The sequence below is a fragment of the Podarcis gaigeae genome (genome assembly GCF_964106915.1).
Source record: "Podarcis gaigeae genome assembly, chromosome: 4".
Taxonomy (NCBI): domain Eukaryota; kingdom Metazoa; phylum Chordata; class Lepidosauria; order Squamata; family Lacertidae; genus Podarcis; species Podarcis gaigeae.
In genome coordinates, this window is record NC_139677.1 from 58,596,115 (window position 1) to 58,740,293 (window position 144,179).

The following is a 144,179-nucleotide window of genomic DNA, read 5'->3' on the forward strand; positions in this document are numbered from 1 at the left end:
AACAGCACTAACAGTTTTTTCATGGTGATCTGGGAGAAGAAAGACATATACAGAGCCATAAAGATTAGGAAGAGACTCAGAGACACTGAGCATTCCCTTTACTTGTTTTTATATATAAAAACAACAATGTAGGAAGCACAGTTATTATGTATTCTTATGACGGCAGGAATACTATATGCTTAATAGACCAGGTACAGCAGAATTGATTGGTGAATTATGAGAACAATTTGGGAACAGAAAATGAACAGCTCCAAATATTTGGGCAAAGTATTTATTAGGCCAACCAAAATGTTCCTTTTCTCTCATTTTAAGCTATTTAATTGGGCAAAGTATTTATTAGGCCAACCAAAATGTTCCTTTTCTCTCATTTTAAGCTATTTAATTGGGTTATAATGCACACTGCTAATGTGAAAGTCTTCTGGGATATTTTTTTTTAAAGGAATGAAGTCAATCAGCATACTTTCCTAGTACCCCTCTTCAAACTGAAAGCTTTAGAATTATAACCATTAACTGCTAGAGATGCACCAAAACGCTTTAATACCCTGGGTTGGATCCAGTGTTACTCATGCACAGATCTGTTGAAATCAATAAACACATCTGTCTTTGAGCCATTAATTTTAATGGGTATACTTTGAGTATGAGTGACATTAGATACAATATTTTGTTTATTACTGGCCATGATCAGGAACATGTTTCAGGTGCAATACAAATGAAGCTGCTATTTCCCTATTAATTTCATTCTTCTCAGGGTTAAACTGCTGCGGTTAAGTTGAGGGAAGTGGAAAAATATTGGTTACTCCCGGCAGCCCAGATGTCTCTGCCTGTGGCCTCATCTCCTGCATCTCACATCTCTTTCCGTATCTTTATTCATTTTACCTCGGCTACAGTAGAGCTCTCAGTCTCTCGCTACCCAATCCACAACCAAATAATTTGGATGCAAGAGTTCTTTGAAGAATCAGGTTACTGATGATCAGCCAACCAGAAAAAAGAAAATTGTGTTTATTCATGCTATCTTATGAATACTCACAAATCTAATAGTTATACACATTTGCAGGGGTCAGGAGTAGCTCATAAAATAATAACTGACATAGAAGATAGTGGCGAGAAATGACTTTCCATATACAATATAACCAGGTTCAACAATGACAACCTTATTGGTTTGCAAATCACTAGATGCCTGCTGAGTAGTGATGAGTAAATCCACTTGCTTCCAGTGAGGTGACATAGGAAGAGCCCTGAATGAATATTTCCTCCCCCCATCACTACCAATCCCAACTTACTTGTAGAATAGCTCCCTGTACTTAAGTGCTTGAAATAGGTTTCTGCCCTGTGTGGATCTTGGTTCTAACAATTTTATGCTAACTTCTAAAATGTTTTTGCAGTAACTAGGAATTTCATATCATCACCATCATCATCATCTTATTTCACAACTCTACCAATGTTTTCAATATTTCTATTTTTTATTTAAAAAGCGTAAGGCCAGAACCGCTCCTAACATTTCTGGACTAGGATAGTCAGACCAATGTCATCCATGAGCTGGTAAACTCCAGGTTGAATTACTGCAGTGCACTCCATATGGGGCTCCCATTTAGATTGGCCCCAAACCTGAAGCTAGGCTGTTCATTGGGGCACCTAAATGTTACGCTGCTGAAAAATAAATTGTGCTGGCTGCCAGTTAACAGCTGTGTTAAGTTCAAGGTGCTGGTTCTGGTGTACAAAACCCTATTCAGCTTAGGGACAGGATTTCCAAAAGATTGTTTCAGCGTTTATAAACCTAACTGATCATTGTGTTCTGCAGTGAGATCTGTTCTGCACCATATAGGAATCAGGTATTAAGTGAGACGACAGCTGCCCTTTCAAACTCCCATTACATGGCAGTCAGGCCTCATCATCTCTGCTGTCTTTTTAGCACCTACCGAAGACCTTCCTTTTTCTGCAAGACTTTTAAGTGGAAATATGTGTCCCAGTCTGTATCTATCCTGGATGTCAAATTGTTTTTTTATATGGAGTTGCTTATAATTGTTCATGTTGTTTACTGAAAAACCAGTTAGGTATATTTTAAAGGAAGTGGAATCAAGAAAGGAAATAAAACAAACATATAAATAATGGAGGAGGGGCAGATTGTGTAAATAAATTACAAACCCCCAACACTTCAGCCCTGTTTGGTATCCAGGGCTAGCGTTGAGGGACTAAGAGTGAGGCAGAGCCAAGTATTCCTGCCCCTGGAATGTTGTGCACCTTCTAGACATATGTGCACATAAAATAAATCCCAGTATGGGGGGAGTATGCACCCCTATCATTCATGATTACAGCGTGTACACAGGAAGATCCCCATACTAACTATGCTTGCACTCCATGTGCAGACATTGAGGGAAGGGTGTGAGACTACTGAGAATGGCCCCATTCCTTCTTCAACACTGGAGTGAAGAACACCCTAAAAGGGTTCATACCTATCCAGAAAGGGTTGCCCAGAAGGGACCCTGTGACATCAAATAAAAATAATCTTAAATTTCCCACAATTGGAGAGAGAAATCAAAGGCATGGGATGTTTGGCCCATTTGTGCCCTCAAAAAGAAGATTGATAAACTTTCTAGTCTATCTACCTTATAAGCTATGGCCCTGGGTCTCATAGTGTTGATGATGTGTCAAGGGAAGGCATTGGAAAGGAAGTATCCCTGTTTTACAGTCTGTTTAATGCAGCCTTTCTCAACCTGTGGGTCCCCAGATGTTGTTGAACTACAACTCCCATCACCCCTAGCTAGCAAGGCCAGAACTCAGGGATCATGGGAGTTGTAGTCCAACAATATCTGGGGACCCACAGGTTGAGAACCACTGGTTTAATGGCTTCTGCACTCAGTGACTGTCCCCAACTAATGTCCACCCAGCCCAATTTTATTTAACATCCCCTGGCATAATAAAACCTATCTGGGAGAAAATGGCAGGGGAATAACAGAAGACACAAGGCAGGGGAGTAACAGAAGACACAAGATGGGTGGGGGAATCCTTTAATGAACCACAGTACAATTTTAAGCATCTTTCGTCAGAAGTAACTCCAACAGAGTTCACTTTTTGGCTGGCATGTGTGATAATGACATATGTCCAAAAATGGTGTGCAAATCTGTTGCTGAAATAGAAACTGGAATTTCTAGGTGGATTCCCAAATGAAATCTTGGCACACATTTCTATTCTGTTCATAGAGATGTGCCTTCATATTTGCTCAGGAAGCTTCTTGAAATATACTTGTAAAACAGCAGTACAGTGTGCTACATTTTGCCTCTTGTTTACCTTGTGAATTATGCAAATTAAATTTCTTTACTCTGGTGTTCACTTGACTATGTACCTAAACAATTTAACATATGAAGCCTGTGCTTGTTTGCACAATCAAGACTGATTTGTAGTTTAAGTATAAAATGGTTGCTTTGGCAGATAAGGCAAGTTATAGTGTGAAATCACTCCACAATGCCTAGAGTTGTTAGGATTACAATTAGTTGTTTTTACCATCTGGATTTTATTTTCTAAACTCTTCCTTGAATACAGAAACTTTGTGGAGTGCAGAAATAAATAGTCTGGTACGACTACTGCTTGATAAATAAAACTTAAGCTCTACTACTTGTGACAAAAAAACCCCTTGAAATATAGGTTTTACATGTGGCCACTATGGAGCCAAGAAGTTAACATTAGCACATATTAACTCAGGCAGCTTATGTTGGGCACCATGAAAAGGCACAGAATTGTTAGTTATTTCATATCTTATTAGTCCATGTTTACTCACAGAGATAAATGCTTGTGGGGTGTTCTGACACATGTGCCAAACCAAACCAAAATAGCTTGTCCAGTCTTCCTTGCTTTGTGGCATAATGTGAGAAGATCATAATTTGCTTTCTGTCTAAGGTAGCAAAACGTCTTATTCCAACCCTGGTATCTTCACTGAATGATCCAGTGCTATTGCTGGCAGCAATAAGTCTCTTAAAATAATGTCATTTGCCTGGTGTAGACCCGCACCCCTGCCAGCAGTGTTCATAGAAACAGCAAAGACGAGTCATTTTTTTCTGTACACGCTAACTGCTGATGCTGTCTTGGATGGAGGCTTCAGTTCTGCTGGTGTAGTATGACTTATGGCAACATGGAAGTGCTAAATCAAGGGATTTTGCACATGTTGCGTCCCACATGTTGTGGACTGAAGTTTTGCTGCCACTGCTGTTGTTTCTAGATAATGACAATAGCAGCAGTGGCTTGTTCAGTGAGACAAAATCACAACACTAGTTTCCTAGTAGGTGTGCTGCTGCCATTGACTGGGAGAGGGAGAGGAGAGACAAGGTGGTGGGGAGGCTGATGAAGTGTGAATGCACTGTTGTACCCACACCATCTTGGCCGCTCCATTGCCTTGCAACTCTCCATGACACTCCTTCTCTGGTCTATCTCAGTATAGGGTTTGTTGTTGTTTTAGAACAGGCTTAGATCAGGCTGTCCCTTTTCAAGACCCTGCTAGCTCCCTTCTCCTTTCTAGAAATGTCCACCTGGAATTAGCTTTTGGTCTGAATTTCATCCCTGTTGGCTCAGAAATCTTAACAATAATATTATTAATAACGCCTGCTTTTTAAGGGAATGGGTTGCCAAATAAATCAGGACATTCAGTAACAAACAATTTAGCAACTAGTAAACAGGACTGCTTATATAATACCTGGATTTTCTTCAGCTATGGTTCATCTTATCAGCTTCCATGCTTCCCATTAAAAATGTGCTACAGTCTAAAAGGATTTGACATACATTGAACACTGTAACCAACAAGATTGCAATTCCTTCACTAAAGAGAGAGAGGGACAAGGCTGCAATTACAATATAGTTACATATGTAAATCACTACTGTAAAAAACAGATAATTCCAGAATGTTTCATCAAAGAAATGTTTCATTTCAAATGTTTTGTCAACTTCTGTTGATCTTTAGCCACACACATGCATAGAGAAGCCCCTAGCCTCAATGCCATTTAAATGCTCACAGCAAATGTATGCTGTATCTCCTTTTCTAGTCTTATGCTATTTAAATACAGCTCGTTACTATAGCAACACAAATTATTTTATTTTTCTATTTGTCTCTTAGAATATATATTCAAGTTTACTGAACCAGGCTAGCAACTGTTAATTTGGTTTACTCAAAAATATTTAAATTGTAGGTATTCCTCATTATTTCTAGTGGTGTGTCTAATCTGTTTCTATACACTCCAACAGCACAATCCTATGCATATCTACTCAGAAGTAGAAGTAGAAACCCCACTGTGTTCAATGGGACTCACTCTCAAGTAAGAAACTCCATTTTGAGAATGTGAAGTCTGAAATGAGAAATCTTGGTGAGAATCTCAGCAGGATTAAACACAAGAGTATTTATTTAGCATTAAGATTTATGGCCTCACGTTTGAGGCAAAATGACCACTTTAAGTTTATAATACCTTAACCTTCAAGCTAGACACTGAAGAAGTAATAATTGTCCATGTTATGGTATAATTATATATCCCTTTAAAAATATTCTTACCTTTGACAGAGAAGCCAACACTTCCTGCCCCCATCCTACACATACAATCACCCTTTGCAGATAACTGAACACATCTGAATGAAGTTTTAATGAATAGTAGTGAGTAGTTCTGTGGTCTAAACCACTGAGCCTCTTGGGCTTGCCGATCAGAAGGTCGGTGGTTCGAATCCCCATGACGGGATGAGCTCCCGTTGCTCTGTTCCAGCTCCTGCCTGCCTAGCAGTTTAAAAGCAAGCCAGTGCAAGTAGATAAATAGGTACCGCTGTGGCAGAAAGGTAAACCACATTTCCATGTGCTCTGGCTTCCATCACGGTGTTCTGTTGTGCCAGTAGCGGTTTAGTCATGCTGGCCACATGACCTGGAAAGCTGTCTGCAGACAAACACTAGCTCCCTCGGCCTGAAAGCGAGATGAGCGCCACAACCCCACAGTCGCCTTTGACTGGGCTTAACTGTCCAGGGGTCCTTTACCTTTACCTTTTAGTGAGTAGTTCATTCACTAGGAAGATAGATGGCTGGGTCTGTGATGAGAACACAGAATACTAGATGAATTATCTGCCTGTTACATGGGCTGAGGATATGCCCATCTCCTAGATCGTGCTGGGTAGGGGTCAGTGGTCACAGTGCATGCTGACACCAATGGCATGTAGAAATGTAGTTGTGAGCTAAGTGACATTTATGTTCTTTTGCTCTGACCCTAAAGTTGCATCAGCTTATCCTTTCCAAACATGCCCAGACAAGTGCTGTAAACAGTAATTATATTGTGACATTTTATCCCAGTCATTAACATGTCCTGTGTGTGTTGACATACCCCATATGAAAAGAGGCATTCATTCCTGGGGCAATATGTGGACAATTTTCTTTCAGATTTTTAGATAAAAGATGTCTGAAACTACTCATGAATAATGTTTCATGTATGAAAGAGGGAGGGTATTACAGAGTGCAGGGGCCTGGCACAAAGTGTCCATGTTGGAAGGCACATCCCTATGAAGAGAATGGTAATAAAAGATGTTAAGGGTAATAAAAGATAATAGTTTAAAAGTATTTAAACTACAATAGAATCAAAACAATATAAAAAACAAATCTATTAAAATACAGATGGTAAAAACAACACAGCACTATTGAAAGCCCTTCCCTTAAAAATAGTCAGTTCCCAAAAACCTATTGCAATAAAATGATATTCATTTGAAGGCAAAGGACAAGGAGAGAGGCAAAATAGCCTCTCTAGGAAGGGAGGTCCAACGTCTGGGAGCACCCACCAAGAAGGCCCTCTCATGCATCCTCATCAAACATTAGTCAAGAAGGACATCTATGCAAATATTAATAACAAGACAAATGTATCTAGTCTTGTCCATGATACTGCTTTGACCCCAAGTAGCCCTACAGAACTTATTTCAGTATATAGCAACTGTAAGTACAAACTATCTAATCTCCTAAAACATTACAGTATGTAGATACCAATGATAGTGGAGGCAGGTGGAGGAGATATCTGCAAAATATGTACAACATGACATTTTCCCATCTTCGTCACCCTTCTGCTAAAGTGCCTTGGGTGTAATTGCCTGCAGCACTTGAAACAATCTTAAAAAGTGTAATAACAGGGAAAGAAAAGAACAAAACACTTCACGTGGGATTAAAGGACCCTACAAAGGCACACACAGGTAGGGAAAGCATTTTCTAAGCATTATGTAGCAGTGATTGAAAAAAAAGGGAAAAAAAGCCGTTCATTAAAAAAGAAAAAGAAAATCAACAGAAACCTTATCAAACACACACATACTGTGTGTTATAATTCTCACATGGTGCCAACTATAGTTCTGTTGACTTAAATGATGTGCTTTAATTTTCAAAACGACCACCACCGCCTCATATGGCCTGTAGCCTAGTTCAGAAACAGGAAAATAATTTGTCAGCAGATAATTAATAATGCAGTCAAGCCATTTTTCTCTGTAACTTGCTCATTATAACGAGGCAGCCTAATTATTGCACTAAGCAAACAGACATATAGCACGGCATACAACTGATTCTGATCATTTAGTTTTCTAATAGATTACATCTCAACTTTGTTTGGAGAAAACAGGAGTACTTCACAAGATTCCAGAAAGGTTTCAATCAATTTGGACCTTCTTAATTTTGCTTCTAGAATTCAAAATACTTGCACAGATATATCCAATTCTGGGGGGGAAAACCCAATCTGATGAAACCGTTTTAATTAAACAGGCAAATTAAAAAAGGTTAAGAATAAGAGAAAATGGATGCACTCCAAAGCTTCCTAGGATCTGATGTGTACAGAGCCGTTTCACTGCATTGAGCTTATAACTTTATTTTCTCCCAGAATGTTTAGTTCACCACACTGTTAGCTTGCACATCTACCTAGATCACCACAATAATTTATGTATCTGTTGTGTTGTGTTCTGTCTTTCTGTACTTAAAAGCCCAGAATGACTAAGAGCATAGATGATAGATAGATAATAGATGATAGATAGATGATAGATAGATGATAGATAGATAGATAGATAGATAGATAGATAGATAGATAGATGATAGATAGATAGATAGATATAGATGATAGATAGATATAGATATATTGATATATATATATATTGCATATAATTACAAGATGAAAATAGATGAACATATACATAGTGTTGCACACAACCCCAATCTCCAAATGGTGTAAGATTCCTGGGATCTTGATGCTCACTGAGGGTTCATGTTTACTTTGGCAATTAGGCACAGTTGAGACTGTAGTGTCTTTCTGATATAGGGTTTGTTTACACATACAGTATAAACAACCTGAATGTACATTGGAGAGAAGGCTCAGAGCATTCACATCTCAAGATGATTCTTTGCTCCTCTCTTAGGAGCAGCAGGCTTAGGTCTACAAACAGAGGACCTAGCCATGCTGCTTTCCCCTTTGTTCCAGCCTGCTCCAGCCCACCCACCAAGTGTTTTGCCAGCCCCCTTTCCCCATGCTTTTCACACCCCTCAATTTTCCTTCAGCCTACATTTTTACACAACATCTGTCAGCTCATCTTAATTCTCAAAGCACTGATCAAACCCTAGCACCCAGAAAGCTAGAAGTGGAATCTTTGATGTGACATGAGGAAATAACAATGAAAAAGAAGGTTGTGAGGGTCTAGCAACAAGTGGACCCAAGTGCCATTCTACTCCACTCTGCCTCAGTCAGAAGCAAACACAACTGGGTCAGAGGTGGAAATGCATGGTGATGGGTGGCAGCAACACACTTACCAGAAGTGAACGTACTGAGTGGCTTAACAATCAGTTCTTCCCAGTGAATCCTGGGAATTGTAGCTCTGTGAGGAAAATAGGGATCTCCTAAGAACTCTCAGCACCCTTAACAAACTAAACTTCCTGGGATTCTTTGGGGAAAGCCATGACTGTTGCAGCCAGTGTACTGCTATCACAAGGGTAGCATGAACAGAAAGCAATAAAGGTTCTTTACAAATTCTGAAATATCTCCCACTGATGAAACATTAGATATGAAGACCTCTCAATCTCCATTAAAACCTTTCTTCTACTGAGAATTATGTTTGGAAAAACAAGTATTTAAAATCTTTTTTACACCGAAAGTTAGGTTTAAATTGCTCTTAGATTGCAAGGCTTTAATTTTGCGAGTGCTCATATTTTAATCTTCAGTGGTTGCAACTGAGTACTCTCCTGTTAATATTTTAAAGAGCGAGATTTGCAAACCAGTTCTCAAAAAGAAAGTTAACGTTTACTTGTAATTCAGATACATTATAGTCTGAACCCTGGAGCCTTTAATTATCCATTTCATTTTGCTAGCTATCTATGCTCTCTTTTCATTTATATCTGTATTGTGTTTGGGGGGAAAAGGGCACCATCATATACTAGTACCTCATGAATATGCAGTGTGCTAATTTTATTAGAAAATTTCCCCCTGGCTAAAGGATACTGTTGCATGTCACCACAATGTCTAAGTGGTGTGAGTTTCCAGGAGTCCCAGGTGTTTACCCAGGTCTGTGTTTCCTTTTCGGAATGAGGCACAGCAGAGACTGTGGTATCTTTATGATATAAGAAGTATTTACGCATATATAAAACCTGCGTCTATGATGGAGGGAGCAATAACACCCAAAGATGGTCTTGTTTCTCCCATAGCTGCAGAACTGGATTCAAACAGTCATCAAATATCATGGTTGCCTCTCTGGCTTTCCAGTTTTCTGCTTTACTCCTTCCTCATACTCTAAACTCTGGCTTTATCTGTGAAGGGAGTGGTCCCCACCCATTTGTCATCTCGCACCAAGGGGGGGCTCCCTTGATCCCATCACCTTAACCTTAACCCAGGATGCTAGTCTGATATAATTAGCTTCTAACACTTGCCAGATCCAGGGTTTATAGAGGTCTGGCATCCATTTTAACACCCCATGACTTTATTAAATTCTGACACTTGTTGGATCCAGGGATTAAAGATGACAGTGTGCTGCGCTGGTGCTGGCTCGCCAGAGCAGCTTCGTCATGCTGGCCATGTGACCCGGAAGTGTCTCCGGACAGCGCTGGCCCCCGGCCTCTTAAGTGAGATGGGCGCACAACCCTAGAGACTAACATGTATCTATTCACACTTGTCTAAAGTAGAGGGAACAGAAAACCACTGAGGTGGTTGAGACAGTCTGATTAATAGTTTGATTATTTGCGTGTTGAGTTCCACAGTGCCGCCCCCCAAATAATTACACACTTCACACATCAATTTTTGTTTAAGGTTTTTGGCATAATTTTGGCCACAACTTTATTCAAAATACAAAAAATTGTGAGTGGTTGCTTAGGCATTGGTTATGACTATCTGTCCTGGCCCTCAAGGACAGAGCTGGTCCTTCCGGACTCCACCGGAAGCCAGCGTGGGAAACAAGTATTGGTTGAGAAGTGAGGCTGGGAAACAGACCCTCGCTTCTCACCCTCATGTTCCGGTGGGGCTTGCACGGCCCAAGTCCGGCTCCACGGACAAGGACGAAAAGAATGGCAAGCCCCTGGATTCCTTTAACGGAATTCCCTTTCCGCATCATTTGGAGGGATAGGCACTTACCCCTCCAAGCACCAATTAACCAATGCCTAACCGCCAACCTTACAAGTTGTGACGATTTGCTACGCAGTAGGCAAAAACCAAATGGCACCGGCCAATCAGCCAGATGGCAAAATTCCTACCAGGCCCCCGCTCCAAGGCGAACGACCCCATGACAGGCATAGCAAGGTCAAGCGATCAAACTTAGATAAAACCCCCCTATTAAAGGGAGGGAGGGCGGGTGATCCGATGCAAAACGGCCAAGAAGGACGTCCCCACGTCTGGCCCATCTATTTATAGCTTCTGACTCCTCCTCCAAATTGGTAACAATCAAAATTCCCCAGCAACCCAATTAACCCTTAAGGCTAGGGTTGCTGATCAATTTGCCTAGTCATGGGAGGGCGGCCTGTTCCCCAACCGCAACACGTGCTCTCTGCTAGGGAGAACACGCTTTACAGAATAAGGAGATTGTGATAAGAGTGCAATAATGTATCACAACGTAAGTGATTTCTCAATCTCCGATTACTCTGTTGTCAGATTGGGTATTCTGTCACCAAATCTGTATTGTAGCAGCTTAAATATGATCTTTAAAAAACCCAAAAACCCTCACCAAGTGAGGTTGCCAAAAAGCTTTTATCATAATGCATTAAAGTCAAACACCCATTAGTTCAGACAACCTAGGCTGATTGAAAGGGAGTACTTTATCTATAACAATAAAGCCTTGTTCAAATAACAGTGTCTGTTCTGATATGAGATATTCCAGTAGCACAAAAATAGTTTTCTTTGATTGAGGATTTAGCTGTATTTCATCTTTTTCAGAGATATGGATTTTTTTTTTAAGAAAATCAATTGTTCTTAGCATAAGGAAGATTTCTGAATGCCCGGATTTACTGTTTTATTAAGTTTCTGGAATGGTGGCTTTTCCTTGGTAACAAAATTCAAGAGTGGCAAATTTATTTTATCGATAATGAGGGACTCAGCTCTACAGTTGTAAATAAACATTTTTAATGTGTTGTAAAACGCAATATAAAATTGCGACACTAGATGGTGAAAGTGAGCTATGCCAAATTCAATGTATTTTTTAAAAAAGCATTTTCACAGTGTGTTTTTTTTATATGTGTGTATATTCCACCTAGCTTTCTTTGGCTACTGAGTCTACCTTGTGCACGTGATTCTGGTAAAAGCCAGCTGAAAGCATTGATTCTCCAGAGAACAATTTCCACAGATATGCACCACTGCATCAGTTCACTTAAAATTGCATGCAAGATTTTATCTTACTTTGGGTGACATTTATTTTTCAAAACAAGTGCAACATGGCTTGCGATACTCACCAAAGTTCACAGATTGCAATCCCACTTTCCTTTCTGTTGCTAACAGAGTATTCAGGAATCAACTGTAATTTTATGAGGCAGGCATTGATTTCTTTGTGTAATGGCTCTGCTTGTTGACAGGAAGTGACTCTTTGAATTGGCATGAAATCCCGATGAGTTCATTTCAACAACAACAAAAAGTGATCAGAGCCTACTGTTCCTTTTTAACTCTTTCCATGTGTTACAAACATAACTTCAGCCACAGGGACCCCTTCAATGATTTTGACTAAATGATAATTTTATGATGGTTGAATTTTATAAACCTCAGACACAATAGCAATGGAATGGACTACTACAGTTGCAGAACTGTAGAAAGAACTGTGGCAAGCTATCTTTGTCTCTTATCTTGAAGCGTTTTTATACACAAGACCTGTTTTGAGGCTCCTAGATAAGACTATTTATGTGTTGCCTTTTCTATCCAATAGGTCTGCCTATATGCATGAATTTGTGGAAAAGGATAGTATGAGTGCAGAAAAGTTTGTGTTCTAATCTTTCCTTTAAATTCACCATTTAAATTTTTGTCTTCTCTTTGCTATAATCCCTGAAATGTTGAACAAGTTATAACTGGTTACCATTCCACACTTTTTAACTATTTCCTCACCTGATATCAGCTTACATTGTGTCACATTTTTGGATTTGTCCTGACGAGTGAAAGAAAGGTAGTCACATTAATCTCATTCTAATTCCACTTTTATTGGATTTCAACTGTTTCTTTTTTTCTTGCAGACTTGGGCCTTTGACAGTACTGTGTGGTGAAGGGGAGTGAAGAATGCACCATTGTTCCCCATCCATTTCTTATAACATTTTATTTCTGATCATGAGAACTGGAAACATTATGGTATGAAATGTAAAAATTGCATTTGAATAGTTTTCCAGGCTAAAGAGCAGGAGCTTTAGATGTCCTGCAGATACATTCATTTCTGTTTAATGAAGATATTTTCCCCATGTTATATGCCCAGCTTTAGCAACTTCCCCAAAAATAGTGCCCTCCAGATGTTTAGGAATTGAACTTCCATAAGCAGCATCTGGGTCAAAGTTCAGGGAGGATAAGAAATATAATCCAAAACAACAGGAGGGCACCAGGTTGGTGAGGCCAAAAAATGACACAGCATCATGCCATGTATTCAGAATGTAGGGTTTTATTTATTTCTTTAGAAAGAGAATAAGCATATGCCACCTTCCATAATTTTGTTTCAAATACTGTCTACAAGTGTAAATTTCCCCTTATTCTCCTAGAGTCAGATATTGCTGATTTTTTTTTAATGAGTTGACCATTTCTGTGCCAGTTTTGTCACAATATTCATTCTCCTACTTGTACATCAAACCTTAAGAGCGCTTAAGACATCGTGAATTATGATCATGATCATTAAGTTCATTTGAGCTTACTCCCAGGTAAGTGTGTAGGATTACATCCTCAATAAATATTTCAATTTAAATATTTAAGCTTGACTTAAATATCAGCTTTGCTTCCACACCCATTTTTCAGGGGGATTTGATGAGTTGTAAAACACAATTCAGTGTGGTATATCCTGTAAAGAAGACTGAGAGATCAGAATGAAAGTAGTTGTGTTTCTTGGAGCTCTTGCAAATCCATATCTAAACGCCTGTTTAACAATTGATTTTTTGCCCCCCCAACACACTTAGAGAATAGATTTTCCTTCCTCCCTTGCCCTGACCTCTGCATCTCAGCCACACCTGTGATCAGCATTTGAGGCATTGTTAAGACTGCAGTTATTTTTATTGATAATAGTTTAGTGATTACAAAAAAAATTCCTTCCAGTAGCACCTTAAAGACCAACTAAGTCAGTTCTTGGTATGAGCTTTCATGTGCATGCACACTTCTTCAGATACCTTTAGTGATTATTTATTGTAATTGTTAAGAATGAATTTCTGTTTAATTATTATTTGCTATGTTTTGAGAGTTAATTTTATTGTATACTATTATACAGTGGTACCTCGGGTTACAGACGCTTCAGGTTACATACGCTTCAGGTTACACACTCCACTAACCCAGAAATAGTGCTTCAGGTTAAGAACTTTGCTTCAAGGATAAGAATAGAAATCGGGCTCCGGTGGTGTGGCGGCAGCAGGAGGCCCCATTAGTTAAAGTGGTGTTTCAGGTTAAGAACAGTTTCAGGTTAAGAGCGGACCTCCGGAATGAATTAAGTACTTAACCTGAGGTACCACTGTATTCTAATAGATTATTGAATAGTACCGTATTTTTCGGCCCATAGGATGCACCGGCCCATAGGGCGCACCTAGTTTTTTGGGGGGAGGAATAAATAAATAAAATTTCGGGATGCAGGCAGCTCTTCATAAGCCGTGGGAGCCCAGCGCGAAGTCGCGCCGGGCTCCCACAGCTTGCAGAGAGCTGCACGAAGCCCGGGGCGCGCTCTGCTGCGTGCCTCGGGTTTCGGGATGCAGGCTGCTATCCGCAAGCCTAGGGAGCCCAGCGGGAACTCCCGCGGGCTGCCAAGGCTTGCGTATGGCTTCCTGAAGCCTGGAGAACGAGAGGGGTCAGTACGCACCGACCCCTCTCACTCTCCAGGCTTCAGCGAAAGCCTGCATTCGCCCCATAGGACGCACACACATTTCCCCTTCATTTTTGGAGGGGGAAAATTGTGTCCTATAGGGCGAAAAATACGGTACAGTATTTGATATAAATTGTTCCAATTAAAAGTTTGGTTTTATTATGACTATATGTATTGAATCAGATTATTATAAGGTGTGTGTTATTTGTTGTACATTTTGTTGCTGTAAGATGCCCTGTGTATAGTAATATAGAAATGTGGTCTGCAAATTAAAAGTGAAATGAATGTTTTAATCTTGTAACCCGCTATGGGAATAGGATGAAGGACAGAAGTGTCATCATCACATCACATCTCTTATCCTATCCTGTTCTATTGCAACCATTTGTGTGTGTGTGTGTGTGTGTGTGTGTGTGTTTTCAAATTAATGTTATGAGACATTCAACAGATACCATGCTAAGCCTTCCTAACAATTTGCCCATATCAGCCTCCATTCTTGCATAGGAGGTTGACACAGTCCTAATTCCATACTACAAAAAGAAACAGTAAGGATTCATCAGAGTGAAGTTTAACCCAAGTAGCTTTATCACAAGCAGCTCCATGAACAGACATAACATAGAGATCCCACAGACCATCTCCCATGAACTGAGAAACACAAGAAACTGCCCTTTAGTGAGTCACACCATTGACTCATTTGGTTCAGTTTTGTCTACATTAGCTAGGAGGGGCTTTTCTGGGTTTTCGGCAAGAGTCTTTTCCAAGTCCTAGAGATGCCAGGACTTGAATCTGAGACCCTCTGCATACAAAACATATATTCTACCAGTGAACCACTGCTTGTCACCAATAGCACAATGATTTGCACAGTGTCTGTCATGTCCCTCAATCACCAGTCACATTGTCCATGCAGAAACTCACACAGTATTACACACCATTCCTTTTTCTGCACCCCCTTCTATACAAAAGTCAAGTGTAGTAATATGATAAAGAAGGCTATACAACACCAACAAATTTTGCATGTATTCTTAGTCATCTGTGGCCATACTGTTCACTTCATGTGGCAGCTCAGCCTGAGCACAGCTCCTAATTTCCAAGATCTGCAGAAGCTACACATACCAGTGGTGCTGAAAGGGAAGCTGTCAAGTTGGATTTAGAAGTCAGAAATTATGTGTATTTTCAAATCCCTATTCCATACAGCAGCCAGTACAGATTTTAATTTTCTTTTGAAAAGCATGAGGCATCATGGCAGATAAACATTCCAATATGTGTGTAAATATCAGTCTGCTCATAATCATAACTATGGCATATGGGACACGCTTTCTGATCAAATATTTAGTGATTTGCCAAAACAGAAGTTAAGGAAATAAAGCTTTCTGAGCTAAAGCAAACTCCCAGTGTCCATGCGCAATGTGCCTGAAGTATGACCTACAGAGTCAGGCCAGCGGTTGCCAAAGGTGAGCACAAGAATGTCATTCTGGAATTTCTGAAACTTCCAGGTTTGATGAAAAGAGAAACCTAGGCTGCAATACTAACTCCACTCAACCAAGAATAAGACTCAATGAATTAAATGGGATTTACTTCTGAGTAGACATGCTTAGGCTGAAGTCTAAGTCTCTGAGCCACAATATATGTTAATTGTCCCAGTCCTTTAAGCCTTTTCAGTGGCATTTGTGCTTAAGCATTGTTCTGAATATTTTAGCCCAAATCTCCACTATCTTTCTGTGACTATGGCCTTTCAGTACTTTATGACAGTTTCACTTTTTAATGTATTAATTGTAGAATTCATACATAGACCCTTGAAGTGGGACAGGTGTAATTTTTGTAAATTATATATTGTAATTTTTGCTTTATTTGTAATATGATTTTCCATATTTGTTTGTTGTGTTGCAACCTGCAGGGGAAACATTTTTATGATGAAGGGTGGGGTATACATTCACTAAATAAATACGTAGGGTTTAATCAAGCCAAATACCATTTCTGTAGAGTCTGGTGATTTGGGAGGGCTTAATCAGAACTGCAACGGAAATATTAGATATTAATATAGTTTCCCTACAACTCAGAAAGCACAATTTCATATTTGGAGGCAGTAAATCAGCACATTTTAAATCTGCCACAAAATGTCATTCATAAATAACCAACAATATTAGACAAATCACATAGATAGATGGAACAGAAGTTTCAGTCTTAGGTACAAATTCTGTACCTATTGGTAAACCAAACATATAATAATAGGTAGCTTATGTATTAAATATTTACCGTATTTTTCACCCTATAGGATGCACCGTCCCATAAGGTGCACCTAGTTTTTTGGGGGGGAAATAAAGGCGGAAAAATTATTTTTCCCCCCAGGCGGGGGGGAAGCCCGAGCTTCCCCCGACCCCAGCCCCCAAACAGGGAGCTCTCTGCAAGCCGTCTCTCTCAGCTCTCTGCTGAGAGGTCCGCGAAGCCTGGACATGCTGAGCTCAGCGTGCGCAGGCTTCAGCATGCAGGCCACTCTCCGCAAGCAGCGGCCACATGACCCAGAAGCTGTACGCTGGCTCGCTCGGCCAATAAAGCGAGATGAGCGCCGCAACCCCAGAGTCAGTCACGACTGGACCTAATGGTCAGGGGTCCCTTTACCTTTAGAGTCACTTTGGGTTGCCTTGGGCAAGATAAAGCAACTAACACATTTAATAAATAGTTCCAGTTACATGTACAAGTCCAGTGTGGTATTGCGTCCATCAGGAGGGGTCCATGTGGAGTCCCTTTTTGTGTAACTTTTTCGGTGGTAGTTGGTGGTCAGTGTTCTGTTGGGAGGGTGGTTGTTGTTCTCCAGTGGGTTGAAAGGTGTTGTGTTGTGAAGTTGTTGTAATCATATTAATAATAATAACAACAGTTGAAGTGTGTAGATATTAGAGTCTTTGAATGCCATTGATTCTTGTCCACTGCCCTGCATTCTGAAGAAACTCGCCCAACCCTGAACATATTTTTGGTATGACTCTTCTCCTGCAACAAGTCCCTAAAAGAGATGTAATAAAGTGTTGATAAATAATTGCACAGCAAAGTAGAATATAAGCTATTCAATTTCCAACCGCAAACATTGCTAACCAAAGTAAGGGGAAATTTTGAGCATGGCAAAACAATGTAGCTATTATACCACGTACAGACCACAGTGATTGAGATGGTGAATGAATAGACTTTGTGCATGTCGCAAAACACCAGCATTGACCTCTGTATACATCCTGGAACTCTGTGGCTTTTGAAAGCCACCATTAAAGTTTGCCACCCAGACCTTCTTTAACAGGTGTGAAAGACTAATGATATAATAAGCAATTCATTCACATTTTAGAGAGGTGGCAGAGCAATTAAGCCTCTATGCTGTAGCCCAAATTTGCATAAATAAATGCATGGCTACATAAAAAGGGGGGAAATCTCACATTGTGAACTCCTGTATCGTGAAGTCATTATGTCCAAATTTTCCTTCAGAGAAAAGGAAATTGGGAATCTGGAAAGGGGACTAGCAACATTTCACTCAAAATCTCTTAATTAATTTATGAGAAAAAGCAGAAGACAGACAAATTTGATTCAAACAGCTATGCTGTGCTGTGGTTTTTACAGAACTGTTAGCAATGTAAGTAAACATTCCAATGGTTTTAGTTTGATGCAATAAGCTAAGATACGGCCATATAATTAGTGAATCAGTTGAAATAGATTGCTGTGAGAACTATGGTAGACCCATATTTAGGGGCTATTTTTTTCCCATTTCTGTAACACACCAAGCCTGTGTTATCTGGACATACAGTTGCATGTGTATGCATTCGCTGTAAAGGCGTAACTCCATTGGGTAGATCAGAATCCTCCCACAGCATAGCCATGCTAGCAATTTAACTGTGTCCTGTGCTGTTCTACCAGTCATCTGAATGGTAGATTCCTCCTCCTTACACAGCCAGTCAGACTGATTACAGCTGAATCGGGAACATGGTAAGCATTAACAGAAGTTTCCCCTAAATGATCTCCTCTTCATTTGTCTCACTCTCCTAAGGCACACGGAGCTAATCATGTAGAAAGAGTACTTTCTTGTTTCTTATGTGATCTTTGGCCATGGCTTGGCGTAATTCTCTTCTCTAATAGGCAATGAAAAGGAGTTATAGTGCTGTTGGCAAAGAAACTAATGTTAGAATGTCACAAGCTAAATGGATCTGTCGTGGAACTTAAAAGGGATGGTGAGCATCATTTTAACTAGAGAGGAGTTATTGCTAATCAGAATAGCTAGAAATAGCCCTGTATTGCAAATTACCAGTTCTGAATAGAATCCATTGAGAGAATCCAAGCTCACATCAGGCTCTTTGAGAAGACAAACTGTTATTATGGAAACAACTCTAAATTTTAGAGCCTACAATGCTATCGGTGAAATCCAACACAGAGTTAGGCACTGGAAATTTTAGATCCCAGATTACTATCAGCAAAGTTACATACACTTAAGACAATTGATTTCAGTGGCCTTAAGCACACCTAACAGTGTTGGGCCTATATAATGTATTTTGCCAGGTCTCGTCCCCTTCAAGTCTAGTCATTGAAAGCCCACAAATGAAACATACATTATGTATACATTGATTACCTCACTTCCTCTTTAGCCGTGCACAGCCTCTCCGGCCAGGAGAGCAGACGGTGCTGGCACTAATTGCACCCCCGCAAGAGATAGGAGTTGCCCCCTCAATCCCATATCGTCCCGTCCCAGCTAGAGGACCTCTGTCTTTGAAGGATTTAACTTCAACTGGCTCCCCTGTAACCAACCAGCTACAGCTTCCAGACATCTGGTCAGTGTGTCTGGGGCCGAGTCAGGATGGCCGTCCATCAACAGATAGAGTTGGGTGTCATCGGCATACTGAGGGCAACCCAGCCCAAAACTCCGGACAACTGGGCGAGGGGGCGCATAAAGATGTTAAAAAGCATCGGGGAGAGTATCACACCCTGAGGCACTCCACACACCAAGGAGTGGCGTGATGACAATTCCCCCCCAAGCGCCACCCTTTGTCCCCGACCAGAGAGAAACAAGCGCAGCCATTGAAGGACTGTGCCCTGGATCACCACGTTGGCATGGCAGTGGTCCAGGAGTTCATGATCGACCATGTCGAAGGCTGCTGACAGGTCTAAAAGAATCAGCAGCCCTGACCCGCCTCGATCCAGCTGCCTGCGGAGATCATCTGTTAGGGCGACCAGAGCCGTCTCGGTCCCATGACCAGCGTGGAAGCCGGACTGGAATGGATCCAGAGCCGATGTTTCATCCAGAAACCTGCCAAGCTGTTCAGCAACTGCTCTCTCAATAACCTGACCCAGGAATGGAAGATTCGAAACCGGGCAGTAATTGGATAGATCTAAGGGATCTAATGATGTTTTCTTTAAGAGCGGGCGCACCACTGCCTCCTTCAGTTCCCCTGGGAATATCCCGGTGCCAAGGGACAAATTGATGATATCCCCCAGGGGGCCCCGCACCTCGTCTGGACACGCTCTAATCAGCCAAGACGGGCATGGGTCGAGAGGACAGGTGGTGGGCTTTCCAGCTCGGAGGAGTCTGTCCACATTGGCTGGGGATATCCGGTCAAAGTGGTCCAATACTGGACCCGAGGACAGTCGAGGGGCCTGCAGTTACTTTATTGTATCCAAATTGGCAGGGAGGTCATGGCGGAGCAACAGGAGCAAATATTCAGTTTATGAAAAAGAAAAATATTACAGAAGCAATTATGAAGGAAGGTACAGAAGGAAAGAACACGAAAGTAGCTGCTAAATGTATCAAGATGGAACAATGTTCAGTCTAGTGCTATGTATGCTGATTGACAACAGTGGTATTAGTTATCATGCCCAGCTCATTTCCAGCCAAGCTGCTTAAGATCCCTTTACTTGAAAAAACACGTAACTTAGAACCATTCTCGGTAAGAAGTATCACTGGTGGATATGTCTTTGACCGGGGTGTAGGTTAAACACAGATTGACCAATATAACCTGCAAAAGCACGGTTCAGCAAAACTGTGCTTTGAGTTCCATTGGGATATGAATCCAGTTTTTTCTCAAAGTCTGCTGCCAAATGGCCACACATGCACAAGAGCTTTAGGTAGGGCCTTTGTATCAGAGTCCACTCTGCCACCCAGAAGCTGATGCTAAACATTTGGTGACCCTCTGGAATGGCATCTTATGTGGCACAATCTGTCAGGAAAGCAGAAAAATTACACCTTGAACTTTCCTGGAAACACTTTGGATCCTGGGCATAATGAGATGTGACCAGAGTTTGTGTTGGTAATTCCCCAGATATTTTGGCCATGTGTCACTCAATTAGTCTACTCCTTAGCACAATTTCAGGATGGTAAACAACCTAGCAAATGTTATTCCAATTTTTTAAATTACCAGGCAGAACTAGAAATATTTCTTTTAAAGTGTCACCACAGTGACAACTGTACTAAACAAAACCCTTTTTGTGCTAGAAGGTAGTTATTAGACAAAAACAGATATAAGAATAAGCTTTCTTTATTTAATAAAAATTAACACATCTAGACAGCATGAAATATTTGGTGATTTGGGGCAGGTGGCAAAAATTATAGATTATGTGGAGAAAGTCACACATGCACAGAAAAACAACTGTTTTGATTGAAAAGAATCTGAGTTCCATGTTTATGTTAGATAATTCCTTGTCATTAAATTATAGGTTGCATTATATTCATTACGGGCAGTGAGAGGGCATTGAAGCATAGCTAATCAATGTGTTTCCAGAAATCAATGTGAACTAGACACCCTATAATTTAATTATAATTATTCTCTGAATCAAAGCATTGTTATTAACTATAGAAAATTGTCGTATGCTTATAAATATTGATATTTACATTATTATTACTGTTGTACAAGTATGATTATTGTAAGGCAAAATCAGAGTAGAACTGTGTAAAATGGAAAAACGGACCCTTTTAGTCCACATTAAATATAAAAAAGCAATAGAAATAAAACAATGGAATCAGAAATAAAAAGATCTGGATGTGAAGAAGGAAATTAACTGAACATATGAATGAAGGGGACAGATAGGGATGGCAATAGAGATAGGTGGTCTTCAGCATCAGTTGCGATTGGGAGTGGCATTGACAACCATATGTGGAACAAGTTCAGAAAAGTTATTTCCCAGGAATTCCCAATGTGCTTGTAATTGCAACTTTTTTACTCCCGCTAAGATTAACATCAGAGCTATAGAAGAAATGTAGAAGACCACAAAGCATGTATCGTTTTGAAAATGAGCAAATCTTTTCCTATACCTGACTCATTAAAAGTAAGTATAGAGGACACATTAATTGAGCAATAATTCTGAAGCAGACACATATGATCTGACCTTCAGGGATTAGTCCACAGATGCACTCCAGAATCAGCATACTGCTCGATCTCCACATCCTTATGGATTTTGTCTGTGTCATTTTACATCATCAAGACTTCTCACTCCCAGGATGCCTTTCTGCATTGATTTCATTACATGTGATGCAAAGGTTCACACTAGTTAGCCACTGTTATGATGCTGAAATTATTTTTTTTAAAGAAAAACAAGAAAAGAAGGTAGGCAGGCCTGAGACCACCTCATAAGCACTCACAACCCAGACCATCTAGTATTTTTAAATGCACATTTAAAATGGGATGCACAGAAATGGAATGGTATGGACTTCAGTTCCATTCCCATGACAAACAAGCCTGACACATATATTTTCATCGGGATCATTCCTATGTACTTTTCTATGCAACTGAGACGGTGCTGGCCATCTATCTGGTGTCCCCAATATGTAAACATCATGTTTAGATAGGGGTCTCTGCATGTAGAGCTGGATGTGCATGGACACATTGTCCACACTACTGCTGTTTGCAGCACCCAACTCAACCTGATCTGCAACCCTAGCACAGCCTTACATTTTATTATTATTTTAAACCCTAATGGAGCATGTGGTCAGTATAAGGAAGGCATGTTTTCCTTTTATGCCTCTTTCCAACCACATGTTTAACCAGGGTTTAAAACCTTAGTTCAATGTGAGGTTAGCAGCATGGTGTGTTTGTGTGTGTGTGTGTGTGTGTGAGAGAGAGAGAGAGAGAGAGAGAGAGAGAGAGAGAGAGAGAGAAAATAAAATAACAGCTCACACAGGAGATCCAGCTCACACTGGATCTGGACTACTTGTTATTTCACCCCTGAAAATAAATTCCTGTGGGGCCTTTTTGTATCATCTGGAAATACCATGGAAACATCCCTTTACCTATTCAGAGGATTCATGCCTCAGTGCTAAGGTACCGTGGGGAAAAAATAATAATTGGAAACTGTTCCATCCGTTAGGAAGCAATAATGGACCAAATGTGTAATTTTGATGGAGCATCCTGCTGTGTGTTACATCTGCTTAAAGTTGCAGGCTTAACAGCCCTGATTTTGTGAAATTTGACAATATTGAGGTCAGATCAATGATATCGTAACATATGGCCTTGAGGAATCTGTCTGAAAGAAAGGAGAAATTGCTGCACTTGTTTATACAAAAGCAGCTTCAGACATTGTCAGCTCTTTAGCAGTTAATGATGCCAGAGATGCTTACACAGCATCATAGGCCAAAGAAACAGGGATGGAGGCTTTAAAAATGTAACTAGAACTACGCTAAAAATAACAGTATGACAACAATAACACTGTGTAAAATACAGCTGCGCTGGTCAAATACTAGCCATTTACTCACCCAAGGGAAGAAGGGGCGGGGGATGGGGAAGGAAGCATTTTCTTCTCTGCCTTGGCAACATGTTGGTCTGTAAGGAAAATTCAATACAGTGAGGGCTTGTTCCAAGCCAGTAAAGAAGAACAGGAATCAGAGCAGGAGGGTAGGGAAGGAAAATAATCAAATGACAGCTCACACTGAAACTGCTTGCCTCTGCCAATTGCTGAAGGAAGGAAAGTCCAGCTGATAGGAAAATAGGCTGCTCCTCCTGAGATTTTAGCAGACATGGTGGGGCGGGAAAGGGGGGGGAGAAAAATAACTCAGGGTTGTGTCATATACCTACAAAATATTGGCTAAAGAGGATAATAGTTACACACATAGAAATGGCAAGGAAATGGTTAAAAACAAGAGACAAGTCTTCTTCACCTTGTGAATTTATTTCCCTATTATGCCCTGATATTTCTCTGAAGAGCTTGCAACGGAAAATATGACTTCAGAAGATGCTTTCTGGGTGGGGCAGAGGTGGGATACTAGCTGCCTGGCAGTGAGTTGCCTACTAGGAAGAGAGAGGATGTTCCAGGGAGACTGGCATAGTCCCTCGGGGGCGTGGTATACATCCTGGGGGTGTGGCGCCTGGCACGGTGGGGGGGGGCACTGCACGTGTCTGGGGGGCGGCCGCAAAGGTACCCCCCTCCCCGATGGTGCTGGGTGTGGTCACTCCCCCCCTCCCGTTTCTCCACCAGTGTACCCACCTCCTGCATTCCCCAAAAAACTATGTGGGTCAGGAGAGCAGTGTGTGTGGGCAGGAGAGGGGAGATAATTCCTTCCAGCAAGTGGAAATGATTGCACTGGTGGAAACATTGCCTTAGTGTGATGCTACATTCCACCCACAGTATTCTCCAGAACTGTTATGCAAAGAAGGGGATTAGGGGGAGCTAAAAAGTGTTTGCTTTTTCTTCTTCCACCAAAGACTGGAAGAAATCTACAAAATCTTGAAGGCTGAAGCAATGTTGAGTTTCCTACTGTTTTCCAGTGATGCAAACATTCCAAAGGGATGATCCCATTTCCATTTCCATTACAAACCTTTGACTTGTATTAAATAAAAATATATCAAAATTTAGTATTAGGTGCTTTATGGCTTCAACCTTTTCAGTATTCCATATTTTGATTGCCCTGCCCTTCCACTCTACTTACAGTTTACAACCTTACAGAAGAGCAGATACAGCACAATTGTCCAGCCAAACCCCCCAAAATATAAAAGATCAAGCAGAAAAGGTCAAAAGTTTGCATGTCTATTTTCTTGCTAGGTATAATTAAACAGGCATCAAAATTTATAGACCTCATTTACTTTGATAAAGCATGTAAGGTGAGAAAGGGATAACCTAATTCCAATGGTCTTTATGAGTATGAGGAATTATACTAGGAGCCTACAAAAATGGCCAATGGCCAGGGATGATGTGACATGTAGCCCCACCCCTGTGAAGGAATGAGTTAATTCTCCATAAGTCAGTTGGAATGATTTATTTCTAAGGTACAGCTGCAGAGTGCACATGATGTCCTGATCTCTGTTCCAGTCCAGCCTTGGTAAGAAGCTCATTTCACAGCTTTCTGTGTAGGGCAGATTGTGGAGACAGAACTGGAAACAAATTGAAAAAAACTGAAGACCATAGACTCAGAGAAATGTGGACTTTGTAGGACTCTGGCAACTTTGTACTACACATTTGCTGAGAACTTTGTTGAATGAAGGACTCTGAAAGCTCTCTCTAGGCTCAGAAAGACTTTCTGAAGCAACTGTGTATAGTTTGTATATAGTTTGTGTTTACTGAGTAAAACAATCTCTGCTGCACTCACATTTGCTTTGGTAAGCTTATTCGCCTTGACTGAACTTCTGACTGCACACAAACACACCATCCCCGCCATGAAAACTTACAAAGTCAACTGTATCTTAACATTTTTATTCAAAACATAAGAATACCTAGAATGTAAATCATGTGAGGACCATCATTTGGTCTTTCCTCATTCTTCCTTGAAGACATAATGCTGCCTGATCTCAAAATATAGACTAGAAAATCAGGAATACACTGTGAGCTCTCATTCTTTCCTCTCATGTGCTCCTTTCCGCCTTTTTTCATTTGTTTGATGCTAATTATGGCAAATGTTATTTCTGCACTATATGTCAATGTCTGTTGTTTTCATTTTCTCCTTTTTCTCATCTTAAATTCATATCACTAAATTTCCATTTATTTATTTTTAAAAAAAACCTCTTGATGAATATAAACTGATCTGTAACAATGTTCTCAGTAGAATAAGAATTTTGGCATTCTCATTTTTGACCATTTTGGGGGGGGGGGATAAAAGTTCAGAAAATTGGGGTTTTAAAACACACTGGGTTCCTCCATGGCTTCCAGAGGGTCAAAACATCAGCTCCTTGACCTCCAACAAATGGAGCATCGTGAAAATGATGTTAACAGGAAGGTCAGAGCCTACACACTTGTCTCCACAGCCTACTCTTGAGTGTTTAGTTAGCACATCTACAGACTGTCTGAAGAAGACTAGAAATATTTTTATCATTTTGCTGGTTTGGGACATTTACCAACTTCAATATGGCATGTGTCCTTTATTGTTAAATTATGGAACTTATTATTGGTTATGTAACAAATGGTCATGAAATTTATGAGTAGATCGATCTTTCTGATATATTGACCTATGGACTTTTATAACATGGATGACAAATCTGTGGCCCTCCAGGTGTTTTAGGACTTTCATTGTCCCTGACCATTACCAAATCAGGCTGGAGTTGATGGGAGATGGAGCTCAATGACATCTAGAGGACCACTGGTTCCTCATCCCTGTCTTATAATTGCTGATAAGAGTCTACACTTAGGCCAGAACTACAAGTGATGTGTACTAGGGGAGTGGTGCTAAAAGCAACGTTCTTAGTGTTACTTTCCCTGCCCCACTTCACCTCACTGGTTGCTTCTGGCAAGGAAGAGATAGGTCAGCATGGGGAGTGCCATTTAGGAAGCAGTTTACAGCAGTCCAGTCTTATTGAATGTCTGCCATTAACATAGAACAACTGGCAAATAATATTAATTGGATTCACTATAATATCTCCTTTATGCTGAAATCTGGCAATTTTCTTTGAGGTGTTTTGCAGTCTGAATGGAGTCACGAATGCAGATATGATGGTCTGGCGGAATAGCAAACGCATAACAGCAGGATGTTCTGGAGCAGCTGCAGGTCTGCTGCAAATATTCATCTGCCCCCCACCCCCGCTGGCCGCCCTGCAAAATACTTGACCATAAGAAAATGAGAGAAATGATTAGTTCATCCTCGGTTAGAAGCAGTGCTTGACAAAACAAGGAGTATCTTAATGAAGCAATGCTTAATTTGAAGTGACATTTATGCACTTCGGTGTTTACCAAGTTCTCAGCTACTTTCTCATGTAATTACCTGTCTTAGCAGTGCAGCTTGACAAACTCTGTTATAAAGGAAGAAGCAAATGAGACTATAAAAACTGATTTACCTTTTTTTTTGGGGGGGGGGGCAAATGGTTCCATCTTTAAAATCAGGCTAGAATCACATCCAGAAGAAGTGTTGTGCCAAACTCTGATCCTTGCCCCCCCCATCTATTCATTCTCTGGGAAAGACATTCACTTTGGATAATGTGTGTGAATTTTAAAGGGGTTGGGGTATGCTTACCTTATGAATGCAATGAGGTGGCCAAGGAATTCCTTTCCATCACCACACCCACCCACAAAATAGGCTTTTAACACCCCATTAGCACTTGTGCTTCGAGCCCCAAAACCCATCCCAGATGGAAATAAAGACACAGTGGAGACAGAATTTAGTTTAAATGTTAATGGGCAAATTTTGGCCACAACTTTATTAAAATACACAAATGTGACTGGTATTGGTATCAAACTATATCTGGCTCCTGTCCCACCCTGCAGGAAGCTGAATGGTAAACAACCAGCAGGGGGATCTCTGTCAGTGTATATTGACTGGTGCTCACCCCTGGGGTTCCCAGGGGTCCTGGCATGGCCCTAGCCCCTCTCTGGGCTTTGGATGAGATCCAGACCCCTGGATTCCTTTAACAGAATACCCTATTCATTGGAGGGGCAGGTGATGGCCGCACCTCCCCTCCCCACATTCCCCTAAACCAATGCCTAACCGCCAAACCTAACAAAGTTGTGATGATTGCTAAGAGGTAGGCAAAAACCAAGTGGCCACAGCCAATCGGCCACATTGGGAAAAATTCCTACCTGGCTCCCATTCCAAAAGAGGTGACCAACCGAAGTCCAAAGCAAGGCCAAACACGACCTAATTAATAGGTGGGCGGGCAGGTGTCCCTACGTCGTGCTGCCAAATAGATACCCCCAACCCCCAACCTTGCCACGCTGCTGATTAGCTAAAGGCCATTGGCATAACTGTGACACCACCAGCTTGGAGCAGGGCAAGCCCCAACCACAAGCTGGTTAGGGAAGAGTTTCAGGGCTGAGCACAACATGGATCCAACTTGTAGCAGCAGAAGGCTCTTTAAAGAAAGTATTTAGCTTGGCAGGCATTCCATGGCATCATATCCAGAAGTGTTGCAAAGCTGGAAGCTTGTCTTCAAAGATCCGTATGCTGTTGTGAGCATGTGAATGGGAGTTTTGAAACCTGTTTTAAAGTGTCTGGGTGTAAAAATGTATACTTTTTTTAAAATGAGACTTTATATGCCCCACAATCCTTTTGAAGCTTCTTCATTTCATCACCCCTCAAATGCTTAAAATAAAGACCATTCAAAAGCTTGGCACAACCCTACCCCAATGTAACTTCCTAGTGAAACACTTAAGTTGTAATTCTAGCTTTTAAGACCATCCTATTCCCCCCTTTAAAATGATAGCTTTTCATTTCAGTTTTTAGCCTCTATGGCTGCCTTTTGTAATGGATAATTTGTGGCGAGGGTGGTGGCGGTTATATGTGACTGTGTGGAATGTGTAGTTTGGTTCTTCTAACTGTGGGACTTTGATATTTGTTTTCCTGACATAAAACTGTGGCTTCATCAGGTAGACCTGTTGACTTAAGAAGTTGAGTTTCGCAGAATACTGTACAAAATGAAATTCTAAATATGGCTCTAGCTGACTTCTCTTGTGCTCCATACCTTCTGGAAATATTTTGTTATACTTACATGGCTAGAAACACAAATGTGTAACATTCTATCTTGCAACACATTTTTCAAAAATTACCCAAATAGTAAAAGAAACGAAAGGCTTCATAAATATTGTTCAGCTGTGGAAGCAATTGTAGAACAAATTATACAAGAATGATATCAGTGTGGAAAATTGCACCTTAGAACAAAGGAGAATGCTCAGATTTGTCCTGATAATTCTTACAAACTATTGTAAACATCCCATTTGTTATATAATGAAAGCAAGCACACACACTCATATTGACTTAATCTAAGAACAAGTAGGCATTAATTATTGGTCATTCAAGCATTGCAAAGCATGTATAGTGTTAAGTTGTGGGTGAACATATCAGACGACACAGAGATTCTTCAAACAGTTCTTGTTTATTCACAGGCCAGAACAGAACTGAACTGAAGGGTTCAGCCAGCCTGCTTATATAGAGCTCCAGTACAACGCAACTGTAACAACGTTCTGTAACTATCCAATCACTGAACGTCACTTTCAATCCCTTACTTGCATATCTGGACCTGAGTGAAAACTATCTACAGTATCCCCCTGCTGGCCCAGGGTGAGAACTTCAGTGCATAACATATAGGTTCCTTGGTCAATTTTCTCTCGTATAGTTAAGGTACATGATTTTTTGACATCAGAGAAGTTTAGTTGCTTGTGTGTAAAACTCTAAAACCCACCATAAAAGTGTGAATCACTAATACTGATAACTATGCATGCCACTTTACCATTTTGTAAGAACACATTTATGACTATATATAAAAATAGAAAGTGCTCCACTACATATCCATGTTTAATATGCTTTAGGGTGTTAAAAACTCATCCAGATGTCATTTTTAAGAGTACTGAAAATGGCCTGAAAATAGCACAGAATCTAAATACACTTTAACTCTATATTGATTTTGTCACTCTCCTCTAGGATTTTCCCCATTGAGTTGCACTATATAATATACTACCAAAAATCAGGAAGGAGAAAGGCCAAAAACAACCTCCCTGGTTTGCATTCTTTTCGTAAAATAGGGTGCTTTTTAAAAAGTGTTTTCGTATGACATGTGAGAGACAGATATTGGGATAATCAACTCATAGAGAGGGAACAGGGTTGTACTCAGTGGCCCATATCCAACCTTCATATGCTGAGTGAGTCTTCTGTACAGAGCTGGTGTCAGCCTTCTCAAACCTGGTGGCATCTAGATGTTCTGGACTACCGTTCTAGACCATCATTCCTTACCTTACCATTACCCATCTATCTGGAGATTATTAGAGTTGTAGTCCAAAACATCTGCAGAGCTACCCTATGGACTAACAAAATTTTATTGTATATGTCCCTTTGCAAGTAATCTGTACTTTGCCAAAAAGTTAAGTGCGGAAGCCCTGATCAACTCACAGAGACTGGTAAAACCCTCTTCATTTCCGTCATCTGCACAACACTGCTATAGTGCCAGGTTTTAGATATAATTTCATAAAACTCATCCAAAGACAGATTTGACAAATATTTATTAGCAAATTAATACATTAAGGAAGCTTTTTAATGACAGTTAACTACCCATTTCTATCAACCACTCCTCACAATTATACTTTTGCTACACATTGTAATTATAGTGCAAGAAAAAGGTCCCATACGCACAACTAACCACTTAGTAAATGATAGGCTACGTTGATAATTGCAAACAAGGTCGAGCTAACAGAATGAAAATACCTTTCTAGGTTCTATAATAATCTTCCCTGTGGGCTGCTCTCCTATTGTATATGCCTCAATTGCTTTAGAATTCAAAAGACAGATTAAAGTAATATTTGCTTGAATTGTTCCTGCTGCCAGCCACAAACCCTATTTTGCACATTTTGAACTAATTATAACCTGTTTATCCCACTTTCAAAGAGAATGTGCTTATTTATTCTATACTATACTATATACGCTGAGCATTTCCATTATCTGCAGTTATAAACACTTACTTGAGAGTATGCCCAATTGAAGAACACAAGTATAGGATTGTATTGTTGGTTGTTGTTTAATCAGTTTGTTAGCTATTTGCTGCATAAGGGGTCTTGAAGGGACTTGCAAAATTTTAAGAGCATAAAGATTGACATAAAATCAAAAGGAAGAAAATATGTTATATTAAAAGTGCTACAGTAACTCTTGGTACACTCTATGTTAACCTAAATAATATGTTCAGGTCATATGGAAATGGCTGAGATGATATTCGGGGCAAAATGCTTCAGATTTCAGCAAATGTCTGTCACAACCACTTGCACCATATTTTGTCTTTTAAAAAATAACTACCGTGTAAGTGAGCATAGAATTCCCACCCTTGAGGTGATAATAATGATAGATTTGGGGGAACTTTTTGAGGGTCTGGAGAACGAAATTTCATCTATAAAAGGAAATAAGTAAACAGTCCACCCATCTTATTTAGTCTGTTTTACCTGATTCACCATTCCATGGAGAATCTTAGGCACAATTCCCCCCCCCCCCAATTCTTTATTTCCCTGTTCCTTTGAAACCATTTTACATGAGTTAATTAAAAGAAAATGGTTGCTACAAAATGGGCCCCACTTCTTTCCAGGAATCCATTTTGGGTGCCAAGCAATGCCAGCTGTTCCGTCTTTCATTTTGGAGTGAGTGAGTCATACTTTTGCCAAATAAGCAAATACATAACCAGTCATTAGCATTTGGTGAAATGAAATTCAAATCCTCTTTAAAAATGATTCTTTTACACTTAGTATATTTCATTTCTTTTACAATACTTCTTCCGGTTTGCCTTACACTTTGTTCCCAGCCAAGCTTTGCATGTTTAGACCTTTAACCCTCCCCCTTTAAAAAAAATTCAGACAAGTCTCAAATTTTGGTTTGGTTTTTGGAAGAATTTAGGCCTCAACTTTATTGATTACAGCAAGTGAATGGTTGCATAGGCTCTGGTTCGACTAGCTCCCTGCCATGCAGGTAGCGCTGACCCAGGGCACCAGCACAGGTCAGCCTAGGGAGAACACCTGGATAAGCGGAAAGCCAGGAACAGGCTATTTCCGCCACCCAAATGTCCCCCTGGACTCAGGCACGGGCACAACTCCCTCTCAGGGGTTGACCAAACCATTGAGTCCCTGGATTCCTTTAACGGAATACCCTTCACATAGGGATGGCAGGAGCGTTCTCCCATCCCTATCACCTGAACCAGAGCCTTTCTGCAACCTTTCAAGTTGTGACGATTTGCTACACAGCAGGTGAAACCCAAATGGCACCAGCCAATCAGCCAAGTGGGCAAAATTCCTGCCGTGCCCCTGTCCCAATGACAGATGACACACAATGGCATAGCAAGGTCAAGTGTACAGCCCTAAACATAGGGAGAGGTGGGCGGGTGTTCCAATGCATGCACCGAAAGAGGAAGCTCTGGGTCACGTGCATAGATACATATACCGTATTTTTCCTTCTATAACACGCAGATTTTTTCTTCTAAAAAGGAAGGGGAAATGTCTGTGCGTGTTATAGAGCGAATGTGTAGTCCCTGGAGCCGAAAAATCATGCAAAAATCAAATCGCGGCGCTGCACGCTGCACGAAGAAACGAAACCTGAAAAGAGGAAGCGGCTGCTTTCCTGCATTCTGCCTCAGGGTCTTACTGCCCACCCTCCTCTGTTTCGTTGCTGTGTTTGCTGAAACGGAACAAAGAGCAGGGAAAGCCCCTCCCCTCCAGGCAAGCTCCGGTGCTGCTGGGGGAGAGGGAGAGAGAGGGGGAAGGGAGAGAGAGAGGGGGAGGGGAGGGAGAGAGAGAGGGGGGAGGGAGAGAGAGAGAGGGAGGGAGGGAGGGAGGGAGGGAGGGAGGGAGGGAGGGAGGGAGAGAGAGAGAGAGAGAGAGAGAGAGAGAGAGATGGCTGGCTTGGGTAGGGGGAAACTTTTGCCTTTCTTTCCTCCCTCCCGTTAAATCCCTCTCCTGCATTCTTAGCCAGCTGCTTCTCTGCACACCCCTCTAATGTCCCTTCTTTGTTTTTCCTTCGCTCCCCACTTAAAATGTGGTTACAAAGCATGGATCCTCAGGATTTTGGCATTGGGTCACCCCAAATTCACCATCAGATCACATAGCATGTCCATGGCTACAGCCTGCACCAAAAAAATCACGCACCCACTGTTGCCTGGGGCTGCAATGGTGCAAAAATGTGGTTAAAAAGCATGGATCCACAGGGATTCTCAGGATCCTTGCATTGGGTCACCCCAAATTCACCATCAGATCACATAGCATGTCCATGGCTACAGCCTGCACCAAAAAAATCACACACCCACTGTTGCCTGGGGCTGCAATGGTGCAAAAATGTGGTTACAAAGCATGGATCCACAGGGATTCTCAGGATCTTTGCATTGGGTCACCCCAAATTCACCATCAGATCACATAGCATGTCCATGGCTACAGCCTGCCCCCCCAAAATCACGCACCCACTGTTGCCTGGGGCTGCAATGGTGCAAAAACGTGGTTACAAACCATGGATCCACATGGATTCTCAGGATTTTTGCATTGGGTCAGCCCAAATTCACCATCAGAGCACATAGCATGTCCATGGCTACAGCCTGCCCCCCCAAAATCACGCACCCACTGTTGCCTGGGGCTGCAATGGTGCAAAAACGTGGTTACAAACCATGGGTGCACAGGGATTCTCAGGATTTTTGCATTGGGTCAGCCCAAATTCACCATCAGATCACATGTCTGTGGCCACAGCATGAAGCACAAAAATGATACATCCACTGTTTCATTCAGAATGTTTTTTCCCTTGTTTTCCTCCTCTAAAAACGATGTGCGTGTTATGGTCAGGTGCGTGTTATAGAGCGAAAAATACGGTAGGTCCCTTGATCCGTTTAGCCTGCGTCCCATTGGCCTGATTAAATCCAGCATCAAGGGACCTACCAATTGGGTGTTGTGGCTAATCAATCAACCCACCCACAACACAGGGTTTGGTTGCCAGGTCTCACCGCAACACATGCCCTCTTTAAGGGAGGACCCGATTTCTCAGAAGGAAGCTCCTCTGAGTTCTGTAGTATTCAACCTGAGGGTGTGGTCTAAACCACCAAGCCTCTTCGGTTTGCTGGTCGTAAGGTTGGCAGTTTTGAATCCATGTGATGGGGTGAGCTCCTCTTGCTTTGTTCCAGCTTCTGCCAACCTCACAGTTCATACCAGCACGAGTAGATGAATAGGTACCGCTGCGGCAGGGAGGTAATGGTGTTTCCATGCACCAGAAGTGGTTTAGCCATGCTGGCCACATGACCCGGAAAGCTGTCCATGACAAACGCCAGCTGCCTTGGCCTGAAAGCAGAGATGAACACCACCAAAGTCAAATTTGACTGTCCTTTACCTTTAGCTTACATTGCTGCAGAGTTGCAGCAATCCTCCCTTAGAATATGAAAGGAATCCAAGCAAAAAGGGGGGGACAGATAGTCTTAACCAATGCCTAAACAACCACTCATGGTTTGTAATAAAATAAAGTTGTGGCCAAAATCATACCAAAAATCTTAAACAAAAATTATGTGTCTGTTGTGAGTTATTTGGGGGGTGGATTGGGGACCTCGACACGCAATCATTAATTCAACTGCTGTACTACATCCTCTGTTTAAAGTGCCCCTTTCTGTTTTCAAAAGGGCACTTTTGCTTGGGAGCATGCATCAAAGAACTCAGTGACGCTGACTTCCAAATACAGTGGTGCCTCGCTAGACGAAAAGAATCCGTTCCGCGATTCTCTTCGTCTAGCGGTTTTTTCGTCTTGCGAAGCAAGCCCATTGACAGCTTAGCGGATTAGTGCTACAGCTGTCAAGCGGCTTCCAGCGATCAGCTGTTAAGCGGCTTATCAGCGGAACAGCTGATAAGCGGCTTAGCGGCTTAAGAAAAGGGCGAAAAAACCGAAAAAAACCCACGGGGGATGCAAGATTTTTTTCGTCTTGCGAAGCAACCCCATAGGGTAATTCGTTTTGCGAAGCGCCTCCAAAACGGAAAACCCTTTCGTCTAGCGGGTTTTTCGTCTTGCGAGGCGTTCATCTTGCGGGGCACCACTGTACATATGATTGAACTATAAATAAATGTATTGACTGTCTTTTGAACTCAATTGACCCAAATCAACTATTAATATTAGTGTCCTTTTCAATGAATGATTTGTGACGACTTTCTTTTAAACAGAAAGGTACATGATACAGACAAGTGGAATATGAATACGCAATTTCTAATGAAGAAATTGATATCTATAATACAATGCATGTCTATAATGCATTATTCATACTGGAATAATGGACACTGTCATCAATGGCTATTCAACCAATACGTTACAGCAAAATACTATTATTATCATTCTTTATAGGGAAATAAGGTTTGACCTCAAAAATGGAAAGCTTTGTGAAATCACACACATCAAATAACTTCTAATTTTGCTGCACCATATACAAAAATATCCTCATTAAAATGTAGTAAACATATTTACCATGTAATCCTAAATCCTGTAATCTTCCTAGAACAAAGCCCAATTGAGATCAAATAGATTGACTCCCAGGAAGCATGTCTGGGGGGATCCCTAACATGCCACTCATGGTCACCATTGTTTTCTTTGGTGCCTGCCAAGGCCTGCTCCTGCTCCCCCACTTTTCTTTGTAAAAAATAAATCAAATGTTGGGAGGGTTGTTCAGCTGGGTGTGTTTTGTGGTTCCCTTCCCCATACAGGGGAAGAGGAGACCCAGAAGGAGTGATTCTGGAGCATGTCCAGTTTTCTTTCTCTTTTGGGGGTACTTTATGTGCTAATTACAATTTGTAATGTCTCCCAAGGCCCAGAATATTTTAGAGCACTGATTATTAAAGTATGCATGATGAGTATGCATCAGCCATGGAAAGTGAAAAAAATATACAGTGGTGCCTCGCTAGACGAAAAGAATCCGTTCCGCGATTCTCTTCGTCTAGCGTTTTTTTCGTCTTGCGAAGCAAGCCCATTGACACCTTAGCAGATTAGCGCTACAGCTGTCAAGCGGCTTCCAGCGATCAGCTGTTAAGCAGCTTATCAGCGGAACAGCTGATAAGCAGCTTAGCGGCTTAAGAAAAGGGCGAAAAAAGCGAAAAAAACCCCGCGGGGGGATGCAAGATTTTTTTCGTCTTGCGAAGCAACCCCATAGGGTAATTCGTTTTGCGAAGCGCCTCCAAAACGGAAAACCCTTTCGTCTAGCGGGTTTTTCGTCTTGCGAGGCGTTCGTCTTGCGGGGCACCACTGTAGAATTGAAAGTTTGATAGTAATTACCATTTTCTCCCCATACTCCATATGTTATGAATGGTAACATGGCTCAGGTTTAGCCTTCTAGCCTAGTACTTCTGAAGTAGCTACTATAGCAGAAAATGCAGGATACCATTTCATATGCTTCTGAGGCATTATTTACCCTTTTGTTGGACAAATGAAACGTGTTCTGCGTCTATCATACTTTGTCTGCTGCAGCACAATCACAACTTATATTTTGGGCAGCACAGGAAATTCTGCTGGTCCCTTTCTTCTTAGCTTCCCCTGTTTTGTATTTACTTGTACTTTTTCAGTCAATGAAATGGAAGCATTAGTGCACATAAAATGTTTTTCTTTCCTTTTTAAGAAATGTTGATTCCCTTAATTTCAACAGAAATAAAATGTTGTTTTAAAAGTCCTTCTAATTTCATTAAATGGCACCACACAGTTCCTACAACATGAATTACTTGTGCGGAATAGCAATTTAAAAAGAGCATTTCAAAGAAATATCTTTCCAAAAAGCTCCTAATAGAATATTTGTTCAGCTACTGCTGCATGTCAAAAGTGCGCACTCTTTAAAAATCGGAACACATTTGTAACGACTCCAGAACACTGAAGACATGTAGCACAGAACAAAACTCCAGAGAATTCATAATAGCTTTTCTGAGTGCAAAATGGGTCTATAGATAACAATTTAATGTCTTCCTTTCCATCCTATCTTGGATAAATTATTCATTTACCTCTTGTTAGTTAAATATGCATATTTGATGGTGCTTTAAAGAATTAGTAGTAATTTTTTGCAATCAGAAGTGTTTCATTCAGGATCTGAGGATTTCATGGAATTATTATCTCACTCAACCCCAGAGTTCTGCAAAGTATATGCAGGCACATCCACTGTACGTGAAGCTTTTGCTGTAGCTCAGATGTCTGATTTGGTGGCATAGCTCAGAAGTAGCATTCAACTTATGGTTTAGTGTCATGTGAGCAGTCACAAGGTGAAGACTGGAAGCTTTTGCTTCCACTTTTAGCTAGCTACAGTTGCTACATTGGTTTGCATGTGGATAAACAGTGGTTAATTTTAACTATAGTTGGAGGAACAAGTCAATGCTGTGAAAAATTGGCAAGGCACTTTGAGGGCAAAAATGCTTATCTCCATAATGAGCACTCACACTTTACACTGTGGGTGCCCTTTGCCAGATCGTGCAGGGAACTTACTGGTTGTATGGGCTGGCCTGCCTCTCAGTGTTATTCTTTAGAGGTTCACTCCCAGCCTCAGTTAGTCAATTTACACTGCTGGGAGGTGGGGCCATTGCATAAATAGGGGGTGGAGCCGGCAGCAGCCAGGCTGTTGGCTCAGGAGCTTCAGCCACCCACCCACCCAACCCTCCCTTTGTTTAATGTTTCTTGTTTGCAGGTTAACCCTTTTCTTCCTGTTTAGTGGGCGCTGTTACATTCTTTTGACTGGTTGCTGTTGAAGAACCAGGAAGATTGGCAGGTTTTGTCCTCCCTGTAGCAATTTGTCATAACTTTGGCAGTTTAAGGTCTTCAGTAGAATCCTTTAGTCTTTTCTTCCCTATAATGTGTGTGTTTGTGAAGTGCTGACTCACCCCCCCCCCCCCGCGCGGCAGCGGTTCCCGGTTCCCTCTTAAAGGGGTTGTAACATGGGTGTCACTGGCCATACACTGAAAGATTGTCAGTGAACTACCCTGCGTGCGGGAATATGGGGTGGGCTGCCTGCATACACGTGTGTCTTGCAGTGCACCCCCATATCCCATTAACCCTGAGGAGCCCCCCAGCTGGGGGGCTGGGAGGTATACACGCCCAATGCCTAAGCCAAGGTCTTCCTACATTTGAAAGTTTAATAAAGTTGTGGCCAAATGTTAATTCCATAGCACATTATCACGAGTCATTATTCCTTTCTGGTGGCCCCTGGGGGCTGGGGCAGTTGCTCCCTGGTCACACAATGTATTGAGAAGCATTGCTATGACAGCTGCTAGGAAAGTGTCTGTCCTGATTCTCTGAAGGCTCTGTGAGTAAGGTGTCTCTGCAGGGGTTCAGGGGAGGAGATGTGGGCCCTCCTGCCTGAAGTTCCACATGTGATGGACCAAGGAGTGGATTCATCCCCTCAAGACAGTCATCAGCAGAAGACAATCTCTCCAAGGGTTCCTGGTTTGGACCCAGGACACCCAAAGATCTAGAATGATTTTCCTTTTGCTGCAAAGGAAATGTTTATGGATACAAATCCAACTCCCAGATTGCACATGTAAAGATGAATGACCTTTTCTTCTAAAATGCAAAGCAAAAACACCAAAATATATTTAAGAAGTAGGGCACTAGAAGCTCCCACACTCCACCAAACAACATAAGAAATGCAGGAAAAATGGGTGGTTATAAACAATACCCCAAAGCTAAAAATTCCTCATTTTACACATGCACTTATAAATAGAAGAAGAAGAAGAAGAGTTTGGATTTGATTTCCCGCCTTTCACTCCCCTTCAGGAGTCTCAAAGCGGCTAACATTCTCCTTTCCCTTCCTCCCCCACAACAAACACTCTGTGGGGTGAGTGGGGCTGAGAGACTTCAAAGAAGTGTGACTAGCCCAAGGTCACCCAGCAGCTGCATGTGGAGGAGCGGAGATGCGAACCCGGTTACCCAGATTACGAGACTACCACTCTTAACCACTACACCACACTGGCTCTCAATACCAGATCGAAGCCAGCTGCATGATGGTGAAAATATCTTCCCTCCTGCTTAATGATCCTAAAAGTAATTTACAAAATATTTATTTTAGAAAATCATGCCCCCCTTTTCTTGCTGCAGAAATTTGGTACACTTGCAAAGGTTTATGTGCTGAGACACATATAAATCTTTTGCAAAGAAAAAAAAAGCGGTGGTTGAGGAATAGTATTGTAACATGCGCTAACAACCATCCCAACTGTGGTGTTGTAAATGGCTATCTTTTAAGGTTCTATTTTGCTCTTCATTTATTTAGAAAAATAGACTTGCTGCACTGGGTTTGGGGACCATTGAAGTGTCTGGTCGCAACTGGTCAGTGCACCCTCTCATGTCCATGTCATCACCTCCCAGTGCTCCAAGTCCTCTGCCATTTCTGACACACTCACACAGACTTTGCACTCTGTTGCTTCCATCACTGTCGGGAAAGCTCAGTTGCTAGAGCATGAGACTCGGAATCTTAGGGCTGTGGATTTGACCCAAAGATTCCTGCAATACAGGTAGTTGGACTAGATGACCCTTGTGGTCCTTCTATGATTTTATTCTCATAGTAAGGAGGCTACTGCTGGATAGTGCAAGCTCTACACACCCAGCCACAAGGAGAGTAAGGAATTCTGTTAGGATGCATTGCACAGCAGTATCCATACATTGAGCCAGATTGTCTGGGGGCATCTCCCAGAAACTTCCTATTAACAAACAGCAGCAATGTCATGATGGGCTCAAGGAAAGCATTTGTCCATAGCCAAACTGATTATTCCTACCTGCTGGCCTGCTTGGGGAGTCTATACACTGACATTTCCCTCTCATATACTCTGTAACCAACATATAGAAGATTAGGGAAAGGTCTGGGAGAAGACAGGAGTGTGCAGGAAGTTTGAGCAAGCACAACCTCTGACTTGTACTTGGTTGGTAGAGAGGTTGGCAGAGAGCATAAGCACAGTCTCACTTTTTCCTAAGCAAAAGTGTCTTCTTGGATGAGATTTTTAAAGCAAGGCTCACTCCTTAAGAATCCTTAGAAAGCTTTTTAAATGTGCATTTTGCTTATTACAATTCCCACCGTGATGCTTTTTGCTGGTTTTTTCTTCTTCTATATATTCCACGCTTTCATACTGTATCTTGTCAAGCCGTAAATGCTGTTTGATTTCTTTTTTAAAGGAGCCCAAGTTTTTATAAAGACCTTCTGCTCAAGCAGTTTGATTCAGATTTAATGTCCATGCAAGACCTGTCAGGACTCACAAAAAATTGCAGGCATATGTTCTTTATGGATAATCTCTCACAGTGTGGTTAGCACAAGCAACTCACAGTTTGTGTGAGAATTTATCTCTAAGAAGCATGCCTCAAACTTTTGTTTGTCAAGCAATAAATTGGAAAGTAGTTTTAAAAGTGTAAAGGATGGTCAGAATGTGGAGACTGTCTATATTTTATGGCTCCAGAGAGGCAAACAAAGATGACACACTGCCAGAATTGTTAAAGGCACTGCGTTGTATGCCCTCAAACAACCCGTTGGAACATCAAGAACATTTACTAGATGACCTAAGAGGCCTTCTGCAGACTTATTACCTGCAGGGTTTCTCTCCCCCCACCCACCCAGCTTGACATGATTGCTGTTATTCGGACAGGAAAGTTACCTTTTTGTCCTGTAAACCTCATTTGTAATAGAACACTCTTAGAGACACTTCAGTTCTAAAATGACATGGCAAGTGTGATAAGGAAAACAATGAGCAAATAAAATGTTGGCGACTGAGAGCAAATATCTTTCAAACGAGAGGACAAATTGCTGCAGTAACCTGGCCTGACATTGAACAATACACTTTCTTTGTATTAGCGTGGGATATAATAGTCTATAATGGGTTGGGGGTGGGATTTTTTCCACACAGGATTTGCTCCTTGTCCAGTTGAAATTTCTGGCCATTATTCTATTGGCGCATATAGCTGGGAGCAAATAGATATAAAGTATTCTCGAATAACTTAGATTACCATTCCATATCCCTGTCACTTTAGTCTTTAAAAGATTAGCGTTTGATCTCCCTACATTTAGTATTTGATGTAAAGAAGCAGCTAAGTGTTCTTACTGTCAACATGCGTGTTGTAGAGTTTAATCATATAACACCTAGATTTTCACACTTTCTAAAGTGAAAAATATGTAAGCAGGAGACATTTCTACAGACTTTGCTGCTGATGCTTGATTGCAAGATTATTTGGCATCTTATGGTCTTAATATTAGCCCCAAACACTGTTAAAGGATGCCATTGACTGATATAAACTCCACTCTTATACCTGAGGAATGTGTGCATACATTCATAGGAGCACTTATAGAATACTATCAGATCATGAAAACTACAATCCTGAATCTGCTTATTAGGTGCTGGGAGGGAGATATGAATCTGTCAATTTCAGTTTCTCATTTTTACAACCATCAGTTCTATTTCCCCTCATTTTTACATCAGATTGCATTAAAAAAAAAATCCTCATGAAAATTCACCATAAAAATCAACATATTTTAAATACAAATATAATGCCTTTCTGTGTGTTTTCTATAACATATGCGCACTTATATACACTCCCCTCTAACATTCATTCTTTTATTGGGGAACTGCACCACAAAATTCAGAGATGTGCAAATTTTGAAGGTAATTGCATTTCACTGAACCTATTGTTTCAGGAGGTGCAAATTAGGTAGATTCACAACAAAATGCAGCAACTTGTTAGTAGGGATTCAGTCAGTAGACCCCACTGAACTCGGTGAAACTTACTTTTGAAAAGATGTGTATATGATTGTGCTGTTAAGATATCTTCCTCATCTAGTGACCTGATTAATTTAGGCAGATTTTCACATGGGTAGCTACCTGAGAACTTATTCTAATAAGAAGGGTAGTAGAATGGTAAGCACAAAACATGCTTTACCATATGAAATTTACTGACCAAGTTAAAGATGCTTCTGAATCATTCTCCTTCAAAAAAACAAAAAAACCCCGCTGCAAATCTAAAGCACATGGTCCCAATACTGAATCTGCACTGATGTTTGACTTTTGCACTATTCTTTTAGTTTGCATTGCCAGAATATTTTAGATCTCTGTCCACTCTTTCCCTTAGTATATAGCCATGTTGTTGCTGCATGTCCCTGTTCTCTGATCAGTAGCTGATCAGGAATGACACTTAGAAGTATTCTCAGATATGGTGCTATTCCTGTCCTTGATGTTTCATCCTTCTATATTTGAATATCTTGATGCTTTGATTTATTTTATCATCATTTTATGGTTTGCTTTCAGCTACCTTGTAAAGATTTGTATTATTAAAGGTGGAAAAAACAATCCATCAATAAATACCATATAAGTTTTCAGTTCAACACTTCCATGATTTCTCAGTTCTGTGTAATACTGTCTACAGAAGTTCAGCTTCTCATATGGCCTTGATTTTTTTAAAGATCAGACTGATTTAAACAGGTGTGAATTCTAACTTGAACCTCCATAGTCCTTTATTATTTGTGCCTGTTTTAGATCTTCCTTCATCGTAGAAAGTCTGAATGTCTAAAAAACCACAGCAGACTTATCATTCCTCAGTAGCTTCACAAAAGGGCTTGGAAATGTTCCACATTTCCTTTATTCTCTCCAAGCCAAAATCTTTTGTAGAAAATCATAAGAAAAAGAAATTATTCATCTGTCGAGAGGCTTGATTAATAAAATGACTCTGTGGGATTAAGCAAGGAGACTGCAGCTTGTAAGAGAGTGTTTATCTAATGGAAAACATCCCTTTAGAAGGAATGGAGCAAAATTTGAAAGCAGTTCATGCAGGTATGCCTGGAGGGAAAAAATACTTTACAACCACTTATTTGATCAGTTAAATAACATGTTGGCTGATATTATTCCATTTTCTGTAACAGGATTAGTCAGGTGTTTGCATTCTCTAAGTAATGATAGAGAATGTGGTTACCACCCTATGTTCAGTTCATACAGTTGAATATATATAATGTGTCCTGCTGCTCAAATTTCCTTATTCCTGTTGACATCTCCCCCTTTTATCCTATTTCTCAAGTTTAGTAAAAAAACAACAACCCCACAATGGATGTGAGTTACTATTATTCAATTGATTTCTATCTGCCCACATCTATTGGAAATCTCCAGGAGTTCACAGTCACTGCGTTTCCAATAGCAATGCTCCCAAATGCACTGCTGCTTTTGAAATGGCATTGAAATTGTTTCTAATATTTTTTAACCAGATTGTTTGCAGAGATCTCTAATTATATATCTGTTTCATGCTTCTTTACCCTCTCAGAACCATTTGCACGGTAAATTTCATTTCTTCTATCTCTATGTTGTTCTCCTATTCTGCATTCATACTGGATAGAGAATGTTCACAGCAGAAATTTTTGTCCTCTGAATACAGGCAACAGAGGTTTCCATATCATGTTCATGCCAAATCTTTGAATCAGGACTATTGAGCAAATTCACAGCTGTCAGATTATTAAACTCTGATCATTTGAGCACTGGACTGGAAAAGCTCTAAAGTGAGAAAGAACTGAACATCGTCATCATTATTATTATTAACATCACTATCATTATCAGATAATATACGGTATGCACCTATTTGCATAATAGTGTTTGTCTTTCAGGAGGGCATTATCCCACAGAACTTGTGGCAGTTCTCACAAGTTCAGTATTTCTTGGTGCTTTCCAAAGTGTTCTTCTATTTGACGACTTTGGCTGTGGTTTTCTGTATGGTTGTATTCAAAATTGTAGTGGTGAATTAAAGCCTATTGAAATGTGGCCTGTGACTGAACTGCTAAAAAGTAGGGATGGGGGAGAACTTGAGTTTGGTTCACATTTTAATGTGAACATAGCAAATTTTCACTTTTTGTTAAGTAACCCCCTGCAATCCAGTGGTCATAGATTCAGGCAGAGGTTTTCAACCAGTGTGCTGCGGCACCCTGGGGTGCTTTGAATGATGGTGAGAGGTGCCACAGGCAATACTGGCCTCTGTCCCTCTTTCCTTCCTCTGATGCCCACTTGCATCTCTGCCTCCCAAACACTTGCACAGCTGTTTATTGCAGCAGCCCTAGCTATAAGCTCCCCAGGCGAATGGTGCCTCTGGTGCTGACCAGGGGGTGCTTCCCAGGCCCCTGTGGGGCAGTGTGAAGAGGCACCTCTCTTTGGAGTAGGGGGCAGCTCAGAAACCAGGGGTGGCAGTGCAGCTGCCCAGAGGACTCCCAAGGAGAAGGGGAAAGAGAGGAGGCTGAGGGAACACTCCATAAGAGAAGGTGATAGAAAAGGGGTGAGGGGCTGCCAGCTCTGCAGGCAAGGGGTGACATAACTGGGCTCCTGAACCCCACAGGGGTGCCACAGAAAGAATGTAGTTGGTCAAGGGAGCCAGGGACCCCAAAGGATTGAAAACATAGGGAATATGTGCTACTTAGTTCAGTGGGATTTACTTGGAAATAATGAAGGTGTTAGTGAAGAAATGAAATTGTCTTAATTAAAATATTAAGAACAAAGGAACACAAGTGGGTAAAGGTTTAACAAAAGTTTATCATCTAAGAGCCTAGCAACCCTGTCTACCGTATCTATGTATGTTGTATTCTATGTCTTAGGCTACAATCCCATACACGTAGCTGGACATAAGCTCCAGTGGAATGTACAAAAATATGTATCAATCTTCACACATACATAGAAACGTCCTTAGATGTTAGGAACATTTCAGAAGCTTAATCATGGTGCCACAGTCCACTTTCCCAAATTTTTATATTCATATTGATTGTATAATCATCACATGTGTATGGGGAGACACATCAATGAGTTCTCCTAGCTTCCATACCAGATCGGCTTATATCTGAGTGATAGTCACACAAATAGCACTTCTGCTTTTCCAGATTTCTAATTTTTCCAAATGTTCAGGCTGTCACTTAAAGCCTGCCTTTGGGTGTTACATCAACATGCAGTGAAATGACTTGTGCTTTTGCATTTCATCTGCCTTTCCTTGTTCATTTGCTTATGATTATTAAAATGCTGAAGGGGAAGCTTCTCCACAGAAAGATTCATGGGTTTCAGATGCATGTAGATGAGCTCCTGAATGTCCAAGTTTCTTTTTAAGGTAGGGATTGGGAAACTGTGGCTTTCCACCTGTCTCCCATCAGCCCCACCCAGCAAGGCCAACAGCCAGGGATGATGGGCATTGTAGTACAGCTTCTCTGTTCCTGGTTAAAGGTGTTAAAGCGAGTTAAAGCAAGAACTCATTTTCAGCAATATGCCACTTACTCCCCTCGCCTGAAGAAAAGTGACATCAACAATAGGTCTGCTAGAGTGTGCTGTAGTTGAGTTTCAGTGACAAAATAGATTAAGGGAATTACTTCTTCAGGAATGGGATATGGGCCTATTGTCAAGACAGTCCTGGAGGAAAACATATTTAGAAAATGGATTTACAGTATCTCTTTCAGCTGCATGTGCAGTAAATGAGCTTGCTGCAGGTTATTTTTCTTGAGGCCAATAATAAACTCATTTCCTATCAGTCAAACAATAATTTATCAGTTCTGGGAACAAGCTAAGAATCATATGCTGGGCTTCCCCCTCAATAGTGCTATTCATTACTGTCATCAGACAGACACTCCAGGGCAGTCTGCAGTGGAAAGCTAGACTCTTGCAGATGGTGAATTGTCCTTGAATTGGGACTTGAGGGAGGTTCACAAGGACCAGCTTCTTGCTGTTTAAAACCAGCACAGATAGAGCAATTGGCTTGACCCCGGAAATTTTGTCGCCATCTTTTCAAACATGAACTTAGCAACTTTGTTTTGGGAGACACTTCACAACAATTTTTAGCCTACTTTTCTGGTGATCTATCATATTCTAAAGTGAAATGAATGAGTGAAGAGTGAAGGGTATGCAGATAGGGGCTGACTTGATTTTCAGTGCCCTTCGCGGAATCCTGTAGGGCAGGGCTCTGCCTAATGAACAAGACTGGTAAGAGTGAGATGAGGGAAAGTAGCTCTCCAATCTTCTTCCGCTCTAAACATTTCTGCAAGAATGAGGCACCTGGTGCCTTCGCCTAATTCCGTCTGTTTCCTTTATTCCTCCTACAGGACAGTGTCCTCTTTCCCCACCCCCATGGTCCCAGCCACCCTCCTCTGGGAATGGAGGAGGAGGAGGAGGGATTGGCAGGCATCAAGAAGGGGGTGGGATGTGTCTTCTTGAAGTGAAAGGAGGTGTTTTGTGTCATTCACACTTTCCCTCTCATTCATTCCCATAGGTGAATGGATGGCAGATGACTATGGGATGAGGGAGGAGATGGCTGCCCTGAGGGAGAAAATGCTTTTGTTAATACATACTAAATAATTATGAACTCACTGAAGTGGGGCATCACTGCAGCAACTGTAAATAACAGTGCAGCTCTCGTCGTGTCTACTCTGAGGTAATCCCACCGAGTTGAATGGGGCTCACTTCCAGATAAGTATGTCTCCCAACCACAGTTTTGGCAGTAAGCCCTATTGAATATAGTGGGACTTACTTTTAAATAAGCCTAAGTAGGATCAGGCTCTTACAATCAAACTCAGACATATTATATTTTTGTGATCCAAAAAGAGCAGGTGGGCACTTATCCATCAAGAAAAAAATCCATAGTTATTTACATATTTCATACATCTGCATTTTATTTGAGCTAAATGCAAGACATATTCCAAATTATTTGCATATAAATGAAAAGCAGCAAGATGTATTTTTGACAGCTCTGCTTATAAATAGAGTTTTCAAACTCCTTATTTTGGGGGATCCTGCTGCTGTTCTGTGACTGGTGCTTAATCACACACACAAAAACCACTTCCAACTCAATTGCACCGAGGACTGAAATTCACTTCAGCTATGACTACTATGGTAAAAGGAGATGTATTAACTAAACTCCCATTTTTGTATGGCTTATGGCTTTGAAAAGTTGCACAGATTTCAGTTTAAAGCATTGTAAATTTAAACAGGGAAAACAGGTAGAGAAAAATGGGACTCCATGTCGCCATCTGGTGGCACATACAACACATATAATTCTCTTTTTCTTTACCAGTCTAGCTGAGACCTAAGACTACAGAATGGATATCCAGAACACAGTCTTGAGGGCCTAGTTAAGTCCAGCAAGACTCTCTCCAGTGAAGTATTAGTTGTGAAGATGTGATCATATCTAGCTCTGATAGGATTCTTGCTCCATCACCTAATATCCTTTGAAATGAGGAGGCAAAAACACCACCCATAGTATCACCTGCATTGTATTTAGTGACAGGTGGGTTGGATACTGTATAAATGCAATGAAGTGATAGAGATACAATGAGAAATACAGCAGTGTTCCTATTATCACCTTTCAGTTTATCGCAAAGAGATGCTTAATTGACTTCCCACACTACCCAGCCTAGAGAATAGTATGGACCAGTAAATAAGTTCCAGAGGTTCTGAAACCACCATGCAACTATATGTAACTATCCAATATAAGTACAGTGGTACCTCGGGTTAAGAACTTAATTCGTTCTGGAGGTCCATTCTTAACCTGAAACTGTTCTTAACCTGAGGTACCACTTTAGCTCATCCTGAAGCAAAGTTCTTAACCCAAGGTACTACTTCCGGGTTAGTAACCTGAAGCATCTGTAACCTGAAGTATCTGTAACCTGAGGTACCACTGTACCATTAAGGAAAAGCATTAGAACAAAACACTTTGTAGATATTAGAAAGTAATTATTCAACATTGTGTGTTGAAATAATATCTTTGTTCAACACAGTCGACACTAAGATTTGAAAAAAATATCATTAAGTCTTTCTCAAGATACAAATTTATCTTCCATTACCAGATTTCAGGCTAGCTATTTGACATTTTAAGAGAAAAAGGTGAATAATATTACTGTAATAGTCTGTAATTTTCTGGATTAAAAAGCAGAACCTATATGCTCAGCAGGCTATGAATTTAAATCATCTTAAAGGGAAAAGGGCGTCATTAATTTTAAACGGGAGAGGGAAAGGACACGAAATTTTAAAATCAAACCTTGATCTATAAATATAGGCATGTTCTGCTGCATCAAAACTATCAGGTCCAAAGGAACCATGCTCAGGAAGGAAATTGCAAAGAAAGTCCAGAAGCTCTCTTGTGCCTCCATTCATTTTCATGCTGAGTCTTAGATTGTGCACTGGATCCGGCCCACTCTTGAGCTCAAACAGATATATTCAGAGGGACTCGGGTGTCAGGTGAGTTGGCTACAAAGAGCCACGTATCGCTACAGGTCAAGATGGCCCAGAGCTATCTGTTGTTGTCAGAGTATGGCGCATAAGGAAGAAAGGCATCAGGTGGGCAGCTTTAATTTCAAAGAATTAGGTCTCTGGATAGGTCTACCTGGAACAGCATGTTTGTTCTGAGCATGAGGTATGAACTAGAAGCCACTGCTTTAAATCTCAGCTCATGTCATAAACTTATTAGATGGAGTTGTGCAGCATAAACTCCTTTAGCCTTAGCCCACCATGTATAAAATAGATAATAAGACTGATCTACTTATAGGGTGCTTGTGAGGATTACTAAGTAAGGGCCAATCTAAACGCTAGAATAAACCCCATGTGTGATTTAGCTTTCTTTGGGTTTACTACTTTAAATGCAAGTGGGCATTGCATGACTCTGCTTTGCAAGTCAACAGATAAATTGTTTTAAATATGGAAAATGCAGGCATTTGTATAGAATCAGTCATGTTGTTTGCTTTTTCTTGTTTACTCCATAAATTGTCCTTTTCTATTTTATGGCCTGGGGAGAAGATCTACTACACTCATCTCCTCAGTGTTATCTATACTATGCATATGATGGATTAGGCCCATTCCTTGGTTGTGCTTATCAAAGTTGTTGTTCTTCTAATATGTTTTGACTTGGCATCCTTCAATGACATAGCATTTATCATAACAAACAGCCTTTCTATTGAGCATGATCTCTTTGATCCTAGGTTTTCATTCCTCTGTGAAGTCCTCATATAAAGCTCCTTTGAAATTTCTAAATTCAGCTACCCACGCTTGCACCAAACTTCAGTCTTGAGCAAGCATAGGGCAAGGCCAGCATAAAGCAAAGCTAGCATTGACTGTGTGCATAATGGAGCCTCTGCTTGGTGGCCAGGACTCCATTTTCCATGGTTTACCCAGAATACAACAGTGGGGTTAGAATGTCCATGTGCGCGCACACACACATGCTTCTGTGTTGTGGAAGAAGAAGAAGAAGAGTTTGGATTTGATATCCCACTTTATCACTACCTGAAGGAGTGTCAAAGCAGCTAACATTCTCCTTTCCCTTCCTCCCCCACAACAAACACTCTGTGAGGTGAGTGAGGCTGAGAGACTTCAAAGAAGTGTGACTGGCCCAAGGTCACCCAGCAGCTGCATGTGGAGGAGCGGAGACGCGAACCCGGTTCACCAGATTACAAGTCTACCACTCTTAACCACTACACCACACTGGCTCTCCACACTGTGGAAGCACACCACAGGGAAGCATCTGCCTCATCACCATGCATGTGTGTATATTAATGGGGTCTCGGCTGCTGGGATGTCCAATGGTAATCTTGCATGATATCCCACACAGCTAACCTTAAGCTTTTAAAAAAAAACATTTATTTTTATTCAAAGGAACTTCAGTGTTAAAACAAAGAAGGTACCATAGTGGATTGGAGATACCATCCCACTGGGAAATATGCAGGCCATATTAAAGTTGCAAAACATATATATTTAATAAGGCTTAAGGCTATAGCCTGCCAGATTTCATGGCATAATTGTCCTTTTTTTCCTGAAAATGCCCACAGCAACTTTGTTTCAGCAGAGTTTCAAAAGGTCACCTTCTGTCAATTAATACACAGGAATAAAATGTTAATAATGTGGGAGAGAAAGACCTTTTTTTGTCCTTTTAGTATTTTTTCTCTAGCTATGCCCACTTTCCCATAAGTATTCCTTTGACCAGGTTCCAAGTCTCTGAGACCCCCCAAAATTGAATGCTCATATGAGGAGCCCTTACACTGGGACTTCATGTCAGCATCTGGCATGGCTAGGCTAATGACAAAACCCGCACACCTTTGACAGAGCTACCGAGACACTTAACCTGCTGAGCCCTGAAACCACTTGGTGCCACCACCATCTGCTCCCTTCTTCATTGTCTAGAAGAGGCCCAAGCAGCAACCTTCTCCAGCTAGAGATAGGCAGTTGCCATTTTTATGCCTCACAATACAATGTTACTTCATTGGCATATGCGCTCCTTTAGATACACTGCTTTTTGCTGGAGAAGTAAAAGGCAGTCACTTTCCTTCCTCATCTCTTATGGGGGAAGAAATGGGGTGGTTTGTCTCTTGTTCTTTGTTACCTTACAGTGATTAAGCGGTGGTCAAGTGGTGTGTATTCTGACATATAGAATTTTTAAAATGTTGCCGCTTCATATTGGGTTTTCTATTACTTGCTTGTGTCCTCCAATAGCCCTTACAGTCCTTTGATATGACTTAAAACATGATACTCTCCAGAACACTGCCTTATGGGTTCTGATGAGCTCTGGGTTGGTTGGTTGGATGGTTGGTTAAATTAGACCAATGTAAGGTTGTTGTTTTTAAATGGTGTTACAGTGGTACCTCGAGTTATAACTTAATTCATTCTGGAGGTCCGTTCTTAACCTGAAACTGTTCTTAACCAGAGGTACCACTTTACCTAATCGGGCCTCCTGCTGCCACCGTGCCGCTACCACACAATTTCTGTTTTCATCCTGAAGCAAAGTTCTTAACCTGATGTACTATTTCTGAGTCTGTAAGCTGAAGCGTCTGTAACCTGAAGCATCTGCAACCCGAGGTACCACTGTACATTTAAAACACACACAAAATCCAATCCTGAGCTCCTCAGTGCTACACACACAACATCTTGCAAAGCCCATGGAGCTAGAAAAAAACAAAGCTATAAAAAAATAGAACTATAAAGGCAGAAAAATGAGAAGCAAGAGAGTTACTGTGCAACATGAAGCTTTGTGGGGGCTCTAACGCAATCCGAGGGGGGTTTATTGACATTGCACTTTGACTTGGAAGGGAAAGACCCTGAAAAGAACTGTAGTTGTCTCATTATTTTGCTCCCGCACAGAACCAATGCATACCTCTAATCTGGGGGGGGGGGGGGAGAGAATACTAGGAAATGAAAAGGAAATGGGGATCATTAGAACAGAAATCAGGGAGAAAGACCTTTTCTTTTATTTTTAGTACTTTTTCTCTAGCTATGCCCACTTTTCTATTAGTATTTGGAGAGATCTATGATGCAGAAAGAGAGAAAAAATAAATTGTGCTATAGGGCACAGACAAAAAGTGGGAATTAACAGTAGACTGTTGAAAAACAAAAGGTTTGATTAAAATGATAATTAAGATGCTTCTTATGGTGAATGTAGTGATGCACTGCATGTTCATAAAAATGAGGATGTGTTCCTCAGAGGGATTTACATTGTACATTCTAGTGCATTCAGACTCTTAATAGTTGTACATCAGATCTTGCCAGTTTCTGTCTTTAGGAGACATTTCTTGTAATCGATGCATTCAGCAAAACAGAACAATAAATAATAGTCTACAGAAAGACTCTCCATGGCTAAAAACATAAAATCAAACTTGAGGCAGCTTTATGCTGTGCTAGCAGCTGTTAGTTAGCCTTGGAAAACGCAAAGTGGCCTAGGTCAAACGTCTTAAGTTATTGTTTTTTATGTTTAAGGTATTCTGCTCTTTGGTATTCCTCTCACTTTTCAGCTTGCAAATTTCATCTGGCAGCCACAACAGTGTCATTATTTCCAAGGAACGCTTTCTGTATTCCTTAGCAAAGAAACCTCAGGTTTCCAGTTGGAATGCGGCAAGACCTTGCATTTGCAGTCGTTGAGCAGTGATCAGACTAATCAAAATTCTTTGATTAAAAAATGTTTCCCAAGTGTCTGTCCCTGATAATTACTATGAAGCCACAGTATTCTAGGATAACATAATTGAAGGTACTGATGCAAATCTCAGACTTTACACAGCAGTTTCCCAAACTATTTTCTAGCCATTAGTACAGACCCATATGTTTTATAGGAAGTGGTGCATGACTTACAAATGAACTACACATCCAGCAAATTCAAATGTCAAGTCATAGCTAAATTATAGCTAAATTATAAATCAGGCGAGGCATCATACTGTCAGATGTTCCCTCAAATAAGCAAAGTGTGCTCCAAACCATATGTACAAAACTATCATATACATAGTGGTAGCCAGTGAGGTGGATTGCTGGCATGTCCTGCCATTCAGGGTGATTGTGAAAGGAGAAGGAAAGTCTTCAATGGCTACTGCAACTTCCAAATTGGGAAGAGAGTTTTCCTTTGAGGTGGGTGAGTTTTCTTTCCTTCCACATTCTCTATGTACAGTTATATGCAAATATCGAAGATTTCCAGCAGAAGGAAAAGGTAATTAACACCCCAATCGTTAAAGCATGTGTGTGGAGACAGGTTTTTAGATTAAGTGGAATCTACCTCAAAGTTCTGGTATTTACAGTAAGAGCTTTTTGCTATCATCTTCTTTTGACTACTTTTCTGTAAATGTGGCCAAGCTCAGTCTTATTCAGCTGTTTGCTTGAGGAGCAGGTGGAGACTCACCCACAAGTTCCACTCTCAATGTCCCTTCACAGGTGGGCTCCTCCTCACAACTTCACTGTGGAATGCACTAAGAAGCCTCACCCTTAGCAACATTCCCATTCACGTGGAGACGTATACAAGTGTTCATCTGAATGCGACAAGCTGCATACATGGCAATGGGGTAACACTTGTGGGCACTTTAAACAATGTTCAGGTAACTACCTGAATAGGGCTACATATTTCTATGCCTTTGGTGGTGCTTACTTTAGGTATCTGATCTATTTAATTCAGTTGTAGGGAACCTTTGCCCCTCCAGATGTTGCTGATCTAGAATCCACAACATCCCTGGCTATGCTTGCTTCATTATTTTTCCAGTCTTTCATTCAGTTCTCCGCATTTCTCTATCAGTTTCTTTTTATTTTTTTAAAAAATAGTTCTCATGAAGATTCCATAGGATTTTAGTTTGGCTTTATTCAAATACACACATTTTTGTATCCATTTTTCTGGAACATACACGTTATTGCAAACAATTGTCCATAATACAGTATTGCATATTACGGTATGTTTACTGATTTATCCATTTTTTGTACACTTACCATAGTATATGCACCTTTGCCTGCATTACTGGGCTAGAGGACTGCATTGCAAAATCTAGAGAGGTGTGAATTTAAAAGGATCGCTGTGTTTCATTTCACATATTGTTTTGGGAAGTGTGAAAGCTGGCTTGTTTTTCAGTTTGAACTGAATTGATTTTCTCCCCCATCCCTGTGGAATACACAGACAGCCTGCTATTACTACTCTTTCTAAATCAGTCCTTTGGTGTAGGAGTAGTGGTGCTGGTTCCAGTGAGTCTATATTTGGAGTGCATTTCTGCACCACAGAAGCAAAAACAGGGAATATGGCCCTGAGATAAGATTTCAAATTAGAGTAACAATATTCTGTCAGTCATAAAAACAAAAGCAACACAAACTTGTGGAAGAACAGCTTTCAAGTTCATGTCTCTGAAACAATGTTTGTCCGATAACAGGAATGTTGTTATGAAAGCCTTGGGCAATGCTTTAGTACAGTCTTTTGACAGCTGTATTATTTGTACATTTCTCCTTCAGACCCACCCGTGCAGTTAAAGTGTATACACGATGCTATAAAATATGTCAGTAGGTACTAATTGCTTCCTGAAAAGGTTTTGGTGTAAGCTCAATGAAAGGTACAATTTAGCAAACAGATTTAGCAAGCAGCAGATAAAACAATTAGAGTAAAGATCTTTTGGCGGGGGAGTGGCTGGCTGTGCACCCATTGTGACTTTGTAATTTAGCAAACAAATTTAGCAAGTGGCAGATACAACAATTAGCTGAAAACTCTTGTGAGAGTAATAGTGTGCTAGCTATGCGAAAGGCAGACCTATTTGAATAAAAACAATTAGCTTATATTTCAGATAAAGCCATTCTTTCCGCATGCACAATCTATTTTGCTTTATATAAGTCTGGTGGGAACAAGTCCATGGCATATATTGCATTTACTGTAGGAAGGAAATTTGTGAAAAATGAATAGTAATGCATGAGCTATTCCTGGCACATGATAGGCTGGCATGAAAATTGTTCAAACCAACTCAAACTAACCCCTTTGAACTCCCAAGATCCCCTCTCTCATGCCCACCCTGTCCCTAAATGATCCTCCTAAGACTGTTTCTGCCTTCTTTCCCAAACTACATAGTCAGTTGTAGACACATTTTATCTCTGGCTCTTGTGCCAAGCTATATCTCTCTCTCATATGTATATATATATCTATATATATATCTATATATATAGATAGATATATATATAGATATATATATATGAATGAAAGAGAACACAAACACGGAGGGAATCCCACCCCCTCTCAGGCTTGAATTACCCACTAGGGGATACAATTTTCTACCCTAACTGCTAGTAAGTGAGGTTGAAGCAAAAAGATAGATTTGGGGAATTAATAAGTGGGTGAATGAGAGATCGTTGGTGAGAATTCATCTCTGAGTCAGATTAAATATGAGCTAGAGAAGAATACGAGGATCATATTTTTTGCCACATCCTTGAGATGAATATTATGCTATGTGTACATCTGAGTCTGCAAGTAAACATTCAGTGATATAACCTACTGGTGCTGACCCAACCATATGATTTCTGTGACAACATGAGCTTCTGTTGTCATACAAGCTTCTAGAGTAAAGGAAAGTACAATGATGGAAAAGGAAGACAAGATCCATGCCTATCAAAACTCAGATTCTACTACTTATTCCATTGATCTTCCCTGAAGGTAAGGGCTCATTTAGCAGCTGAGACACTGCTCTATATATGTCAGTGATATTATATTTCTAAGTATTCCAAACTTGGTCATGTGTGGAAAATTCTCCATCTATCATCTATTGGAACATCTGATGCAGACAAATCAAATAAGTGGCATTAAAAGGCTGTCCTAAAAATAAAAATAAAAAAAACAGCCAAAAAGATTGGGTGTAGTTAAAATATTTAATGTTGGCAGAGCCCTGGTAGAGAAATAGCCTTATCTACCATGACCAGGATTTGAACTCCTGCCTTTTAGCTCCTCCTAAATAGCTCCTACATAGTGAGCTTCAGCAGCAAAGCTGAAAAATAGAAAATACACAGAAGACAGCAATGTAGCTGTAATGTAAAGAATAATGTGAGTTCACAGGAGCTGCTGAGTGAGACTGATAGTTCATCCTTTGAATGAGAAGCCTAGCTGGCAGACTAAGAAACTAGTTCTAGAAAAGAGGCCTCAAATCATAACATATCTCTGGGTGTGAGGCTATAAAACACACTGCAAAGCTTGCTATTACCGTGCTTCCGCCAGAAAGGGAACAAGTTGTATTGAAGTTCAAATCTAATGGTTTAAACACTTGTTTTTGTTACTTCCTTGTGCTGTGCTTTGAAGTCCCAAGGCAGGACACCAATATTGATTTGAGTGATGCCTCCAAGTTAGAAAGAGTCACTTCTCTTTTATTTGTTCATTTGTTCATTTTAAGATCATTTAAGTTCACCAGATAAAGATATTTTTAATAGTTTTATTCAAACAAAAGCATTAAATCTTTGATGCTGTCCACTTTTTTATAAAAGCAACTGCTGGACTAGATCAACATTTGGATTGATCCAGCAGGCTCTTGTCTTCTTAATCACTTGCACAGTTAAGCTGATTTTGATAATGCTACACAAGCTCTTGTATCCCATTTTCCTTTATTTAATTGGTCAGCATGAATGCAAGAAATATGTACATCTTGAATTATCTCCAGCCATATGTGGATCTGTTTAAGCAATGTAACAATGTTGACTATGATTAAACTTTTGTGCCATTTGGCTCAGCTTGTAATAACATTCTGTGAGTGACTGGTTTGAATGTGCAATCCTAGTTGTGTCTACTCAACCGTGAGTCCTACTGAATTCAATGAAAGTAAGTGGGGTCAGGATTGCTACTGGGCAGAATAATCTGAGGGGCTGGATGAGTCCCACTGCCCAGTTCTCCTGACTAAGACATCTTGCCACTGACTGCTGCTGATGGAGCAGTTCATCAGTGTGGCATTTCCCAATCCACACACCATTGGATGATCCAAAGCTGATCTCTGTTCCTGTTTTGTGTGTGTCTCCAGGCTCAGCCTTGAGCTACTCATTAAGCTGAACCTATGAAAGCAAAGTCTCAGGGGGAGGCCAATGACTCATGGTTGTAGCATCCAAAGCACAATTCCCCTTTGCTCTTTTAGAAAGTAACTTTGTGTTGACAAATGGAAGATACCATCCCTAATGCTGCTGCTTAACTGCTATGACTTGCAAAAGGCGGGAGTCAGGAATGTGTTAAGTAGCAGTAACTCTTCATGGCCTTATGGAATCTGCTGAGTTTAGCAGCAGAGGCAATTTGAAGGTTGAGGGGATATTGTAAATATGGCTATTAGCCCCACACAGCAGCTGTGTGTCTGGGGGAGAATTAGATATCAAACACTGTGCATGCCTCATCACCAAGCAGATAAGTTTCTAGGTCATCTCTAATTGATGAGCCTGTGAGGTGTGAAACAGCAAAAAAGAAAAGAAAAAAAGACTGCTTACTCTTCTGTGTTTATCCTTATTTAGAAGGACAAATATTTCCCCCCCATGGGATTAGTTTTCATACACATTATAAATAATTAAAATATGGAAATTATCAACATAAGATTGCAGAAATATAGCCACCAGCTCAGATGGCTTAAATAAATAAATAAATAAATAAATAAATAAATGCTATTTTTCTAGAAAAAGAGGTGCCATAACTCACAATAACATTTCCCTTAATATCTTAGAATGGCAATGGTAGTCACCTGAGAGGTTCTGGAACTGAGTTCTGTCAAGTTCCAGCTGAAAAAAGCCCTGTTTTCATTTTAAGCACTGTAATACCCCAAACACCCTATTAAGATTTGCCCTAGATACAGCTCCATCATGAACAACATTTCAGATACAATCAAACATCTGCTCCTTGAAAGATTAAAGATCATTTAAAAGTGCTTTTAGATGCATTATGTTGTGCTTTTTCATGTTTTAAAAAATCTCATAGTACTATAGTAGCACAAACCACCCTACGGCTGTTGGGTTTGTTCTATCACTTTGAAGCAAAAGGGCTTCTGTTTTCGCCACACAGAGTTAACATACTTCCTATTCTAAGAATCACTCCCTGCATGGAGCTTGTGAGCTGATCCAAGATATAGGTGCTCTTGAATAATTCCCATGTGGCCTGAACCACATGGAGGTAACTGCCCGCCCTTCCTAAATGGCACCCATGAGTTTCATTCAACCACCAGCAGAGAAAATTGAAATAAACACAAAATATATCACTATAAGGTGAATTCAGGCAATTTCTTTCTGTGTTATACATGTTCTGGGAATAAAGAAATCATTCTGCCCCCGCCCGCCCCCTGAATAACTACATATTTACCTCTATCTAATAAGCTGCAATAAATATGTAGGTGTAAGTAGTATACGTTCTCTACTCTTCAAAGCTTGGGAGGGGAGAGGAATCAGTATTTTGGCGTAGAGCCATCTACCATTTAAATGGATACGCAACACACTTTAGCTTTCTTTTAAGTTAGTCTAAAATACATTACAAATTCCCATGTGGATGCTGTGCCTCGGAAAATATGAAAAATCTTCTGAATGTCTTTGCAAGCTGCAAAAAGGTTCACATTGTACTTTTGATAAAAAGTCATAAGATGGAAATGCCATGCTGAAAAGGAATATGTGTTCCTGCAAGTATTGAAGGAGTTCCATCCCACCTTTACACTAATTAGAATGTCCAAGTAGGGATGTTCAAGGAATTCATTTCATTCTTATGCCAGCATGAATTCACTTGATTGACACCTCCTGGACTCATGTGCTGATCAGACATAGTTTTTTCTCTGGATACTGAACTTCTTTGCAACAAAAGTTCCCCTTGAAAACTTCTAGTTACAAGATGGTCAAAGGCCTTAAGTGTGTACACCCTTTATTTGTGTCCAGAGGGTGGCAAGAAATGCAGAAGGGTTTCACCAAATGATTTCAATGAAAATTTATTTCCATGTGGACGGAGATTTCTCAATTATCCTGGTATTAAGCTGCTTACAGAGCAATCCAAAAGATGGGAATAGGACCAAAGGAAGATAACCACCTTTTATCAATGATCAACTGGACTCATATTGGCAGCACAAACGGTGTGATGAGTTTTCCCCAAATTAAACTGGAGGGAAATAAACTATGGCAACTCCAAAGCTGGTGCAGTTTGTGCTCCATTAAGGATCCAGTGTGTGTGCCAAAGATATCTTTTGTAGGAAAAATACATACAAAATGTACATTCTATGGGGATAACATGTACAAAATGAATACAATATGTATATATTTTAGGGGAAGTGCATACAATTGAAATACAAGTTTTTATACCTTAGACTTTTTATATCTTGAACTTACGTTCGACCATAAGAGAAACATATATAGAACTGAGAGAGTGAGGTTGCTTGCAATTCTGTAACTCCCCTCACCAAAGTACAGCCCCCTTATGGTGAGATAATGACTATCAATCCATTTTAAGCTCATAATGTGGACTGTGTTCCAAGATTTGCTGGCATTACTCAAGCAGTGCAGATATTAGTTTTCTTTTCAAAACTGACAAACTTGTTTGGCATTCATTTAGCTTGATTTAAGTGATAATGGTGTGGAGCTAGGGTGTGTGTGTGTGTCTGTGTGTGGGGGGGGTGGATAGACACACACAAACACCCTTATAAAAACACACTGATAAGAATTTCAAAAGGCTTTATTTAACAGTGAACATAGCTGACAGCTGGAAAAGTGATTATTTTAAATGAGGATTGTAATAATGTGACATGTATGCACTTGAAGGTGTCTGTATAAAGATAATTGTACAGCCCAATCTTATTGTCTCTAATTCTCATCACATTACTGCACAAATGAGGGTTCAGCCTCCAAACTCAAACCAAAGCTTTCAAAACTAGCACAGATAGAACTTTTTGACCATACCCTGAAATTAAAAGTCACTCTCCATAGTTGACAAGTGTTTCTTTCCTTCTGTAAATTAACTTTTTTATAAGAAATGTCCTGGAGCTTAACAGCTGTACCAGGATGCTCTTTATCATTTCCGGGGGGGCTTTGGGCGCCCGCCGAGTCCCACGGCCGCAGGCTCACTCTGCCTGCGGTTTTTCTTGATGGGTCTCCGCTTTGCCGTAGCGGACGACCCTTTTTCGCGGAGCCCCTCTTCACTGAGTAAAGAGGACCGCCATTGCTGTTTTGCGCCGCCTCCGGAAGAAGAAGGAGCTCCGTAAGGGGCTCCGGAACGCGAAAGGGGGAGCGGCGCTGTGAGTTCATCGCTCTTTTCGTGGACGCAAAGCCGCGCTGCTGCTGCTGATGAGCGCCGACCTTTCTTCTTGAAAACATCAAAATTGGCTGCTACATACCCGTGAGTAAGGGGAGTTAAACATCGGAAAAACTTGGGAATTTGGTTGAAATTCGGCTGAAAACGGGAGGCGAGTAACAGGAAGTCCGTCTCCCGATCCTGCTAACCAGATTAAAGCAACTGCTCAGAAGAGCGCTGAAGCGCTTAAAAGGGACTGTAAAAGTAAAACGAGGGTGTATTTGACAGACATTGTAGTGAAAAGACAAGCAGGAAATCTTTGCAAAATTTGTGGATCTTATTTTTGGGACCTTCTTCCTAATTTTGAGCTATGTGGAGTTAAAAGGGACAACCCAGCTATCGGGCTGTCAGTGTGCGAAAGAGAACTGTCAAACTGCTGATACTGTTATTGGAGTTTAAACTGATACATAGACTGAGACACTAAAGTTTAAACATTGTTGCTGGGACCTTTCTTGACACCTTGTGGCCTTTCTTCAAGAAAAAGAAAGCCTGGGGAAACTTCCCTTTGTGCTCTGGAACTACTAAAGACTTAACATAGGGAATATAAGAACTTCAATGGCGGACAAGAGTCCTCTCCTTCCTTGAAACTTTGAAATACCCCCACCTAGAGGATTGTGGAGACATAGAGGCCTGGGAACTGTACTTTATTGTGATTCTCTGTGGTTAAATTGTTTACACTCTGGACTTGTCTAACTTATGAAACAAAAGAAAATTTGACCTTGAACAGAGGCAGGTGTGGAATGAGCGGCACAGGGAGAACAAGAGCAGCTAAAGCTAAAGAAAAAGAAAAGAAACCAGGGCAACTTGTTCAAACAACCCTATCTCATCAACGAAGATCATCCGTCCCAACTGTGCTAACAGCACAGGAGGTGGAAATTGAAGAGCCTGCTGCAGAAGATATGGCAACTGGAGGATCTGAAATAGTCCTGAAACAAATCTTGGAACAACTGGCAATTTTAAACCAAAAAGTGGACAATCAATCATCAAAAATTGACCAAGCTACATCCTCTATTAGTAAATTATCCGAGCAAGTTTCTCATCATACTCAGGCAATTGAAAAATTGCAAGGGGCAACGAGTGAAAATTATAAACTTGCTGTGGAAGCTTGTCAAAAAGCAGAACAGGCGAACAAAAAGGTTGATGAGATTAGGGGGGAAATAAGGCCTCTGAAAAGACAGGTAGGGGAACAACAAGCCTACCTGTCATTGGTTGAATTGAAAAGTAAGGAAAATAATCTCAGATTAAGGGCTATCCCAGAACTGGAGGAAGGAAATCTACAGGGATTTTTAACACTTTTGTTCTCCAAATTCTGGGGGATTGAGGAAGATAAGGACTTTAAAATTGTGACTGCCTTTAGACTGGGAAAATTGATAAAGAAGGACAAGTCCAGAGACTGTTTGGTTATTCTGAGATCGAGAGAGGAAAGAGACAAGATACTAGGCCTACATTTTAAAAAATCTTTGGAGATAGAAGGTAAAAAGGCTGAAATTTACAGAGATATACCTAAACACCTTTTGGATCTTAGGACCACTTATACAGATTTGACCAAACTGTTGAGATACAACACAATCCCTTATAGGTGGGAGTTTCCGCAAGGATTATCATTTACCTACAAAGGAAGGAAAGTAAGAATTAAAACACCGGAGGACCAACAGAAGTTCCTACACGACCACGAGGAGGACCTCCAGAAAGGAGCTGCAGCTTCTTGGCCTCCACCACCACCGGGACCATCTCCAAAGCCTACACCGCCTGGATCTGGACCAGCATTACCACCTCCGGGATCGGAGGGAAACCTAGACACCCCACTGTAGACCCACCAATTAGACCAGGATGTCGCTGCAGCTTCTTAGTTGGAATATAAATGGCGGAAATTCTCCGGAAAAAAGAAGAAAAGTATTTCATATTTTGAAAAAAGAACAATTGGACATTATTTGCCTGCAAGAAACGCATGTGACAAGGCTCCACAGAAAAGTGCTAATTAATAAAAGACTAGGCCAAGAATTTATCTCTTCGGACAAAGTGAAGAAAAGAGGAGTGGTGATATATGCAAAGGAGAGCCTGTCACCGAAATTCTTATTTAAAGATGAACACGGCAGAATTTTGGCGATTGAAATTCAGACACAAGGAGAAAAATTTCTGATATTAGGAATATACGCCCCAAATGAAGGAAAATCGGAATTTTTCAGGAAGCTGCATGAGATTATGCTGGATTACCTAGACTACAACAACATCATCATGATGGGTGATATGAATGGGGTTGTGTCTGTAAATATGGATAAGTCGCAATGTGCTAACATAACGAAAGATGGCAGACTACCTAAAACTTTTTTTGAAATGACTGACAATGTGGACTTAATTGACATATGGAGGGTTAAGAACCCCCTAGGAAAAGAAGGGACTTTCTTTTCTGAAGCTCATCTGACATGGACACGAATCGACCAAATATGGATAACTAGAGGACTGGCACCCAAGACTAGAAAGGTGGAAATCTGCCCAAAAACCTGCTCCGACCATAATGCTTTGAAAATGGAATTGAGACTAAATACAACCGGATCCTTCAGATGGAAAATGAATGACACCTTATTAAGGGATGAGAAGATTGTTAAGAAGGCCCAAAAAACTTTAAAGGATTATTTTGAGATAAATTTAAATACCACCGTGGAAAAAAGAATAATCTGGGACGCAAGTAAAGCAGTTATGAGAGGGTTTCTAATACAACAAAACACGATCAAGAAAAAGCTCTGGAATGAAAAGAAGGAGAAGATATTGGAAAAAATAAGAGATGGAGAAAAAAAACTAAGATCTAGGCCCAAGTCGAAGGAAGTGCTGAGAGAAGTGAAATTTTTCCAAGCACAATATTTGAAACTGATAAATCAAGAGGTGGAATGGAGAATTAAACAAATGAAACAAAGATCTTTTGAATCAGCAAATAAGTGTGGGAAACTGCTAGCATGGCAGTTGAAAAAGAGACAAAAACTTAATACAGTTACAAATCTAGAGATTGAAGGGAGAATGGTTCAGAAACCCGAGGAAATTAGAAAGTGCTTCCAGAGATATTTCAAAGAACTTTATTCACAAGGGCCACAGAAAGATTCGGAGGTGGACCAATTTCTTAAAACCAATGGATTACAGAAAATACCTCAGGAAATGAGAACAATCCTGAACAGTAATATCACACAGCAAGAAATTGAAAGCGCCATTCATAACCTCCAATTAGGCAAATCTCCAGGCCCTGATGGACTTACCTCCAAATATTATAAGGTTCTGAAGGACTATTTGATACAACCTTTGTTGGAGGTTTGTAACCAGATTATGGAGGGGAGGAAGGCACCGGAAACGTGGAATGAAGCTTTCATCACATTGATACCTAAACTAGAAACTGAAAAGACCCAGCTCAAGAACTACCGCCCCATCTCACTCCTAAATGTGGATTACAAAATTTTTGCAGACATTTTGGCAAGTAGGTTTAAAAAAGTGCTTAATGAAGTGATCCATAAGGACCAGGCTGGCTTTCTCCCTGGTAGGCATTTGTTTGGCAACACAAGAAACATTATTGATATTTTGGAACTTTTACAAACAAAGCTTAACACTAGAGCGGTGCTAATCTTTATTGATGCGGAGAAAGCCTTTGACAACATTTCTTGGATGTTTATGAAGAAAAATTTGGAAGGGATGGGAGTGGGGCGGGGGTTTGAAAATGGAATAGAAGCAATTTATTCAGAACAAAAAGCGAAATTGATAGTAAACAATGTGGTGACAGAGGAGTTTAAAATTGAAAAAGGGACACGGCAGGGGTGCCCCCTATCCCCCCTATTGTTTATTTCAGTTCTGGAGGTGCTATTGAACTTGATTAGAAAGGACCGGTTGGTACAGGGAATTGAGGTCGGAGTGAAACAATATAAATTGAAAGCATTTGCAGATGACCTGGTATTAACATTGCAGGAGCCTGTCTCTAGTACTAAAAGAGTGTTAGAATTAATTTCGGATTTTGGTCGGGTGGCGGGATTTAAGTTGAACAAGCAAAAAACAAAGGTTCTAGCAAAAAAATTGACAACTACAGAAACAGATGAGTTCGTGAAAGAAACAGAATTAAATGTGGTTAGAAAAGTAAAATACCTAGGGGTGTATCTGACCTCCAAAAATTTGAATCTGTTTAAAGACAACTACGAGAAATGTTGGTCAGAAATCAAAAGAGATCTGGAAACGTGGTCAAGATTGAAACTTTCCTTGTTGGGCCGAATAGCAGCTATAAAGATGAACGTTTTGCCAAAAATGTTATTTTTGTTTCAGACCCTACAGATCGTGGACAAGGTGGAATGTTTTGGAAGGTGGCAGAAGGATATCTCTAAGTTTGTTTGGCAGGGCAAAAAGCCCCGAATAAAGTTTAACATATTAACTGATGCGAAAGAAAGAGGGGGATTTGCCCTGCCAGACTTGAGGTTATATTATGAATCCGCAGCCTTCTGCTGGTTGAAAGATTGGATCTTACTGGAAAACACTGATGTCCTAGATCTGGAAGGGTTTGACAATGCTTTTGGGTGGCATGCATATTTGTGGTATGACAAGGTTAAAGTGCACAAACTGTTTAAAAACCACATTGTCAGGAGAGCAATTTTAATGGTCTGGACAAAATATAAAGACTTATTGGAGAGTAAGACTCCGAGGTGGCTCTCACCGGTGGAGGCCAAGGCACGTAAGAGACCTAATATGGAAGCCAATTGGCCTAAATATGGGGAAATTATTGAAAAGATTGGAGACAATTGGAGGTTGCAGAGCTTGGAAAAACTAAAAAACAAGGTGCGAGATTGGTTGCATTATGCACAAATTCAAGAGGTCTTTAAAGTAGATAAGAAGGTTGGATTCCAGGTGGAAAAATCGAAACTAGAGACAGAATTGTTAGAACCAAAAAGTAAACTACTTTCGAGAATGTATAACCTGCTGCTTAAATGAAACACTCAGGATGAGACAGTCAAATCCGCAATGATAAAGTGGGCGCAGGACTTGGGGCATAACATTATGTTTGAAGACTGGGAAAGGTTATGGAACACCGGAATGAAATTTACGGCATGTAGTGCCTTGAAGGAAAACATTATGAAAATGATATACCGGTGGTACATGACCCCAGTCAAACTTGCTAAGATATATCACCTGTCTGATAATAAATGTTGGAAATGTAAGGAGACGGAAGGGACATTCTTTCACCTCTGGTGGACCTGCCCGAGGGTGAAGGCCTTTTGGGAAATGATTCATAATGAACTAAAAAAGGTACTTAGATTTACCTTACCTAAGAAACCAGAGGCCTTCCTCTTGGGCATGGTGGACCAGAGGGTGTTTAAGAAGGATAGAACTTTTTTTATGTACGCCACCACAGCAGCAAGGATTTTGATTGCAAAATATTGGAAGTCACAAGATTTACCCACACTGGAGGAATGGCAAACGCAGTTGATGGACTACATGGAACTGGCCGAAATGACTGGCAGAATCCGAGACTTGGGAGAAGAAACAATCAAGGAGGACTGGAAAAAATTTAAGGACTATTTGGAAAAACATTATAAGTTGTATGAATGTTAAAAAACGCACCTTTTAGGAAATTCTAGCTTCAGTAATGTTAAACTAAAGAAATGGAAATTAAGGTACAAGAAGTCAGAGATAGAATAATGAAACAACTTTATTGTGTTAAAATGAAAACGTACATGTTTTGGGTTACAATATATTTGAAATTGGGTAACATGATAAAATGAAAGATACAACAAGTATTGAAACAAGTTAACAAATTGCTGACGTTATGTATCACAGAGAATGCAGGGTTGGGAGGACGCGGGGAAGTCCAGTAGATTTGGAAAAAAGAACAAGAAAATTTGTAACTTTCTTTCTCTATTTTTATAATATGTTCTTTATTCTTTTTTCTGTATTTCATAAAACTAATAAAAAATATTATTTAAAAAAAAACAGGATGCTCTTTATCAGCCTCCAGCCGATACAGCATCGCACTAAGCAAACCTCATGGAATCAATCACAGTTAAAGGGAACTTGGAGCCCACAGTGGAGCAGTGCACAGCAGAGGGTGGCAATTTAGTCTCCCGCCCACTCAGACAAAACCATTGGTCAGCCACTGTGACTGGCAAATGCCAGGTCCAATTGTGTAGGGACCCAGTGTATGAAATACATGTCAATTTTTCAATTGGTCCTGTCTTATGTCCCCTCAAAGAGGCCTTCCAGTAAAATAGCTCTCCACTGCCTAGCAGCAGCAGAGAGATCTGTTGTACAAGTAAATGGTTACGCATAAGGTTAAGTTACTGCACCAAGGTTAACAGCAAATTACCATCTTATCTTCTGTTAATATTTCATATAATAGAAGAGTTTGGAAATACTTCTCATTGTGGTGACTTGTTGGCATAGTAACTAGTTCCTTGCTGCAGACTAAATACCTTTCTATTATGTGAAGGCTACTTTTGCACATCTTCCTTGGATGTTTTTGAAAACAGAAAAGTCTACTGTAGGTCTTCATTTCAGATGACAATGCAGTAAAACACCCTACTTCAACATAAGCTATGTGGAAACCTGAACCAGAGATGTATGTTTTTATGCTTGCTAATAAAAACAAAATTACATTTGCTGCATGTGTAATGTGCTTTAAAAATAGACTTGTGCTGCCATCAGAGGCAGTACAGAAGATCTCTACATTTTGGTAATGTATTTCAAATGAAATTTCATAATGAAAATAAAAAGCAAATGCACCCCCAGTCCTGAAATTAGACATTGCTGCAATAGCACACAGAGTGGCTTCTGTCACCTTAAGCACCCAATAAGAAGCAAGATGGCTAATCAGTAGCATGACAACCAATTACAACTGTATATCAGCTAGATGTCATTAAACCAGCAAAGAAGTTTCCATGGCCACATACATTCTTTTAGGAATGCAAATCTTTTAGGGAGGGCCTCATCATAATCATCTTTTACCTATGGTATAGTCATCTGGGTTCATGCCCCATATCCTCCCAGTAATATGCCAAGATTTTGGTGCACTGTTTAATAACAGCGGTACCTACTGTTGTCACAGCAGTGCCAAACCATTATATTGTCTCAGCATGACAGCCAAGCTCAGTTCCCTAAGCTAGCACAACAAAACAGAATCATGGTGGTATGCTAACAATATTTGCTTTAGGACAACACCAACCCAATATTTTAAGAAAACAGAGCTGACTACCCCTGCCCACCCTATTTCCCCCTATCTTTGGTGACTATTATGGAAGTAGTCAGTTACTATCAGAGCTTTTGAACCAAGAAATGAAGTATATTAACCCTACAGGAACTCCTGCTGTAGTGAGGAGCAATCTACATGAAGAGAGGCTCTGGGGTTGATCGCTTCTTTTTACTAGGCTTGGAATGTGTTATTAAAGTAATCAAGGATGAATGGGAAGTTTTAGAGACATGAAATAAACATCAGATATCCAACAGAGATGATAGCTTGAACTGAGAAGGGAAATCCTAAACTAAACGGATGGTTCTTCTAAGGGGAAAAAAATAGCACTGGTTCCTTTTCCTTTGCTTGACAGAGAACAGGAGGTTTCAGGACAGGCTTTTCTTTTGACATCCCAGTGTTCTCCAGCAGAATTAGGGCATTTCAGACTTTGAAAGAAACCCACTCTGGTTTGTGGTTCTGATGCCCCACTCTTGGGCTCCAGAAGAGTGTATATGTAGCATAAGGTATGCAGATGGCATGCATACAGTATATATAGTTGTAGCTCTTTGTATACAAACAGTATTTACTGGAAAAAACATGAAGCTTCTTCCCCACACTCAATATTTCCATTCATATATTTCACACATTTTAAACTGCTTACTAGAAATGGAAGAAAAGAACAACCCACAGGTTTTCCTTTAAAAGTTACACCCCTTCAAGATAACAAATTATGATTCATTTGGAGAAATCACTCTGGTTTGGGGATCAAATGAAAGATATGTTCTGAGATAGCATGGGTGACATCACACAGTTTACAAAGCCTCATCTAAATGTGAACTCCAATTCAGTCATTTTTTCATGTTTTATTTCAGGCTATAGAGCAGCTGCATCTTCATTGCTTCAGTTCAATTTTAATTGAATGTGCAGCTTGGAATATGTTAAAATGATCCAAATGATATTAAAAAGAGAGAGAATGATACACACAGACAGATGAAGATCCAGCATGATTTAAAACAGAATTTTTTTAAAAAATCATAATTTAAAATGTAAACAGTATGTGACATTGCAGGCCGTCTCCAGTGCTCGAGGACCAGAGGTGTGCATTTATTTGAACAAATGTGTCATGGTCTTAAATAAAATAGATCTTGAATGAAGTGACTGCAGACTATAGAGGTGATAACATGTGCCAAAAATGTGTAAAGATGTAGTAATTCTGGGTTTTATTGTTCTCTCTGAATATACAGTAATTGAGTCTGCTGCACAGATTAGAGAGGGCCTAAGTATTCAAATAGGAGGCCTTGTGCTTAGCTCTGACCTGGTGCCAGACATTGAGACCTCAGAAGATTAACCAGACACTCCATGAATCAAGGAGGGTCTCCTGGAACCAGTGTTAAATATACCATTGAGGGTCACTCTGGTGGAAGACCTATGGAAGAACTATTGGAGCTGTCAGAGGAGTAGTGAGAGCCACCCCCCAGTCCTCAAGAACACTGGTGCAAAGAGCATGCCGGATTCAAACAATGTGAATAAAGCAGTCCAAATCAATTTGGGCACCGGGCACCGGGCACCTTTAAGCAAGGAGTAGCTGATATTAGCACAAATACCTTGGCTGTCTTCCTTCCCCCTACTAACAATCCTCATTCAACATGAAATAGTCTAAGCATATTGGGGTAGAGGGATAGGGTAGCAGGCAATTGAAGGCTCCTATTCAAATCAGAAATATCTCAGTCGCAAATTATTGCACTCATACCCTCTGACCTTGATGGGAAACAAGACATACCACATGTTGCTTGCTACTGGGGAGAGGTGCTAATGGACGCCTAAGGCTTTTTTTTTTTGCTTCAGGAATGGGAATTTTAATGGGATTTTTCACTGTTTGGTTTCTCTCCTATGTAGACTCTCTTTAAGCTTCTGTTGCAAATTCCATTGAGAACTGACTTGATCCACACGTCCTATGCTGCCCAATCCCCACCTAGTCAGCTAATGAACCAGGCTGCAAGCCCAGACCTGCTTCTGCATCCTGGAGTGCACAGCCCACTGTTCCCTATGTCTCAGGACCCACAATGTTCATGAGGACGAGGGCCTCTCTGGCTCTGGCAAGGGGTCCCTCTGCTCAGCTTCCTGTGCACTGGCCCCTTGTCATCCTCTGTCACCACATGAGTACTACCTATACCAACCTCTCCTCCCCCCCCAGCTTGCCCCTGTGTGACTCAGTCCCAGCTGCACCCCTTGCTGGGATCCTCCTCTTCCTCCCCCAAGTCCTGCCAGTTCATGACACAAAATAGTGTAGTTTTTAAAGATTCAGCCTGCTATCTTTTTTTTTTATAATAAATTTTTATTAAATTTTTCCATAAAATCTCCAATCATACAAATTTCCACATCACATATTTTAACTTTTTGGACCTCCCTCAACTCCTCTAACAATCATCCGTAGTTAAATTCCTAGCTTCACATTCCTTAATTATAGTATCGCCTTTAAACAAAATTTTTCTTTCCTCATTTACATTCTTGCAATATTCCTTATTTTTTCCACAAAGCTTCTTTAAAACACACTAGCATTGTATGCTCCTCACATATAGTTTTCAAATATTCTCTGAACTTTCCCCAGTCCTCTAGAAACTTATGGTCCCTTTGAAATCTAATTTTTCCAGTTAATTTATCCAGTTCCGCATAGTCTGTTAGTTTTGTTCTCCATTCTTCCAAAGTTGGTACTTCTTCTTGTTTCCATTTTTGAGCCATCAATATTCTCGCTGCTGTTATTGCGTACTGAAAGAGTTTACAGTCCCTCTTATTTATTTCTTTTCTAGTTATTCCCAGTAAGAAGGTTTCTGGTTTCTTTACAAAGCTATATTTCAGCATTTTCTTTAACTCATTATAAATCATTTCCCAGAACCCCTTCACTTTCTTACACTCTCACCACATATGAATAAATGTACCCTCTTTCTCTTTACATTTCTCAGCCTGCTATCTTGATCCAAAATTGTATCCAAATGTATCCAAACATAGATAAAAAATGCTGCTCCTTGATCTTGGAAATCTTCATGCAAAATTTGCTATATTAAGAAGTATTCAAATGCATATAGAACAGACAGACAGACATCTATCTGAAGAAGTGTGCATGCACACGAAAGCTCATACCAATAACAAACTTAGTTGGTCTCTAAGGTGCTACTGGAAGGATTTTTTTTATTTTGTTTCAACTTTCTGAAGTATATGAATGGAGCAGACTAAAACAGATTTGTTAGTGAACATAGACTGGATACTAAGAGACACTAAGAGATGTTTATTACACATTTTATCTATTGATCTACAGGGAAGTTCGCCTTTAGGCATCAGGCTAAAAAAATTCCTTTTTAACAAGACCTTTGGTTGATCTTATTGACATTCAACATTCTTCTGGAATGTGGCTTGGGGGGGGGTGTTATTGGGTTACTGCTTTTGGTTTGATTTTATATGTTGTGGTCCTGTTGTGAACTGCCCTGAGACCTCTGGGTATAAGGCAGTGTATATGTTGAATTAATAATAATAATAATAATAATAATATAGATGTTTCAAAAGCAAAATTTATATAAAAATCTTACTACTGACTGAATAAAACATATATTAAGGAAATCATTTATTTTGAAAGCGTAACTTAAAATAAACCACTCATTATTTTCTTTACATTTTGCTTGATGTAGAAGCTATGGCATATGTTCCCTAATCAGGTAATTTGCTGTTACCGCAGTAGCTTTATCACAAGTATATTCTGCTTTCTTCAGTGAGCTCAAGGCAGTTTACATGATGCATCCTCACCACAACCCTGTGAGATAGGACAGACTGAGAGATAGTGATCGGGATTTTATACATTCACTTACTGTACTTACAATATTTATGTATTTCTTTTCCAACAGAAGGTTTCTAAAAGAGTTATAACTAGATAACAATTAAAGTTATCATGTTGAACAACAATTATTCAGTGAACTCAATGGGGCTATGCTGTGAGAACTCAACAGAGCCAAGGTGGCAGTTGGGGGGGGGGGGAAATCTCTCAAAATAAACAAATGAAATGATGAAATGCATTCCTCTTTAATATGTGGTTAGCACCAGCTCTAATAAGTCTTAGAGAACAGATGAAGACCCATCTTTACATTCAGGCATCAGCTGATCACTAGCACATGTGTCTCTTTGTTATTACTTTTAGTTTTCCACTCGTGTAGGAATATGGTATATTTATTTACGATGCTTTATTGCATATTCTGTATTTAAATTTTTAATGCAACTTGCTCTGGAATTGTTATTGCAATGAAGAGCAGGCAATAAATATTTCAATAAATAAATAATACAAATGAATATAGCCCCTATTTTTAAGAGCATCAGATACACAACTGCATGGTTGTGCCTATAATTAAGATTTTGTTATATTATTGATTGCCCGTAATATGTTGTTTATTATAATTCACTCAGTTATTTTCCTCCAGGGCCTGCATTATATAAACAGCTGAAGGAATGTATGTGCAGAGCTGGCAATACAATGCATGAGATTTATAAAATGTAAGACGAAAAGGGAAGAATTCTCAGGTTCCCTATGTCTCAGGACCCACCATGTTCATGAGGACGGGCAAAACAGGGCATACACTAGGGCACTAGATCAATACAGTCATTGATGCCAAACTCAAACGACAAATGTTTTCCTATGCTAGTCTTAAATTTAACATCAATATGAAAAGAAACATTGCAATACATTTATTTCCAGACTCTCAAATTGCTTTATTTCACTGAAAATGGTTGGTAACACCATTTCCCAAGTGTTTAGTTTTGATGGAAAAGTGACAGATTTAAAAAATGTTCTTTTTCTCTCTCTCAAATTTTCTTATATCTGTCTACTTCTACTCTCCATGGAAACAAAATGAGTATTTCCCTATTTCTATTAATACAAGTATAAATATTGCCCTCAAAATATGATGAAGGGAGTATTCATAATCTGCATAGCCTGGCAAGTCCTGCATCCACTCTACACATTTTTATACTTAACAAGTAGCATTTAGGGTTGTTGTTGTTGTTGTTGTTACATATTTATCAGGTTCTCTCACCATTCGGTAACAACAGGAAAGGAACATATAGAAATAAAATGCATTCACACACATCGTATATGCAGAAAATCCTCTGCACAGTTTCTGACACTACAAACAACTGTTGACTGAGGAAGCAGAACTGACTTGTCACCTCATTTGCAATGTAAAACTGCAAAATGGAAAGTGATGACTTGGACACTTAGATGTGTTAACTTCTGAGGCATCATACTCGTGAATTTTCCTACTCAGGACAAATCACTGTTTCACATATAAAACAGGTAAGCTTTGAACAAGAGGAAGCACAAGTCAGTAACTCTTCTGCTGTGCTTGAGTATAATGTTCAAAATCACCATCAGAATCTACTGTTGTGAGTTTGTTATAGGTTGCATCCAATGGTGATTACTTTGCATTACATGAATCACATCTATATGATTGCTGTGAAGGAGCCTGGAGTTTCAATAGAAGAGGATGAAAGGCACCAGACCTGTTGCCAAGTATGTGTAAGTCACATATTTTGTTAGGAAAATTACAGGAAAATAGCTCATAAAGACTGGGAAATAGATGAGGAAGGTGACAAGAAGAAGAAGAAGAAGAAGAAGAAGAAGAAGAAGAAGAAGAAGAAGAAGTAGTTGGGGAGAGAAGTGGGGGTAGTAGTATAGTTCCTTTCTTTTTTCCTTACAAGCTGTTTTTGTTTTTGGATTTTTTTCTGCCACTGCAAGTAGCAACAATGGCAACTGCATTGGAAGCCTGGCCACCATTTTGTATCCTCTACAATACCGTGGCCTTGTGGAGAGAAGATGGTGGTTACCACAAACAAAATGCTGGGGGGTATTCAGAAATAATTCTGTAAAGTGGTCTTTTTATAGAAGGTGATGATAAAAAAAGAGGAAGAAATCAGAATTTTTCTCCAAATAAAATACTTCTGAACTTGTCTCTGTCTAAAAAAAGCAATGTAGGACTCCTCCATGTCACTAGAACACCCTTTCTCCAGTGGTTTGGAGAGTTTCAGAGAGTCTCAATGCTATCAGGGAAATTAGGACATCTGTATATAAGGGGAGGGGACATATGGTGGTGATGATTCATACACTTGGTGTCTCCACATAAGCCAAGCTGCACTGCCAGCTCAATGGCATCCCTCTGTGCTCACATGGGGACTGCCATATGTCTAAAATAATCCAAGTATAGTAAAATCTGCCTCAACTGTCCATATTTAAAATAGATGCAGTGTGCTAAACAAAATGAAATAATACTTTGCAATTTAGATTTAAAGTAAGTGGATACAATGATTGTGTGGGGTGTATATATACGAAAGCAAAAGTGGAGAATGTTTTCCATTTATTGGAAGAATGTTTGCTTGAAGGATAGGCAATCTTTCAAGCCAAGATTTGACATAAAACTATTTGAAGTATCATGAGTAAAGCAAATTAAAGCAGTAATGGATATGGAAGAATAGGACTTAATAACTTTTGAGCCTAAGGTTACTAGCTAAAAGTGGAGGTCTCCAAATAACTGTATAAAGAAGGGAGATTATACATTATATATGCAAGAAAGATAATATTACAACCTTGTACTGTGCTAAGCATAACAAGTTGCATTTTAAGATTATAAAATGAAGGCATATATTAAAAGGACCAGATTTTTAAGGGGAGATAATGCCCCCTCCCGCAGCTTCTTTGTTTTCATTGACAATGTGTGTATTTACATTTCTGGAGGTTTGTTTGCTTTTCACTTCAAGAGAGGTGGCCAAAAATAGCAGCCACAGGAGCATTAAAACACACACACACACACAATAGTTATATGTTATGCCATAGAGATGTGCAGTGTACCTTCATATGGAATCTAATGAGCCAGCTCCACTGAATCATAAAATTATGAATTATTTCTATGGGGAGGAAATTGAACTCTGTTCTTTTTCATGAGAGGAATTAATTGAGAGGAATTAATTTAGTTGCCATGCTAAAGAGACAGGGCAATATTTTCTAGGTCAGTTAAAAAGGTTAGTTGTTTAAGTTTTGTTTTTGCTTTAACCCAAGCTGGTCTGATAATAAGTAAATACAATAGGGAAGACTCCCTTCACATAATTCTTCCATTTTAAAAGGTGCCACTTAATGTTGCATAAACTTCATGGCTCTGACTGTATACAACCTGATCCTGGCTGGCAGCAGCTGTTCAAGATTTCAGATAAATCCAATATGATTGTAATAATTACAAAAACAGTCACCATCACTGTGGGAATACATCAAAGAAAAGCTCATCCCATTCTGCAAGGTGCATGTACGTATATGAGAGACCAGGGGGTCCTCAATTTTAAGAGATATCATAATAGATGTTGTATAGGAAGGCTGGAGAAAGTTTTCAAATGGCATAAAAACAGAGCAGAAGATGGCTTTGATACCCTGCATCTCACCAAAAGGACAGATACATTTCACACATCATAGAACACCCTCAAAATCCACTTTATGTGAGTCATGGCTTCCTCGTTTCACCAAAATTGCAGTCACATATCATAAAATAAAAAAGCAGAAGGTTCCAGCGTTCTCTGCAAATGCTGCATTTTATTCAAGATAAAAAATACAGTTGTTAAATAGTCTAAGGTAAATATGCAAATGTATGTGAATAACCACTGCATGTACACAAAATTGCAATAGGCTGTCATGAGAAGTAACGGCTCATTCACACATGCAAACACCTCACTGGAGTTTCTGTAATTGTGACAGCATTTTGAAGGCTATGGGCTGTTTCCATGGATCATCTAGTTTAGACAAGTGTTTCATTGTGTGATCCTAAAGGTCAAGGACAGGGAATTTGTGGCCTTCCAAGTATTATTGGTCATGCTGCCCCAGCCAGCATAAGCCATAGTAGGGGAAGGCAAGAGCTGGAATCCAGCAACAATCATTTGTAATCTAAAATTGACATGGAGAAGCAACAAAGGAAGTAGTTGCCATTTAGTTCAGTACCATGAACACCAACTGACAGTGGCTCACCAGGATTTCAGGCAGATGACAATTTCTATCCCTACATGGAAAAGCCAGGAATTGAACATGGGACCTTCTAGATGTAAAGCAGATGGTCTTCCAATGGGCTCTTTCTCATCCCAATATTGTGTCCAGACAATTACAAATAGTTTGCAAGCTGCTGTTTTGTAAGTGGTGTGTGTGTTTGAATAACACACAGGACACTGGAATTACAGTTATGTTGTTGAAATGGATATTTTCTGTTTGTCTTCAAAAAGTTAATACATTGATCTCTTCTGAAACCCTCGACAAGAAGTTGAACTCTATGAAACCAGGTAGCATAACTACCTGACAACTGCACTAAGTCCTATAGGGATTTGGAAAGATCTATTATTCTTAGAATGGCAATGGTATGTTACCTTGACAACCAGAGATGATGTATGACTACATTGCGCACCGTACTCTGATGACATTCAGCTCCTCTCTGAGACTTTAATAGATTTTGTTTATTGAAACAGCACCATCAGCTTCCAGGGGTTGGAATTAATATTAGTTCTCAGCCTACTTCTTGTTGATGGTGCTGATCCAAAGCCATCCACTTAAGGCAAAAATAAAAGGGTTATTTCTGTTTCCATAGTGCACTGCACACATGAAGTCACTAAAGACTGGTTAAACCTTAACTTTGCCAACTCTCCATGTTTGGCGGGACAAAATACAATCATTGCCTTTAACACCTTAGTTACTCACATGATCTTCTGGGTTTGATAGATCCTTTTGTCCCCTTTTTGGACGTGTCAGTTTCTCAGAGATTGCAGTAAATATGTCAGCTGTCCATTGTTACGCTGGAAGGATGTGGCCAGCATAACAATGGGCAGCTGACATATTTACTGCAATCTCTGAGAAACTGACACATCCAAACAGGGGAGAAAAGGGTCTAGCAAACCCAGAAGATTTTGCTGACGTCTGGTGGATTTTTTTTGTTATGCATATGGACAAACAGCCAAAAAGGCTATATCAACTAAATATGACTTCATTTAAAAAGAATTATAAGAGTGACTCCACCACTACCACCTGAAAACCACATGCATCTGGCAGGCTCCAAGGGCCGATGAGGACTCCCCAAGTTATCACCCTCTGGGAGCCACCATCAAAGTAGGACCAGAACCACAGCAAAGCTGTGCCACCCACCCATAAATCAGCTGCAGCAGATGGTCTATGGTATCAAAAGCCTCTGAGAAGTCAAAGAGAATTAAGAAGGATACCTTTTTCCCTCCAAGAGTGTCTGGATCTAGTAAGTGTGTTTAGAATAGCACCCTGAATGTTTCCTCCCCACCCTATGATTTTGCAGTGCTTCCCCACAGGCAACCACACACACTCTGAAATTTCTCTCTGAATGATCGCAACCAATCAGGATCAGGTACAAATGCTGCTTACATTACAGTGCTACATAGCAAATAATTTTAGGCTATGTGTCGATACCACTAAGGGCAGCTTAAGGGCATTTATAGTGAAAACATTGCTGGTCAGCAATCATGAACCACTGAGAATAAAGCATTTCTACAATCATGATACAATGATCCTCCTTTTTGACACAAAGCTCCTTTTCAGATTAGCCCCAGTATTGAGGACCATTTTAATTATTTAGTCTTCAGACACTGAGAGCAATGTTTAAAAATCAGGGATATTTCTGAAAAATGTTTGTAGTACAGTAATGAAGAAAGCAGCTTTGAATGTATAGAATCTGCTTCTCTGGTGTACGAATGTTTGAATCAGGAGTTAAAAAGCTGTTTGTCAATATCACTTCATAGCTGAAGTTACCAGGTCAATTGTGGTAGACCCAGAGGTGATGGTGTTTTTGTCTATTAAGTTATAAATGGGCCTGTCAGCAATGCTTATGTATGGCAAATCTTGTACAGCTTTCATTACCCATGTGCCATCTTGAAGTTGGTTAGGAAATGCCCTTGGCAAGGTCAATATTGTATCAGTTTCAGAATTACATAATTCCCCTTGCGAAAGGAGCATTCTTATTATTTAATTATTTACTAAAATATTCCCATTCCATCATTCTGCTTTATTTCTAAAGTGCCCAAAGTGGCTTACATCATGCAAAGTACAAAAAAACAGTCATAAATAAAGTTTTTTAAAGTCAGGACAATAAAAGCATAGAGAACGCCTCAGCAAAAAGCAAACAAATAAGCCAAAGGGATAAAGCAGCATCAACCAGCTAAGCCATACGCACCTGGAAACAGAATAATAAAATTGTAGAGTTCGAAGGGACCCCAAAGGTCATCTACTCCAACGCCTTGCAATGTAGTTGTTGTTGTTGTTGTTGTTTAGTCGTTTAGTCATGTCCGACTCTTCGTGACCCCATGGACCAGAGCACGCCAGGCACTCCTGTCTTCCACTGCCTCCCGCAGTTTGGTCAGACTCATGTTTGTAGCTTTGAGAACACTGTCCAACCATCTCGTCCTCTGTCGTCCCCTTCTCCTTGTGCCCTCAATCTTTCCAACATCAGGGTCTTTTCCAGGGAGTCTTCTCTTCTCATGAGGTGGCCAAAGTATTGGAGCCTCAGCTTCACAATCTGTCCTTCCAGTGAGCACTCAGGGCTGATTTCCTTAAGAATGGATGCGTTTGATCTTCTTGCAGTCCATGGGACTGCAATGTAGTAGTCAAAGCCAAATAATCTCTGACAGACATTATAGCTTGTCAATACCCTTCTCAAACTGTGGTATCCAGAGCTGGACACAGTACTCCAGACAGGATCTAACCAAGGCAAAATAGAGTGATACTATTGATCTAGAGTGATACATTTATTCTAGACACTATATGTCTAATGATGCAGCCTAGAATTGCATTAGCTTTTTCCCACTGCACCACCCTGTTGAATTGTGATAACCTTGTGGTCTGCTAAGACCCCTAGATCTTTTTCATGTGTACTGTTGCCAAGCCAGGTGTCACCCATCCTATATGTCTGCATTTGATTATTCCTGCCTAAATGTGTGTGAATATTCATATTCTTCAGCTATACCGTGAGGCTCATTTTACTACTGAACAGAAAAACCTTCTTACAGGCCAGTCTAAAGCAATCCACCATGTGCCTCCCTGCCTTCCCATTCACTCTTTCTCTTCCTAGTCCTCTTCCTACCTTAACATCCTTCACCAGCCAGAGAAGATTAAGTTCCCTCTAGCTGGGAGCTTCAGACAAAAGTGGTGCAGCTTCTAACATTTGGACAATCAGCTGTTTGAGCACTATTTTGGGCATCATCGTCTGGGAAGAGGTGGTAGTAGCAAGCAAGATGCACATGGCTGATGGTTTCAGATAGTGTTCAGTTAGTTGTTGAGTCTATATATTTTGTCCATATATTCCCAGAACAGGGAAGCACCTGCAGTGAGCTCTTTCTTTTCCATCTGCCTTCATCCTGAGTTCCATGAAGGCTTCTAAATAACTAGCTTACGAAGCGGTATGTGCAGATAGCTATTAACACACTACATAAAAAATGTATGAACACATTCTACTTTATTGAAATGCAGTAGAACAAATGAATCAAATCAAAACTATTAAAAGACTGCAGTACAGTTCGTAAAATGTAGAAGCAGCTTGGGGGGAAATAAACCACAAATCTTTGTTCAAGTGGAACAATGTCAGATGTCAACTGCCTGAGAAACATATGCCATTGGCTTTTCATTTTGCATTAATAACTGTTTGTAAAAACAACAACAAATACATAAACCCCCCAAACTCCTCTGCTTCAGATTGAGGTGTTGGAGATCTCTCTCTGTGAACACACCCAAAGAAGCAATGACTCTCTGATGCTGAGGAAGGAAGTCAAATTGTGTTTGGCTAATGATAAAAGTGTAAAGGTGGAATACTCAGCAAATCAGAATCTACTGTTGGGGAGAGTTATTCATAAAGCATATGTTGCTGGCCAGTTGGTCAGCTGACATAATATCCAAGTGATTTTTTTAACAAATCACAATACAAGCATGGACAAATTCAATCCCCCACAAAAGTTGTAAGGGAATCTTAACATCAGCAGGTGTTCAGATTTTAAATGAAGAATTGTAACTGTTCATTGCAAGTTTCACTGTGATCTCTCAATCTCAACATCAGCTGCTATACAGCAAACATGTGGTTTCCAGGTGGTCATCCATCAAGGCACTGACCAGGCACTGCTTAGCTTCAGAGGTGGTGGGTTCATGTGACTTCTGCCCATGCACTGGGACCATAGAGATTGCACAGTGAGAAATTTTCTGTGAACATGGTGGAAACTCTCCTTTGCTCAGTCTTTCTAAGCTTTATCAGATAAGTTGCAGGGGGAGGGAATCAACTCTATGGGAAAGTTGATATATGATTGGCTGAGTCTGACAGGGGCACATTCATTGTAAAAAGAGTCCCCGAGATTGGATTGAACCAGACTTACCATTCCCATGTTGCAAACCATTTATGGAATGAAGACAGCCCCCTTCAGACCCAGCGGAGCATGAATCAGCTTGGTAACATTGCTGGCATGTGCGGCACCACTGAGGATACAGACCCCTTTGCAAGTACTGCAGTAAATAGGGATGCCAGACAATTCTGGTGTAAATTGAAAAGGAAGAATATATTGCTGCAGTTCACATGTTCATCTATGGTCAGGAATAGAACTCAGCCAAGCAAATACAATCATTGTTGTGGTTTTTGATTCCACAAATAATGGTTTCAACATTTCATTTACACTGAAATGAGTTAAACAAATAGCTATGTAAGTTATGCTAAATAGTGAACAAGATGAATAATGTAGTATTTGGTGAAAAGCGAGTTTCAGTGGAACAAAAACAGCACTGATTTTTATTTGAATTGATCTCCCAGCCTCGTTACATCCCTTGCAAATAATGCCTGAAAGGGGTTAGCATGCACTGAATTTCTTTCTAATATGTCAGTGTTCAAGAGCATAATTACAGTGCAAACAAACCTGCAAAGAACTTGAGTGCCAATCAAAAGCCTCACTAAGTTTGGAGAACAATTTCTTAAAATGCTCAAAAGGAAGCAAGGTGGTGGGGGAGACATACATTAATCGTACCATTTTTTGTTTTATCTGTAAAAACAGAAGTGAGGCCTCTGTTAGATCTCCCAGTTGCTATTATTGCTGCACTATTCACTCAACATTGTGCTGCTGTATGTCACTGGGACTCAGAGCAAATCCTGTGCAGTCAAGGAAAGCAAGTTGATAAGGCCCTTTGCGGTCACAATACTTGTAAAGAGCAGCACAGCAATCAGCAGTGACAAAGTGCTAATGAGGACTGGCATTGCAATTAGTGGCACAGAAGATTTCCTCCCACCCTGTCCCGGTTTGGCATTTGACTTTTCATAGGTCTGATCTGAATCAAGCTGGTGCTAGATTATTCCACAGAAGTAAGCATCTTTTGAACTTCTCTCTTCAAAGTCATTAGTACTGAAATTAACATAAATAGAATATGCTGCTTCAGACTTGACTACCAAGTGCTTCAAACTTGGACTGCCAAGCATGACTACCCAAAGGAGCCACACAGTAGTACATGGCGTAAAATTAATCAGCAAGGTTTCCTGCTGCCTCTTCGATTCAGAGCGAGTAGCACCTCACCTAACCTGTGAAACATATGATGCCAATTCTAGTGATGTGATGCTACTGTTTCTGCCTTTGCCGCTAACAGATTTATTAAAGACTTAGCCGTAGAAATGGTTATTAGAATCAGTTATTTTTGTGATGTGTTTGTTAGGATATTTCTTGCAGCTGACAAATCTTTTAACAGAAAGGCTCACAACTGAAAAGAGGATTTATTTATGTATTTTAAAAAATACCATTTGCAACAGTATTTACTTTTTAAAAAAAGCAAACATGTTTGGTCCTCAATCCGTTCCAGCAGTCCAAACACATTCTTAAAAGCCATGCATGTGTAGACAGAATTCTGAGATGCTTTAATTCCATCCTCCCCATGAAACTTTCCTGATAAAGCTAGGCACAGATAAAACTGAACCAAGCAGAGCTCACTGGTAGTACTCTGGTATCCAAAGAAGGCTTCCAGAAACATTGGGAAATTGAACTACCCCCCACCCTAGGAAAGGAAGACATGGGGCCAGATCTAGGGTAAAGAGTCACAACTCTGTTAACTACTGTGATGAAGGACTGAAGAAAATGGGACTGATTAATTCCATCTAAGTGAGCAGCCTAGCTGGAGGAGGCTGATGGGAGCTTTTCTCCAGATTCTCCTGGGAGTGACACCACCCCGGCTCTGAGCACTGGAGCTTTAAGTTAACTGGTCCATGCCCTTCTCCTCCTGCTCAAACAGAGAACATCTGTTTGTTCCAACCCTCCTCTGCTGTCTGGAAGGAAGATGTATCCAGGGTCAAAAGGTTCAACCCCTTTTAACTGGCTGGCAATGTGAGGTGGGTTTGGCAGTGTTTCTTCACCATGTAGGTGCCTCAGGGGGCTCATCTGGGCAGCCTCTTCACTCCTCTGCCCACACCACCTACTACAGAAGAAGCCAGCTCAAGCTCAGTGAATCTGCAGATCATTAGGTTGAACAGGTCTTCCCACAGTTCCTTAATTAAAGTGTCCCGCTCCTCCATGGAGAGATGCACATCATCGTCTCTATAAAGGCACATGTCTCTACAGCCACAGCAGGTGCTGTAACCTTCCAACAGTTTGACTTCACCACCCAAAAGCATATTCCTCCATTGTCTCCCAAGACAGAGGGATGCCAGCAACAACAAAATTATACATATAGTAATGGTGGCGTGTGAGATTGAAGCACCTCCAATTTTAAGCCTCTACTTAACATCCCTCCTAATTCTCTTTGTAGCTCTCTAAATCCTATTGAAATGGTGGTCCCCTACCACACCCTCTTCTCCAGCATCTCAGTTCACATGGTAAGCAACTCAGGGGACCATGCTAAGGCATTACCTAAGTCCTCCCATACCTATATTCCCATACATCCCATACTAAGTGACAACTAAGTCATCTGCACTGAATCATCTTCTCCAAGTTGCAGCACCAAAGTCTGAGGAACTAGTTCCAGAGATGCCTGATGAAATAACATGGAGAGGAGTTTCTATAATAACCATGGAAATATTATGGCTGCAATCCTGTGGTCTCTGTGGCCATGTTCCACAGCTCAAATAACATTTAGATTTCTCTTTCTGGATGGATGGTTGGACGGATGGATGGATGGAGAAAGTAATATGTTCAGCCTCAGGGAGAAGTTGCGACATCATCAAGCACCTTCCAGCCACTGCACAAACCTCCACAGTCCTTACTTTACTGATGCCAGAGTTCTGACATCAGTAGAAACAAAAATAAGGTGTATGGGAGACATTAAAGAAAGGGGGAGTGGAGAAATAGTTCTTCCCTCCCCTCCACCCTACTGCCACTTGTCCAGCAGAGCTTCAGACATCTTCAAACCTCTGACAACATGGCATCTCCAACTCACCAGTAGCATTCAAATCTATCACTGCATTTCGTTTCCAGCCTCAATTTACAGAAGCAACTACTATGGACATCACATGAAACTATTATTATTATTTACAGCAGGCTCTAATATAAAAATAAATCTCACATTTCTTTTCACTTATTTCATTTTTTTCTCTTCATAAGAATCATGATGGACATTTATTATATTGACATATATGACACTGAATAATGGTTGTTTTTCATTTAGGGCTTGAACACCAATATCTTATCTATATTAGTTTATTTGCTGAGGAAATATTGAATAAACACACACTGTGTAGCCTGGTCTACAGCTGGAATTTATGGAGTGAATAATCCACTACCACAGAAACTGCTAATGGTATTGCCTACTAATTATATATACATAAATAGCTCACACCCTATTTCAAAATACTTTTTTAAACAATGGTGCCAGTGTTTATTGATTGATGCTATTCTGTTATTTTTCTGCTACTGTGCTATTCCTAAAAGCTCTCTTCCAGCATACCAATTCCATGTTAATTAAACATGTGAGACCATGGTCAGGAGTATGACAGTTCTTTCCCTCTTTCACTGCTCCAGTTGGCCTCCATGAGTTAGCTGTTAGAGGATGAGCTACTGAAAATTGAGCCTCTTGTACTCATGAGGTTCCATGTACATGTTAGAAGCCCTGGAAAATCAGGGTTCTGAAATGCATAGGAAGCTCCACAAGTTCCCGCCTTTAGACATTTGTCCTCATGACTGATGACAGGAACAACAATAGAGGGTGGAGCTAGCATACTTCTATTCACTTACCTGTTTGCTTAACACCAAACAAGACTTCCTGAAAGAGCTATAGATTCATATTACTGCAGCTAGAGTGCCTATTAATTACAGAGCATTTCAAACTCCCTTAAACTAGCACTCCATCCATTCTGCCAGCCAAGCATGCCTCCCACCAGTTAAACCTTGCCTCAGCTACCACTAGAATGGAGCTTTCTCTTCCAGCCACCTAACATTGTATCTATTATACATATATCAATGTAACTTCTAACATTTTCATAACCAACTGAAAACCTCTGCCCCTTTTCCATGTCCAGCACTATCCTATTCACTTGGACATGTCCTTACATTTGAAGTGGTTGACTTTAACAATAATTTTAGCCTTATGGTCCAATCCTATGTTTGCTAACTCAGAAGGAAGTCCCATTGAACTCAACATGGCTTACTCCCTAGTTAGTAATGGATTGCAGCCTTATGTCTAGAAGAATAGGAGAAACTGTTCCTTTTAAATTCAGTCCACAAGCTGTCTCTCTGACAATCCTAGGTGAGCATTTCATGTTTGCTATATGGCGAAGTACTTCTCTATCTAGTGATTAAGCATTGGTGACAGGGAGCTGATCTCTATGGATTAGGTGCTCTTGGCTGATTTATATTACCTAATGGGCAGGACATCCCTATTGGTTTTTTTGAAGATCAAGAAGAGGTGCATGGATGAGGAGAAAAAATACAGGTAAGAGTATATCTGTCCTTACTTGGTATTCAATAATGGCTCTTAGAGCTTCTTTACAGAATCATTTATCTTGGAATAAAATTCCCTTGACAAGTGTAAAATCCTTGACTTATTTCCAAGAATATGAAGCCAGCGTGAGCTGTAACTTAAGAGAAGACTCGTTGCACAATAGCAGAACACATGCTTTGCATGTAAAAATTCCCAGATTCAATCCCTCTGTCATCTCCAGGTAGGACTATGAAAGACCCCTGTCTGAAACCCTAGAAGTTGCTGCTAGTGGACAATCCTGAGCTACATAGACCAATGATCTGCCTTGGTGTAACATGGCTACTTATGTGAGCTCCAAGCAGGGATGCAACAAATATCTACAATTTTCATTTTCTGGAGAAAAATTGCTTATCTGTAGTTGATAAGTTTCCCATCATATAACAAAAGACTTCTGAATAGATATTGTAAATCCACAATAATCAAAGAAGTGACTTGCTGTGCAAGACTTCGTTCCATTACACCAATGTCACGGAATGGGGAAGGATTAACAAAAGCCCATCAGCATGAACAACAGTAAGACAGCCACCTATTTAAATGGAAAACAATAATGAGAAATAGGTTGGCATTTTGCAAAATAAAAAGCCATTTCTCATTTCTGTTTAGAAGTCTAGAGCTATAAGTAATAGCAAGCTGATTGGCTGTTTGAACAGAGAGCTCTACTGCAATTGCAAGCTGCTCAGCTTATTATTCACTGAACAAGTCACACAAAGACTGAAAGTGTTTCCCAGCCCATCTGAATGTAATAGTGCACATGGACTAATGGGAGAGGACATAAATTATAGAGAGTGTCCATACCTCAGTTTTAGTTCAAATGTATTACAGATTTTTATTTGACTTTGTCCAGTTCACAGATTACCCAGTTCCTTTGCTCCCAAGGTTAGGGAACTGTTCACAGAGTTTAAGAAAATTGTTCATAGAGTTTAAGAAAACTCAGTCATCCAATCCTTCTAATGCAGTAAAACCATTACTGCAAGATCACTGATATGTGGCAACCCAGCCCCTGCTTAAAAACCTTTAACAAAGGAGTCCACCACATTCAAAATCATTATGTTCCACATTGAACTGCTCATATTGTCAGGAAGTTCTTCCTAATGTTTAACATGCTTTGACTCTTCCTTTAAACATCTCTCAGTGTGAGGAAGCCTGAAGTGGAACTGGTGCATGCAAAGATGTTGGGGCTTGCATCCATATTCCCCCACTTCAGTTTTCAAGCTCACAAGTGTTTGTTTTGGATGCTTGAGGGTGGCTTAAGTCTTTGTGATAATCAGCTGAACTAAGTAGATTTTTGTTATTTAGTTTGCCATCTGTAATTACATACTGGAGTGATTTGTATTCTGGTTGTATTCTGGGAACCTGTCTTTAAAAATGTTTGTATCCCCTCTCCTTGTTTCTATAACTTGCTTTTTTCTGGTAGTGCCTACGTCTATGAAAGAAGGAATACTCTAGGAAGTAATGCTAGGTGCAATGTGCATCTCATCTCCAAGAATCTTACCTTCACTGGCACACACCCCACTATGGTCACACTAGGATATTGAATTCCACATTGTGATGTAGTGACCCCTCCTCAAGAAGTGAGCGCTAGCCTGCGAGGTAGAACAAACTGGACAAGACAGCATTCTGGGTTTAAAAATTGTCCACAACATTATTGATTCCAGATGTATGAAATTTTCAGCTTATGCATTGGGTATATATTCCTCTCAGCCCCCAGGGCTGATACATGACAGGATTGAGCCTAGGATTAATGGATCCTCCACAAGATGCAGGTGTACATGGATGGCCTTCCAAAACCACTGAAGGAAGCTCAATGGTCCATCTGCCACATGCCTTGGCTTTTGGACAGATACTTCCAATGAGAGGGAAGGGTTTAGCAAAAAAGAGTGGGAATTGGAAGTATCAGAGATCGTGACCAGTATCAGAGACTGTGACAAGAAACAGAAATTAAAATCAGGGTTAGCAGGTGGCATGGAAAGAGAGGAAGCAGGCTAATGGAGGCTTCCAATATCTGAAAATCTGGAGGAAGGGGTCAAGGAATCATCAAATCATAGAACTGGAAGGTTCATCTAGTCCAACCCCCTGCAATGCAGGAATCTGAACTAAAGAATCCATGACGGATCGCCATTCAAATTCTGCTTTAAAACATTCAGTGAAGGAGAGTCCACCACCTCTTGTGGGAGTCAGTTCCACTGCCAAATAGCTCTTACTGTCAGAAAGTTCTACCTGATGTTTAGGAACTATTCAATTAGTTTAAATTTATGTTGGTATTCTGAATCTTTCTATCTTCAGATCTTTCTTTCTTTCTTGTCGCATATTACATTTGAAGAAAGAAGGGCTGCTAGGGATGGCAGAGGTTGATTGATTAGCCCAAAGAAACATCACCGCTCTCTCCATGTCATTAGTGGGGATGAGTAAACCATGTGAGAAAATGCCTCAGTTCTTGCACGGAGCAGTCTATGTGATTTGAACCACCTGTGGCTCACATACTCTACCAGCCAGCATGTCAGAAACTCATCCACAGCTATCAACTAAATTAGCTCCTTCCATGCTGGGCTGCTGTACTCTTGGATTATTATTATTTTATAAACAGACCCTGTTTCAAGGAAAACAAGATACATTATCTATTCTGAGCCCTTCTTTCCCTTTGTCTCTTGTATATAGTAGTTTCTGCTCCCAACACAGCCATTTTCTATAAAGTCACAGATTTTTGTTAGTATATCTGTATACCAACAGGCTGTACATTGTGGAAAGAAAACAACTGAAGTACATTTGCTTGTCTTGCACTTTGCATATACAAAAGAATTACAAAGAAATGTGAGTTCATATACCTATTTTTGCTTAACAGTACATGTATATGTGCTTTTTTATTGCTGAGTCACTCTGTACTGTGTCTGTTTCTGTCTCTGATTAAGGTTCTGATCAATTTTGTGTAAAATGAAGCTCTGAGTCCTCCATTCACCCTTACGCAAAATAAAAGTGGCTATGACTTTCTTTCCTTTTGGTAAAAGCAGATGAAATTTGCAGGCACAGAGGCCCCTCCATAGTGGATTAAGCCTGTCAAAATGTAGACAAACAGGTATGGTTGTTGCAGACAAAAAAAATAATAGGAAGTCACTTTTCTCCCTAATCCATATCAGACAGTACCTTTATTAGTTTAATTAAATCTCCTAAATCCATATTAATTATATTGGAGTTGGGGGGGGGGCCTTGAAGATGAATCCTGCTAGGACAGTGACATTGTGGCTGAGTTGTTCCCAGAATCAACAAATTTGGATTTGGATTCCCTCTTGAAGCAACAAGTATGCAGTTTAGGAGTGCAATTTGCACCATCTTTGTCCATAGAGGTCTATGGCAAACAGCCCTTATCACCTACTTAAGCTAATACATCAAAGGGAATGGTTCCTAGCTAGATTAGATGCATGTACATATATAGCTTAACTTTATTATAATTTCTGCTGTTTCCTGTACATTATTCAAGATATTGATGGTGTCTGTAAGTCTGCACTTATTTATTTAGAAGACCTGCTTAAGTAGGGGAAAATGTGACAGTTAATGCTGGGTAATGAATAGTGCTTATCAACTTTCTGCCTCAAACTTTTGTTTTATAATTGGCCCACTGCAATTACGCCATGAATAAACACTATTGGTTGATTTATTATCATTGGTTTGAGGCAGATGGTGGTAAGTGTTGAACTGCACTCTGTATGGCATGGTACTAATGACAATTGCACCACAAATGGCCTAGTGTGTAGTTTGATCAAGATAAGTTAGTGCTTTCTCTTTCTGCAAATATAGAAGGCATTGGAGGAAACAGGGCAATAACTTAGTTTTTTGAAATGTCTTATGTTTCCTTTCCTTAACTACTCACACTCCCTTTATAGATATTATCGGATAAGTAGATTACTAAAGCTGTTTTATCAGCTGATCTAACAGAAAGGGTCTGACCCCCTACTTCATAAAACAGTCTGACAGAAATCATCTTGCCACAGATGTCAGTTATTTTCCTCTGAGCTGTTGGGATCATAATACGTGTGATGTGGCACTGATATAAAGAGAATAACTAAGTTGTTTTATTTCACAGGGCTCAGTGAAAAGAAATTTGCTCAAAACCTTCATGTTTAACAGGTAAGTTTAGGTTTTGTGCTGCATTCCATTCATTTATCTTTCACTGAGCCAAATGAATGGGAGATATATAGATAGATATTCTGCATGAGTTTGTGCCTTCCAGCCACTGGAGACAAAAAAATTGGATATTAACGGTGGCTTATGAGCTTGCAGATTCATACCTAAAGAACCGCCTGTCAAGAAACCAAGCAAACTACTAAAGTCATTCTATTCTGGTATCAATTAGCAACTTGTGATGCCTTCTCTGCTCATGCAGCAAACAAATCTTCATCTCCATTACTGCTTATATTACCATAATATTTTTGTTACGATGGTAATAATTTTTGTGTCACTGTGCTCGCTCACATATCTATCTCAGAAAATGGCATAAATAGAGATGGGTGGTAGAGATTTGTATGAAAATAGATACTGTGAATCAAATACCACTGGTGCTTTGCTTATGGAAATACCCACTTGGGGCCCTTTCCCACAAAGAAATATTAGTCTACAAATTTTGCTATGAGAGTGAATGCTACCTCTTTCCAGAGTAACCGTTATAATTTCTGGAATGGTGCCCTGGCTTCAATCTGCTGATATTACTGTGGAATATGAATGTTGGCACTTTGAGACATCATGTCCTCTAAAATCCTTTCTTGCCCTAAGAAGAGCCAGTCATATCTATTTAATTTTGGCTAGCTAGCCATTTATTACAAAGAATCCCTTAGACAAAATACAGCCGTTTTACAGCTTCTGCCTTTATAAATTCTTCTAGCTAGTTTCATCACCACTAATTGAAAACAATAACAGCATTTTTCTGAGTACTAGAGTAATTAGCAATATGATTTTAATTATGGAGACTTGAACTTTTTTAAATCAAAAAATCATCCTAGTTTCACTCCACTATAAATGATATATTAATCTTACCTGCACTGCAGAATGTTTTGTGTTTTTTTTTTAAAAAAAAAGAAGCAGCAGCAATGCCCTGTTAAATTAGAGGAAAATATATTTTATTTACACATAAAATGAGAAGACATGAATATTTTTTTTTTAATCATGCATGGCTATTCTTCACGTTTAATACACATTTGCAGCATTAACCATGGGTGCCCATTAAATTAAACTTGGAATTCAAAGCAGGAATGTCAAACATTTGAGCAGGTACAGTGGGATTCTATACATGTCTACTCAGAAGTAAGCTCCAGTTGGACTTATCATAAAGTAAGATATGTGTATACAGGATTGCAGCCACAGGGTTGTAGCCAAGTTCTACTTAGAGTAGGCCCATTTAAATTAATGGACCAAAGTATGACTAATGTTAGACACAACTCCTAATCATTCTTTATTTAATAATATTTTCAAACTATGAGAACACTAGCCAATTGCATATCTGTTTACTTAACCTATTGCTTGACAGCCATCTCCTTTCTTTTAAATTGAAGCTATTGTGATGAGTCCTACCCTCCAGAGCAGGAGAAATCAAGCTTGCTCCATCTTCCATGTGGCAACCCTTGAGATATGTGAAGATGGCTATCAAATCTCCTCTCAAACTCCTCTTTTCAAGGCTAAACATACCCAGCTGCTTCAACCATTTTTCATAAGACTTGGCTTCTAGACCCTTGATCATCTTAGTTACCCTCCTCTGCACACATTCCAGCTTGTCAATAACCTTCCTAAATTGTGGTGCTCAGAACCAGACACAGTAGTCCAGGTGTGGTCTAACCAAGGCAGAATACAGTCTGCAAAGTTCAGGTATTCTGGCAATGTTGATTCGACCACTTTTTCTTCTTTGTAGTATTGGTCCTTTTGGAGGAGATGGACCTTGCTTGCCACCAGGGAGTGATTTGTGTCATAGCACTGTGATAGCCATCTGACACTAACATAGTTCAGTGTCAATCGCATGGTAACAATCAAGTTTTTCTGGTGCCAGTGACCTGACTTTGGATGTCTCCAGGACACTTGCTGTTTTGACCTAGTAGAGAAGTTCATGATGCAGCAGCTGTGATATGGACACATCTCAAGCAGCCTTTGTCCATTCTCATTCATGCTGCGAGTACTCAAGTGCCCTATGCAGTTTTCTCATGCGTTGTGATCACTCCCAACTCTGGCATTGAAATATCCTATTAGAAATAGGCTGGGAACATCTTACTTAACTAAGGTTACTTAGTCAAGGTTGCTGAAATGTAGTCATCTTGGACATTAACATTATGCCAACCTGCTGTTTGACAGGAAAGGGAAAGCAGGGAATAAATCCTGTCTTCATGTCTTCTTGAAAAAGTAATTAAACCCACCTAAGGTTCGAATAGGGACGCAGGTGGCGCTGTGGGTTAAAGCCTCAGCACCTAGGACTTGCCGATCGAAAGGTTGGCGGTTCGAATCCCTGCGGCGGGGTGCGCTCCCGCTGCTCAGTCCCAGCGCCTGCCAACCTAGCAGTTCGAAAGCACCTCCGGGTGCAAGTAGATAAATAGGGACCGCTTACCAGCGGGAAGGTAAACGGCGTTTCCGTGTGCGGCTCTGGCTTGCCAGAGCAGCGATGTCACGCTGGCCACGTGACCCGGAAGTGTCTCCGGACAGCGCTGGCCCCTGGCCTCTTAAGTGAGATGGGCGCACAACCCCAGAGTCTGTCAAGACTGGCCCGTACGGGCAGGGGTATCTTTACCTTTTTCTTTAAGGTTCGAATCCCCGCGGCGGGGTGAGCTCCCGTTGCTCGGTCCCAGCTCCTGCCCACCTATCAATTCTAAAGCACATCAAAGTGCAAGTAGATAAATAGGTACCGCTCCGGTGGGAAAGTAAACGGCATTTCTGTGTGCTGCTCTAGTTTCACCAGAAGCGTCTTAGTCATGCTGGCCACATGACCCAGAAGCTGTATGCCAGCTCCGTTGGCCAGTAAAGTGAGATGAGCCCTGTAACCCCAGAGTCGTCCACGACTGGACCTAATGGTCAGGGGTCCCTTTACCTTTAAGAGTGTGTATCACTAGCTAAAGCTAGGAGCTCCAGCACACAATGAAATCAATGTAGCAAGTACTGTTAGGAGCAACAGGTTTTAAAGTATGCCATTTTCTCTCAGGGGGAGTTCTGTGTATTGTTCATATTTTATGTACAGTCTGCATGCTTTATGTATTTTACCTATATATTTTTACATATGTTATGTTCAATCACCCCTAAGATGCTAAGAGGGAATTGAATGCAAACTGCATAAAATTCCCTGTGAGAGCAACAGCATACTATCAAGAGTTGTTGCTCCCGGCAGGACTTTCTACATTGTTTTCAATGTACACAGTGGCAGAAGCCCTGCATACCAAGCTGTCATTTTTAGGAGGGTGAAATTACTCTTTAAAAATAATGAAAGAGGGCAGGCAAGAAGTTTTTTGGACCACAAGCACTTTCAATTCAGTCCACCACATAAGTGTGTGTGCTTTTCTTAATGCATTCATTACACACACACACACACACACACACACACACACACACCTTTGTCTTTAAAAGTCACATGGAATGTAAAGGATTTTTCTTTCCATTCTGTGACAAACCAGTCCAACAACATTTTTGTTTTTTGTCCACCCCTACCCAGCCTGCGTAGTGAACAACTATACAAAAACAATTCACTTTCCTCCATGTGTTAAGCATTTATTTGCACCAGCCTCTAATCTGCAAATCTTCTAATAAATATTGTTGTCATCGGGCAATATAATCCCCATGTGGGTAGCATCATTTGGGAGAGAGGAATATGCTAAGCTCTGTCCCTGCAACAATGTCACTATCCACAGTTCCCACTATAATCATGGATGATTCTAAATCACACAGATTTTGAATAGGAATCACACACTTCATTGTCATGGAGGGTGACAGTGACAGGGATGGAGCTTAATAGTGCTTGTTCCCCTAAGAGAGTTAATAGTGCGGCCAATTAAAATACTTGCAGAGAGTTTGTGTCATAAAGAAAAAACTTGTTAAGATCCAGTACACACCAGCTCACACCACACCTGGAATACTGTGTCCAATTCTGGGCACCACAATTTAAGAAGGCTGTTGACAAGCAGAGGGCAACCAAGATGATCAAGAGTCTGGAAACTAAGCCTTATGAGGAACGGTTGAAGGAGCTGGGTATGTTTAGCCTGGAAAAGAGGAGATATGATAGCCATCATCAAATATCTTAAGGGCTGTCACATGGAAAAGGAAGCATGCTTGTTTTCTCCTCCTCTGGAGGGTAGGACTCAAACCAATGGCTTCAAGTTGCAAGAGAGCAGATTCCGACTAAACATTTGGAAAAACTTTCTGACAGTAAGAGCTGTTTGGCAGTGGAACAGACTCCCATGAGAGGTGGTGGACTCTTCTTCCTTGGAGAGTCATGGATGCTTTAGCTGGGATTCCTGCATTGCAGGGTGTTGGACTAGATGACCCTTGGGTCCCTTCCAGCTCTAAGATTCTATGATTCTAGTCCATTCACATCTAAGCCCTGATAAATGTATTCATACTCCAGATGTCATGGGACCCTCTATCGTGTTGCTGCAGCAAAGACACTGCAGTGTTGCTGTTGTTGCTTTTAAAAAAACCTCTTATTTCTTACTTTTCTTATAATCATTGCTTTTGAGTATGTAGCCTTACATACCTAACTGTATATTTAGTAATTCTATGTATGTCAGGTGGAATATGAAAAATATGTGGCATGATAAGCAAGTAGTGAACAACACCTCCCCATATGTCAGATTAATGTTTAACTTTTAAATTATGTGAACAAGTTAAATAATCCATATCATATGACAGTTCTTAAGAGCTGAGCCCCTAGATCCTATAATACGTCTTAAGAAAATGCAGTTTAAGAATTTATTTCTGTCACAACATAGGGTATAAGACTGCACTCAGATTTTATTTGTTAAAATATTTATCCATCCACCTTTTTGCTTTCAAAATGTATTTTTTCCCTGCAAGTGTCTCTCCTTTGTAGAAGCATCTATGTAAGGGAGGCTCATCGTTTAATATATCAGCCTTCTTGAGCTTTACCTAGCAGCTTTGTATAAGCACAGATGTGCCGCGCTAATCTATATGCCATAATGGATGAGCAGAGTGCAATCCTGGTGGCTGCGGGGGTCTGCTTTGTCAGGATGTTCCCTGCAAAGAATGTGTCAGTGAAGAAGCACCCAGCAGAATTAGACCATCCGCCCCTCCCATCAGATGACTGATGTCAGCTGATGTACAAGAGGGTGTGCTTTTGTGGAAATGGCCCAAGAAGCCAACTTGAACCCCGTGATGGGCCAATATTGGAAGAGGAACTGTGCATCAGTGGGTTGAGCATCTGGTTCACATGCAGGCCCAGGTTCAATCCCCGGCTTCTCCTGGTTCTCTGGGAGAGAACCATGCCTGAAATCCTTCAGAGCCACTCCCAGTCAATGTCATCTATACTGAGTTAACACAGCTTCCTGTGTTCCTAAAGTAACACTGAGAGTAGCAGCAGCAGAAATATAGATTAACAGTTTAATTTACAGTAGGTATCTCCCCCCTAAAGATGACATGATTTTTACCTGCCTGTATATCCAGAGTACACAATCACATTATGATTAATAAATTATCACAATATTTGCAGATTACTCTCCTTAACAGTATGTCCTAAACTGTATTACAGTTATATAAATATGGAGGAATATGTTCTGCATTCTTATAAAGAGCCTCTCTCATTTTTTTTGCCCACCACAGCATAAGTAAAATTCATTCTGTTGACAGGATCAAAAGATTAGCCATAGCGGTGAGGGGTTTTTTTGTTTTATTTTGTTATTTTTCTACAGGAAGATCAATCCGGTTGCATGTTTTTGGCATAAAATATTGCTTGGTGCTACTTAGAGGGAAACCATAAATCCACCGAGGTGCTACATTAATCAACCCATCCCTGGCAGCTTAAGTATATATCTGTTAAAATGAAACTCATTGCTTTTACAGGTACATAATTTGATCCCTCTGTCATCCTTTAAGTTCACCCTTAAAGCTCTGTGAGAGATGTGGGTGTCATAACCTAACTTCACAATGAATATTCATTGTATACCTTGCAGGATTCTTTAAAAATAAAATAAAAAAAGAATTCATCACACTCTAGGAATTGCTGTGGAAAAATACACTGTTTTTATGTGTAAGCTAGCTTCTTCAAAAATAGTGTAAATAATAATTAGAGATTTAATTAGCTGCTGCCTCCTCATGGAGCAGGCAATGTGCTGGAGAAGTTGGAATTGATGGGATGCCATGCAGAAGGGGAGATGCTGACCCTGCTCTCCTAAATGAAACCTAAAACCTAATTTTATTCAAATTAATCCCCAGCAAGTCAAGATCACTGACTTGCCAACAGAAGGTAGAAAATAAGCCAATAATGAATAAAACTCTGAGGAAACTGTTGTATTGATGTGGCAGGAAAACTCTCCTCCCTGACTTCTAAGCCTTATTCAAGTGGTGTTCTTAAAAATACATTGAGGGAGGTATGGGAATGTGCATGCCCAGGCTCCCACCATGAGTTGCCTCTGACTTTTGCACATTGGGTGGAAGTGCTGAAGTTGAATTCTTCACATGAACATGCTTAGATCTGGAGCCTCAATGCATGGGGTTCCTGATTCTACATGCAAGTGATTCTACATGTGTTCAGTCAAACACACTTGGAACCCCCCCCCCCTTCAGCTCAATATAGCAAAGTCAGGGAAGCAACTGCTGGGTCCTAATATGTTTTTTCTTTTTCCTATGAGGGAATTTTTTTGTGTAGAGGAGCATTTTATGAGAGTTTTTTTTGTGGTGGGGAGGGGGGAGTAGGCTGTATGCCGAGACCCTTCTAATCCTCCTTCTAAGACCCTTCTAAGATTTAAATTCCTGGTTTGCTGATAGGTTAGGTAATGGGCCATTAAGTGAACAAAGGAAACAGCTCAGCACCAGAGGGCAAATGTGCAGGGCCCCTTCTTCAACTGGCTGGTAGTTAGAAAGACAGTGGCCAGGGTTGAGAGGTGAGTGATGTGAACTAGAAGCTGGAAGCAACAGGCTGGGAAGCCAGAGAGTTATAGCAATGTTTAAATCCAAGGCTGTGGCTTTTGGGAGAGCAAGACTATCTTGTGATATTAATGCTTGTGAACCCCTCTATCATAGACTCAGGTTGTATATATATGTGTGTAAAAAAACAACAACATGAAGCATAAAGACACCACACTCTCTGTTGTACCTCATTCCGAAGGAAACAAAAATCCTGAATGTGTGCCTGGATCCCCTGGAATCTTGCACTGCTCAGAGATTGGGATGGCATGCTACAATATTCAATCCTATGAGTGTCCTCCATCTGCAATCTGGAGTGGTACAAGTTTATCACCTCAGTGGAACTTGCAGGCTCACTAAGAAAAACTAGTGAGTAAACTAAGCACAGTAGGCTATGAAGATATAAGAAAGCAAAGGGGGAAACAGAAGCTTCGATTTTGTTTTCCTCTGTGAGGGGCCTGCATTTTATAGCAACTCCCAGTCAATTTTCCTTTTAATTATCTGTCTCGGCTGCAGTTTTCTTACAGCAGTTCAGGACAGCTGGGCCTGCTGTAGAGGACAAGTTGTTTTCATGAATTATTTCTACTGCATTGACTTCCTTCTGATCCCCTTTGTTAATGACTCTTGTATTTGCTGCTACTAAATAACACCTATGCATTTTGCATTAGAGTCTTGTACTGAGCAATCCTCAAACTCAATGTGGGTGGCACCAAAAGGTTATTTCTATCATTGTCCTTGGAAAGCAAAAACTTTAAAATGCATTCCTTTTCCACATTGCCCTTAATTTCACACATAACAGAGTTGGCAAACACACACAGAGAGATACTCAGGCTAAGGATTAGCTCTTCATTTTTGCCTGAAAACTTGAACCCAGCCACTGCATATTAAAACAGATTTTTTCTCTCTTTCTAGTAGAGTTGCTATGTGGCTTTGTTCAAATAATGCCACCCACTGCCCTTATGCTGCCCTGGCTGCATCCCCAGTTCTTATTTTATTACAAAAGCCAGCCTCTTGACCTGAAAGTGGCATAGATACAAGGCAAAAAGAGCACACAGTGTTTTTCACAAATGCTGAGGGTTGTTTTTTTTTTTAAAAAAATGAATCCACAGACACTTTCCATTGTTCTTCATCAAAGAGGGAAACTAAATGCAATGAAACCTGAGATAGTCAGGAGAGCATGAGACTTGATCTCAGGGTCATAGGTTTGAGCCCTACGTTGGGCAAAAGGTTCCTGCATTGCAGGGGATTGGACGACCATCATGGTTCTTTCCAACTCTATAATTCTATGACATTCAGAGAAGCAGTCATATCTAGAGAGGCAAAAGAAAGAAAGACCCATTGCCTAGAGAAGGGACTTCCTGGTTCATTTTGTAGCTCTTTCGTTGCTCTTCCCTGGGCCAGAAGTGAGAGCTGTGCAGAAAGCAGCGTAAAAATCCAGGAGTCTGTCCTCTTTCTAACTCAAGTCTTATTCCATGAGAATAAGGTGGGGTGGGGTTGGAGGGGAAGCAAGCCCAAACTGTTCTGCCAATGGCAACAGAGATCATCACAGATCTTGTGTGTGTGTGTGTGTGTGTGTGTGTGTGTGGTGAAGGAGGCTGTGGCTCAAAGTGGACAGTATCTCATCAACCATATTGTTGGGGTGTGTGGCTGAGAAGGAGCAATATATACGAACCCTGCAGAATAGTCCAGGGTTGTTATCCAATCTTCTGATGTTTTAGGGTGGTTTTTTAAAGGGGAAATCCTAGGGGTGTGAAGTTGATTGGAGCATCAATGATTGAAGAGAGGGTAAGGTGATTAATCACTTTCCTACCCATTACTATAAAAATGGCTATTTTTGGCTGAGGGACACCATTTCATTTTTTAAAGAAAGCCAAAATGGAAAGTATTGTAATCTAAATGCAATCTAAAAGTCTCTACAATATTCACATTTTCTAGGTTCTGAGGAATGTAATTGCCTCCTATGTTCTAGAGCTGCAGTCTTGCACACAGACCTCTCAAATCCCTTTGACTTCAATCGGTGTGTATCAGCCTCATTGTACAGGACTGAAGCTTCTGCTACACACTGATAATGTAATATCTGAATTGGACCAGATTTCTGAATATGCTTTGCCCAGTATGCTATAAGCTCATACTTCTCACTCAAAGAACCACCACCTTTGAGAAGTGTCTCTGACAGAGGTCTTTCAGGCATTTCCTTTCTGACAACCACGTCTTCCATCACAAAGGGAAAGAGGGCAGCCTCATTCTGAAACAGCTAGTCCCAATATGTTTTACATTGCTGCATGCATGAATGACTCCTGAAACATCTGTGCGTGAGTACTGAAAACTGACAAGTACAAGACTGGCGGGGGCACAGAGGGAGGGAGGCTCCACTTTAACTTAACATCTCTGAAACAATTACATTTGCATGTAGGACAATCCTCAGGAGAGAACTTCTTTTTTGATCCTGTCAGTTCTCTTTATAGTTTCCGTCTTGAAGACAAGCTTTGTTTCAAGGTGTTCTATTGTTTGGTTTTATTTTTTTCAGAGAAAGAAAGATGAGGGGGCAATGAAGATCAAATGACCACCTGTTAAGGAGACAGGAGTGGGAAGAAAGAAGACAAGCAGGTCCTTTCACCTCAATGTAGAGTTGGAAAAGGTTCAGATAAAGTCAATCACAACAATCAAGGGAACAGAGCAGCTTTCCTAAGAGGAACAACAACTGTGGAGTAAAATCGTAAAAAAAGCTCAACAACTTCAATCCTAAAAACAGTCAACTTCGGTCGGCCCTCACACATGTTCACTTCATCAAATCTGGCCCTCTTTGAAAAAAGTTTGGGCACAAGGTATATAAAGTTATGTATGGTGCAGGACAGAAAAAAGATTTTACCCCTCTTGCGCTATATTAGAACTTGGGAGTATCTAATGAAGCTGAATATCGGAGGATTTGGGGGAGACAAAATACAGTGCCGATTTAAGCTATGTAGGAGTTCACTCCTACAAGCAACAGTGATGGATGGCTTTAAAAGAGGATTAGGCAAGTTCATCGAAGATAAAGCTATCAATGGCTCTAGGCCATGATGGCTCTGCTTTGCCTGCACTGTCAGAGGCAATGAGCCTCTGAAGACCAGTTGCCAAGACTCACAAGTGGGCGGAGTGCTGTTGCACTCAGGTTCTGCTTGTGTGCTTCTCATAGACATTTGGTTGGCCACTGTGAGATGAGGATGCTGGACTAGATGGGCCATTGGGCTGACCCACCAGGCTCTTCTTAGGTACCAAACAAAGTTCTGGATCATTGTTGCCTCTTAACTTAGTTGGATGATGGATACAATCTGCTTACAGGTGTTTCATCTTCTTCGGTGTAGTCAGAAGCTCAAATTCTGACAAACGCTTCACATCTGAAAAGTTTGCTCCATCCCCTTGATCAATATCCTCTTGGAAGTGAGGCAACCAGAACTGCACACAGTATTCCAAACTGTGGCCACAACATAGACTTGATAAATCTGAATAGAAATGTGCATATCTTAGATGCTCTCTAGTGAGACTTCTGTCAAGAAATCTGGTCCGTTTCCCAACATGAACAGTTTGTAATCAGGAGAGGAATGGTATCAATTTTGTTTGTTTTTAAGTGTTGCTTTGCTTTGTTTCCTTATGTCTGAGCAAATTCAGCAATTATTTTGCTGCATTATTCAAAGGTATGGGAGAGCTTCTCCTATCACTCTTCATGTTTTTTAAAACGTGGAAAATTATTTTAGCACTTAATTTATCAGTTGTGTGTGTGTTGAGGGGAAAAACCAGCTACACTGAATGCATAACACATCACAAGTGACTTCACAAAGTATAGAAAGATTTTTTAAAGAAATGGAATTTGTATTCTGTGCTGGCAATATTCCTCTATTACAGTTGCACATATTCCATCTTTTATGATAGCTTAGAGTGCTTTGGGTAGCTGAGCAGCATTTGGATAAGTGACTATTACATCCACACTTAAAATATTGATAACGCAATTGAATATTATAAGAGGATTTTCCATGGAAGCCCTTATGCACAGCAATTTTTCATGTGTCCCTGAGAAATGCTTTCGAGACTGCACTGCCAAGATGAAGGGTTTCTTCCCTCCACCTCCCTGACACCCGATTGTCTTCATTTGTTATTCAGTGACCTTAAAAAAAAGGACTTAATTCATTTACTGAAGGGGACTGTACTGGTCCTAATGACATGTTCTCTGTGTAATTCTAATTGGTTTTCTTTTTTGAAGCATAACTAACAAAATGAAAAGCATACAAAAATAAATTTAATAATTGTAACATTTTAAAAACTCATATTACATTAATTTCTGAAGTTTGGCTCATTCTCATTCTTTCTCCCTTGATTTCAGCAAAAAGTGGTTTGCATACATATAGACACACACAATTAAATTAATTTGTTAGCCTTCAATCTCCTGTGCCCATGGGAGTAAGTCTCATTGAACTGAATGAGATTTACTTCTGAGTAGACATGCACAGACTCCTTTATTGTAACTTCAATCCATTAGTTCACACCCTAACCTTCAGAGCAGGAGAAAACAAGCCTGCTCCATCTTCACGTGACAGCCCTTTAGATATTTGAAGAGACCTCCCAATCTCTTCTTCTCTATGCTAAGCACATCCAGTTCCTTCAACTGTTCCTCATAAGGCTTGGTTCTCCTCTCTTTGTTGCATCTCAATACACCTAGACCCACCTTCATCCACTATCTAAAAGTCTGAAAATGTGTATGTTGTCAGCCATACAAAAGACATTATATATGTAGAAAACCAAATACCCTAGACAGGATGTCTCATTTTCCATATATAGGAAGTCTTTTGTATAACCAACATCTTCATATTTTACAGAAACAGATTTAACACCAAATTCACTCTTTTTGACAACTATATAATTGTGTTTGAATGACTATTTTTTACTCTCACACTGGAATGGCTATATATTGAAGCTTATATAAATAGTAGCTTAATTAGAATATGCAAATAAAAATGCAATTGGACATATTAAAAATTGGCATAATATATATTTTTGTATGACAGCCTAATGGCATATTCACATCACTGACATCTAAGGCTATAAATGATTGGGCTTTAGAAAAAGTATTCTCATATGAGCTTGATTTCATGTAAATTTTTCATCAAACACTTAATGAAACCATCTAGCAAAAAGACAACATCTGGTAAAGTTGTTTATTGCTGCTACTAGATCCCATTTCATGTAATTTCCCCCCATATATCAAGAAAGGGGCTGTGAAAAATTAATCAGGGTAGTCTAAATATTTCAGTATAATGACTATTTTTGTTCACTTGTATGGCTAACTTTTGGGAAATTTCTTAGAATGATTTGTTATTATAGAATGTCAAGCAAATCAGCAATTGTCAATTTTATTAAAACAGGAATATAATGGCAATGCTACAAATAATAGAATTCATATAATACATCTCAACTGTCTTGGCAATCTTTAAAATAGTCCTGTAAGGGAGCTCAGTTTTCTTCTCCTGGTGTTATGCTGAAAGAATGATAGATTGGCTAAAGTTAGTGCAGCATTTCCAGATCACACATGGCACCAACTCTGACGCTTCCTCGCCCTACGCCAGAGGCAGATTTAGGGGAGCACAACTGGTTTGGTTGCACTGGGCATGGAGGGCTCTGAATTCCAGCATTTCGCACAGGGTGCCACTAAAAGTTGAGACCCCAAGGTCTGCCACTGCCTACCCTAGCTTGGTTATCTGAATGCTGCCAGGAGAGCATCACTGCTGCTCCAAGCCCCTCCATATCCCACTCACGATTGCCAACTTGAATAAAATAAGGGGGGGGAGGCAGGTAAGCCCCGCTCCACATAATTGGTCACATGACATGGTGCATGCACACCATATGAATGGCAATGTCCATCAACTCAGTGGGGGGTTGGCTCCCTCAGATATTTTATTGGGGGGGGGGGGCTAAATGGAACTTGGCTCGTAGGAGTTGGCTCCTATGAGCTCCTGTTGGACACTGGTTGCTTACCGGTGAGAACAATTTCAGAAGAAGAACATACAGTAAACTCTTATCTAAAATTTCAGAGCAGGACATGGCTGGTCCAAAACTGCTTCAAAGGGTAGTTGTTGCTTCTTGCTGATCTTTGTGCATAATTTTTGATTAGTGTCAGCTTCCTCTCATTTGGAACAAAGTGATTAATAATGACAGAGCAGCCTGGAAGCAAAAGTAGGAGTGTGTCATATTATTTCATAATTCATAAAGCCTTTTGGCACTTCGTATTTCACCACATGCTGAAATTAACTTTTACCTGTCTTATAGCATAAACATGTATGTATGGGGGGGGGGGACTTAACATTCTATTTCTTAATATGGAATACTCAAATCTTGAAAATTGATACTTTGACCTCACTAATGCAGAATAAACATTGTACATTAAGTTTTAAAAAAGACTAAGTTTGTTCAGCAAACTTAGTTTGTGCTGCTTCCTAAGTGGAAAATTACAGTGGTACCTCGGGTTACATACACTTCAGGTTACATACGCTTCAGGTTACAGACTCTGCTAACCCAGAAATAGTAACTCGGGTTAAGAACTTTGCTTCAGGATGAGAACAGAAATTGCACAGCGGCAGTGGGAGGCCCCATTAGCTAAAGTGGTTAAGAACAGTTTCAGGTTAAGTACAGACCTACCTCTGGAACAAATTAAGTACTTAACCCGAGGTACCACTGTAATTCTCAAAAGATTTTGGGATTCTTCTTGCTCAGGAACTAGGGTGAATTGAGAGATTGTTGCAGCAGTAAGGCTCCTGTTGCAGGTTGGTTTTGTCCTCAAGGCCTCTTGATAACTGCTTTCCCACCTCAAGGAATATGCAAGAAATGGCCTCAACATTTGTACCCTGGATGTACAAATCCCCACTCAGTCATGATACTCACTGGGTGGCCTTGAATCAGTCACTCTCTCTTTGCCCAACTAACCTCACAGGATAGCAGACCCCCTTAAGCTCCATGGAAGAAAAGCGGGATATAAATGTAATAATAAGTCCTCATGTGTTCTTGAAAGCATGGAGACATAATGGGTGATGCTGTAAAGCTACTTGGGTGTCTATAACAATCATTCCGCTCTACTGGTTTCCTTTGCTGCAAGAACAGTGATGATCAAAGCAAATGTCTGCCATCCAGAAGTGCCACCATTGAAAGGGACAGTTCTGTATGTTCAAAGAGTTCCAGGAACTGAGTTTTCTTCTCGACTGGGAAAACTCCAATGATGAGTTAAGGGCAGTATTCATAGTCTTTCCTCAAGTGGTTTTGAGATTTCCTCCCACCCTTCTTCCTTTAAAGCTATTGTTGCTACCTCTGCACTTCTGCCCAGACAAACTGAATTAATCAACAGAGCTGTGACACCTTCTTTCTACTCCTGGATAAGGAGGTTGCTATATAGTCAGGAATTCTCACTCCACCACCTCTCACAAATCTATGTAGCTGGAGATTCTACCCAATTAAATCTCATTTTCAGATAACTCACTATGGAACTCACTATGGCCCTACAACTATTAAGGACATGACCTTTTCACTTTGAAGGGGAACATTATCGGGCTCTTCAGTGCCTCTATATTTCTGCTAGATTCATGTGGGGGCATCTTTCTTTTTATGAGAACTTGCATTTTGATTCTTTAGGTGAGATTTCCTGTGACTCAGTGCTCATTAATAATATTTTTCTTGTCTGAACTTCTCTTTTGTTGGTGAAGCACATGAAATTGCCTTTTTTATGCTTTTTGTTCTTTTTCTTGCTCTTCCATCTAGACACCCACCGTCTTTTCTTAAAAAAATTCCAATTATACTACTTTTTGAAGTGTGCCTTCTCGCCTACCTTTTATCACTTATTTATGATAAAGTCATGACTTCTTTTTGACTGACTGACTCTTTCACTTTAATACATAAATCTTTGTATTTCATAAAATTTGAGGAATGACAAAATCATCAGTATTCTAATGGTATCTTCACTTAACTGTTTTTGTCACCTATTAATTCTTAAACGGTTTGCCTTATTCCTCCTAATTTCAATGGGATGTTTATGACTTAATTATTTATGACCATACTGCCTTTCCTTTCAGATTATACAGAGTATTCATCATTATTACATCTTGTAGCTGTCACATACTAAATGCAAAGGAGGTCAGGAATGCTCGTTAGTAATTACAGTTTTTGAAAGATATGAACCTGTCACAAATTATTTTCAGTTTTCCTCCCCCCCCCCCCAAAAAAAAGAACATTCCAAGTTTCTTGGGAAGCTAGGTCCTCATAACTCCTACCATATAACTCCTTTAAAAAGGTAAAGGGACCCCTGATCATTAGGTCTAGTCGTGGCCGACTCTGGGGTTGCGGCACTTATCTCGCTTTATTGGCCGAGGGAGGGGTACCTATTTATCTACTTGCACTTTAACGTGCTTTCGAACTGCTAGGTTGGCAGGAATATAACTCCTTACCTGCCCATTATTAAAAATGTAACTGAATTTTAACCTTTCTTTCACATTAAACAATATGGATGTATTCAGCTAAACCACCATGGAAATATTATTGTTAGTGCAATAGGATTTCTCCCATCTCCCATGTGTCGGGTGCCCCTTCAAAATCTGCTCAGAGGGTTGAGGAAATCCCTAGGACAGGTTTAGGGGAAACATTATGTAGAAGTGGTTAGGTTCCATTGTGGAACTACATGCTTAGTGCTACAATGAATACAGCCCTAGGATCTTAAGGCCCTGCCTCTGCTTGATCAAACCATTTAATTTACAGAGCTTGTGTTGAGCAATTGGAAGGGAAGCTTGATAGAAATGTGGAAGGCATGCACAGACTCCCATCACACTCCTTTATGGTTTTGTACATGTGCTCTGTGACAAGAGAGAAAACCTGGTTTTGTTGAACCAAATAGGCATGCTACCAATGATACTGAAAGAGATCAAACTATGAAATACCATCTTATCAGGAGTTCCAGCATAGTAATCAGGCCTTTAGAGTGGCAGCACCTACCTTTTGAAATTCCCTCCTGTTAAATATTAGAGAGGATCTGCCTCTATTTTCTTTTCTGAAATATATATTAGATTCTTGTAATTGTATTTTTTATCACTGATATGCTTGCTGCCCTGGGATCCAGGAGGATGGGTGGGATATAAATTTAATAAAACAATAAATAATAAAAAGATAATGAAATCATGGCATCTATGAGTATGAACTGAACATTTCATTCCTATATTGGAATTAAAATACACTTGTCCCCTTGTATACTTGTATCCTGTAGATTTTATTGTTGTGAGCTGCTTTGGGACCTACATGGTGAAAAGTGGGAAACTGTTGGGTTGAAATAACGACAGACGAGTGGTGAGTGTCATATGGGAGGCATCTCCCAAGCAAGTCTCGGGGAGTCTCTTTTATTGAATATTACAGCATTGCAACGTATGTGCTTATTGCTGATTGGTTAACACAAATACAAAGCAAAAGGTTGCATATAGGCATTAATCACCAATAGATTAAAGGCTGGGAAAGGGAGCACAGAACTAGACAGGCATGAAAACCTCCTAATTAAACTTTTACTAGTGATTGATATAGCATTCATCCGTAGATGTGGTCAACTATGCATTAAGAACAGGTCAGGGTACGAACTCAATGTGAACTGAACATTCTAGGAATGTTTCAGCTTAGAACGGTTTGCCAGAATCATGTGCAGAAGCAAAGCTTAGAAGCAAGACTTCCCATCAGGCCACAGGCATGTGCAGAAGCAGAGCTTCCCATTATGCAGGCATGTGCAAAAGCAAGGCTTCCCTTCAGGAAACATTTTTAAAATTTAAATATAAATAAACTCCACAGGAATGGCTAAATCTGCTCCTACAGTGGCACTTGTGTGACTCATCTCTAGCCCAAGACTCTTGAGAATACGGAACTAAGGAAGCAGCATAGGCTAGGAATGAAAGTAGGGGTACTAGCCATGATGGCTATTTATTGTCTCAACAGTCAGAGTTACAGGTAGGTAGCCGTGTTGGTCTGTCGTAGTCGAAACAAAATAAAAAAAATTCAAAAAAATTCCTTCCAGTAGCACCTTAGAGACCAACTAAGTTAGTTATTGGTATGAGCTTTCGTGTTCATGCACACTTCTTCAGATACACTGAAACAGAAGTCACCAGACCTTTATATATAGTGAGAGGGTGGGGAGGGGTATTACTCAGAAGGGTGGTGGGAATGGGTGATTGGCTGATAGGTGTGGTAAACCTGTTGACGACTGTTAATGACTGCAATTGGTCTTACAGGAAAAAGCAAGGGGTGAGATGGCTAAAAATAGCTTTATCATGTATAATGAAATAAAAATCCAATGTCTCTATTCTGACCAGGTCTCTCCATGGTTTTAAGTTTGGTAATAAGTTGCAATTCAGCAACTTCTCTTTCCAATCTATTTCTGAAATTCTTTTGTAATAAGACAGCTACTTTGAGGTCTTGTATAGAATGTCCTGGGAGATTAAAGTATTCGCCTACTGGTTTCTCTGTCTTGTGATTCCTGATATCAGATTTATGTCCATTTATCCTTTGGCGTAGGGTTTGGTCTTGGAGAAAGTGTGGCATAGTTTCCTCACATCTTCAGTAGGATAAGTGGATTGTAGGGGGTTCTTAATTCTAAGACCCTTAGGTATACTGTCCAGGTTCTTGCATTTAGTCAGAAAGAAGATGTCAGTCTGTACCTGCGCAAGTTTTTTGGTGAGGTTGATGGACTTACATTCCAACAGTCAGAAGCAGTCATGATTTTGAATACCAGTTGCTTGAAACCACAGGAAAGGACAGTGTGTTCGTGCTCAGGTTGTGCTTAGGAGTTTCCCACAGGAATCTGGTTGGCCACTCTGAGAGCAGGATGCTGAACTAGATGTGTCATTGGCCTGCTCTAGTAGGATCTTCTTAGATTCGCTTCTTAGGACCAGCAAGGGAAGCTGTGATCTCCTGAGAATTGAGTAAGGGAATGGCTGCAGAAAGTGGTGGTTAAAAGATAACAGAGAAAAGTGAGTTAGGGTCATGACAGTAGTATTTGTTGTGGACAGTGAGGTGGCCAGAAATAACAGCCCCATGACATATATCTGCTTTTGGGGGGTTTTGTTTTGTTTTTGGAAACCAGATGCGAAGTATTTATTGATGAAATCAGTAAAATACTTACCCAAGAGCAGCATTTTGTTATTCTTCAGTAACCAACAGGTAATTTGTTGCTTTTCTAGAGACCCTCATTTTATACTTTGAGGTGAAGGAAGTTTAATTTTTGCAGACTCTTCTTCTGCAACAAAGTCCACAAGATTCTCTTGCAAATCTTACCCATTTTTGTAATCAGTGCATGAATGCAATCACAGCCCATTAGCACAGTCAGATATGTTAAAATTAATTAGCAGTTGTTGCTCTTCATACTGAAGATGCAACCTTTCCTGTTCCGACAACATTTTGAAAAAATTAAATCAGTTTTCACATCTGACAGAAATAAGCATGTCCATTTAGCCATAGTCATTTCTTAATCTTAAAATTTCAGTCTTAAAATTAAAGTAGAAATACTAATTGTAAAATGACTTAATAGTTCATTAATCTACGGTTTCAAGCTGTATGCTTTTATTAACCTTTTGCCAACTTTATTTTACTTTGTTTGGCTTTATGATTAAATGAAGCTGATAGACTGTGAAAAGAGATGCATGGGTGCAGAAATGCTTGCCCCTGGCCTTTCACAACATGGTCAGAGAGGAGGAGGAGGAGGTGGAAAACACCAGCCTGCTCTTGGATAACATTAGTTAGCTTAGATCCAGAGTTTTGCCAAACTTCAGCCTTACAAGAAATCCACAGGGAGAAAAGGAGCACCAGGAGAAGCAGTCCAGCTGATAGGGAAAGGGTTTTCTCTTTCCTTCTTCATTCTCCAATTAAAATTCTCACCTCCTGAAACTGTTTTCTCCTAGTAGAAGCAGGATTAATCACTGGAATTTGACCCATGTTTGTGTGAAATTCAGGGGCAGACTTTGGTAGTATGGCATCCCATGTGAAGCCAAAATTTGGTGTGCCTCCCAAGCAATTGCCAACCAGCTGCACTGGTGCAACAGGAAGCTAGCACTCTCTCCCCTCTTCTCCTATCCTACTCTACCCTCTCCCTTCTTCCTCTCCTTTGTTTCTAGCCTGCTTTCCCTCCCAGCTCAGAAGGGATCTCTTGGGATTTCCTCCCACCTTTGCCTCCTCCCTCTCTCCTTTACATCCCTCTTTCTCAAACATAAATAATAATTCAATGCTTCAGAAATCCCCCTCTCTTTTTTCCTCCCCACTTTTTTCCAAAGAAAGAGATAAGCCATTGACTTTTTTTAAAAAAAATTCAGGCTTGTACAATTAAAGTGAATTAAAGTGCTCTGTTGCTGCAGCACAAAAAATGCCTGACATGTTTTATTTTATTTTAAAAAAGACTTTTTGAGGTTAGAAAAGTGTGCAAAAAAGTGTGTAGAATAAATCACCAATTAATAAACTACTTGCCATCAAATTGGGACCAGTGCTCATTGTCATATAATACTCCCCCACACAATCTGTATGCATACAAAACAAAACAAAATACAAAGCAAAATCTTTTTATTGTGCATTTTGGTAGCAGGTATCTAGCAATGTCCCCTCCCTGGCACTAAACAGAACTAAATATGTTTTTGGTTTGAACCAATAATCTCCCCTGCCCATCTTCCACTGCTGTCATCTGCCTCACTAGAACTGGGGATAAAAGGATCTATTTCAGATCTCTCATTTGTTCATTTTCTAATTCAGATCTCTATAGGTTGCAGCAATTTGCAGGGTTGTTTTTTATTTTTAAAAAATTCTCATGAAAATTCATTGGCATGTTAATACAAATTTCTCCTAATAAACCTATTTTTATATATTTTAAACTAATGTACACATTTTGGCAAGCTATTCCACAAAATACAATGCTGTTTTTAATGTTATTTTCACAGATATCTACATTTTAATGCACTCCTTTCCTTAATAGATGCATCTCTGCAAACATTGTTTGATTGGAGAATGGTATCACAAAATTTGGATAAGTGCAAATTTCATAGCTGCGTTTCGGTTTGCTACAATCAGCTGATCATTCTAAAACCATCTCACTTCTTCTCTGAGATCTAAGGATAGAACAAACTATTAATCCAATTAAATAAACAAAAAAATAGAAACAAGCATTTTAGTAATTCGTAGAATGCTGTATTAAGGAGACCCTGTAGCTACATATGCATACATTGTCAGCATAAGGACCATAAGCATTATTAGCAATAACCTGAAAAAGTTATCTACTTATTATAGCAATATATCGAGGGAGGGTGATGAGCTAGTGAATGAAAGGCACTTGGAGCCTCTTTATTTATTCACTGTCAATACTAAAAAAGAAAAAATAAAGTACTAATGCTGTGAGCATTGACAGATGCTACATTAAAAGTGATACCAACTGCACTTTGACTCTTGCTTAATGTAACACATTTGCTATCATATGGCACACTATTTAAAAGTTTAGAAATATCACCTGCATTTGCCAACTTGCTAGTTGATCGAATATATTACAGAAAGTTCATCTCTCAAAATGGCATACGACACAAACGGATGCAAACTATACAGTCCAGTATAACTCAAGGTTCAAAACTCTGACAGCTATTGCATGATGTCCAGCAATTTGGCCTGTCAGTATTCTCCAGAGGAACAATCTTTAATGTGAAAAAACAAATAGTTGCAAATTTTACCTCTATTTTAGGGTAACGGTTGCTGCTACAATGGTAGAACAGGAAAGCTGGGAAAGTCTATGCCGGGAGAAAGGCCAAAGGAAGCAATTAAAGACTGATGCAAACCTGAGGCCTATAGTTCATCTAAATGTTGGACACCCTGGACATTTCACCATCAGATGTTGCGGTTAGTAACAGCAATTAAACTTGCCATGCCGTTGGTTTGTATTGAATTGTTTTGCAAAATGGTGTTGCTGTACAGGGGCATCCCATACCATTTTGCTGCCTAAGGTGAAATGGGAAGGTGTTGCCCTGTGTGTGCAGCCAGATGGGTGGGTTATCAATAATAATAATAATCATCATCATCATCTATTTTCATCTACCTTATATTTCCCACCATGACCCTGCTTACCGTGGTCATGAAGCTGTGGTTTTCTGGTTCTGATGAAAGTCCTGTGAGAGGCTTTTGGAGACCTCCAAATAATTTTGTGGGGATCTCATGAGATCTCTCCAGAACCCAGAAGATGCCACAGCCACTTCTACTCACTTCTCTCATTTCAGGGTGGGAAGGCATTGGCTGCAGTGCCAACAGAAGTGTCCTTTGATTCTGCCACCTGAGACGGCTGCCTCAGTCTGCCTCAAGGACCACTTCCTGGTTTGGGGGCCCAGGAAAGGCAAAGGTCTACCTGCTTTGCTCTCTTTGCTGTTCCTTGGTTCTCTTTTATCCTTTTGGTCTCTAAAAAACATCAGTTGAGGCCTTATGCTATCTTTGATGAGGAGCCTATGCTTAACATGTGTGTTCAGCTATCGACAGTTACTAACAAGAGCTGGAGTCAGGTGTAGGTCAACAATAAGGCACCCAATGTCACATGGAAGATGGAGCAAATGTGTTTTCTCCTGCTCCAGAGCCAAGGACCCAAACCAATGGCTTCAAGTTGCAAGAAATGAGATTCTGATTAAACATCAGACAGAACTGTCTAATGGTAACAGTTGCCTGGCAGTTAATTAGCTCCCTCCGAAGGTGGTGGACTCTCCTTCACTTGAGGTTTTAAAGCAAAAGTTGGATGGCCATCTGTCCTGAATGCTTTAGTTGAGACTCCTGCATTATAGGGGGTTGGACTGGAAAACCCCCAAGGTCCCTTCCAGCTCCACAGTTCCAACTCTACAGTTCTTTGGTTCTATAAATACCCTGTTAGATTACAGTTCCTGTTTGAAATCTTGATACAGCAGCCAAGTTTCAACAAGTGACACAGTGATTCCTTAACAGATTCCTTAACACTTTAGATCTCTTTGTTCTGATCACACAGAGTTTGTATATGCTCAGAAGAATATAAGATAAACTCCTGTGTCACATCATTATTTCCTAGCCAGTATATGAGCAACAGTGAATTTTCAGTCATAGAGGCAATGAAAAATTCCCAAGTGGATTTGTCCCCTTTGTAGCAATGAGCAATTCAGACAAACACAGCGAAACCTTATTAATCTAGTTTCTTATTCATCATCAAAAAAGGTCCAGTTGGGCCACTTTAAAGTTTGGTTACACCATGAGACTAAAGTATTCCTCATTAAACTAAGTACTTCAATTACCACTTCCTATGCAGTGTACCAAATACATGGAATTAACGTTCTGTATATCTTAAATTTTATTTTCCACAAGGCAAAATTAAGATATCTAAATCACAGTAAAGCTGATCATTGTTCTTCGTTCAATTAATTTCTTCTGCTTGAAATTATACAATATTTGCATTTTGGCTTGTTTGTGTTACATCATTTTAATGCTGAGCTCATCATAAAAGGAGTGTGCTATTAACCATGGGAATAAATATTATTTGGTAGTTGTGGTTTTTAAATTGCATTGGTAATATTATTCTACTTAGTAATAGCTTTTTCATTGTAATTTAAGAGGCAATTTATCTTGCGGTTAAAGTAATAAAATGTAACTGTGTATAATAAAAAATGCTTCTGCAAACCAGTGATTTAATTATGTTGTGAGTTTGTAGGAAGTTATTTTTCTAATTTTGTATTTTCATTGTACCTTCATTTCATGTGCAAACATACAGAGATAAAATATAGATACACCAAAGTCTGTGGTCCGATGAACTCAACAGTAAATAACCAGTTTTGGTTTGAATTTTCCCATAGGTTAAAATTGCAGTCACATATATTTACACACAGAGTCCTGTTCTGAAGGCATTGTATTCAAATTAGTATTTATAAAATGCTTTATTTCAGAAGTTACAATAAGTTTAAAAGCACTTAGCATTTCCACTTTGTTACAGAAAAAGCTAATGTTAATATAATTTCTTTTTAAAAGTATGTCTAGTATTGGCTTTGTAAGGTGAATTATTCAATAAATGTTGAGGTTGAAGCAAATTATGCATGTCCAGCTTTTAAACTTCCATATATCAACTTTTGGAATATATTTTGCTTTTTAGTCATGCTTTTATCAATCCTTGACAAATTCTCTTATACATAGTTTCTCACTCATTTCTTACTGTTGCTCTTTCATGTACAGGATGAAAGAAACTGCTGGTGGGATTCAAATATCTTCTTTGTGGGTGTGATCCAGCCCAAGTTAAGCACATTTTAGTCACATTGCTTTCAAAAGAAGAGTTAGTTTAGTCCTTTATCCTGTTGAAAGGAACTGGATATAAAATACTTAAATTTTGTTTCAATTATATCCAATGGAATTCATAAATTGCATGATACTAATGAATTAACTACGTTTCATCCTGTACTATATCTTCCGTCATCTTTCTCTACAGTTGGAATTCAGTTTCTGAGAATGCTAAATAAATATCCTTTTAATTTCAGGCACTTAATGTTTAGCTTGAATGGTCTAACTTCAAAAATATATCAACTACTGATCCTGAACGTGTCTATTGAATATGTCTAATGATGAATTGCGTTGGAATTTAAATATATAAATTGACTTCTGCAAAAGAAGCAATACATGTATTTCTAACCTGAGTTAACTGGAAATTTCAACAAAGGAAGGCAAGTTAGATATGGATCCAAATTTAACAGGTAAACATTGACTGTCCACAAATGTAAGCTGACCCATCACAGTATTGACCCTGTCTAGGAGACACAAGAGCACAGTCTGGATAAGTCACTGCTGAACTGCAATCCTAATGCAGTAGAGATTCTCTCCATAGTGCTTCCAAGTAAGGGGCCAAAGTCAGGGTTACTATACTGAGTCAGGGAGTAAGAGAGGCCTAGGGAAGCAGTCTACAACAGAAGCAGGGCAGGAGCAATTGCACACATGCAATTCAAGTCTTAAGTAGCCTGGCCAAGAGAACAGCCAGTTCTAAATGATTACTGAGATGGCTTTGGGACCTGGTCCTCATAGAACATTCCTATTCCTACTTCCTCCTGAGACGTCATTGACAAACTGGAAGAGCTCAAATCATTAATCATGCAGTCTTCATGCCGAGTGCCATTTCTCTTTAAGTTTATTGTCACCATCCTAAAAAGCAAATGAAGACATTTTGGTCCTTGGGAAAATTATTACAAAGTACAGTCGGACAAGATCTTCATTATGACCAACCATAAACTTTGCAAAACAGTGAGCCAAGCCTTTGAATATTCAGGATGGATATTGTGCAACTAACACGGAGGGCTTGATGTTGCAGCCATGGAAACAGTCATCTGTTTTCTATGCAATGACAAATCATAATAACATTGTGCCTTCTGAATGGCATTTGCAGCCCCACTTTCATAGTACACTGCTGCCAGTCTCCTAGTCTCTCTTTAAAGTCTTATCTTTAAGAAAATTGTTTTTCTTTCTTTTTAAAAATAGAAGCCAGCCCTCAAGCCACCTTGCAAAGGAATTACTACACCTCTCACCTGAACATCCCCCCTCCTCTTGATTTTCAGAAAGGTTTGAGAAAGATCCTCAAAGGTATGCAAAAACATTGAAATATAAAAGTTTTACCATCTCATCTTTCTTGTTTAGGGTCAAACTTGGCATGATGTTTGTTATGTAGTTCAGCCTTGTATTACTTTTTTTATAAAGTAGGGGTGGGGGAAGCCTGATCCAGATTGAGAAGTAGCATGAAGGAAGTGCATTCTGAGATTTTCTCCCATTGCAAATAGAATGCATAGATCAGACCCTCCAAGTATCCCTATTTTCCAGCGATGTCCCTGATTTAGAGAAGCCATCCCGGTTTCTGATTTGATCCCAGAATGCCCCACTTTCCCTATTTTCACTGTAGAAATGTTGGAGGGTATGGTAGGATGTGCCTGTTTTTATTGGAGGGTATGGAGTTATCTGACCCCTGAGCTGTCAGAAGGCAATCCTGTATAGGGAATTTTTAAAAATGTTTAATGTTTTTATATACATTGGAAGCCACCCAGAGTGGCTGGGGCAACCCAATAAGATGTGTAGGGTATAAATAGTAAAATTTTCATTATGGAATGGGATGTCCCTATTTTCATCGGAGAAATGTTGGAGGGTATGATAGATTTGTATGTTTCTGATCAGGATTATGGTAGGATTCCATGCAATTCCAGTCTGGGTGTCACACATGCAGAGCCCACTGGCAATTTACTTTAAAAAAAATCAACAATACAAAGTCATATGATAAACAAAAAGTCCAACTTGGCCCTTTGTTCCAACTCGACTTAAAACTTTAGCCTTAGCTTATATCAGAAGGCACCAGCTGTTTCTGAGTCTAGCCTTGCAACAGCCTGTCTTTGGAAAATACTGTTTTGGCATGTTTTAAAAGTAGTAGAAAGTGAATTAAGAAAGTAAATCTCCATTCCATTACACTCAGAAAATTAAGAAACATTCAGCCTTATGCAATGAAGCTTTCATTATATGCTGCTGAGCAGCTGATTGTACGGATATTAGCAAAGCATATATTTTTGGATGGCCGATTGTGCTACTGGGCAATAATATGGCAGATAATGTTTCAAATGTACTGCAGTTTTCTTCTGCATTATAAGCCCCCACCCTGTGAGAGTATAAAATAATCAGTCTTGTGCCGCTACTCAGATTACAAAATAAACTGTTTGAGAAAAAGTTTGGGTTTTTTGTCTATTAAATTAGTCAAATGTGCAATAAACATAGCTTCCCTGCTTACACTAGGAAAATAACAGCAGCTGTTGAAATAAATGCTTGAAACATTTTAGAGTAAAAACAAGGATTATTTTCTATTTAGTGGGGATATCAGTCTGAAACACTGATTGAATAAAGGAAAGATGTTTTGATAACCAGTATAGATGCTTATTAATCATTAAGAATATTTACAAATATAAACGACTGTGCCATTAAAAGAAAGTTAAAATTAACAGACCTACTAGACCTACTAACCAGAAACCCTAAACTCTGGTTTTCAAACAAACAAACAAACAAAACACCAACACCCTGTGTGAAGTGTTTGCACTACTTATGTCCCACAAACCCCGAGTTTTGTATCACCATCTTTTAATGTCTTCTAGTTGGTAGTCCCACCCCACAAAAATAACCATTCCTGGATAGATAGCTTCACTTTCTTTACTAAGAATTCTAGTCTTCTCTGTTACCAGAATGAAATTGCCAAAAGTCCAGAGAAGCAAATCTTCAACCGAAGATCAGGAGTGGACTATGATAGTATGCCGCCCTGTGCGAGGCCATTTGAAGCTCTCCCACCAGCCCTTGTGATGCCAGCTTAAGCCAGACTTTGATAAGAACCTATGAGGCTCTGTCAGGGTCCTAGAGCCCTCATGCCTCCTTCCCAAAGCTGGGTGCTCACCAAGATTTGAGAAGGTGTACTCATTGGCTACACACCCAGTGCAACCGCACCATTCACACTGCCCTAACTCGTTGTTGCTTAGATTTATATACTAAGGTAAAGGTAAAGGGACCCCTGACCATTAGGTCCAGTCATGGCCGACTCTGGGGTTGCAGCGCTCATCTCGCTTTATTGGCCGAGGGAGTCGGCGTACAGCTTCCGGGTCATGTGGCCAGCATGACTAAGCCGCTTCTGGCAAACCAGAGCAGCACACGGAAACACGGTTTACCTTCCCGCCAGAGTGGTACCTATTTATCTACTTGCACTTTTATGTGCTTTCGAACTGCTAGATTGGCAGGAGCAGGGACCAAGCAACGGGAGCTCACCCCATCGACCTTCTGATCGACAAGTCCTAGGCTCTGTGGTTTAACCCACAGCGCCACATGTCCCCAAATCTCCCCATCTGAAGCACTGATTACTTTATTTTTAAAATGGAATTGGGTCAAAACTTACTGGTGTTTTATTTTTATTGGTAATTATAGGGTCCCCACCTCATTTTTATGCAGATGCTTTGCATTTGCAAACCATTGCAGAATAATTGAAGAGGAAAGGGTGCTATCAGAATCAGTACTGCAGAGTAATAAAAAATATCCCCAAAACAAATTCATGAGGCCCTAAACAGCCTCGGTCCAGTATATCTGAAGGAGCATCTCCACTCCCATTGCCCTACCCGGACACTGAGGTCCAGCGCCGAGAGGCTTCTGGCAGTTCCCTCACTGCAAGAAGCCAAATTATAGGGAACCAGGCAAAGGGCCTTCTTGGTAGTGGCGCCCACCCTATGGAACGTCCTCCCACCAGATGTCAAAGAGAACAACTACTACCAGATTTTTAGAAGACATCTGAAAGCAGCCCTGTTTAGGGAAGCTTTTAATGTTTGATGTATTACGGTATCTTAATATTTTGATGGAAGCTGCCCAGAGTGACTGGGAAAGCCCAGCCAGATGGGGGGTATAAATTATTATTATTATTATTATTATTATTATTATTATTATTATTATTATTATGGCACTTATACCTGCATTCCTGAATGATAGTTAAAATAGTAATAATAATAACCATGGAACATTTTTATTAGCATCAACCTTTGGACTAGGTTTTTAAAAGATATTGGATCTTTTGGTGTGGGGATCCATAGTTAACCAAGCCGAAGTTTAGCATCTCTGTATGATAGTTACACTGAATGATAACAGTACCAGGCAGAGCTATCTATATAGAATACACAGGAGTAAGAGCAAGCAAACGCAAGCTGTGACCCACCAAACAAAATTCAGCCAGCCAGGTGGTGGACCAAACAACCAGCGCCCTGTTTGTGCTACATGCCTTGAGCTTCCAAAGGGGGGGGGGGATGAGGTTGTACAAGTTTGCTGAGCTGCATTAACTTTGGTTGATCACAAATTGTGTAGGCTTCATTTACAGAATGTAGATTGTAGTTTGATTTCCTTCAATCGTTTTCTTATTTTTACTTGTGCATTTAAATACAGCAGCTCAACAAGCCCACTCCTGCAGTTCTAGGCAGGGAGCAAACTAGAGATTTATCAAGCCCTGGATGGGCTGCCATGTGTGGTTGGTACACAGTAGAAAAAAGATGTGTCAGAGATGGAGTGTTTTTAATAGACACATCCTGCTTACATATTTACACTGTATTCACCCATAAATATATAGAATGCAGAAATTTTTAAATATTTTACACAACATTTATTGGTAAATATGTGTAAACAATACAGTGGAATGTTTATTATCTTTACCATTCATAAGGTGAAAAAATGATTGGGCACAATCTCAAATAGTAAGGCCATTACGAAACCTCATGCACATTACATACTTCTTTCTTTGAAAGCCTGAATGAGTGACTTCCTGTTGTGAGATTGTCAGAACAAAGCAGGTCCTTTGACCTCTTGCTGATCTTGCTCATTCCCCATGGGCAACAATGAGACTGCAAAGTATGACACTGAGCAAATAAGAAGCGACTTTGGAGCTCCAGGGTGTCAGATGAAGAAGCGCAGCTGCCGTTCTCCTCAATCCATCACATCTAGGCTTAATCAGGGACATCTTCAGGTGGAGCCATTGCAAAGAGTTCTGCTTCAATGGGTCATGATTGAGGAAAAAAGTGTTGTGCTTAGAATCAGGTATAATGTACAATGGTGCTAAAGGATATTTTTAATATCATCTTGGCAAGATAGAAAAAACAACAACATGTAACATCTGCAAAAAATATGAAGTATGAATTACATATCTTAACTTGACTGTGTTGTGTTGGAACCAGTGATGTTGTCATAATGAATTTGTTAACTTTGTAATGCTTTCCCACAAAAGTTGTTTTCTGGCTCATAATTTAAAATGATGCTTTGCAAAATTCTTCACTCATGGTCTGCATTCAACAGTCCAAAGTCACATGTTCCTGGACTGCAGGGGGTTGGACTAGATTACCCCTGGGGTTCCTTCCAACTCTCCAGTTCTTTTGCTCTGAAAGAAACTGTATTTGACTACTGTACCTGACCAGATCATCCAAACAGACAGTTTTATTTAGTGATCTTTTTCTCTATTTCGGTTGATTATCTTGATTTCCTCCCTCATGTATATTATATATGATTGCTTTCCCCTTTGTTACCATGCTTGCTTGGAACATGTGTGACTAGTACATGTTTGAACCAACTTCCATGATGTCGTCCAGAGCATTGTTTGTAAACTATAGGACCTGAAAAAACAAGAATGGTTTAGGTTTCATTATGAACAAATACTGTCACTCAACATTTCAGATAAATGGGCAGTTAAATTACTTAATTCTCCCTTCTACACACTGTAAGATAAGGCACCTTAGAGAGGTAGGGAGAGGATGTAGAAAAAAGAAACAGCTTACTAACATATATAACATAGTCCTGTGTGTTATATCTATAAATGTAGAATGGGCATGAAATGGTGGAGTAAAGGTCAAGTACTGGCAAATTAGTAGTGGAGGTACATCAGTAGCAGTACATCGCAATATTTCAGGATTTGTTTTTTAAACAGTTGTCTTCATGTGTTCATTGAATATAGTGCAATCTTATACATGTCTACTCAGGAGCAGGTGTGGAGGAAAATTTCAGTTCAGTTTCACATTTAAAGACAAGCATGCTTAATTTGCACTTTCCTAAATAATATGCAAACTCAGAAATATGCAAACTCAGCCATCCTCAGAAATCTTAAATCTTTGAATTTTGCAATGCAGTTTTTCAGCTACAGAATGTGTGCAAAAATGCATATACCAGGGTAAAATATCATATAAATGCATATATTAGAGCACTCACATAAAAATGCATTATAACAGGGGAAAATACCTTGCAAAAATGTGCCTATTAGGCAAAATAACATTCAAAAATGTGGATCTTGGGAGACATTAGCACTAAGAGGCTGATGAATTTTCATGAAAAAGGCAAACTGATGTGGAAATATGGAGAACTGGAAAAAAAGAAACTGAGAGAAACTGAAATTGTCAGATTTGCCCATCCCTACTCAGAAGTAAGTTCCATTGAGTTCAATGGAGATTACACCTTGGTGTGTCTGTATAGGATTGCAGTCTGTCTTGCAGTATTGCACTCTAGCACAAAGAGCTTTCCTAAGAACACCCTCCGGTATTATAAATTAAAGCTTTAATTGCAGTGTCATCATCTTCCCTTATTGTGTGTTGATGGATTTATAGTTCCCCCCATGAATTTGAAGCAAACCATGCAGAGCTAATACTACCAGGTGGAATAACATTCTGGTGCAGGACAAATGAAAGACACCTAAGTTAAGCAGTTTCCCTATGCTTCTTATCAACTAAGCAAGATGTACTTTAGAAATGAGAGTATAACATAAGGCGCTGAACAGATAAAACTGATAAAATCATTCCTTTATATAAAAAGATGGGGGGCCCTGCATACTCTGAAACAGTGTGTATAAATATCACAAAGCTAAAAATGAAAATATGTGAATTGACTTCAGGTAAGTAATTAGATTTATATTTGTTCATCTCAGTTACTTTCAAAGCGTGTATTAGTCAAAGGTAGCAATCACACCACCTTAGGTTTCAAAATGATGATACACATTTATACCAAACCTTTCAGCACAATAGACTTCAAGTTGCTTTCCAGCCTAATTTACAAATTCCATGGAAATTACCACTGCAATGCTGCATCAAAACCTTTTTAACTACAGTTTTAAACTACAGAAATCTTAAGCAAGGGGAGGGATAATAATTTATTTTCTGCTACTACCTGCTTGTTTAGATTGAGATAGAAGGGCTATTGATAGACAACTGAAAATGTTGATAGAAAAGGAGAAATCACATCAACCACTGAAGTCTACGAAATGTATGAGAGTACAAATATAAAACAGGATTCCTAAGAATCCAGCCCTGTGCCAAAGATTGCACTGCAACTGAGACACCAGTTAGCCAGGGCCAGACTAGATGAGGAAGCGGTTGGCCTTAGTAGTTGCATGGATGACTTTTTCAAAATAAATTGTAGGCACTGGGAATCCAATCTCGATCAGGTATTCAATGGGGGCAAAGGCTTCAAGGCTCCCTACACCCACACCAGAGACCTAATCCAAAGCACAGGGTCCATGCCTGCAACTGCGAATGTATGAGTGACATTGTGTGGTTCAAATTCCAGCTAAGCTATGTTCAGATTGCAGGGACACCCAGGTTATGCGCCCCCTCGCCCAGCTTGTCCGGAGTTTTGGGCTGGGTTGACATCAGTATGCCGATGACACCCAACTCTATCTCTTGATGGATGGCCATCCTGACTCAGCCCCAGACACACTGACCAGATGTTTGGAAGCTGTGGCTGGATGGTTACGTGGGAGCCAGTTGAAGCTAAATCCTTCAAAGACAGAGGTCCTGTGGCTGGGATGGGATGATATGGGATTTGGGGGGCAACTCCCATCTCTTGCGGGGGCTCAATTAGTGCCAGCACCGTCCGTTAAGAGTTTGGGTGTAATCTTCAACACCTCCCTCAAGTAAATTGAGACTAATAAGTTGCTCTGACTGAACTCACATTTGCAACACAGCTTGTGGAAGGAAGCATGAATAAGTTTTCTGGCAAACTGGTTATAGTTCCTGTCTGATATTCTATGGCTGATAGAGTTCTTCCTGTACCTGACTGATTGTTTCTCCTCTCTTAATTTCCTGAATATTATTCCTTTTTGTTTCTCATCTCTTAATTTCCTGACTATTATTCATCTTTCTACTCCTGGAATCATTTCCTGAAAGTTTTTAGATTGCTAGATATGCAAATTGTTTATAACCATTGCACCATGTTATAAAGAGCAACATAATGAGGAAAATGAGTGTTCTAAATAAGTTTGACAAATTAAATTAAATCCATCTTAGACAGTACAGGAGACTGAAGCTGATCAGTTGGTCCACCCTCACCTTCCTATGCCCATCATCAATAAATTGCATGGCCCAGACATGAGCAAATTAAACCTGCAAAGTATTTTAAAGTCAGTAACAGAAGACAGATCTTGATTATTCCCTCTGTTAAGCCATATAATTGAACCATACAGACTAAAAAAAGATTTTTTTATTTAACAGTGATGTATTGAAAATGTTTTAATGTAACTCCAACCACTGACCTTGCAACTATTTTGCTGCTGTTGCATTGAGTGCCTGGCTATGCTTTCCACTAAATAATCAATTGCTGCTGCTGGAAAATTAAAATATTTGGCTTAAATCATGGTGTCCTTTTGGGAAATGGTGCAGTGGTAATTGTAAGTAAAAGTCTGAGGGAGGTATCACAGTGGGCGATATCCAAATAAGGCTGCAATTCCAGTTATATATACTCGGAATGAAGTCCTTTTCAATACAATAGGGCTTGGTACCACATAAGTGGGGATAGGTTTGAAACATAGGTCATACTCAGAGTAGACTCACTGAAATCAGTGGGTTCTATCCAATCAAATCATTGTATATGAAGTATGACAAGGGCAGTTAAATTTCTCCTGGGTACCCCAAATATCACTTTGGAGAGTTGGGAGAATCCTCAGAGTAGATCTGCAGTGTGCGTGAGGGGAAGAGCGGATGTTCAATTGCACTTATGGAAGTCATTCTGTGAATGCAATGATTTTGTTGCATATAACCAAGAGAGTCCAGTGGAGGCATACTCAGCACTCTGTGTTTCAGCTGTAGTAAAGGTAAAGGTACCTTTGACCGGTAGGTCCAGTCACGGAGGACTCTGGGGTTGCCCGCTCATCTCGCTCTATAGGCTGAGGGAGCCGGTGTTTGTCCACAGACAGCTTCTGGGTCATATGGCCAGCATGACTAAGCCGCTTCTGGTGAACCAGAGCAGTGCATGGAAATGCTGTTTACCTTCCTGCTGGAGTGGTACCTATTTATCTACTTGCACTTTGACGTGCTTTCAAACGGCTAGGTGGGCAGGAGCTGGGACCAAACAATGGGAGTTCACCCCGTCGCAGGGATTCAAACCGCTGATCTTCTGATCGACAAGCCCTAGGCTCTGTGGTTTAGACCACAGCTCCACCCGCTGTACTGGACCGGTATTGACTATTACAGTCTGAGGATATGTACAAGTTGTTTGAAGTGCAGCTACCTACCTGCCCCCTTGATATTTACACATTCTGGTTTCTGAGAGCTAGCCATAGTGGGTTGGCTGGATGGATCCAGGGAGTGATCAGTGCTTCACTGAGGGAGAGGGAAGTACCAGTTCACTGGCTTGGGTCTCATTTACATCACATATAAGCCCAGTTTTAAAACAGCTACATTGGGTGCCAGTTGGTTTCCAGCCTCACTTCAAGATGTCCATGTTAGTGTTTAGAACTGTAAACAACTTGGGTCCCAAATATCTGAAAACCTGCCTCCTTCCCTACAGACCATCTTGGGTGCTGAAATGGGCAAAGGTGGCCCCTGTAGTGGTTCCACTGCCCCCAGAAGCTCATGGTGGAGGTTTCCTGGGAAAGAAGATTCTCCATGGTAGCCCCTAAATTATAGAACTTCTTCACCACAGAGGTGCATCTGTGCATACATGATACAGTTTTCAATGTATACATTTTCAGGACACGCCCTATTTCTTGTGATTGTCAGAGAAGGTAAGGAGCTGTCTGTCTCTTGCCGAACCCAATAAATCAAACACTGGCACACAATTACTTCTCTCCATGTGAGATATCAAGCTTCTGAAAGCCAGTACTGAGAGCTGGACTATAGGATAATGCAGTTCTAATATTTTCTCAGCTGCACATCACAGAAGACTGAGCCATCTTTATAACACAAACAAATTGGAGCACATTTTACAGTATATTGCATAGGGAATCAACACCATTTTTGCACATAAATAACTGGAGTAGTTTACCTTGCTCCCTATGCACAATGCACTAAAGCATAAATCTTTAATTTGCTTTCTTGTCTCCATCAACGGGAATAATGCGGCACACACCAAAAATGGTGCTTCTCCTATGCGAGAGAAAACGAAGATATGTTCGTGCTTTCAGAGAGAGTTTCTAATGGATTCCTTGTTTGATAGAGAAAGCAAGAATAAGGATAAGGGGCCTGCTGCTAATGAAAAAGAATTTGCATTCAGTATATATTTTATTAGCACTCTGTGAAGGAAAATTCACTCTTTGTGTGGCTTCATAATCATTCTCTGTTCCAGTGGCTCTGCTCAGACTTCAGGCTGACACTGTGAAGCAGGGCAAGAAATCCTCTAATGAAATGAATCCCTTCATGAGGGAGAAAGCCATAAAGAAAGGGGGAAATAACAGTAGGAGTTTTCATTTTCTTGTGGGCTCAAGAGAAAAAGCTCCAGAAATTGCTGTTCACTGTGCACATGTTGTATAGAAACACAAGCAAGACTACATTCAGGGATTCTGCATATGCATGAACACATTTAAAATTATGATCACATACAATTCTATAGACTTTGGCATCCTTTGATTAAACAAATGATTGCCTATTCTTTTTATTTTATTTTATTCTGTTTATTAGTTCTACATTTCTAACCCACTATATCCCCTTTGGCACAGAGTGGTACGTATTTCTGAAGAACTTTTACACACACACGCACACACACACGCACACACACACACTTCTTTCTCCATTTATGTTTTATGTTTGTATTGTACAATTTTTAGCTGCTATGAAAACAATTTGGTGGAAATAAAGAATACAAATTTAAGAGGGGGGAAAAATGGACACCCATGCTTGCCTTTCACATCTGCTCCTAACATTTAAAGCATTGATATATCACTTTAACAGTCACAGCTACCCCCAAAGAATCCTGGGAAATGTAGTTTGTTAAGGATGCTGAGAGTTGGTAGGAGACCCCCTATTCCCCTCACAGAGCTACAACTCTCAGAGAGGTTTAACAGTATGTCCATCTTCTCAGGGAACGCTGGGAGTCATAGCTTTGTGAGGAATTGATCTGTGTTAACAGGCTTTATGGCCAGTAATAATAATAAACTTTTGTGTGCCTACTCAAATGTAAACCATTAGGTTGAATAAGCAGAAAAAAATGAATATATAATAAACCAGAAAAGGAAGTTGGGGAAGTTGTTGGGGGGGGGGGATTGAAAATGTAAAATGTAATTTGTGTTTTTTATTTAGAAATGAGGATGTTAACATTTTGTTGGAAAATCTTAATATTTTTTTTAAAAAAGAAAGAAAGAAAGAATGTAAACGATTAGGTTGTATCCAATGTTACACCAACAGGGTTCTACTGGCGCAATGGGACTTGTATTCTCTCTTCTCCCCATCCCCCCATCTCCTCTGGAGGTTCCCCAACCTTCCAGAGGTTTCAGGAAGCACACAGGGGGCTAAAGGAGTCAGAAGAAGAAGACATTATGTAGCATGCATGGAAGGGCCTTGCACCAATGGAACTGCAGTGTTTGATGTGGCTCACTGAGTTCTGTTGGATTTATTTGCACATAAACAGGGATGGGTAAGGGACGCGGGTGGCGACCATCGTATGGTCGGCGGTTCGAATCCCCACAGCGGGGTGAGCTCCCGTCGTTCAGTCCCAGCTCCTGCCCACCTAGCAGTTTGAAAGCACATCAAAGTGCAAGTAGATAAATAGGTACCGCTTTATAGCAGGAAGGTAAACGGCGTTTCTGTGTGCTGCGCTGGTGCTGGCTCGCCATCTGCAGCTTCGTCATGCTGGCCACGTGACCCAGAAGTGTCTTCGGACGGCGCCAGCTCACGGCCTCTAGAGCGAGATGAGCACGCAACCCTAGAGTCGGACATGACTGGCCCGTACGGGCAGGGGTACCTTTACCTTTACCTTTTTAGGGATGGGTAACCTATGACTCTGGAAAGTTGCTGGGCTACCTACAATGCCCATGATCCCTGATCATTGGCTTATCATTTACCATCATACCATCATACCCAGTGCATTTTTCTTTAAAAATGATTAGGGGTATTCTTATTTTGGCTCAAGAAAACCACCATTTTATATTTCAATACAATGAAACTGTAAATACAATGAAACTGACCAATCACCGTGCTATATTGCAACTCCTACATCACATCATAAATGCTCGCTTCCATCTGAGACTCAGGAAACACCATGACAGGAAATGAGCCATCGGGGTAGCAACGGAAATGGCGATTTACTGTGCTAGAGAATAAACTAAAAATTATTTTTTTAAAAAAAATCGTTTGCGTGTTCAGACCCAGAAACCGCCCCGCTAAATAAATTCACACTTGACTCAAAGTTTAGTTTTGGTTTTTGGCAGAATTTAGGCCACAACTTTATTGATTACAGCAAGTGAATGGTTGCATAGGCTCTGGTTTGACTAGCTCCCTGCCATGCAGGTAGCGCTGTTCCAGCATAGGTCAGCCAAGGGTGAACACCTGGATAAGTGGGAAGCAGGGAACGGGCTATCTCCACCACCCAAATGCCTCTCAGGGGTTGACCAAACCATCGAGTCTCTGGATTCCTTTAACAGAATACCCTTCACATAGGGATGGCGAGAGTGTTCTTCCATCCCTATCACCTGAACCACAGACTATCCGCAACCTTACAAGTCATGACGATTTGCTACACGACAGGTGAAACCCAAATGGCACCAGCCAATCAGCCAAGTGGGGAAATTCCTGCCGTGCCCCTGTCCCAATGACAGACAGATGACGGCATAGCAAGGTCAAACACAAAGCCCTAAAAGTAGGGAGAGGTGGGCAGGTGTTCTGAATGCACTCGCCGAAAGAGGAAGCTCTGGATCAAGTGTATGGGTATAAATAGGTCCCTCGAACCATTTGGAGTGTGCTCCATTGGCCAGATTGCACCCAGCTACGAGGGACCTACCAATCAGGTGTTGTGGCTGACCAATCGTACCCACCCACAACACAGGTGTCGGTTTCCAGGTCTCACCACAATACGTTCCTTCTTTAAGGGAGGGCCCAATCTCCTGTTAGATTCACAAAATGTTTAGGGATATGCGTACCCCTGCATATCCTCAGAAAAAAAGCACTGATCATACCTGATCACTTGCTGTGCTACCTGGGACTGAAGGGAGCTGGAGTCTAACAACATCCATGGGGCCACAGGATTCCCACGCTTAGTGTACAGGATCGCAGTCTAAATCTATCAAGCTGCATAAATAACCAGGATACAAGCCCAGGCTTTTCTGATTCCAGAAAATCTGTAACCACCATTCCACATTGGCCCTCAGACTGTTTCTCATGGGGAATAGTAGCCTGAGTGGTTTCTATGAGTCTGATAGAGGGAACTCTACATTTTGCATCTCTATCTTTCTTTTTAATACAATCAACTGTTATCCTCCAGACTTTATCGCTTAACTTGAAATTTAAAAAAAGTCATGCCTCTTCAAAATACCTGAAAGCAGTAAGCAAAAGGACTTATAGGAACAGGCCAACTCTCAGCATACCAATGTGCTTTGTGGCAGCATCCTCATAACAGATGCATGACTGGCAGCTCTGTGCAGCAGAAGGAAAACAAAATCTACCCTGTTCACGAGAGCATCGTTCCCGTAGCAGGCTTCTCAAGATGTGCAGAAGTGCACCCTGCACACGTACACTGCAACATACTCTGGAGGCTAGAATAGTCCTACCGTCTGTTTATACCTTAAATGCAACACTCACATATGGAGAGAATTTCAGAGTTGTCTATTTCACCTGTTCCATTATAACAAATAGGGAAAAAAAGAAAAAGCAGCAGCTTGTCAGCACTTGACGAACAGAGTGTCTTCGTGTTCACATTCTTACAAAACCAGGCGTGAATTTGATGCATACATTAAGTATAGCTTGTGCACCAACTGTTTCCCTGCACTCTACACCTTGAAAGTATGGCACAGAATAACTGTACAGATAGTATCAAAGGTGATAGACTGAGGCAGTGTTCTTTCATGTGCTTACGACTTCTGGAGCTAGTAGCTGACAGAATGAATCATTCCTGTCTGGATGAGTTAATGCTGTAAGTTGGTTTCTTTTTTGTAGCGACAGTGACTTTGCCTGTTACTCTTAATAGTGATGAGCGAGAGTTATAGTTCCTGTTGAGCGGTTCACTTGCAAGCATTGCACTACAGCGGCCTAAGTAGTCTGTGAATTGCTCTGTATTTTTCAAGGTGTTATTAGGCAGGGGTACCTAAATATTGAACAGTGGGTACAAACTGCCACTGAAATTTTGTTTTTCTTCAAGAGAGCTCTTAGTTCAATCTATAAGGCATACATTTATTACATCAATCCTACCAATATCTAGGAGATCCACTGAAATGATTATGCCTCATTTGGGGATCAACAACTCTTTGGCAACTAATCATTTAGAATGGGAGTCTCTCTCTCTCTCTCTCTCTCTCTCTCTCTCTCTCTCTCTCTCTCGTGTGTCTATGAGTATGCCTTAATGGTTGGTTTGTGCCTGTTTTATTATTGTGCAATAATTTAATTGATTAGTAATTTATTAGAAGACTCAAAAACATAGAATGTAATCTTATAGCATTCATGCAGAACAAAGTGTTTTGGTTTTTACACATTGCAATTATTGAGCAGGGAAAAGCAGTATCAGTTGATCCCATTACATTCGCTTAAAAAAAAAAATTTCTTCAAAAAACACAACCTCAAACTTCTTAATGATGTATTTGTGATTGAGTTTAAAATGAGGATATAATCAATAACAAAGGTAGGGATAATTTATGACATTGATGTGATTATCTGCAATAATCAAATTATTTGTCTAACAAGGTGAGCTAGCTTTTCAACTGTCATCTTTTTTTTTATAACTGTTCTGTATGTGTTTGAATTTACAGGTAAATGCCCATATTCCAAAACTCAGTGGTTCTGCATACCCCATCATACCCCATTGTACCCCACTCATGCCCAGCACAACTACATATACCTCTCCCCTCCAAAATAAGAACAAGGTGTGCCTCTCAAAACTGATTTCATGTCCCTTCTCAGCAAAGTCTAGCATGGCATTTAGAAAGGAGAATGGGCTCACAGTTGTACACATATATATGCTGACTTAGGATCCTAATGTCTAGTGACCAATGCAATTAATTTTACAGCTCACTCACTTCTGTGAGTCACTTCCAAGTTTAGAGAAATCATTGCCATGCAATGCATCTGCAATGACACACAAAGCACAGACAGTGGATTAGTTTCTCTCTTTCATTTCTGCATCTCACCGTAAACATCATTAATAAACATATTTCCTTATTGTCAGTGCCAGAAGTTATGCATGCCCTGTACCGCACCGGTTTTTGGGTTTTTTTTTACCTTAGATGAAAAAGAACATGTTTATAGGTGATAGACAAATATGCATTCCTCTGAGGAATTAGAACTCCTTGAATATTCAGTAGTTTATCGTGCAACTCAGATGGCAATTTATGAGGATAGGGAACTTGTAGCTTTCTAAACATTCCTGGACTACAAGTCCAACCATCACTGATTATTGACCAGGCTTGCTCAGACTAATGTGAGCTCTAGTCCAATAGCATCTAGAGAGCCACAGCTTTCCTGTCCCTGGCCTGTCCCAGGCTCCAGCCACCCATATTTCTTTTAGGAAATATTCCCTTTCCTTGCAGCAGGGCCAAGGGGGCAGCCAACACCTGGCCACCTCCTTAAAAAGGGTAAGGCTGGGCTGGTTGCAGCCCTCAAGCCCCTTCCTCTAATTGGCTAAGGGGAAACTGCCTGCCCTTACCTGAAGGCCCAATGCGGTTGGAGGTGGGCAGCGCCAGCCAACACCTCCCCAAGCCATGCATGGAAGATGGAGGCCTCCCTTGCCTCACCACAGCTATGCCATGCAGCAACAGCTGCTCACCTGGAGTCCCAGGTGAGTGGATATTTTCCAGATGTTGCTAGACATCTACCACCCTCATAACCCTTGGCCATTGGCCATACTGGCTGGGGCTGAAGAGACCTGGAGTCTAACACCATATGGAAGGCTATACAGATTTCCCACCCCTGTCCTACAGAAGCCTTCCATGTGGAATACTCTGGTCACACCAGAAGTTATTAGCATTAGGAGAGCATTTTTGCCTCTGATCAAAGGATCTTACCCTCTGCCCCTCCCCCATTCTTCAGGGTGGAAGCATTAGAAACTTATGCAGCTAGAAACAATATGTTGGGTACTTCTGAGTTGCACCCAATAGAACTTCCTTGGAATATTTTGACTGAAGAGTTCTCCTTGTGCACAGAATCATAGTGGTTTATTGCAAAGTTTTGGTACATGGGTATTATATTCTCCTAAAGTGTGTGGCATGCCTTCCTTATATGTAGAAGCAAGCTTTGTAAACACAATCTTGAAAATACCAACTAGAAGTAATTAGTAAATCTTCTCAACGGCATTTTAAGGATTTTCTTATGCAATCTGTTTTTCCTTCCTTTCTACCTTTCCATAGGATTATATGAAAAAGGATGCATCCTTTTCTTTGAAATGGTCTGGATGCAATTCCCTCTGAGGCAGCGCTCTGCAAATGCTATTCTGTCAAGTCAAACAAAGGGAGTCACCTAGAGTTTGAGAAGAAACCTGTGTCCCAAGAGAAGAGCCACACAATATACTTAGTTCTGCTGCCTGGGGAGCACAGTGCATTTAGAGGAAGGTGTAAGATATTTTTATCACCAGTTCCAGTCACCTTAAAATGCAAATTACAGCTTGCATATTGAGCATTCCTCTGTGCAAGAAATTGCTTTGGCATATCCTGGAAGAGGGTTCTTCATTGTTGTTGTATGTGTATATATGTTTGTGCTTGTGTTTGTGTGTATGTGTGTTTACTCTTTCCCTTATGTAAAGCTTCACAAGAATATATTTCCCAGGGGGCGAGGGGGACCCATCACAGACCAAACACAGTATAGAAGGATGCCTGGATCAAAGAAAAACATTTTACAGATGGTTGGTATTTATTTATTTATTTATTTATTTATTTATTTATTTATTTATTTATAAAACCATATAGATTGTGCATTTCATTTCTGTAGCTCACCCTGGCGCCTATAGATGAAGGCATAATATACAAAAGCTATGACAATGGCTTCTTTCCAATGGTGTTGGCATGCAGTTGGATGGAAGGGGGGGTGAATCCACAAGAAAACTCAGAAAGCATGAAGGAACAGGCAAACCTAGGAGGCACCTGATGCATGAAGCAACTCTTTGCTTCTCTTCCACCACTGGAATGATGGCACAACGCAGTAAGGACAAAGGTGCTCTTTAAATTGTTTGCAGCAAGGCAATAGCAAACCAGGATAAAGTGTAGCAACTTTATCCTGAGTACTGGAGTACTGGAGACTTTGAAAAGTGTTCCTTTTTGTTTCCATTTGGCCACACCACCTTGGCTCAAGGCAGAGCTGGTCAGCACCTATTAGAGGCAGCTTTAGGTTGGTGTGATCGGTATGGCTGCACTGGGCACCATGCTGCAGGGTGTGCCACAACAATGATGTAGGATGACACACTAGAGATGGGAAGGTGCCAAATTTTAGCATTGCACAGGGCGTCACTGAAATTTGAGAGCCCCAAATCCACCACTGGCACCAATCATAGTCAACTTACCTAAATTTAGGGAGAGGGCCTGTGATTACCTCCTTTATCATCTCTGGTCAGCATCTAGAGGCCCAACCAGACCACAAAGCCAGGAGGTAGATTGGGTTAGCATTGTTTCATTCTATAGGTGCTTTAAGATCTCCACCAAATCATCCACATCTACTTACCTGCTACCCACCTGCCTTAAAGTGGTCAGTAAAGGCACGCAGTCAAAAGCAGCATCCCCTCTTCAAAGGAAACAGCAACAGTGAGGGGTAGATGACAATGATGGGCCCAGCTTCTAATTCAGGATGCACCAAAAAGATCCAGCTTGACCTCAATGGACAGCAAGCAGCATAAACTCACTATTGATCATGGAAGGCTGAATGGGCAGCTTTCCCAAGGGAACGAATACAGGGAAAGGACAGGGAAACCTTGGCAGAAGAAGACCCCATCCCTGATCCAGCACCAGCACCTTACACATGTCCCCAAACAGAAGACATGCGGAGGGGCAAATTCACCCCCAGTAAATGCCTGGGGAATAGCATTTTTGCAACTCTATAAAGCTAAAATACTGTGTTTGCAAGAGGTTACCAAACATGGATGCACACTCTCTCACACTCTCTCTGTCTATAGGATCAACCCAGCTGAACAGCCACACCTTAGAGATGAAAGCCCTTTCTCTAACCCTCGACATGTGTGTAGGAGAGGGGGTAAAGCAAGTAGCTGCATTATTCAGAGTGGTGAGGAAAGCACCTTGCACATACTCTGGAACTTTCTTCCATTTTGTGTCTTCATAGTGTCTTCTGGTTTGCTATTTGATTACTGTGAATAGGCCTGTCACTATGGATTTGCCCTTAAGCAAATTCCTTGATAGGTGCCTGGGATTTGACAAAATAATTCTGCCTTTAAAAAAAGCATGACCAGAAAGGGCTATATCTTTATGGGAACTAGTCCTTAGAAGATAGTTTCTTGATACAGAAAAAAGTCACCAGAGCTTGAGAAGGGCTCACAGCTACCTAGGGGGGAGGGGTCTAATATAAGGTGCATTTAAAGGAACAAAAGAAGCAACAGCAGAGAGGTGGAGTGATTAATTGGTCAACAAACTGTGAATGGAGGAAGGGGACAGCATAAAGGTTCCACTCCAAATGACAGTCTATTGTGCAGAGGGATTCTACTCAAATTTGTGAGAATGCAAGAATAATCTCTCTCTCTCTCTTGCTCTCTCTTGCAATACAGTTACATATTGCAAAAAAAGAAAGGCATTACACAATCAGAAGATAATAATACAGGTCAATAAGCTAAAAAAAACTCCACCACGTTCATTACACAGATAAGCAGGATCCCCACACTACAATTCAAGGTGCCATATTGTAGCACCCTGCTTGTGGTTAACGCTTAGCTGGAATGAAATATTCAACGCAGCAATAGAGAAATTAAAATAATAATTTATTTGTCAGACAAATAAATGAGAGGCTCAGTGGTATATGGTTACCAAGCTCTGGCCTGGCCTCTTGCCATCCTGGCCAGCACTTATATTCCCTTAATCCAGCCCCCTTTGCTCCTCCTGTGGCTGCCTCTGTCCAATCAGCCTGGTTGAAATTCCTATTGGCTGTTTGGTAGAACCAATCACAAAAGATACACCCACAAAAGATACACCCACTTCCTTGCCCTTATAAGGGAGACAAAGAGCTATATATGTGACAAATAAGTAATAATATATCTTACATGGAATCTTAATTACCAGCTCACCTCTTGCCCTCCTTGCCCTATTGCCTTCTAAAACAAATGTTTAATCTTACATTTTTATGTTCAACAGATGTCAAGGATCTTGAGTTTCACATCAATATTGAAAGATTTCCTTCATTTGAAAGTTTCTAAACAAATGCCTGACAACCATATATATCAAGAGTGCTTGGATGGCGTCTTCTGTCTAGCAGGGGGGCTAGGCTGGTGGCTGACTTAATTTCAGGATAAATACAACTCTTACAACCATATGAAATAAGAATCTAGCATTCCTTAAATCCTTTGCATAATTACATTTAAGCCAATATATTTAAGCTAATATATTTCATTCACTTATCATAGGTAGCCTTTTAAAAGAATAAAGCCTTTGTAAAGTAAAAAGGAACTCAGTAAAAAACAGCTTTTAAAAAGAAGCCTCTTCAGTTTACACCTCCCCCCTTTCCCCCTCCTTTCCCAGCCAGCTAGATGCTTCTCCCATTAGCTCTTCCCAACAGCTTTAGAAAATTTCCCAAAAATGCTCTCTTTTCTTCTAGCCAAGCCAGTTGCCTTTTTCACTGCTCTTGGCCTTTCAACCTTGGAAAGAAGATCTGGCTCATTTTACTGAGAGGCACATTGGTATTATTTTACTATTTACCCTTGCCTTTAATTGTGTTTTTTCAGCCTTGGGGCAGCATATGTAATTCTCCCTTTTTTATGACTTTGAGAATTGTTTTTCTACTATAAATCAATGGGGCCCCCTTGTCTTAGGAGAAAAACCTCTTGCCAAGGTTCTTTCTGCCTGGCATGAAACATTTGAAAATCCTTTTTTTTTTAAGCTCATTTTTAAATACAAGCCTTGATTGCAATATATAAGCTTTGATAAAAAATGCAGGCTTATGATTAGATGCCTCATTCCCCCCTTTCAAGCTCAAGGACCTTCATCCCAAGTGTCCTTGATAGCTTGACCTTCATCATATTCCTGAGGTAAAGCTCTGTATAGGGCCATGATATGAGGTAGAGTTTCATTTGAAACCATCTTGCTAATTGTACTTCTAAAACATGAAATGATACATGGCATCATACACAAAACCATTACCACTACTGTCAAGAAAAACAAGCAAGACAATAGTATCCCTTTGAGTCCTGTGACATTAGGTAACCAATTGGTGAGCCATCCCATATCCCATCCTTCCCATGTTTGTACTGGGACATGTGCTATATTCTCCATCTTTGTGGCCAACACACGGATTGCCTCACCATTATCTGAAATGTTAAAGCAACAGGCATTCCCTGTCAAGTTCAAGACTCCACATAGGCCTCCCTGCCTGGCAAGTACATAATCCATTCCCATTTTCAGCTGCAAAATGGCGGCTCTACTTTCATCCAACTGTTGTGCAATAAGTCTCAAACTCTGTGCCGTTGCATTGGTTACAAGTTCCACTACTGCTTGCAATCGAATTATTCTGTTTAGATTATAAATAGGATCCCGTGCCCCTTGTATGAGCTCACCAGGATTCCAGGAGGCAGGATCATAATAGGCTATAATGCGCTCTGGCGGCCAATCATCAGTACCGCTCCAACTTTGGGTACTTCCTCCTGCTATATGAGAAATATCAGCATTCCTTCGTGTTCGCCTGGCCGAACTAGTGGGCATAATCCACATTGGTGGTAATACCCAACCCAAGAAACAAGTCCCACTCCATTTGGAAGGGAGCTTTTTGTATGCCCATTCTCCACATATCCACCACAACCATCGGGTCTGAGGTTTTTTGGTACGTGGAGTACAGAAGGCGAAATACCAAAAGAGGTAGAGAGTTCACAGTGCAGTATGTTAGATTGCCTTTTTCTGTCACAGTTATGTTCCACACCACTTTCCATGCGTGAATAAAAGGAGGTGCACAGGGCAAGGTATTCCGAGTTCGATAGGTAGTACCGTGTGCCCAGGTATGACTATTCTTAATATAATCCCAAGTATAGTGACAATGAGAAGAGCCTATCATGGGAGAATCAGCTGCATCTGATGATTTATGTACACAGAATTCCCCTTGTACAGGTATAACTCGTAATGGTTTAGTTGAGTTCCATCCGGGGAAATTCTGTATTTCTGTTTGGTGTGGCATTTCGCTTACCATACCAATGGCATCTAATGGTATCGGTAATAAGGGCATACCTCCCTCTGAATCATCTGGCCCAAGAGAGCAAACAAGGCAATTGGTCCTATTTGCAACATTGGCTACCATTTCAGCTAAACCTACCCACATATTGTGGTCATGGCTGAATCCATATTTAGCCAATTTGGTCAGATTCAAGGACCCTTCCCCTTCCCAAGGGATCAGGATTAATAATAAAATCATGTTGATGTCTAGTATATGCATTCCTTCCACAAAAGATTACCTTATTGTGATAGCAAATAATTATTAGCCCCAATATAATTCCCCCAGTGACAGAAATGGGGTACCACCAAGACCAAAACATATATCCCGAGGATCCCCAATGAGTAATATCTCTGATAATTGTTCCACAAGGGGGCAGTCAATCAATTGTATTAGAGAATCTTTCCGTTCACAGTCGCTGGTTCAGACGCTCCTCAAGCTTCAGGCGTGCGCAGGTCAGCCAGCTTCCAGGTTGTGGCTGCAGCAGGCCGGTCGTCAAATGTTGCCCGTGACCTAGCCCGTTCCCGGTAGGGCTAGATACAGGGGTTTTTGGAGAGAGTTAGTTTTAAAGGATTAGAGGGGTCACCTTTGCACGTCCAACTGCCTTCGGACTTCTTCAAACGAGAGTGATGAATCCAGGGGGTCACCTCAGCTACCTTCACCGCTGTTGGAGTAGAGAGCAAGACGGTGTAAGGTCCACGCCATTTAGGTGCAAGTGGATCGCGTTTCCACTCTTTCACCCATACGCTATCGCCAGCCTGGAACTGATGAATCGGCTCGGCAATGCTGCACGGCGTGCGTTCGAGGGCCCACCTGTTAAGAGAAACAAAAACACGGGAGAGAGATTGCACTTGTCCCTGTGTCACATGATCTCCTATTTGTTTAAGGTCAGCTGGAATATCCTGAACAAAGGAGGGCGGTCTCCCATACAGGAGCTCAAAAGGTGACAACTTAAGTCTTTTTGTGGGTGCACACCGAACACGAAACAGTGTTATGGGTAACACATCTACCCATCCCAATCCCGTTTCCTGGGTTAATTTTGCCAATTGGGTTTTCAGAGTCCGATTCATTCTTTCAGTTTTCCCTGAACTCTGAGGCCTATATGCTGCATGCAGTCTCCATTTTACTTGTAGGACTCGACATACATCTTGTACTACTTGCAATGGCCATAATTTGGCTCATCAGCATCCCTTCCCATCCTTCTGATTTCTGAATTTTCTTACGAATATCAGAAGCACACTGGGCCACAAATGTAGCAGTAATCATTCTGCTGTTTTCAGGGGCTTCAGGGTCAAAAGGAGTCCATATACGATAGGCTTCTTGCAGCCTCTCTAAAAAGTCTCCTGGACTCTCATTTGGTTTCTGTTCTACTTCTGAGACTTTAGACATATTAGTGGGCTTCTGGCATGCCCTGCGGATACCTTGCACAAGCGTCTGGCGGTAGGTGGTAAGTCTGGCCAGATGAATTCCATTGTTTGGATCCCAATTAGGATCTTCCAAGGGAAAGTTATCTTGGAGATGACGGTCAATATTAAAAATATTTCCCACTCTGGCCTGCTCACGCAAATATATCTGTGCCTTTTCAATTATGTCTCTCCTTTCCTCAGTGGTGAAAAGAGTATTTAGGAGCTGGCGACAATCTGTCCAAGTAGGGCTATGAGTATTTACTATTGAAGTCACCAAGTCCATCATAGCCTGAGGTTTTTCTGCGAAAGATGGGGTGTGTGTTTTCCAATTCATCAAATCTGTAGTTGTGAATGGAATATATTGCAGGGTCGAAGTTCGAGGTGGCCGTGGTCCGGGTTGCCCGTTAACCAGCGCAGGCTCCTCAAGTGCATCAAATACTCTTCTAAGAGGGGCTACTACGTGATCTTTCTCTTCGCTTTGCTCTAGGGGCCTCAAATCATAGGGGATGGTATTTGTCCCAAGGCGTTCTTTTAGCAGCTTTATACGCCTGGCTGTATTGCTTGCTGACCGATTAAGGTCTCCCTGTAACTTCTGTAATATTTCTCTAGGACTTGGATGTACAGGGGTTTGGGGTGGGCAATCAGTTGTTCCACTAAAGGAGACTTTAGATGCAGGTCTATTAGGAGTCACAGGTGGAATAACCACTTCTGCTTGGGCTTTATTATAGGACTCCAATGCCTCCTGAAGATATTTATCATAATCTATCAAGGAATCAAGCTCTGTGACTCCACTCCCATTATTCATTCCACTTTCTTGCCTTGGGGTTACAACTGGCGGAGTGTTTGAATTAAGCTCCCTTCGATGTGGAGCATAGGGTGGAGGTGGAAGCACCTCTTCCTCTGGTCCCTCAAAAATGGGTTTGAGTTTATTTGGCAAGATTCCTTTCCTAGCTTCAGCTTTTATAGCCAATAATTTGCATCGTTTGACTTTGCATTCCCTTATCCATGGAGGATTTTTATTTAATGTGCTCAGCCAGGAATCTATATATGGAAATTGTTCTGGGCACCCTCCAGTTTCTTTGGCGATATTAGACCAAAGTTTGCTTACTAAATTTATATCAAAAGTTCCCTGAGATGGCCATTCAGTATTTTGTTTCGGCCATTCTAGTTCACATAACGTTCTCAAGCGCTCTGGCGTCATTTTGACTCCATATGCCCCTGAGAAGGCTTTCTTAAAATTATTTAACATACACTCAAGAGGTGTATTTTCCCCCTTTGAACCCCCAACTCCCATTGTATGGCCCTGTGAAGTATCCACTCAGTCACTCACACACACGCTTTGTGGGTTTCCTTGCCTAGTGAAGTCGCCTTACTAGGAACCGAAGTACTGCCCACTCCACACTCAGGTCAGCTACAGATTGCTCTGTACTTTCTCACACATACAATGCGCTAGATACTTCACCACACTCTACCTCCCAATTTTCCCTTTTCCTCCACCAGACCAACATCTGATGTACCCAACCACCTAGCGTACTCAGTTTCCCCTTACTGAGACGCAGAAGTTTGATCAAGACTTCTCTTCCTCCTAATTAATTGGAGGGCCAAAAATCCCTTTGTGCACTTACCCTTGGTTGGTTCCCTGTTTCCCCCCGGTCCGTCGCCGCCAATGAGCAGGGTATCAGACAGACGAGTCTTCTGCGTTCCCCCTGGAAAAATTTACCAGTGCGCGCTGGGTAAGCAGTGGTCCTCTCTCTTGTACCCTGCCCAGTAGGGCGAAGGGGCTGCGTTCCAGCAGACCACTTATCCGAGTCACAGTGGCACCATAAAATGTAGCACCCTGCTTGTGGTTAACGCTTAGCTGGAATGAAATATTCAACGCAGCAATAGAGAAATTAAAATAATAATTTATTTGTCAGACAAATAAATGAGAGGCTCAGTGGTATATGGTTACCAAGCTCTGGCCTGGCCTCTTGCCATCCTGGCCAGCACTTATATTCCCTTAATCCAGCCCCCTTTGCTCCTCCTGTGGCTGCCTCTGTCCAATCAGCCTGGTTGAAATTCCTATTGGCTGTTTGGTAGAACCAATCACAAAAGATACACCCACAAAAGATACACCCACTTCCTTGCCCTTATAAGGGAGACAAAGAGCTATATATGTGACAAATAAGTAATAATATATCTTACATGGAATCTTAATTACCAGCTCACCTCTTGCCCTCCTTGCCCTATTGCCTTCTAAAACAAATGTTTAATCTTACATTTTTATGTTCAACAGATGTCAAGGATCTTGAGTTTCACATCAATATTGAAAGATTTCCTTCATTTGAAAGTTTCTAAACAAATGCCTGACAACCATATATATCAAGAGTGCTTGGATGGCGTCTTCTGTCTAGCAGGGGGGCTAGGCTGGTGGCTGACTTAATTTCAGGATAAATACAACTCTTACAACCATATGAAATAAGAATCTAGCATTCCTTAAATCCTTTGCATAATTACATTTAAGCCAATATATTTAAGCTAATATATTTCATTCACTTATCATAGGTAGCCTTTTAAAAGAATAAAGCCTTTGTAAAGTAAAAAGGAACTCAGTAAAAAACAGCTTTTAAAAAGAAGCCTCTTCAGTTTACACCTCCCCCCTTTCCCCCTCCTTTCCCAGCCAGCTAGATGCTTCTCCCATTAGCTCTTCCCAACAGCTTTAGAAAATTTCCCAAAAATGCTCTCTTTTCTTCTAGCCAAGCCAGTTGCCTTTTTCACTGCTCTTGGCCTTTCAACCTTGGAAAGAAGATCTGGCTCATTTTACTGAGAGGCACATTGGTATTATTTTACTATTTACCCTTGCCTTTAATTGTGTTTTTTCAGCCTTGGGGCAGCATATGTAATTCTCCCTTTTTTATGACTTTGAGAATTGTTTTTCTACTATAAATCAATGGGGCCCCCTTGTCTTAGGAGAAAAACCTCTTGCCAAGGTTCTTTCTGCCTGGCATGAAACATTTGAAAATCCTTTTTTTTTTAAGCTCATTTTTAAATACAAGCCTTGATTGCAATATATAAGCTTTGATAAAAAATGCAGGCTTATGATTAGATGCCTCAATATTAATTATGACAATCCAATTGATATAAACTTAATAGGCTATCAAAAGCAGTATTTGAATATTATTGGGGTTGTATTCCCCTTATGTTGCCTTTTTACAAAGTTGAGAATTTCTGACTGGTTAAACATGGGAAAGCACATTAAAATTAAAGATTCCTCCATAGAATTCAGGAAATCCACATCTAATTATGCAATGTTGGGACCATCCTACCATGCTCCTGTGCATGTGTTTATTCCCTAAAGGAAAACAAAATGGCCACAAATTGTAGTCTTTTCCATTGTCACCACCTGTAGTTTGAGGAAAATACCTCAGGTAATTGGAAGCTCTCCTTTAACAGAGTCTCCAGTTATGCAGGGTGTTCCACTAATGTCCAATAGACTGCAAGTAGAAGCCATACTCAGTCCTTGCCTCTGCAACACACAGAAGGTCAGGAGCTGAGCTGTGGGGGAACATGAACGTTCAAATGAATGCTTGAAGACTTCTAAAAAAGAACTGCTGCAGAAAGCTGGAAGCAGAGAGCCAATACCTGATATCTCTCTTTGGTGTGATCTCATGTGAGGTAGCACATGCTGCTTGCTTCTACTTTTGCTCTATTTGCACATTGGTATATACTACTAAAACTACCATAAGCCCCAACTCCTCTTGCTTCCAAAAGATGCCCAAACCGGGGTAGCTCTACCGCAGAACCACTTAGAAAAGCATCAGGTATTTCATTTACTGACTTGGAAATAAGCCCTGCTGAACACTTGTAGGGTTGCTATTGCTGTAGGTTTTTGTTACGTAAATTGATAAAACACCTATTCCAATTAAACAAAAAAATTCATTCATATAATATCTTTGCACTAAACATTTGTAGTGGCTATTTCAGGCTTTATCATGCAGATTAATCCAGAATGTCTCCTGTGATGCCAAAGGTCTTTCTCTTTTTTTTAACCCCTTTGCTTTATTGCTTATCACAGAAAATGAGTTTAAAACTTCCTTTACCCAAAAGTAGGGAGAGAAGCCAGAGCACAATTTACTGTTCCTGATTTAAGAGCAGATCTGTATTCCAGTCAACTCCATTTGCCTAGAAGGGATATATAGCTGATATAAAAACAGTCAGTAGAGTTCTCTGTGGATTAGCTGTGTATTGTGATGAAGAGATTAGTATGTGCTTTGCATGCCTAATGTAAAAAGGTAAGAGAGACAATCATGACTTGAAAAGCAATGGGTTTTATAGAATGCCTGAAGCATCTGTCCTGGGAAGTGTACTAGATAAGGTCAGCTAATGATAAAGGGTCCAGGAATCCTATGATATAGGACTTTTCAGTCTTATGCAACCCAATTAGATTCCCCCCATTGGCCCATTGGGTGTTTAAGCAATCATGCTTCTCTTCCTTCCTTCCTTTCTTGGGGGAGGATAGGGCTGTTATTTTAAAACTTGTCAAAAATCCTGTCTGTTTTAAATGACTACTTTGGCACCAGCTAAAGGCATTTCTCTTCCACCTGGCATTTCAATGATAAATTTTATGGGCCAATACTGAGACAGATGGTTAGACATACTGTATTGTATTATAGCTTTATTATTTTAATTTGATGTTTTCTTCCCTTGCTTTCATTGTATTCTGACTTGTTGCTCCCTGCCCTAAAATCATTTATGGTGAAGGGTGAGATAGAAAGTTTGAGTGAAATCAAACATTAGTCGCATTCACAGTAGGCCCATGGAAATCCTAAGCCTTACATTCATTAATTTCAATAGGTCTACCCTGAATATGACTTAGATAAATTCAATAAATAAAACTTGATATTGAATTATAAATCCAAAGCAACACACCATTCCCTGCCTTCATCCCATAAGTTTTTGTGCATCTTGCAATTGACACACCTGACATTAAGGGAAAGGGGCAAAACAGCTTTATTTAACAGACCTAAAAACAATCGTTTTAGAACGAACAATTGGGGGAAATATCAAAGTTGAGGAGCAGCCAGCACACCAGCTACCTAGAAGACTACTGTGTAACTTGGGGAAGGAGGAACATACTGTGAGCATCTCACTGATGCAGCCATGGGGATGAGATACTTCTGAGTAGGAGTAAAGAGGATGGAGGAAGATGGCTATAGGAAGAAGATGCAGATTAAGGCAGGGCATAGATAAAGGGAAAGGTCCAAAGATGCAAAGTGGGAAGAAAAAGGGATCAAGTGAAATGAAAGTGAGGCTGTGTCTTCTGAGAAGCAAAGACAGAGCTGGCACTACCTTCCTACAGTCTTCATTTTTATCCTATGGTGGACACCTCACTAAAAATGATGACAATAAGTCACAGTCTTCAGTTGTGACTGGTTTAACACTCCATCTTGTAGTATCCCCATTTTCTAAGACTGTGATTCTTCGGGAGATATTTCCCATAATGAAAGTTTGTGAACATTCCTCACCACTTTACAAGAATATTTGACTCATGAAATAAAATAAAAACTCAAGTATTAAAATGCTATATATGTTAGTACTACCTGGTCATGGTGCACAGAGTAAGCAATGCATCATTATAACTCTATTTCTGTGTGATACATTACCTTTTGCCATTACTGTGACAGAAATACATTAAAGATGCTTCATCTTAAATTGGAAAAAAGAAGAAAAGAAGAGAATCTCCATTATACTTTAAAAACCAGAATGAACTGATCTGAATAGACCTGGGAGGCAGGAAGTTAAAATGGGTTTCATACAAGTATCTTCAAGCTATGTGGGATGATCAATGTTATTGAAATTCATGGTGATCTGAATCTGTGAAACATCAGGTAGCCCGTAGGAAAGGGGAAATGCAGTATTTGTTATGTATCATTGGCTAGTATAAACAGTACTCAGAAGCACTTATTTGTGTGCTGTCCCTTATAACACAGCTTATTTCATTGATTTTATTACTAGCAATTTTATTTATTTATTTAGATTTCTAACCCAGAGGTTTGTGCTTCTCCCCTAGTTGATGCCCTGGATTCAGAAGAACGTCAGCCATCATGTTCTTTGTATCTCTGCAGCCATCATGTTCTCTGTCTCTCTCTAATGTCTACATTCAATCACTCCTAACTCTGCACTAGGCAGCTGCCTATATTGCGTCTCCATTGCATTGCTGCTTACAGAGTCAAACAGCCTTCTGCATCTGGCAAAAAGTCTTTGGCTTTCTTTGTTTGCTTAACAATTCAGCCAATATCAGGCAGGCATGGACTTGGGAAGCTCAGTCTAGTTATTAATAGTGTGCCTCCCAATTTAACTCTCTAAGCATTGATTACATTCTAAAACCTACTAAATCTAGAAATTATGGGTTTCTGGCACCCACAAACTCTGGCACTTCAAACCTATAACAATATTGTTGATGGATCTCCTATGTTATTTTATGAATACTACTGCCTTACACAAGTTTGTCATGACCTGTGGCTAAAACAATAAACTTATGAACTGAAACTGAAATGAAGCATCTCATATAATTGCTACATTATTTAATCTTTTTATTACTCACCTTGTATGTGTGTGTCAATCTCTACTGCAGAATACAGTGAACTGTTGGGTATATAAGGCATTAAGCAATCTTTATACCTACCTTGACTTGAGCTGTAAAGGGCTTTACATGCTAGGACCAAAACCTTGAACTTGGTCTGGTCACAGATTGACACCTAGTGGAAATCACACAAAAAAGTGTTATATGCTGGTGGTAGTTTCCTTCCCACAAGCAATCTAACCACAACATTTTGCACTAACTGTAGCATCTGGCTCAATCTCAAGGGTAGCTCCACATAGGACACATTGCAGTAATTCAAATTCACAAAGAAGAAAAGTTTTCTGATGTATTTTTTAAGAAGCTTCTTTATAATTTTCAGAAAAAAGTTATACCATAGCAGCAGAGAAGGAAAGTAGCTATTTATAGCATATTTCCTCATTTCTTTCAGACTTTGTTTTCCTTATTCTTCAAATATAACAACTGTAGAGCTATTTGGGAAATTGAGATTTCAGGCATAAATCAATTCCACCCAAACTTATTTCCTATCCATCAACATGTGACTACAACCCACATAACAATTTATTAGCAAGAGAAACTCAATGCCTTCTGCAATGAAATGTCAGCTCCATGTTCCTTAAAATAAAGAAGGTAAAAGAAAACAAAGAACTCCTATTGCTCACTCACTTCTAAGGAGTTCTTGTTTCTTTTCCTCAGAGTTTTCAAGTGTAGTAAAATCTCAGTGTCAAAGGGTGTTCAATAACATACATAAACATATCTTCAATTCAAAAAAGGGGGAAAGTAGAATCCAATTACTGCAGTGGGCAAATGCATCAACAATTCCTTTTGATTTTATTGGAATAGCAAGTGCACCATATCTCAACATATTATTCATTTTGAATCCTTTCAAATACTTTCTGTGTTTCCATAGTTGAGATATAGAAGCATTAACTATATGTCACAAGAAGGATTTTTTTTTCAAGGAGTTCTTAGAGTTTTTATTAAGGAATGTGCTTTTTTACAGTATCTTTCTTAAATAAAAAGTATCTATAAGCAACAAAATATTTTTAAAAATCACTATGCGATGTATGAAAAGAAAATTATATCATTAAAATAAAAAATACAACATAAAACCAGTAAAACAGTAGCATAGAAACAAAGAAAAACAGGAATTTGGGGTATTCAAACAATTAAAAAGAGGATTGGATCTTATGGGTCCGGGAAAGCCGGGGCAAAAAGATAATTATGTACAAGTTGTCTGAGTCAATGGGTATTTGCTGCTTCGCATCTTTTCACATCTTCAACTCTGCTGTTGAACTTAACCCTAAATTTAACAATTTATAGGAAAATGAGATGGTTAAATATGGTTTATGAAGTGAAATGCCGGACTGGTAGTCTAGGTAAAACATTTATGTCAGCTCTTCAGAAAAGATGAAAGGTGCAACTGTATGGTCCCATGAATGGCATCCCAAGGCCCATAGGATAATATGGGTCTGCATGTCTGCCGACCAAGCAGGAGGTTCACTATGGAGATCCTTCATTGATCAGTGGGAAGAAAGCAGGCTATGTAATCTATGTGAATCTTAAAGCAGTTATAGTTATTTCCTCTAGTGGGTGGGTGGGGAGAGCAGGGAGGTGTGGTTAAAAAAGCTATGTCTGCCTTTGATCCTGGCTGATGTTACCCCAGCAAGGCTTAGAAAGTGGCAGGTTCTCTAGAACGGAGTTCTTTCGGATTGCCCTGTAAAGCTTCAACAGTATGCCAGATTACGTAGGAATGAATTGCATTAAAATCAATGAGCTTCCTTCTGCCGAGACATAAATAGAATTACCGGTACACTGCAAACAGGCATGCTTGAATAATTTGTTGTTTGAAGGTTCTGATAGGAACTGACCTGATCTGTACCGCCCAGGCTTATGTGCATAATGTAGTTAACCATTATGTTATTCTGCCGTTTGCCATCTAGATGATGATGTACTATCCCAGGTAATCTTTGGGGTGCTTTGTGTTGCATAGATGCCACATTAGCAGTGCACACACTAGGTTTGCTTGCTTCACTTCAGTACCTTTAATTACTGACATGCCAGATTTTCAGTGTTACTGCTAAGCCTGGTTTTCCAGCATGAACATTTTATCCTAATAAAAGAAACGGTGCTGAAGATAGATGTTGCAATCTATCTCATATTGACACATTAAAGCTATCCCAATTAGCCATCAAATTTATCCTACCAGAAATTAAATGTTCCACCAACTCTACAGAAAAGTAGCTACAAGGTTATTTATGGCCCAAATAGGATGTAAGTTTCCCTCAATATTTTCAAATGATACAAGCAATTCATCATTGATATTAAACAAGACAGGTTACATTCCAAATACTTATAAAGGCTGGTACAATGCCCACATTGTTAAACTGTTCACAATTGGCTGCATAGTATGGCTTGAGTCTTAACTGTACTATCTCTTTATATGCAGTGGGTTGCTTTACTAGGGAATCTAAATGAAAACTCTGTCTTTTACTATTCATGCATACCTTCAATGGAGATGTGCCAGAGGTGGCCAGATGTTAAACACTCTCCCTCACTGGAAAAGCCAGGGTGAAGTACAGATAATTGGGAGACCTGTAGTTTCATATATAATCCTGAGGCAGATATCCCATGATTGCTATCAACCCAGAGTTGTCCAACATTTATCATGGAGGAAACATTACATTTCGAAAAGGACTTTTTAGAGGGTATGGTTCCCTCCCCAGCAAATTGAATTCCTAGCTTTCTCCATTCAAAATAATGTATTGATTGTGGTACTGTGAAGTTTGTATGTGATATAGCTGGGTAAATACACGTGGCCTGACAATGGAATACAGTGGTACCTCTAGTTGCAGACACGATCCGTTCCGGGTGCCGTTCGCACCCCAAAAAGTCCACAACTAGAATGACGCTTCTGCACAAGTGTGGAGCGTGAAAGAGCGCTTCTGCACTTGTGTGAAGCATGCGGAATGCTTCTGCATGTGTACGCGGAATACACTTCCGGGTTTGCTGCGTTCGCAAGCCGAAAAGACGCAACTTGAACCTAACACAACACGAGGTATGACTGTATTGTAAATCATATTATTGTTGGCCACCTGGCTCCTCAACTACAGTTGGTATTTTAAAATGTGGTAGCTGATCCAATAGTACTTTGATATAAACATATATATTTTTTATCATGATCCAACTGCATGTTACTTTAATGTTATGATTAACAATCAAATTGTGGGGTTTTAAAATTTAAATCCCAGGAATGAGGGCTCAATTGTCCTCAGAAAACCTGCATGCAGAAAATGTCCCTCATCAGCCATAATATTGCTGAAAATCCACCGCCCCCGCCCCCCAAAATGTGGCAATTAGGGGGAAGCTCTTATTGGCACCGTTGGAGTTTTTGCTAATGCTAATTCTTACACAGCAGTAGGCTGATTTTTACTGATATTGCAATTGGGGAGGAACGTATGAAACAATCCCTTCCTCTGCATTTCATTCCTGAGGACAGCCATCCATCTTCCCATGTCCAGGGGAGTGGTTTTACTCCACTGTGGTTTTACTCCACTGAATTTGGCCCCTGTCGGGATAGCAAACCTTGGCTCAGAGATTTACAGTTGATGATTACGCAATATCCACTGGAGCAGTGGTAATGAGTCATGCAATTAGATCCTTAGGCAATCCTTGAATCAATGTGGATAGTTTGTCCAGTTGGTCCCTGCGGTGATGCCGAGAGATATTTAGTACAGAGTTCTCCAACAACCAAATCCTCCACATGGTTCTTCAGAAGAAGTTCCCACTATATATGATTAGCCTTGCAATCAGGTAAATGTGCATAGGATTGCAGCCTAAACATTTTACCGTGCTCTTACTTTTGTTTTCCCA

At 40.4% G+C, this 144,179-nt stretch overlaps 3 long non-coding RNA genes across 3 annotated transcripts; 2 read left to right on the top strand and 1 right to left on the bottom strand.

Annotated features, from left to right (window-relative positions):
- Positions 1-17,334: 17,334 nt before the first annotated feature.
- Positions 17,335-78,524, bottom strand: LOC310844000. Its single transcript, XR_014563868.1, has 3 exons — positions 78,363-78,524; positions 23,159-23,225; positions 17,335-17,449 (listed from the first exon to the last, which is right to left on the bottom strand). It is a non-coding gene; the product is annotated as an uncharacterized lncRNA (long non-coding RNA).
- LOC310843953 lies at positions 74,869-79,643 on the top strand. The gene is made up of 2 exons (XR_014563820.1): positions 74,869-75,232; positions 79,029-79,643. It is a non-coding gene; the product is annotated as an uncharacterized lncRNA (long non-coding RNA).
- A 6,485-nt stretch (positions 79,644-86,128) lies between these two features.
- LOC310844017 lies at positions 86,129-96,661 on the top strand. The gene is made up of 3 exons (XR_014563885.1): positions 86,129-86,219; positions 87,002-87,045; positions 96,542-96,661. It is a non-coding gene; the product is annotated as an uncharacterized lncRNA (long non-coding RNA).
- Positions 96,662-144,179: the final 47,518 nt, after the last annotated feature.